The sequence below is a fragment of the Gossypium arboreum genome, chromosome 3, assembly GCF_025698485.1.
Source record: "Gossypium arboreum isolate Shixiya-1 chromosome 3, ASM2569848v2, whole genome shotgun sequence".
Taxonomy (NCBI): Eukaryota; Viridiplantae; Streptophyta; class Magnoliopsida; order Malvales; family Malvaceae; genus Gossypium; species Gossypium arboreum.
The window spans coordinates 3,988,793-4,132,971 of NC_069072.1; the positions used below are offsets into that span (position 1 = coordinate 3,988,793).

At 31.5% G+C, this 144,179-nt stretch overlaps 7 protein-coding genes, 1 long non-coding RNA gene and 1 pseudogene across 12 annotated transcripts; 8 read left to right on the top strand and 1 right to left on the bottom strand.

Moving 5' to 3' along the window:
- Nucleotides 1-20,169: 20,169 nt before the first annotated feature.
- Nucleotides 20,170-105,642, top strand: LOC108474663 (uncharacterized). 3 transcript variants are annotated; one of them, XR_008279880.1, is made up of 5 exons: nucleotides 20,170-20,595; nucleotides 20,959-21,991; nucleotides 22,087-22,440; nucleotides 22,526-23,341; nucleotides 105,625-105,642. It is a non-coding gene; the product is annotated as an uncharacterized LOC108474663 (long non-coding RNA). The 3 variants fall into 3 exon arrangements; XR_008279881.1 differs by lacking the exon at nucleotides 105,625-105,642 and having other exon boundaries at nucleotides 22,087-22,451; nucleotides 22,526-23,299; XR_001869917.2 differs by lacking the exon at nucleotides 105,625-105,642 and having other exon boundaries at nucleotides 20,959-21,126; nucleotides 22,526-23,299.
- LOC108475687 (vegetative cell wall protein gp1-like) lies at nucleotides 34,607-35,345 on the top strand. The gene has a single exon (XM_017777674.2). It carries the CDS (start codon nucleotides 34,685-34,687, stop codon nucleotides 35,078-35,080), a length of 396 nt encoding a protein of 131 aa, XP_017633163.1. The 5' UTR covers nucleotides 34,607-34,684; the 3' UTR covers nucleotides 35,081-35,345.
- Nucleotides 83,883-86,022, top strand: LOC108474748 (peptidyl-prolyl cis-trans isomerase FKBP12). Its single transcript, XM_017776760.2, has 5 exons — nucleotides 83,883-84,147; nucleotides 84,352-84,385; nucleotides 84,506-84,567; nucleotides 85,279-85,331; nucleotides 85,717-86,022. The coding sequence occupies exons 1-5, from the start codon at nucleotides 84,060-84,062 to the stop codon at nucleotides 85,816-85,818; spliced, it is 339 nt and encodes a 112-aa protein (XP_017632249.1). The 5' UTR covers nucleotides 83,883-84,059; the 3' UTR covers nucleotides 85,819-86,022.
- On the top strand, nucleotides 87,968-89,175 carry LOC108475543 (mitochondrial uncoupling protein 5-like). The gene has a single exon (XM_017777520.2). The coding sequence runs from the start codon at nucleotides 88,063-88,065 to the stop codon at nucleotides 89,011-89,013; it is 951 nt and encodes a 316-aa protein (XP_017633009.1). The 5' UTR covers nucleotides 87,968-88,062; the 3' UTR covers nucleotides 89,014-89,175.
- LOC108476063 (transcription factor bHLH143-like) lies at nucleotides 99,457-103,560 on the top strand. 3 transcript variants are annotated; one of them, XM_053025421.1, is made up of 5 exons: nucleotides 99,457-99,688; nucleotides 100,590-100,737; nucleotides 101,001-101,154; nucleotides 101,282-101,443; nucleotides 101,536-103,560. In XM_053025421.1, exon 5 carries the CDS (start codon nucleotides 101,553-101,555, stop codon nucleotides 102,684-102,686), a length of 1,134 nt encoding a protein of 377 aa, XP_052881381.1. In that variant the 5' UTR covers nucleotides 99,457-99,688; nucleotides 100,590-100,737; nucleotides 101,001-101,154; nucleotides 101,282-101,443; nucleotides 101,536-101,552; the 3' UTR covers nucleotides 102,687-103,560. The 3 variants fall into 3 exon arrangements, with proteins under 3 accessions (XP_052881381.1, XP_017633620.1, XP_017633619.1); XM_017778131.2 differs by having other exon boundaries at nucleotides 100,590-100,719; XM_017778130.2 differs by having other exon boundaries at nucleotides 100,590-101,154.
- Nucleotides 105,643-108,198: 2,556 nt separating the features above from the next.
- LOC108474383 (root phototropism protein 3-like) lies at nucleotides 108,199-111,166 on the bottom strand. The gene is made up of 4 exons (XM_017776288.2): nucleotides 110,541-111,166; nucleotides 110,391-110,460; nucleotides 108,999-110,303; nucleotides 108,199-108,925 (listed from the first exon to the last, which is right to left on the bottom strand). Exons 1-4 carry the CDS (start codon nucleotides 110,651-110,653, stop codon nucleotides 108,377-108,379), a joined length of 2,037 nt encoding a protein of 678 aa, XP_017631777.1. The 5' UTR covers nucleotides 110,654-111,166; the 3' UTR covers nucleotides 108,199-108,376.
- A 17,466-nt stretch (nucleotides 111,167-128,632) lies between these two features.
- Nucleotides 128,633-129,975, top strand: LOC108475054 (acetyl-CoA-benzylalcohol acetyltransferase-like). Its single transcript, XM_017777062.2, has one exon. It carries the CDS (start codon nucleotides 128,656-128,658, stop codon nucleotides 129,946-129,948), a length of 1,293 nt encoding a protein of 430 aa, XP_017632551.1. The 5' UTR covers nucleotides 128,633-128,655; the 3' UTR covers nucleotides 129,949-129,975.
- Nucleotides 129,976-131,548: 1,573 nt separating this feature from the next.
- On the top strand, nucleotides 131,549-134,818 carry LOC108475561 (uncharacterized). Its single transcript, XM_017777539.2, has 5 exons — nucleotides 131,549-131,927; nucleotides 132,033-132,113; nucleotides 133,140-133,222; nucleotides 133,324-133,526; nucleotides 134,603-134,818. The coding sequence occupies exons 1-5, from the start codon at nucleotides 131,728-131,730 to the stop codon at nucleotides 134,681-134,683; spliced, it is 648 nt and encodes a 215-aa protein (XP_017633028.2). The 5' UTR covers nucleotides 131,549-131,727; the 3' UTR covers nucleotides 134,684-134,818.
- Nucleotides 134,819-141,353: 6,535 nt separating this feature from the next.
- Nucleotides 141,354-142,806, top strand: LOC108475779 (ras-related protein Rab7-like; annotated as a pseudogene).
- The last annotated feature ends 1,373 nt before the right edge of the window (nucleotides 142,807-144,179 follow it).

A 144,179-nucleotide genomic window follows, 5' to 3' on the forward strand; every position in this document is an offset into this window, starting at 1 on the left:
GATCGATGAACCGTTGACTAATGTATTTCTTTGAAATTCCGTTTGGAAGAAATCCCAAGTAACTTGTTCCTTTGGGACTATGGAAATTAAGGTCCTCCACCAATAGTAGGTGAGTCTCTTAACAAGGATATAGCACACTTAAGACATTCATCGGTGTGCATGACAGTTCATCAAACACTCTAATGGTGTTATCAAGCGAACTCGGCCCTTTCGGCATCATCAAGAACTATGGCCTTAAACTCCTCGCCCCACGCTTCCTAATCAAGTCCACAGGTGGTTTACTCACCTTACAGGATCAGCAGCCCGATGGCATTACGGGCTCTTGGGGTAGATTATTTAAATTGGGGAATGGTTGGACAGTTGGATTGGTTCGGGCATATTGTGCGACCCACTCATTCATCATGGTGAAGAAGGCTTGTTTCGCCCTTCATCTTGATTATTCGCGGATGATCGAGGCTCAACAGTGGCGTCCCTTGTGCAGGAGCAGCCGCTACACTTTCAACGTCATCCGCCAAGGGTCTCTACCCGGGTTCCATTTGCTAATCAAAACAAAAATTTCAACCGTCAAGTCATCACATTTTAAGCACTAACACATTGGCATGTATAGCTAGACTCACACGCGCTACGGTAGTCCTAGAACCGACTAAACCATAGCTCTGATACCAATAAAATTGTAACACCCCTAACCCGAGACCGTCGCCGGAGTCGAACACGAGGTGTTAACAGTCTTCAAACCACTTATTGAGAATTTCCCAGACAAGCTGCCAATCTGTGTACTAGTCGCTTCAAAAATCATAACTTGAGTTTTACAACTCAAAAATCAGTTTCGTAATTTTTCCCTGAAAATAGACTCATATGTTCATCTACAGATTTTTTTCTAGAATTTTTTGTTAAGCCGATTAGTACAGTTTATTAGTTAAAGTCTCCCATGTTACAGGGGCCGACTACACTGACCTTCGTGCGTTACAACTGGAATAACTCCCTGTGTAGGGCTTCAATACTGATGTCGTTTGTTTCTATAGAAACTAGACTCAAATAGGAATTTATACATATATGGTATGACTCCTAAATATCTCTGGTTAATATATAATGAATTTTCAAAGTCGGAACAGGGAATCCAGAAACCGTTCTGGCCCTGTCTCACAAAATCTTGAATATCTCTTAAAATACAGCTCATATGGTCGTTTCGTTTCATCCATATGAAAATAGACCCATCAAGATTCGAGTGCGTAATTTTTTTAGCTATTAATTCCACTTCTACTATTTTTAGTGATTTTTCGATCTCATATCACTGCTGCTGTCCGCAACAGTTACTGCAGTAGACTATGCCAATTTCATGAATCCTTCCTTAGCCTTACTAATCATCCATCGTACGTGACACAAATTATGGCCACCTTATCAAAATTAAGGTTTCTAAGACTCGTGGCTATAGATTCTAGCATCCCACTCAAACGACCACATAGGCCATTTTCACATGGCTTAAAGTTTACAACCCAAAATTTAACAAAACAAAATAGCCCATACATGCCAAATGTTCTCCTAAGTTGACTAAGAAGACAATACCAAAAATTGCTCACGGTGTGATGACTTCGTTGTGATTCACGAGCACCCAAAAGGAGACGAGTCCAAGAAACCTAAAATGGGTGACAAGAAAACACCGAGTGAGTTTATAACTCGATAAGTTATAAGCATTCCACAACCATCCATTAATAAAATTATCATAAAATGAAATAATGAAACAAGGCCAAGTGTTCCACCATACCGAACTATACCATAGTTCCTTAGATCTTCGGATCAATCTCATACCAAGTCATACATTTACATTTCATATACTATTCAATAGGATATTTGAAGCAATTTCCATACATCATTTCATTTCCGCAACAATCATGCAATCAAATGAACTTTCATCTATTCCACGATACCTTATTTACGGGAATGCAATTGAAATCATCACATAGATTTAAATCTTACCAACTCCACCCTGAGCATGAACATAGCATCTATTAGCCATGAACTCAAGGTACTCACTCTTTCCGCTGTCCATACTCATCTCGATAAAGTCACACCTCCATATAAATATTCAATCGGAGATATGTGTAGAGTTCGCACACATAGTGCTTAATACTCAATCACGCACACTTAGTGCCATGTGATTCAAGCCCGCACACATAGTGCCATATAGTCCAAACTCGCACACTTAGTGCCATACATTACAAGCTCGCACACTCAGTGCCAATCTAAATCACCGCACACATGTATTTCTCGCACACTTAGTGTCAAGCAAACTTCCTACACATTTCACTATCTCTTTTATGTTCAACAATATCATCTTTTCATACACATACATTTGTATATATTTCATCTCATTAAACACAATTGCATAGATATTACAATCATCTAAGCAGTATCAAATATATGCTTAATGACTTACCTTGTGTTGGGTAAAATAGTCCAAGTCGGCTACTCGATGACCTTCGTCTTTCCCTTGCTTGATTCTCCTTCTTTAACTCCTTGAGCTTAATCAATAAATCAACTAGTTTAACCATCTTGCTAAACATTCATAATTCAATTACACATGCATATGTATGTTTGTATATTCGGCAACCATCCTCACTTATTACCCATTTAGTCAACAATCTAAGCCAAGATAAGGCTTCAATATGGTTGCCTCTAACCGAATACATGCACACCAATCTACTTCATTTGGCCGAATATGCATGTCTATGTTGAGGCCAATTTTACACTTAATACTACTCAAAAAAAAAAACAGCATACATTTTACTAAATAACGCATTACATATTGTAGCTCAATACACATCTCTCATTTACTTCATAACCGAAACAACATCACAAACAAATATACACCTTAAAATAGTATATATGTCATACCAATTCATCATGTGCAAACATATATTCATGTAGGTGCATGGGCCGAATCTCAAGTTGTTTATATCCAAATATAAACACATATCCAAAGCTCAAATCTTACCTACCATGCAACATGCATGAATCATACTCATGGATATACCATGACCGAATACATCACAACACCAAAATTTTGGTCATGGTTAAGCAAAGAACTTAATGTCTTACTCAAAAATACTAAAAAGAAAGTCCAAGAGCCATCAATCCACCATCACATGTATCATTATCAAGCTTGATATTTAGCATGCAATGGCATTAACACCACATTTACTTTGGCCGAATTTCATTCCCATGACATAGCAAAGATTTGAACCATGGGCTACCAAGAACATCAAGCTAGCAACTAAAAACATGCATGAATCTCATGGCACAACCTCAAACATACCTTAATCTTGATGCAAGTATAGCCAATCTCTTCCTAATCCTCTTCCAAAACAAACATGAAGCAAAATTCCTTCCTTCCTCTAGTACTTTCGGTCAAGAGAGAATGAAAAGATGGATGAACAATTTTTTTCTTTTTTTTCTTCCACAATGCACGGCAATAGCGGGTTTCACCCACACACACACATTTTTTTTTCTTTCTTTATTACCCATACTTATTTGTTTATTGTTTCTCCCTAATGCACCAACAAAACATGTTTCATGACATGTTTAGCCCATGATTCCTTGTCATGGCCGGCCACTACAACTTGGGGAGGGGAATTTGACATGCAAGTCCTCCCCTTTGACTACATGCACTATTAGGTCCTTATAGATTAGCCTTTCACTTTTCAAAAGTGTCGCACAAGTCCTACTAACTGAATTCACATGCAATCGGCTAAATCGGAACTTGCAATTTTCACACATTCATAATTACATATTCTAGACAAAAAATATTACATTCAAACATTTCAGTAACTCGGTTTAGCGGTCCCGAAACCACTTCCCGACTAGGGTCAATTTTGGGCTGTCACATAAGATCTGCGAACCTGTTACCCTACTGCTTAGAGGATTAAGGCGAGTCTTCGATCTGCTCCACTACTGCTTAGGGAGATAAGATCTACAAATTTAACCTATTACCCTACCGCTTAGGGGATTAAGGCGAGTCTTCGATCTGCTCCACTACTGCTTAAGGAGATAAGATTTGCAAATTTAACCTGTTACCCTACTGCTTAGGGGATTAAGGCGAGTCATCGATCTGCTCCACTACTGCTTAGGGAGATAAGATCTACAAATTTAACCTGTTACCCTACTGCTTAGGGAGATAAGATCTACAAATTTAACCTGTTACCCTACTGCTTAGAGAGATAAGATCTGCAAATTTAACCTGTTACCCTACTGCTTAAGGGATTAAGGCGAGTCTTCGATCTGCTCCACTACTGCTTAGGGAGATAAGATCTGCGAACCTGTTACCCTACTACTTAGGGGATTAAGGCAAGTCTTCGATCTGCTCCACTATTTCTTAGGGAGATAAGATCTGTAAATTTAACCTGTTACCCTACCGCTTAGGCGATTAAGGCGCTGAATTTTGTAATTTTCAATCAACCTTGCTACATTGTCCACTAGGGAATCCACCTGTAGAATTGATTTCCTGGAATTTATGCTTATGCCAAATAATTAAGATGCCACGATCGAAATAAGTCAAATGCTCCTAATTAGACATATTATGATGCAAAATGTTTATGAAAATAACTTCTTCTATTTTGGACGTCATCACTCATTCATCTATCGAGCTTTCCACCTCATTCTTCTCGACATATCAATCATACTCTGCTCGTATTCCTCGAATCTTCTCCATCAATTTGGTCTACCGTACCATTCCCCGAATGTTACGACCCACTGAAGATGTTTATAAAATGATCCTTTCTTAAGATCAATATTGTTTAAAACGTCCAACCACCTTTTAGACTGAAGAAGAAAATCTCTCGAGTATCTCCAACCCATACATATGAGAATTCCTTAAACAATTGTCTTGTTTCAGTTTCTTGTATTATCTAGAAATTTCCAGAGTAATATGCAAAACTTTGTTTGTAAAGATATTTTAGTTCATCTATCATTATTTCAATGCAACATGCTTTATGAATAATGGGAGACAAATAAATTGATCTTGAGGATAATTAGATTTGGAAAAATTATTGGAAGGAATGCAAAAAGATTAACCTGAGAACATATCTTTGGGAAGAAAAAGAATCCAAAGATAGTAAATAGGACAGAAATCAGATGCCCCAAATATCGTCGCTTGAGCGTCTATACACCAGCTCCATGAAGACTTTCTTAAGTTCAACATGTGTTTAAAAGATCCAAAGTAATTCATTGATGCCTCGATATGTAACATACTTCACTTCTCGTCGAATCCGGTATAGCAAGGTCACTGCATGACTTTCTAAATTTGAGCTGCCCTTTCGGGTTTTCAACTCAAAACCCCTTTGGTCTCAAGGCGCCCTTTGCGGGTTTTCACCTTGGCCTCTCCATTTTTTCTTTTTTCTTTTTTCTCTTTTTTCTTTTTATTTTTTTCTCTTTTTTTTTCTTTTTTTCCCTTTTTTTTTGAAATAAAAGTCCCAAAGTGCCCTTCGCGGGTTTTCACCTTGGCTTCCCTTCTCCTTCAGACAAAGTACTCCTTGACTGAGTCCGAATTCACTGGATCAGATAAATTCTTCCTATCCATTTCTTGTCAAAATCAGTGTACCTCCAGAGAAAGCCCTCTTCGCAACATATGGCCCTTCCCAATTTGGCATCCTTTTGCATGGGAAGGATCTCTTTCAGCACAAGGTTTTCTTTATGAAATTCTTTTAGACGAACCTTCTTTGTCATAAATCTGTGTCAATAATTCTTGGTACATTTGCTTAGGATGAATACTTTCAAGTTAAGTTTACTAGAGGTATTCAATTCTTGACTCGATCAAAGCTTGGAGGAAAAATCTTGATTCATAAACCCATGAGAAAGGGATTGCCCCAGCAGCAGTCCTGGTTGTTGTTTGTCAAACCCTACAAAAAGATGGTTCAATGATTCTCAGCAGACAAGAATAAAGTTGCTGACTTTATCCTTCAACCTGGAAAGTTGAGGTACAGAGATTACTCCTGGAGCATACATCCCACCATGACTCGATGATGTTTCTGAAGCATCCCTAATCTTCATAAATTGCCCCCAACTATGAAGCTGCCAAATGAGCGTAGCATATGACAGCCACAAAAAATATGGCTGTGGTGCTCCTTTGATACATATAGGATAGAGAATGAACAAACTCTTGCAGAACATGATAGTGGGTCTGCCTTGTGATTCCGATCATTCTAGCATGGGTACCAAGGTAAAAATCATTGTTCTTCGGATGGCATACTTTGTTGTCAATGACAAGTACCATGTAGCACATTGTCAGGAGATCCCTGCTGAAAAAACTTAGTATGATGGTTTTTCGTACAACAATAACCACAATCTTTAGGGTGCCACTTCTCGTCAAGGAACTTATAAGCCTCAATAACTTGATCAAAACTTGATTGAATTGAGACTCGCTAACCCCATCCCTGAAAATAATGATTTGATCAAGTTTCCTCTTCCCTGAACTTGTATAGAAGTCTAAAAGAGCTTCCTTCATGATACCGTCATCCACTTTGTCAGAAACTAGTTTTGAAGAAAGAATCTATCATTTTAAGCTTCAGAGATCGTGGTACTACCGATGCCCCATAGTTGGAAATCAATGGCCACTTTGGAGCTAACTATCGCAGACTATTGACAAAGACATCGATCGCTTTCAGAAAGCAAAACAATGCACCCATTCCAAGATGATGGTTGGAACCTTTGAAACAACTGGAATTGAAAGTGTTTGCCCCATCGTAAGGATAGAGAGTAGGCGATAGTTTTTTATGCCAATTTTTACCAGTCTCGGTCATCTTCTGTAATTTGATTTTTTTCTTCTTTTTCTTTTCTTTTGGCAACCTTTTTTGTACTATGGTATGGCACATTATCTTTGAAAAGACTGCAAACTTTTAGCATTGTGCAGTTATATATAATCTTTTTTTTTTTGAAATATATGACTTTTGACTTTGTAATATTAGCATATGAAGCTATCTCCCCCTCTTAATGGAGTAGTTGACGTCCACAAAGATGAGTAATTGTCAGCTTAAAACTTTTGACGAGCTCGGGCCCATAACATACATGCCCCATAAGTCTTGACTCCTTTAAATTTGGCATTCATTGTACAACTAATGCGATCCCTTTCCATGGTGGACCAACAGTGCCCCAAAACCTCATGTTTATCCTGGCAATTGCAAATCCTCCAACATGCGTCTTTGGACCACATTTTTGAATTCCCATAATAGTCTCAGCAAGGTCTTGTTTTGTCTCCTCAGCTAATTCCAATTTCGTAATCTTTCCTTCCTCTGAGGCTATATTTCCTACCACCACTTCATGGGGTAAAAACCATTTTCAACAAATTCAGAAACAAGTCACAATTTTTGTCACCTTCAAAGTACTGAGATTCCTCTAAACACATATCGCACTCAAAAGGAACTCTGAATCTGTAGTATCGTTGCCCATGTCATTAATATCTAGGAATCTATGATAGGCAGATAAAAGAATATACAAGGAATAAATGAATTCAAGAATGACTATTTAAATGAAATGAAAATTTATAAAGAATGTTAAAGGTAAAAAGAATCAGAATGAAAGAATATTTACTCGGATAAATAATAAAAGTATGTTTTATTGAAAATAAAAATGTCTGAACATGAGCCCACTTCTCAAAAGAAATCTCATTACTCCTAGGCTTTAGAGCAACAAGAGTGTTCTGAATATTACTCCGTAAAATTCCTAAAGATTACAGGAAGTTCTTCTGCAGTCCAATTGTTTAAAGAACTTCCCGGTTCGTAAGGGCGAATGCCCTCAAGGTTTCTTTGTTCAGTCCCTTCCTCATGTATGACATTGATGGGATAATTTTTATTTCCAAACACCCTTTTCTCCAGGTAAGCTATCCCTCCTGACACAAAAGTCGAGGATATGTAAGGGAATGTCGTTAATTCCCATTCAACTTCTTTTTCACTCAGCCGTGACCCTCTTCTCCCTCTCTCTCTTTTTCTTTCTCTTTTTAATAACTTTAACTAATTAGGGTCTTTTTATGGATTTAAATACACGTGATGTGATGCAATGCGAATGCATGAATGCAAAAGAAAAGGAGATGTTGATCTTGAATTCAATTCCATTAGAATAACTTTTCTAGAAAATAGATTTCTTTACATGAAAATAGATTACATATGCGATCTTGCCCTTCATTGTCCAAGTAAACGCTGATCTTTTCTTCATGGTCGAATCCTGTAAATTCTCCAAAAGTTGCCTTTGCTAGCTCCTTGCTGCTTAATCTGAGCCTCGATCTCTTGCTCGCTTATCTCCATGATACTCATCAAAAAGTGCCGGCTCTTGGATAATCTTCGTTAGCAATTAAATCAAGTCATGTATTCCTTCGTGGACTTCCGGCTTTCTCTCGTCATGCTCCTAGATAACCTTTGTTGGCTTGAATCTCTTGCAATTACATCATGTATTCCTCCGTGGACTACCAGCTTTCTTTCGTCGTGTTTACTTGGACTATATTCAGACGACCACACTATAATCTACTTTATCAAGAAATTCGTTTCCTTATGACAAACTTTTCTATTTAGGAATCGAATTTTGAATCAACACCTTCTTTTCATTGATGTAATGTAATGCAAATGCATGAATGTAAAAAGGTATCGATCTCGATTCAGTTTTATTTTAGAAAACGTTATTTAAGAAACAAAAGTCTTTTCATAAAACGGATTACAAACACGCTTTCGCTCGTAGGCCCAGAGTCTTAACCCTATCTAATAACAAAGCTAACTTTCGACCACGATCTGACTGTAGCTCATATTGGTGCTCAACGTGCTCGTCCTTTCTATCAGTATCTGTAAATGATCAGCTATCTTTTGAATTTGAATTACGGCTTCACCTATGAAGTAAGCTCTACAGCCAAAGACACTTCCTCCAATGTCTATCAAGTTGCTCTGATTACCTTGAAAGAAAGATTGGCGAACAAGTAGGCATTCCAGCTCCGCAGCATACTGCCTTAAAATGATATCAAACATCCTCAGTGCTTCTTGAGAGTTTTCAAATTTCTGCCCCCACAGAACATTTTGAATTGCTCGCATAGGTATCTTCGCAGCATAGCTAATCTCCACTTTAAAAGTTTTTAAACAATACGATCTTCTTTAATCTCATGCTCATTTGCGCTGTCTCGGCCATTAGGTCTTGCATTTCCATTATTTCTGATAGGTACAATCATCCTAAAGTACCACAGTAAATTCCAGCTTGTTGTTTGGTAGCGGTCCTATAGTAAGTGAGCCTTTCTACCATCATAAGCAAAATTCTTTCCATCCAATTCAATTTTGTATGTCTTATACCCCTACCATCCACGAGGTGCCTATCTTCACCTGTAATGGTAGAAGTGTCCCTCAATACTCCCCACGCTCACCTTGAATTGTTCATCTATCTTCATGTCAAACAAATACTACAATTCCCCATAACTGTTGTAGAACAACTGCTTGGCTTCGTTACTCCATTAATCCAATATTTCCTTTAACTCTTGGAGGTTATTTTGCATCACACTAATGAGAGTGTCATCCCATAATTCTGATGTGTATCCTTCGGTGACACTATTTCCTTTTTCTATCTAGGTTTTCTCTAACCAAGTACAAACGAAAGAGTTGTCCTCCACTTTATTAAGATATTCGTTCCCCATTAAAAAACTTTCTAACTCAGAAATCAAACCTTGAATCGACACCTTTTAATGATAAATGACATGCAATGATAGCAAAATAAGAAAAACAAGTCAGTGTCACATATATAATAAATAAGAACTTATAAAGGTAGGTACTAAAGGTGATCATCATACTACCTGGGGCAAGCACTTAAAGTTCACTATATGTAGTTCGGTTCTAAAACAAGAGTACTTGAACCAGCAGATTCCTTGATCCTCACCAATTATAGGCTCATATCGACCAAGTTCGACTCAGGGGGACACATTTCCCTATGGCCATGCGGAGATGAAAATCTCACGAAGACATAGGTACGGATTTATCCCGGAAGCAATCCACTAGCCCATGCGGAGGTGAAAACCTCACGAAAGCATAGCTTCTCACTCCCACTTAAGGGTGTGACCACAACGATCATGCAAATGCAATGTGTGTGTAAACAATAACAAACATATGCAACAAACACATGTAAAAAAATAACGTATTTTAAAAATTTTCCAAATTTCCGACAATAGGTCCCCAGTGGAGTCGCCAAGTTGTCGAAACCATTTTTTAAAGGGATGTTTGAAAAACAGGGATCGACTTTTTGAAAAATAAAAATGGGAGTCGCCACCTACCTTTTTAGGTGTGATTGGATCACCTTTATAAAACATTTTGGTCTACGAAATTCAAGAAAATAGGTTCGGGAGTTGGTTACGCACAAGGAAGGATTAGTACCCTCGTAACGCCCAAAATTGGTACCGAATTGATTATTTATTGTCCTAATGTCGAAAATTTGAAAAGATTTTAAGACTTGAACAATTTAAAGTTGAAACTTGAGATTCCTTTGTTCCGAAAGTATACAAACATCACATCCAAAGATGTTAGGACACGATGTTTTAAATCCTCGTAACTAAAATTATCTCATGATTTTGAAAATTTATTAAAAGGATATTTGGTTATTTAGTCAAACGAAAAATTGCAACCCAAACATGTTAGGGCACTATTTTCCTAATTTCTAAACACCAAACATTGCCTTATTTAAGAAAAAACTTTTTCAATTAAATGAAATATATTTTTAAAACAATGAATACTATAGAATTTAATAAAAAATAATTTGATATAATACTAAAATTATTAAAAATAAAATATAAAAGAGAATTAAAAAATCAAGGAGATAGGGATTAAAAAAAAGGTTGAAAACGAAGATGAACAAAGAATAAATAAGAACAAACCGTAGAAAATAAGAACGCAAGAGAGGAAGAGAAATTTGAGTGAATGCTCTCAAGAATTCTTATTGCTTCCCAAAACTCAAGTGTAATCAAGTTGTTTTACAATGAGGGGAGAGGCCTCTATTTATAGTTGAGCCTCCCCAAATCCAACGGTACAGATCAATTACATCAACGGTTAAGATTAAAAGATATCTACAAATTAAATCTCTAAGATTACAAAATCATATCTTCTAAGATTGCATATCATATCTAAGATTGCAATCATATCTAAGATTGTATCATATCTAAGATTGCATATCACATCTAAGATTGCATATCATTGAAGATTATATTTCCATATGAGTCAAGCTTATAGATGGACCTTATATCTTTTCAAGTAATGGGCCATTCCGATTGGGCCAAATTATATGTTTGTAATTTTGGACTGAACTTGGACTTTATTTTTTTGGGGTTTATTATTTTTGTTTTTGGACTTATTTCTGGGCCCGGGCAAAATTGAGTGTCTACAAGTTACATGAAAATAAACAACAACTACTTATCGTAAAGCAAAATGCTCATAATCTTTCATAGTGGATTCATGAATACCATAAATAAATGTAAGCACAACTTACTCATCACCATCCTATACAACTCATATAGCATACACTGAGCCCATATCTCATACATTTCAATTAGGTACATGTACCACTCATCACATAATCATAATTTTTCTCATTTCGTTATAAATTATAACTCTTTTGTTGAACCATCTGGAATACTACCGGACACTCAGTAACCCTAACATGGGTTAAGATACCGACGCCATGTCCCAGACATGATCTTACACTGGCTCTCATCTATAGGTTTCGATGCCATGTCCTAGACAGGTCTTACACTGACACACAACAAGCTGACGTCATGTCTCAGATAGGTTTTACACTAGCTTGTCTATCTCGAGGCCTATATATGTCCCAGACATGTCTTATACTAGATCTCGTCTCAACACCGATGCATGTCCCTGACACGTCTTACACTGGCTTAAATATCTCGAGGCCGATGCATGTCCCAGACATGTCTTACACTGGCTCTCATATTATGGCCAACACATGTCCCAGACATGTCTTACACTAGCACACATATCTCCAATATCAAGGTACCAATATCTAAGTTTATTCCAAATGTTCAACGAAAGTCCTTATTATGTTAATTTCTCAACATGTATTTTCAAACTCAAATCCAAAGCAATTTATGTCATATCAATACAATTGCACATCATAAACATATATTTACATTATTAACATACAACTTACCTCGGTAATCAAAATGTAGCTGACTAGTAGATTTTAGTTCGCTAGCTTTGCTTTTCCCTGGTCTAGGCCCGAATTGTGTAATTCTTGATCTAAAATGAAAAAAATTCATTAGTTTAATCATTTTATCGATCTAGGCACTCAACAATTCATAATTGGGCAAAATGACCATTTTGCCCCTAGACTCGAAAATCGATTTTTATCCCATTTTCTCATTAACCAAGCTTAGCCAAATACTTTTCATGCTAGGAGCAACCTACAATTCTCATTATTTCACACATTTATCACCAATTTTACAACTTATGCAAAATGATTCTTAGTTAGGGTTTCCATGAAAACTACTTCACAAAAGTTGTTTATTTCACAACTATAACTCATATTCTTCCATAAAATTTCAGAAATCAACATGTCTGCTATCATGGAAAAACCCTAGACTTTCAACCATTTTGCAAAATAGTCCCCTTGTTAGAAAGCTCATACTACAAGGACCTCAAAAGTACAAAAAATTTAAGAAAAACCCCCAAATCACTTAATTGCAAAGACTTTAAGTTGCTGAAAATTTTTCAAGCTTCCATGGCCATTTTCTTGGAGAAAAATCAGTGAAGAAGAAAGAGAGAGATGAAAAAAAATGACAACTTTTACTATTTGTTTTATTTTATTCAATTTCAACATCTAATTTCACCAAATTTTTTACTTTTGACCACCTTTGTATCCTATGGCCGGCCATGCTATTTTAAAGGGTCTACTTGCCCTTTAAAAACCTCTAATTTAGGTTCTCTAACTGTTTGACACCCTTAGCTATCAAAATAGGACTTTTGCACTTTATGCGATTTAGTCCTTTTTCATAATTAAGCATACAATCACCAAAATTACTTCACCAAATTTTTCATGCACTAATATAAACATGTTATAATTTCAAATTAATAATAAAATACTTTCTTCAACTTTAGATTAGTGGTCCCGACACCACTGTCCGACTAGGCCCAAAATTGGGCTATTACAATTAGCTTTGGTGAGCCTGTATAGAAATGATACTTATATACACTAGTGAGTGATAACAAACACTAACCACATGATAAAAAATACTAACCACTTGAGTAACCATATACTAGATTGTAACTAACTGTGATTGCAGTGCAAAGGAATCAACGGAGATTACATAATAATAATTTCCACACCAAAACTAATTTTGACAGAGGACTATGATACAATTTGGAAATCACATGAAATATCTACTTGAAAAGGCAAGTATCTCTAAGGACCTTGTTGAGCAGACAATTGTTGCTGCCTTTTTCACCTTTCTCCACCTATGCTACGTACCTTCTTCCTTTTTGTCTTTAATGCTCATTTTCTTTCATTTTCATTTTATATCATATATTAGAGATTTTGAATCCTAGTGATAATTGTGTGTTTGGAATTTTTTATTTGTAAGAGGAGGAAGAAGATGAACAGTGCGGCATGAGATCACAGATTGCTTGAGATGTCTAATATCGTAGGATTCTACCGACTTTGATTGCAGTGCAAAGGAATCAACAGCGATTACATAATAATAATAATAATAATAATAATAATAATAATAAATTAATACATTTCACATAATAATAAAATAACGTATCATTATCAAAACAATTTTTTTTACTTTCCCATTTATTAATATCTTTTAAATTATTAATTCCATCAATTTAATTTAAAAGTCTTTACTTGAAATCGCATGAAATCGCATGAAATATTTACTTGAAAAAGACCCTGTGCTGCTCCCTTCTTCACTTGCAAGTATCTCTAAGAACCTTGTGTTGTTCCCTTCTTCACCTGCAAGTATCTCTAAGGACCTTATGTTGCTCCTTTCTTTCCTTTTTGCCCTTGTTAGAACTATACTGAAGAAACGATAATGAACGAAATATAGAGAATAGTATTTGCTGAATATTCTTAGTATCATTAGCTTTGGTGAACCTGTACAGAAATGATACTTATATACATTAGTGAGTGATAACAAACACTAACCACTTGATAACAAATACTAACGACTTGACTAACCATATATCAGATTGTAACTGACTGTGATTGCAGTGCAAAGGAATCAAAGGAGATTACATAATAATAATAGTAATAATAATAATAATAATAATAATAATTTCCACACCAAAAATAATTTCCTAGAGGACTATGATACAATTTGGAAATCGCATGAAATATTTACTTGAAGAGGCAAGTATCTCTAAGGACCCTGTTGAGCAGACAATTGCTACTCCCTTCTTCACATTTCTTCACATATGCTATGTACCTTCTTCCTTTTTGTCCTTAATGCTTCTTTTCATTCTTTTTCATTTTATATAAGATATTAGAGATTTTGAATCTTAGTTATAATTGTGTTTTTGGCCTTTTTTGTTTGTAATAGGAGGAAGAAGATGAACAGTACGGCATGGGATCATAGATTGCTAGAGATGTCTAATATCGTAGGATTCTACTGACTTTGATTGCAGTGCAAAGGAATCAACAGAGATTACATAATAATAATAACTTCATACATTTCACATAATAATAAAATAATGTATCATCATCAAAACAATTTTTTTTACTTTCCTATTTATTAATATCTTTTAAATTATTAATAACGTATCATCATCAAAACATTTTTTTACTTTCCCATTTATTAATATCTTTTAAATTATTAATTCCATCAATTTGATTTAAAAGTCTTTACTTGAAATTGCATGAAATCGTATGAAATATTTACTTGAAAAGGACCCCGTGCTACTCCATTCTTCACCTGCAAGTATCTCTAAGGATCATGTGCTATTCCCTTCTTCACCTACAAGTATCTCTAAGGACCCTGTGCTGCTTCCTTCTTTCCTTTTCATCCTTTTTAGAACTATACTAAAAAAATGATAATGAATGAAATACAGATAATAGTATTTGCTGAATATTCTTAGTATCATTAGCTTTGGTGAGCTTGTACAGAAATGATACTTATATACACTAGTGAGTGATAACAAACACTAACCACTTGATAACAAATATTAACCACTTGACTAACCGTATACCAGATTGTAACTGACTGTGATTGCAGTGCAAATGAATCAACAGAGATTACATAATAATAATAATAATAATAATAATAATAATTATTTCCACACCAAAAATAATTTCCACAAAGGACTATGATACAATTTGGAAATCGCATGAAAGATTTACTTGAAAAGGCAAGTATCTCTAAGGACCCTATTGAGCAGACTATTGCTGCTCCCTTCTTCGCCTTTCTTCACCTATGTTACGTACCTTCTTTCTTTTTGTCCTTAATGCTCATTTTCATTCTTTTTTATTTTATATCAGATATTAGAGATTTTGAATCCTAGTGATAATTGTGTGTTTGGCCTTTTTTGTTTGTAGGGGGAGGAAGAAGATGAACAGTACGACATGGGATTATAGATTGTTAGAGATGTCTAATATCGTAGTATTCCACCGGCTTTGATTGCAGTGCAAAGGAATCAATGGAGATTACATAATAATAATAATAATAATAATAATATAATAATAATAATAATAACTTAATGCATTTCACATAATAATAAAATAACGTATAATCATCAAAATAATTTTTTTACTTTCTCATTTATTAATATCTTTTAAATTATTAATTCCATCAATTTGATTTAAAAGTCTTTACTTGAAATCGCATAAAATCGTATGAAATATTTACTTGAAAAGGACCCCGTGCTACTCCTTTCTTCACGTACAAGTATCTCTAAGGACCCTGTGCTGCTCCCTTCTTTCCTTTTCGTCCTTGTTAGAACTATACTGAAGAAATGATAATGAACGAAATACAGAGAATAATATTTGCTGAATATTCTTAGTATTATTACCTTTGGTGAGCCTATACAGGAATGATACTTACATACATTAGTGAGTGATAACAAACACTAACCACTTGATAACAAATACTAACCACTTGACTAACCATATACCACATTGTAACTGACTATGATTGCAGTGCAAAGGAATCAACAGAGATTACATAATAATAATAATAACAATATTAATATTAATAATAATAATTTCCACATCAAAAATAATTTCCACAGAGGACTATGATACAATTTGGAAATCACATGAAATATTTACTTGTAAAGGTAAGTATCTCTAAGGACCCTGTGAGCAGACAATTGTTGCTCCCTTCTTCGCCTTTCTTCACCTATGCTATGTACCTTCTTCTTTTTTGTCCTTAATGCTCCTTTTCATTCTTTTTTATTTTATATCAGATATTAGAGTTTTTGAATCCTAGTGATAATTGTGTGTTTGGCGTTTTTTGTTTGTAAGGGGAGGAGGAAGATGAACTGTATAGCGTGGGATTACAGATTGCTGGAGATGTCTAATATCGTAGTATTCCACCGACTTTGATTGTAGTACAAAGGAATCAACCGAGATTACATAATAATAATAATAATAATAATAATAACTTAATAAATTTCAAATAATAATAAAAGTTCTATATCTTCTTTTATGATTCTACTACATGGAGATTATATTACATAAACAAAAACAAACTTCATACTTGGAGGAGCCAAACGAAAGAGCAACGAAGATAGTAAAGACATTATCTTAAAGTCATTATGGTATAATAAAGATCTGGCTTAGGTTTGTCTTACTCGTCAGGTTTAGGTTTGTCTTCCTAGTCAGGTTTAGGTTTGTCTTCCTCGCCATTGTAGTAAATAATTTCACGGTGGAGCCCTTTCTTTATGAGGTTGGCGCCTAGAGCCATTGTTGTGTTCAGCATTCTCCCCTCCCGAAGAGATACCATGACCATATAGTAGGTCTCCAGATCATTTTCAAGTTCCATCCATGTTAGATACCTCATGGCTAGAGGAAAATTTTCTGATGTACACAATGCTTTAATCACCTTATGTGAAGCAGCAGGATTACGAAACAAACCCTAGGTTATCTTCTTTCCAACTACAACTAACGCATTTTTATTACTTTCAGGAGTTAAACATTTAGGTGGTAGGTTAACATTCCGAGGAAATGGTGGCAGGTAAGTATTCCGTAAAATAAAAGCACATAGTTTAGAAAGATAAAGAGAATTTTTTAGAGGTTTTCGAGGGAAGTTGAAATTCATGGGAAAGACTGTTAAAAAAACTAAGGGTTTTTGTGGGATAGAAGATGAGCAAGAGCGTAAATTTTTATTAATACACAATACAATTACAATATGACACACACACAAAAATGACGTAGACGGGGGAGAGTAAATCTAAGTGACGTAGGCAGGCATCCCTGTAACTGAGACTACAATTACAAGAGAAAAGAAAATTTTTATTAATATACAATACAATTACAATGTGACACATACAAAAAAGTGAAAACTCCAACCCCTATTTATAGAATTTAGTGACCATTTGGTTATTGACACTTAGTAACATTATTATCATTAATTTCACAAATATCTAGTAACTACAATATTCATGTATAATATCTAATCTTCAAAATGATATCCTATTTTTTATTTTATATTCTATAATATTCCAAAGAAACTATATCTTAAAAGTTAATGTTCGACTTTCATCTAGAGGTTACATTTGCTTTCAACAAAAACTAATCAAAACGACATGATCCTGTAAAAGTTAAGTTTCAGGAGCTCTATCAGACTGAAGGGTAATGATGATTGTTTTGCTGTAATGAGTCTCGGTTAAAATCTGCAGAGTAGATGGAGTGACTAGGCATAGGTTTTATTGAAGGTGGGCTTGGGTTCTTAGGTTGGTGTCCTTGTTGGGCTTTTAGGTGAATTTTGAATTTAGCGTAGGCTTGTTTTGGATTTAACCTCTCTTTATGAGGTTGGCATAGAGAGCCATTCATGTGTTCACCATTCTCAGCTTCCAAAGAGATCTAATGACCACCAAGTAGGTATCCACATCATTTTCTAATTTCATATGTGTTAGATACCTCACGACAAAAGAAAATTTTCCTGCTTCATTAAATGAATTAATTAAAATCATAGATTCAATAGGACTAAGATGCATAACTAACTTGATATTCTTACAAAAACGGTTAACACATTATGAAGTTGTTTCATTTGATGGTATGCACAAATCTCAACAATAAGTTTATACGAAATGAGATCTTTTAGGTGATGGGCTATTTTCTGACTTAACACATTTATCCGTCTTAAAAAAAGTCAGTCCACTAACCACCTGGCAACCAGGGGGAGAGTAATTCTGAACGACGTAGACGAGCGCCGCTATAACCAAGACTTACAATTACAAGAGAAAAGAATCTGTTTTCTTTTTGGATTGAATTTTGATAGGAAGAATGTTAAAATTTATTTGAGTTTAATAGCGATATGGGGATGGGTAAAATTTATTAAGTTAGATTTATTTAAGTTGATGTTTTTCAAGTATGGAATATCAATCGAACTTGCAAGGGATTCGAATATTTATAAGTTGAAATGCATTAATTTAAGTTTGAGAATTTATGTTATGGTCGTTTTAGTAAATAAAAGAAAATCTTAATTAGATAAATACAAGTTTTAGGACAATATTATTGTAGATAAAAGCAATTTTCTTAATATCACCTTGGGTAATCTCACAAATAATCCTATTTGGTGAATTAATGGGATTGTTGACAAATCCTAGCTTTGGCATGGGATATAATCTCCTTTTACCTAATTAAAAAAAAAAACCAATTGAATTGCATGTAAAAATCTCGATAGTACATTTATAAGGAATAACAATTTGCTTATAAAATGAAAGAGCTTTTATTTTTCATAAAACGTAATCTCTAGGCATGTAGATAGCAATATTATAATTGCTTAATAAATACGTAAAATTAATTAATTACCATTTATTAAATCCCGTGCAATTTTGTGTAATTTTTTACTAAATTTTTGTGAAATTTTAATACGTTTGAAATAATAATAATGAAATTGCAATATTTATGAAGATTTTGATATAAATAATTTAATTTTGAGAAATTTCTATTTTTGCTTGATGTTTAAATGAGGATTGAAATTTTTATTTTCCTTTTGAAAACTTTTTAAAAATATTTTAATTAAATCCTATAAATTTTTAAAACTCTTAATATATATTTTTTTGAAAATTTTAATTGATCTTTTTTAAAACTTTTGAAATTTTCATTAATCCCTAATTTTTTTAAAATTCAGTTAAACTTTTGAAAATTATATTAAACCCTCAAAGTTTAATCCCAACCATCTGCCATGCACAAAAACTTAAAATAATTCTCACTTTATTCCAAAAAGAATAAACATAAACATAGCAGTACTTGCCTTGCTTTGGAAATTAACTTTTTCGTCATTGCATTACAGAAACAACAAACTTCGTATCGGAGTTAAATATTTAGATGGTGAGGTACATGGAGGAGCAAAAAGATAGAGTATTGTGTCATCTGGATCCCTTTCGTACATATTTAGATCCAACCCTCTTTTTATTACAGTCGCGAAAAGAGCCATCCCTTTCTTGTGGAAGTTTTTCTCACTAAGATACTGAATGACCGAGGCGTAACTTTCGAGGTCATTTACAAATCCCACTCGAGTTACATGATGAATGGCCTCACAGAGTTTTCCTGCTTCATTAAATGAATGAATCAAAACCAAATATTCAACTGGACTAGAATGCATACCTAACTTGATATTCTTGCAAAAAGCGGTTAATGCATTATGAAGTTTTTTCATTTTGACAATTCAAAAATTTCGAAGGTACATTTATACGAAATGAGATCTTTAGGTGGTGGGTTAGAATATGGAGCAAAACGGAATAGTTTAGCAGTAGGAGAAGTAGAGCTGCTTGGGCGTTTTAGTGACTTAACACATTTTGTTTGGAATTGAAGTTCAATTGAAAAAAAAATTCAAGATATTTTGTATATAGTAAATGTTAACTTTGTAACAAATTTAGACTTTTTAATATAGTGATTAAATTGATCCATTTAATAATAGAGGGACTAATTTGAAAAGAAAGAAAACTGGCGTGGGCATAACCCAATGTAAACCTGAAATTGGTCCATTATAACAGCCATAACCAATAGTGGGTTCTAAGTCTACAATAAAAACCCAAAACCAGCAAACATTTGTCCTCGCCAAGAAAGAAACCCTAAATCTATGCCCTCAAATGAAATCAAATAAACACTGAACAACAAAGAACGGGGAAACACTCGGATACTAAAACCATTTTTTTGGGGAAGCCATGAAAAGGGTTTTGTTCAGAGGCATTTCGCTCTCTACTCACAATTTTCTTCACTCTTATACCAAAACCAGCCAAAACCCAGTTCACTCGTTCACCCCACTCGCCGCTTCAACTCGGTCTCGACTCAGGTTGTACTCATCCGAATCAGATTCTCCCGTTGAAAAGAAGCCTGACCCTGGTATAGAATCTGCTTCAGTAGCGGAAGCCCATGTCGAGGATGTTGCTTTGCCTGTTGTGGATATAAGTGATAAAGGTAAAAAATGGGTTAAAAAAATATTGGATTCGGGCTTCTATTTGGCAATTTGTTTTCTTGTGTTTTTTGTTTAGATGATGAGAAAGGAAAGTCAAGGTGAATGAACAAGTTTGATTTTTTTTTATTGGTTTGTTATGTTCATGTTAGTCTGGTAAAAAGTCTTAAACTGGGTCTGAGGATTTAATCTGTACTTTTCCTTTTCTGGAATTTACTTTTTTTTTTATTTGGAAATTATTTGTTTGGTTGTTGAGAAAGGAAGGGAAACTAAATCATGATATATATATTTGTTTGGATAATGAGCAAAGCAAGTGATAGTTTGTTTCTTACTTATATTGTTTAACTTTATTAGTTGTTTGGTGCCAGAGCTGGAAGCCCGAATCAAGAAATACTCAGAAGGGAATCTAGAGGCAATCCTTCCAGTTCTTCACGCCATTTTGCAGAGAATGTTGGCTGGGAAGCATGACGAGGCTGATGAATTGCGGAGAAAGCTGAAAACCCATGGTTTTTGCAGAAAATAAGTCTCATTCTCGGGTAAGATTTTTTAGTTCGAGCTCGATACGAATTTACAATCTTTTTATATAAAGAATGAGTTCCTGGTAAAAAGTTTGCATTTCTTGTTATTAGTAAAATTCAATTTTCATTTATTTAATCTCCAATTTCATTTGTGATTCGTTTTGATTTTGTTGATTTAAATTTATCAAATATTATTTTCTTCATTTATGTTATTCATCTTTTAATGGAAAATTTTCAATTTTGATTTATTTAATATCCAATTGCAGTTTAGAATGTCATTTGTTTTGGTTTGGTTATTTTAGATTTGTCAAATATTTTGTTTATATTTGGGTACTATTACAAGTTTAGAAATTAAGTGAGGTGATGTAATAATTAGGACTCAAACCTACTAACATAATTTTTCAAGTTCAGACCTAACAATCAAGTCTAAAATTTTGTTACGGTCTAGTTTAATACATCGACAATTCTACTTTGAATTAAGAAAGCCCATAATTAAAAATTTCAGGAATTCAATCTTTATATAAAAATTCAGGGTCCTATTCGAATTTTAAAATTGGATACACAAATAAGAAATTAGATCAAAAGAAGGAAGCATATGATACGATATGACACAAAATTCCTGTTTTTTTAACAGTAAATCGGTAAACTTGTGGTCTTTTCTTACAATCTCAATCTAGTTGTGTCGAAGAAACAAAGCTTATTATCAGATAGAACCAGCGTTGCCGAAAAATGGCTCTCGTCGATGCCTGATGACTTTTAAGCCGCGCCCTCTCTTTTTCTTCTTCCTTTCCTTCTCTTTCTCGCCTCACAGTTGCTCTCCTCAACAAAACCCCAGTTTTATTCCCGAAGCAACCAAAATCCTGACCTGAACCAAGACATCCGGGTTCGGCTACTCGCCTTTATATTTGAAAGCCTTTATGAAGTCTACCTCGATTTATGTTCGAAATGTTACTGAATTAATATTTATCCACTATACAGATAGGACGGAAGCCTTATGAAGTTATGGTGGTAGACAGGAAGTTCGTATACAAGCAAACTGGGAAGCCTGTCCATACTCTTGAAGAAACTGGCGGTGCTAAGTGGTTTTTTGTCCTCAGTACATAGAAGATCTTGTACGTTGGTGTGAAGAAAAAGGGTACATTTCAAAATTCGAGTTTCTTGGCAGGTGGTGCTACCATTGCTGCTGGAAGATTAGTTGTTGACAATGGCGTCCTTAAGGCAGTTTGGCCACACAGTGGACATTACCGTCCATTAGAAGAAAACTTTAATGAAAGCTTTAACAACTTCATTTCATTTCTGAGGGAGAACAATGTAGGTCTTAACAATGTCAAGGTAAAAAAAAGGTACTATTCTTTTTGCAAATGAAAAGAATGTGCTGATTATTGTTGCTGATAATGCTTGTTTTTATTATATTCAGATGACTCCGGTGGATGAGGAAGGAAACTTGGCTGGCAAGCAAAGAAGCAGTAACCGACTTAGATGTAACTCGTCTGAATATGACTTTTAACTTCAAGGCTGAGGAGATCAATGTCAAAGACTCGATTGATCAAATGCGATAGTTGATTCATGGGGAACATGAAGCCAAGTCAAGGAGGTTCCACAGCCTTAGCTGAAAACAATGTAGCTTTTGTGCCTATTTGTAATAAAGATAATTCAAGGGGTTCATCTTTGGTGGATGGTTATGCAATACAGGAGGAAACCGTTAGTTCGGAACTGGATTGTTATGAAAATCATGGAGATAATGATGTGGAAGACCCTTCCTGTTCCTGATGAATTGATTCTTCAAAGGGGTAACTCTAAAAGAGTATCCACATGCAAGTGGACTACAGGGGCAGCGCAACAGATCCCAGATTGGTTGTACGAAGAAAAACCCCCGAAACTCCAATTCTGTGTTTGGGAGTAACTGAAGAAATGAGAACCTTGAATTCATCTGTGCTCAAGACGAAAATTTTGTGAAAGAGACGCATCCATTCCTAGAGTGCAGTATTATAAAGGAACACTTGCAGCCACAAGTACATTCTCTGTTAGTTCATTCTTTGGGATGAATAGAAAAGATGATATAGGACTTGCTTTATCATTCTTTTAAAAAACCAGATCTCTGTACACATTAAAAAAAAATCATCTTGGACCATACTCTTGTACAAAATTTGTTTAACTATTTGAATACAATTGGTCAGGCATTGAAATGCAACATTATGGTACATGTAAAAGGAATTCATAAAGAGAATTTTGGGTTGCTTTTTGACATGCTATATAAATTATGTACGGCGTGGGAGCTTACGATAGCCTTTGCGAAGGAACATTGTGATGTCTATAATGGATAAAGAAGCAGCAACAAAAGCTCCATCATCGGTTCAAATGGTTGTGGAAGCATTAGCCGGAGATTTAGAATGGCGAGACACAAATGATTCTACAAGTGGATTCACAAGATGTGGAGCTTCATCCTGCATGCACATCAGTAATACAGCAATGAATTATCATATTTGTTAACAGAAAAACCTGCCGAACCATAGTTTCATGAAAGAGCAAACCTGAGGGCAGTGGCCAACATTGGGGAGGACTAGTTTCATGAGAGAGCAAACCTGAGGGCAGTGGCCAACATTAGTGAGGACGACAAAGTCTTCTACAGTATCAAAATCCTCGTAGGCTCTTCCGAGTTCGATGCTTTCCCATGGATCCTTGTCACCCCATGCTATCAAGACAGGACACTGCAAAAAGAGAGAAACAAGCAACATAAACTAACATGGAAACGGAAGGGAAAAGAAGACGGCATACGAGAAATCAGTTTAAGAAACTTACTTCAACCTGCGGAAGTAATTCCTTGGGCAGGGGACCACCTGAGTAGCATATGAACTCAAGAAAAACATCAACAGCGCCAGGTTCAATTCCTGGATGTAGGATAATCTGAACTAGTTCTTCGGTCATTGGAGAGGTGTCATGGTAACACTTGAGGTTGTAAAGTGATAGAGCAAAAAATTAGCAGCAAAAGCTCACCTGATCTGTCAAATTTTAATACTTTATTCACTAAGAAGTAAATAATTAGTAGATTATTTTAAAAATAAATATATTTATTAAAAATTATGTTAAAATGATAAAGTTTAAGATTTTTTTTTGGGGGGTTTATTAAGTTTTGTGACAAGTATGCTTTTTAAGTTTTTTTTTCAAATGAATGATGATATATTATTGATTTAATATGTGATTTGGTACTTGAGTTTGATATATTTTTTTAATGTAGTAGTTATGTTATTTTTTATTCAATTTTAGTCCTCAAATATATTATTGGTTTACTATGTTATTTTTTTCCAATGTACCTCAATATCATTTTCATTGTTTTGCAATGAGTTTGGATTGGATTGTCTTGAATCCAACTATACAAGAGATACTTTGCTTTATGTACATCATAACATGTATGATGCTACTCACATCATTGAAAAAAGGAGCTCTTACTTTTCTCGTAGAGTATAAAGACACATTCTATTACATAGGCCTTCACATTTTGTAATAGAAGTATGAATTGACATGTAATCTTGCATAACTCATAATGATAAGCACTAATTCATTTGCGGCGACAACATGTCACCCACATAAAATGACAGAGTTACAAAATTTTCTTTTGTTCTTTTAACATGAGTAAAGTGGTCTTTATCAATTATGGTTAAATCAAATTAAACAATTTCTTAATAAAAAATAGCATATCACTATTTGAAAAATCACTTAAGATCATAAAGTTGATCTTCATAACTTGCTCAGACTATGCATTTGACTTTTGTCAATGAAATCTACTTTGTCTATGTAGATTCCAAATTTTCATTTGGAAAAGATAGCTTTTACATCTGTTTGACTAACTCTGAACTCCAAATATCTAAAATTAGTACATTGGAAAAAATAAGTGTGAAGGTAAATCTCACAACAAGAGAGAAAGTCTATGCATATGCATAAGATGATTGGAAATCAGTTTACAAAACTGATTCCTAGAGATTTTTTAAAGGAATGTCAAAACTCTATGATTGCAAGTTGAATAATATATTCTTGTCCTCACTTGAGTTAATGTTGATAATGATTAATGCATTCAAAAGTTTAGTACTTCGCTTCCTGAAAACATATACAAGTATATATATGTTAAGTACATACATAAGATTAAAGGCATGTCAGACATATGATTGACCTTCTTACATAGACAATCACCTCTTTAGCTTAGTGCCAGATAGAGATGATTTCGTTTGAAGCTTTAAAACTATGAGTTTTAATGAGAGCTCAAGTTTAAAATGGAATCGTCTTGACAATAAATCAAGATGAGGTCATATAGTTATGAAATAATGACCGAAAGTGAATATAAGATCTCATATTTCACTTTATATGTCTTTTATTCCAGGTGAAAGTCTTGTTGTTGAATTTATTAATAAAGTAAAGTCGTGAACTCGAGTTAGATACTAAGTGTATTTGAATTATCACTTGTATGGTATTGATTTTTTGATAAAGACATACACTTCAAGGAAAGTGAGAGTAATACCATAGCATGTGTTTCATACCACTTGTGTATTATATGACCAAAATGGATAATAGAATATTTGATATCTGCTTCTATGTTGTGTGAGACCCATGAGATCAACTGAAGATCTATACTAATACCCTTATGACCTTTAATTGTTTCTTGAAGTTTTAGTTCAATTTTAGTTATCTTAGTAGGCTATCAATGATCATGTATGGTTCAATCTATCGGGACATATCTAGAGAGCAGTTGAATTGAAATAGAAAAATTCGAGGAAATGGGAAGAACATTAGAGTGTCTCATTTAATTATATTCATAAGTCGATCAGTTATGTTTTATATTGTGAACATAATTGTGTTATATTGTGAACATAATTGTGAATACAAAAAGTTTATTAATCATTCATAGCAAAAGAGATGATGGGAAACTTTGAAATGCACTCAATGAATCTAAGGTACTGTATATTAATTCTACTCATACTTAGGAGTTGCTATATATACCTAACAATTGTATGACAGTCAATATGTTGGTCCCATGACTTATTTTTAAGGGTGTTTAAATGATTAATCGATCGGTTAATCAAACCGAATTAGTATTAATCAAAATTTTTAATTCTTTAATCATTAACCGAATCAAATTTTTATGTTTTATTTTTTAGTTAAAACAAGTATAAAGCATATCAAAAAAATTGATAATGTTCATTTGACCGAATTAACTAATTTAACGAATTAAAAATAGCGTAATACATATAATGTATAATATATAATATATAATATTATTTATTAAGTTCGGTTAATTCGATTAATTACCTGATTTCAAACCAAATTAAACGTTAACCGAAATTGCAAAAAACTTTTATCTAACCTTCGATAGAACTAGATCGATTAACTGACTAGTTAACTGAATCAGAATTTAAACACCCCTACTTATTTCCTTGTATAAAACTTATTTAAAAAAGAAGAAGAAATAATTATAAAGTATTATACCCCATTATGTGGAACTAAGAGATGTTAGGTTTGGAGGCCCATAATGGGCTATCCATTCAAGGTAACTATAATTAAAAATTTGAAACCGCCAAAAAGGCAGTTTTCATATTTCCACGTATAACCCAAGTAGGTTGGTGGATTAAAAAATAAAAGAGAAAAGGTTGAAACTGTTTTTCTTTATCAAAAATTTAAACAACTTTAAAAGGAATTATTTTTCTAATACCTGATTTCACTTTTGATCAAACCATTCAATGTTTCTTTTTTTTTAAATTTAAACTCTTAATTATGTTAGCTAAAATATAAAATTGTATTTAACCTATTAACTAAATTCCTGATTTAATTTAAATTATTAATTAACATCTAAAATATTATCTAACATTTCTAATTATCTTAACTAAACTAAAGCTTTAATTATCATAATATAATTTAAATTCCTAATTATCTTAATCTACACAAAATCTAATCTAAAATATTTATAAAAATACAGCCAGAGCTGTGTATCCCGGTAAGAAAATTAGTTTTAAAATATTCTTTTACATTTTTATATTTTTTAATTTATATATATTTAATTTATTATTATTTTAAGCTTTTTTATTTTTTCAATTTTTAATAATTTATATATTTTTGTATCATTTATACTAATTTTTTAATTTTGTTCATTTTATATAATTTTATAACTTTTGCAATTTTTAAATATTTATGATTTTCTATAGTTTTAATGGTTTTGAATTTAAAACACCATATTTCGTCAAATGGTGAAAACAATTTCTCATAATGGCTATTGTTGCTCTTTCATGGTTGATCGTTAACTTTAATGGGTGATGGGCTTAATTGATTGAAATTTTAATGTTCAAGGGCTTTGAAGACCCTTTAGCCAAAATTAAAATAATTAAGATAAAAAAAATTAAAAATTCGTTTAAAATATCAAATTTTATACTAATTAGTACAAGTCAATATTGACAAAAATAGGTCGAAACACACCAAAATAATCAAACACAACAAAATTTTGATTGAACAAAACATAAACTCTTTGGTACTGATTAAAACCGAAACAGTACCAACTAATGCCATTTTAATACTCACAAGAAATTTGTAATGTTTTAGGGATGCCATGAAATCTTTTAATTTTTATTAAAAGAATTTGGCTTACCTAATTAGTTTATGGCAACTAGGAGAAGGACCGATTTGAATGATAACTCCACTTTTACACTTTGGCTTAATTAGTTCAATTTTAACTTAACAATATGATCAACTTTTTCCTTTTTCTTAGGTTATCTCATATTATGAAAAAGCACCTCCATTGGAATTTAAGGTTTTATTAGACAAATGCTTTAAGCAATTAATAGTTGCAAGTGTGGACTTAGATAACGTAGCAATTAAATCAATAGGAGTTGGGATGTTCTAATCCCATTGAATTACTATAGGTTATGTTGTATCAAACCAATAAATTAACCCAAGTAGTCAACTTACTAATGTTTTGATTACGTATTTTAAATATGTTTCATGTCAAATTTGGATCAACATTTAATGTCCAAATTAATGATAAGTTACTAATAGTAACTTCCGCAAGTCGGCCTAGACGTTAAGATTGAATCCAAAAGATTAAATTGGTCACCGAAATGGCCTACTAGAACTATCGGAATTTTTAGAAAACAATTATTTAAAACATTTGCTTATTTTTGAAGAAAAACTTTGCATGTTATCGTCTTTTCACTAAAAAATATTTTTTCCAAAAAATGATGGAGTTTAAAGTTTACTTAGTAAAGGTTGATTTCCAATTCATTTACTTTTTTAAATTCTTATTTTCATGAGATCTCAGCAGAAAAGTGATATTCAAAGAGAAACCAGAATTTCATGCATAATTAGTTCAAAATCCATGTTTCAATATCCTAATATTCAAATTAAATGTCATGCATGCAAAATAAACCCAAACCTTAAGTCTCGTGTCAAAGTTTGAATAAAACAATACAATTCCAAATAATAGAAATTATAATAATAAATCTAAAATACTTTTAATAAAAAATCTATTAATCTGAGCTGAGACCTTCCAAATGTTGTGTCTGCGTCCTAACCTGGTAGGTTATCTGTAAAGATGGAAAATAAAAGGGGTGAGCTTAAGCTCAGTGTGAGTCTAATCACAAGAAAATCTGTGTAACACAGTGGTCAAAGCATACAAAATAACAATTCTTAGAATAATCATCGTATAGCAATTCACAGTATTGGTTTTCCAATTCAACATTTCACTATAATATTTCAGATTCATAATTTGTACGCACCTGTTTATGAATGGCAATATAATTTTAGTTTATCAGAAAAGGTCCTACCTAACTCCGCTGCACACCACACTATGAGTTCCTCAGAACTCATCTATCCATACACATCAAGTTGTGGATAAACCACCACTGATTTGCAGATAAACTGCCACTTCGTTATAAAAATTACAGATAAACCACTAGTATATTTAGATAAAATATTTAAAGGTAAACTACCACTAGGTTGCAAATTATTAAACTGTCACTCTTTCTCCATACATATCATCCCACCCCATGCAATGCAATATGGCATGCTTTGTAACAAAACAATGCCAAAAAAAAAAAATAGACATGTTTATCATGCATTCAGTTCAACATTAGCAGTAGACATGTTTAACATGTACTCAATAAGGTGGTAATAGTATTATCATTAATAGTTTATCAGCATTACAATGACAATAGGCATGTAATATTCACATCTCATACAATATAACAATAGGAATTTAGTCATTAAGTCACAGATTCTAGAATAAACACAATATCAAGGACTTAATTGAGTGAATAAAAAAATTTTAAAAATAATTCAAGGGATATATGATGACTAAATTGAACATATGATAAATTTTTAGGCAAAATGTAAAGCATGGGTCACACGGCTGTATGGCCAGGCCATGTGAGAAGCGTAATACCGTGTGTGAGGATTAGATGGTCATGTGGCCAACCGTGTAACAGCATGATATCGTGTGGAAAACAATAAATTACCGTACAGGAAGGACACGAGTGTGTAACATGCTGAGGCTGTATGGTTCACGAAGTCCCTAAAACCTACATGTGCACATAGTTGTGTGATGGTGTGGACCACACGACAGTATGGCCTTAATCCTACACACGGTCACCATTGATTCACTTGAAGAAGCACACACCTTTCACCACAGTTCTAGTTGATGTTCCTCACGCTCGATTTTGGTCTGATTCGCCTAAATCTGGTTTGTTTCTTGGCAAATATAAAGGTGCTATTGACGGCAATTACAAAACCAATAAAAAAACAATTTAACGAGAGATGATTTGATTCGAGAAAGTAAAATATTCGACAAAAACTATGATAAAAATATGGTGTATATAACATTCCGAAACCTGATCTAGAAATTTTAACCTCGCAAGTGAGGGTTTGCCAATGTTTCAGCAAACTAGGGTTCGTCAAAAAGGATATTAGTAAGGAGTTCGCCAGTGTTCTAGCGAACTGGAGTACGCCAAAGGATGTGGTAAAGGGTTTGCTAAATTCATTAAAAGTTGTGTTTGCCAGTCTATTTGGCGAGCTAAGGTTCCCTAGTGAAGTTATAATTGGGGGTTCGCCAGTTAAAAGTCGAGTCAGACTAAACTTAGGAAATAAATATATTGTGTATCTAAGATACTTTTCATACACGTAACCTTATTTTAAACTGAATAGGGTTCCTTATTTTAAACTGAATAGGGTTCCTAAGTTAAATAAGGTATCCTAAGATCACTAAGATACTTAGTGCCTATAAATACAACCGTTATTCCATGAAAAATTCTCTCATTGTTATTCTGTTGTCAAATATTTGTTCTGAACCAAGTTCGTAGCAACCAAGGTAAGCATTTGTCTTATTAGGGTTGATTATCCAGAAAGCTAGGTTCGCTTGCATGTGTGAATTTCGTAAGTTTTATTTGTTTAAGTAATTTGTGTGTTTATGCATGTTGAGAACCAACCAGACCATCTACAGTAAGGATAAAGGCAAAGCAAAACTCATTTAAATTTTCAGCTTTATCAGTGAGTGGTTAAGAATTTCCATAAGTGTGGTAATCGTCATGTTTTTTAGTATGAATGCTTAGAGTTCGTAACTTGTATGCAAATTGTTATGTTTTTCAAGAACCTTGATTTTTTTTAAAACTAATTTCCAATAGTAAGTTTTTCCTATAAAACTCTGTTTTTTAAAGTTTTAATACTCTGTTTTCAAGATATGTTTTTAAGCTATGTTTTAAATATATGTTTTATGCATGCTCCTATGCAAGCCTGTGTTTTGAAGATATGTTTTACGCATGCTCCTATGCAAGTCTATGTTTTAAAGCATGTTTTGAAAGTACAGTTCTATAAGCTATGATTTTGCGAGCTCTATGTGATAAGTTTCTGTGCGAGTGCCTTTGCGAGTTTATATGTTGGATATATTTGTATACCAAATGATTGTGAGTACTCACCTACAAGTTCTTTGATTTGGGCGTTGAGGCCTTGAGACATGTGGAGAGATAAAGGAATGTCGAGCTATTCTCCATTCAATAGGACATGTTGGTGTACAGGAGAGTGTTTAGCTTATGTTACACTTATAAGACATGTTAAGGACTCTTTGAGTCATTCTAAGGCGTAATAAGGAGATCCACATATCCAACAAAACAAGACAAGATAAGATAAGTAAGTTAAGAAAAGTGCGAGAACATATTTTATATTCCTCAACCATTCCGATAAGACAAGTATGTGAACATGTTTCATTCTATATAAGATTTGTTTTCAAACAAGAACAAGCTAAGTTTTTAAATATGATTTTCAGTAAGTACATGTGAAATTGTTTTCAAACTTATATGATTTTATGACAAGCAGGTTCTGTGAACTGAGTCTCGCACCTTCACTGCGAACCCAGCACGCGATGCGATTTTTTCAGACTAAGTCTTCTTTCTGTTTTAAACTTTGTATTTTAAGCATACGTTGATGATTCCTGATTATTCATCGAGTTCACAATGAACTCACCCACTCCTCTCTTACTTCACAAGTAATTAAGTTGCGGATGGCAGTGGCGAGGCTCATCTCTGAACAAATAATGCGAACCTGGGGAAATAGGCGATGGGGTTTTATTTATGTGGGTTTAGATTTATCATAATATGATTCTGTTAATGAAACCATTTCCTTAAAGCTTAAGTTTATTCTTTTAATATTTTGTGAACCATGAAGTTAAACCTTTATTACTAATTTAATCTCAGCATGAATATAGTTTGACGTTTCTCTAATTCTCCTAGCATGAGTACCATGTGGCATTCTTTCAATTTCTCTAAAGTATGTATTAACATCATACATGAACCAATTTTTTTGCGAAGTATTATTTTCTGCGACCTTTGCATGTTTGCGACCCCCCTATATGCTTGCGAACCGTTAGGTGCCATAACCTTACTACTTAGCAAACCCTACCTAAGTATGAAAACTCTTGCATGAACGTCCCTTTGGTTGCGAAGCCCGTTTGTATGTGAACCTATGATGTTTCATTTTAGTGCGAAATTAGGAAGTATGTGAACCACAGATATTTTACGAAGCCGTGCTTTTTATGCAAACTCATGTTGTACTTTACAATGCGAACTTATGCATGCAAACCTTATAACAAAATTTTAAGTACTTGTGCATTTATGTTTGAATGTGCGTACTCTAAAGTATATTGTTTATTTCTCCTGCGTGAACCCTTACGTTTTACTGCATAATTAACATGCGAACCCTTCCCTCATTTTGTTTGATAAGCTTGCATGATTTACATTGTATGATATTATTTCATTGTTATGCTATAACTTATCATATACGTTCCAAGTAAGTGGTGTGTTGGAGGTTAGGTTGGGAGTTGATGAAGGGTCACTTCGGTGACTAATGTAGCTCGCCAAATTTGGGTTGAACCTACTCGACCAGGTTTAGATTATAAATTATTTATAAGTTTAATATATATAAATAAAATAGTTGTATAATTAAATAATTATTTTTACAATACTTTATATAGTTATAGTTTTAAAAAATATTTTTATAATTAAAATACTATTATCTTATTCAAAATATTGATATTGATATTATTTAATTTATTATTGAATATGATTAATTTAGGCTCGTATAAAATTTTTATAGAAAATATAAGTAAAATATTCATTTAAAATATAAATAAAATATAATTTATTTAACTCAGGGTAAATAATGTCAATTTGTACTTATTCCTTGCATATTCATTATTATCATTTTATCCAACTAAACCATGTAATATCAATATTTATATACTGAGTTAATGTAATATTTGTCCTCCCAAAATTACACCTATATATCACTTTGGTACTTGAAGTTTCCAACCATGTATTAGTTTGCCCCAATTGTTAACCATGGCGTCACCAAGTTCATATTTTCTCAAAATAAATTAAAACAATAAGGAAAATTGGGAAATAGAAATATAGGAAGAAATTATTAAAAAATTCTCAATTTTTTAAAAATCAGAAAAATATAAATTTATATAAAATTCGAAGAAATTAAAAAATATTGGAAAGTTAACTAATTTTCAGGAAATTTCAATATTTTGGAAAAACTTTAAAGCTTTCCATTTTTTTTAAATTTATTTGATATTTTTCTGAATTTGTTGATATTCTTTTGTATTTTCGTTTTTTAACTATTAAAAGTATTTTTTTAAAATATTTAGAATTTTTATATTCTTTTGTGTTTCCATTTTTTCCTTTTTAACTACTGAAAATTAATTTTAATTGAATTTTTATATTTTTAAATATTTAAAAGTATTTTTTAAATTTTTAGAAATTTTATATAACTTTTCATATATATTTTGTTCTGATTTGTTAATTTTGTTTGAGATTTATCTAAATTTGTTTGACAATTATTTGTACTTTATGTATTTTAAAAAATAAAATAATTTTTAAATTTCTTTGAATTTTTATATAATTTTACATAAATTTTTAGATTTTTAGAAAAATGATATTTTTATATTTTTCAATTTTTGAATTTATTTCAAGAAAATATGAATTATAATTTTTAAGTGATTGGGGCAAAGTGATACATAGCTATTTCCATTATTAGCTAAAGGCGAATGATTCGTAGATATAACCATTTTTGTAGCATTGAATTATAGTAAACTAAACGTGTGGTTTGGGTAAGAAACCCAGTGGTCTCATGCCTCTAGAGCTGGCTTTACTTCTAATTAAGATTAGATAACCCACAACTAGGACCTTCATCTCCTAATCCCATTCAATTACTTTTGTTCTATCATTAATATAATCCAACTTATCATTGTAGCTCTATGGGGCAATTAGATTAAATGTTAAATTAGTATTTACATCTTGAATTTTTTAATTTAATATTATATCAAACATTTTAGTGTCAAAGCTTGAGTTTAAGGTCTAAATTAAATACCTAAACTTAATTTTTTAGTTCAAATTGATTCAAATAATGAAATACTAATTTGAAGTAAAAATCAAGTTCAAGTATCTAATTTAAATTGAACCTTAAAGTCGAGTTCAAGTATTTAATTAGACAAAAAAATCTTAAATACCAATTTAAACCCTAAAATCAAGTTTAAGTACCAACATGTATAGTTATCTAGTATTTAAATTTGATCCACCTAATTTTATTTTTTTATAGTAGAGTGCGATGAGAAAGTTAGTACTTACACACACCACACACAGATAGAAATATACACACACCAAAATAAACACTCATTATATATATATAAAAAAAACATTTAAGTTTTTTAACTCCCATTAGGTAAATGGAAATAAGAAGATATGCTTCACACAAAATTTAAAAGCATTTAATTTTTAACTAACATTAGACAAATGGAAATGGAAAGACTCATTCATAATATTTTTAAGTTTAAGGATGAGTCTAATTTATCTAAACACTATGATTTTTATTTTTATTTTTTTGGTGATAAAAGATGAGTGAGAAAAGGTAGTAAGCTAAGTAGGGGAATAATATCTCAAACAAATAATTAAAAAGGTCTTTCAAATGTGGCTATAAATACCTGAAAAGCAATCTTGCTTTCCTCAATGCAAACCTCAACTCAAATCTTCAATCATTAGTTCATCTCTTCAAAAAAATGGCAGGTTCCAACGTTTTCATTTTATTAGCTTGTTTCATTTTGTTGGGTTTTTCAAGCATGGAGGTCAGCCTAGCAGCTCGAAATCTTCAGCAAGTACCATTACCTTCACTTCCTAATCCTATCATTGTTCTTCCACCACTTCCTAACCTTCCGCCACTTCCTAATCTTCCACCACTTCCTAATCTTCCGCCACTTCCTAATCTTCCGCCACTTCCCAGATTACCAATTCCACCGCTTCCTAACCCTACCATTGTTCTTCCACCACTCCCCAGATTACCAATTCCACCACTTCCTAACCCTACCACCGTTCTTCCACCACTTCCCATAGTACCAATTCCACCACTTCCTAACCCTACCACCGTTCTTCCACCACTTCCTCCTATATTGCCTTGAATCCCAAAGCTACCAACAATCCCACCATCTTAGCCTAAGCTTATCACTGTTCTTCCACCACTTCCCAGCAGCAGCTTGCCTTCCATTCCTTTCATGTCTCCACCTCCACCTCCATCTAACTATTGAAGAAAGTTTGATTCCTAATTAGTATCACATATATTACTGAGAATGAACTCTGCCATCACATTCTCTATGATGTTATTTCATGAAATAATGATGTAGCTTCTATTTACATTTTACATATATAATAAAGTGTGGGATTTTTAAGTTATTAAATTATTAAAATATATGTCCAAAAATATATACATGATTAAATGTTATATAATCATTTATAAAGGTATTCTAATCAATGCTATCAACTCCAACATAGTTATACTTAAAAAAAAAGAAACCCAAATCATAATCACATTCAAGCATTGCCAACGAGTGATGTGATTATTTTACTCCCAAACTCAATCCAACTCCAAGTATTAGTATATTAAACTTTGTTGATACTTTATTTTCTCAAACTCTTATAGAGGGTGAGATTCAATTTATTACATTTATATTTAATCCTTTTTATTATATTTATATTTGAGGTTTAATCCTTATATTTTAATTTCAATAATTTTCTCATCTACTTTTATTATATCAAATTGTGGCTTTGGTCCTTTTATTATACTTGGATTTGAGAGTTAGTCAAGTATAAATTAATTTGAAACATTTTTCATCTACTTTTATAACACAATTAGTTAGTCTAAATAATTAACATGGTTAATAATTCCAGTTAAAACATTAAAGTGAACTTTTCCTTAAATATACTCATTCCAACAAAAATATGTATGCTAGTATGATTAGTTAGAAAGTGATTAAGTAATGATTTAGTTAGTCCAAATAATTAACGTGATTAATAATTTCAAGTAAAATGTTGAGGTGGTTTTTTGTTAAACATACTCTTTCCAACTAAAAAAATCTATGTTAGTATGTTTTAGAGTTGTAACCCAAATTCTTGTTAAAATATAATACATGTGGCAAGATAGGGGGATCCACGAGGACAAAGGCCGAGGGCCACAGCCCGTCGTGGATCCCCAGTAAGCAAGATACTGGACTAGGGTCACAATCAGTGGTGCGGGGGTTGAAGGCCCCCGCGATACGGTACAGGCTGTACAAGAAGAATCTGTATAAAAGTTTACTTCCTTTGTTTGATATTGATTTGAATAAGGTGTTTCAACCTTATTGCATTACTTCTATTATATGTTGATTAGAATAAGGTTTTCTAAACCTATAAATAGACACAATTTATACTCCTTGTAATCATTCGAATTCGACATATTCAATTTTCTTCTCCCCTACCCGTGATTTTTTTCCCGAAAGGGTTTCCAAGTAAATCTGTGTGTTCTATTTTTCTCTCTTTTCTTGCTGTTATCGACATTCTATTTTGACAGTATGATTAGTTAAAAGGTGATTAAACTATTATTTAGTTAGAAGTGATGATTTAAAAAAAATACACAATGTTATTTTAATTGGCACGATTAAAAGTGTAAGTTATTTAGCATAACTAATGGTATTATAAAATTAAAGGATCAAATTATGTCAAAATTAAAGTATAGGGTTTAATCCTAAATTTTGGCATAATAATGAGACCGACACCAAATAATAATAATTTATTAAAATATTTAAAAATATTTTATATATTAATTAAAGAAATTTTAAAACCTCAACATAGAGAGGTCACAATTCTAGTTAAAAAAAAAGACAACATTTATAGAGTAATATCTATTGTTATTAAAAAAGGGTGATTTTTAAGTTTTTTTTTCTTATTTGGGCTTGGTTTTTAACTTATTTCTAACATAGATGCTTTATTAGTTCAAATGTTAAGGAGTAAGTATAAACTTGAATTTGGCTGTCCAGCGTTTGTGACCAAATCCTTTTCTTCTTTTGTTTGGATGACTTTGTCCAAATTTTGGGATGTACTACGTGATAGTATTCATTAGGTAGTAGGGGGATGATCGAGTAGTTAAGTGATAATGCTCTAGAATAACGTATTTTTATGTATTAATCATGTGTTTATTCTGGGCTTGATCCTACTAATTTGAGCTACTTATGCTTTTTATCGATTAGGGACTAATTTGGAGGCAAAAGCAAAATTAAGGGACAAAAGTGCGAATTTGGAGACACAATGGGCTGATATGCGACACAGGAAAAAGATTGTGCCAAAAGTGCAAGCATGGAAGACACAAGGACTAAAAACGCAAAAAGAAGAGATTTTATTCTATAAGACTCCATTTTATTTATATTAGGATAATTATTAGCATTATTTAAATTTTAGGATTTTATTTTAATTATCTCTATTTATCTTTAATTAAATGTATTTATCTTTTTAGAATTTAAGTTAAATTAGACTATCTCCCTAGCACTATAAATAGGGGGTGAAGTGACTCTATTTGGGTTCATCTTTTTCTATAAACACTCTCCCCCTGAAAGTCTAGGCTTTTGTTTCTTCATATTTTCTTTCAATAAAATTCTCTTTTCCATTTTTATATTTATTTCTTTTTCCACCATTATCATGAGCCACTAAAACCTATCTAACCGAAAGTTGTCAATATTCCCCAAAAAGGGTTCTTAAGGCCTAGAATCCGTACTTAACCTTCTCGCCAAGTATTCATCGTTTCTCCGCACTACGGGTTGACGCTTCCGTCCATGGCCCTTAAGAAGTAAGCTTTTCAGCATATGCAAAGGCGGCCGCTTTGTATAAAGGTGGCCGCTTTGTATGTTTTGGAAGGATTGCATAGTCAGTTCGTTAACTTACTGCGTCAGAGGTTGGCGAACCAAAGAGACAAAATGGCGTGGGATTCGCCATTGAGAAGCGTTGATCTAGCATAAATTACTGGCTAGAGTCAGGTTCCTTAAAAATCGTAAGTCTAATCTTTGGAGCTGGGGGTCGTAGGCGTCCTCTTCCACTATAACTGGCTTACTTGAGTTGAGAAGGGTCATTTAAAAGCCAAGGATCGAACCCAAGGCGGAATGAGACAACTGGAGCTGGAATCTACCAATAAGAATTTCTTTTCCTTTAACTCTCTTTATTATTTTTATTATTTTCGTAATCACAATTTCAGTCAACTTTAGATTCTGTTTTTCATTCTTTTACAAATCAAATCTTTAATTCTATTTTTTTTTTTGCCACGCAGGTTTTCTTGGGCACGATTCTGCCCAAGATTTCGAGAAACAAGCATTCATATAATCCGATCCCTGAGGATTCGACCCTACTTCCCCTTTACTGTTCTTTTTCATTATTTTACAGGGAATAGGATATTTTTGGTGCTCTCAACGACGCATCAAATTTTGGCGCATCATTAAGTTTTGGGAAGACAACTAGGTGTCAGGTATGGGACCTTTGGTAAGTCATTTCTCAATTCCTTTGGAAATGCAGAATTCTAGTTGTGTGGCTGATTATGTGGCTTCGAGAGGTGGTTGGAATTGGAGTTGCTTTGTTCCTTAAATCAACTATCAAATAACTATCAAAATTGCCACTATGACACCTCCCTCTAAGGGTGCCAACCCTGATTTATGTTTGTGGCATAACATGACCAATGGCAATTGTTCAGTGGCAATGGCATATGATAAGGTTATGTGTGACTCTTGGAAACTAACAGATGATAAGTGCAAGTGTATTTGGAAAATCCATGAACCTTAACGTGTGAGACAATTCGTTTGGCTGGTAGCCGAAGGTTGTTTATTAACTAATAATAAGCACTTAATGTGACACCCTACACCTGATCTGATCATCGGATCTAAATGTAAGATACCACATTCGTTGCTGAAGCAACTCGAACTAATTTCTAATTCACATTCATCAAGTGATTCAAACAATCATCCATTCAAATAAGATCATTTCCATTGATTAAAATATTTTCAGGTCATTTAAAACAATTTAGAAACATTTTAAAATGGTTTCTAGGTGATCGGAGGTGTCTAGCACCAAGTTCGGGTCCTAAAGGTCAAAACAACTTGAAATAGGGGAGGGACGCTTGTCTTCCTAACTTGTACAGGTACAAGCTTATACCGATACAAGCCCCTGATACTATAGCAGTTGACATATTGCTTGACTTGTATCATAACATCATCGACCTTCAAATATTATAATATCCAAATCGCATGATCTTTCACATGTTATCATTCATTTTATTTGTTTTTGTAGTCATTTAATCTATTCAAGTACAACTACTCACACATGAATATGGATAATCAATCATTCATAGATTATTTTGTGGCCCCTATTAATCGAACATGTACTCAAAATAGATACATAGATCAACCTACCATCACACTAGTATGATTTGCATCTAGTGCACATCTATATGTCCAAAGTAATATACGCTCTGTGTCGCATCGATATAGATTGAAGTATTGTAATACCCCTACCCGTATTCATTGCCGGAATAGGGTACGAGGCATTACCGGAGTTTACGAATTAAATTTTTTTTTTTCAATTCAACATATTTTCATGATAGATTCATGCATTTATATAAGATAACGTCATCACATATCTATAATCAGGTTTGTTAACCATACTAATGGCTAACTTTACATTCATTTCACGTTAACATTTACTTTGTTAACTTATACATGCCACTGATTTCCAAAATCAAGTTTCTTTATATACCGAAATCCTGAGGTTGACAGTGTGATGTGTCTCCGACCAAATCCGACTTCCGAGCTCTTTAACACCACAAAACAGGGAAAAAGGAAACGGGGTAAGCACTTTGTGCTTAGTAAGCTCATGTAACAAGAATTATACTTACCTAATATTTTCAATACAATACAATAAACATCCATATATCCATTCAATGCATTATTACCCTAACATGCACAAACTCAACATTCAAGTTAGTACAATAATTTCCATGTATCAATAATATATATACCATGATTGATGAGCTCGTCAATACCATGATTTCCATTTCCTTGTTATTTTTCCATATTTATCTCGTTGAATTGATCGGAATTTCGATGGATTTTCAGAGGTACACATTTATTGTACAATTCCAGGTCCGTCAATTCATATTCATGTGTGCACATATCCATTTCAGAGAGCACACTCCCGCGAACCTCAACCTTGCAGCAGGATTACCAGTCCAGGCTAAATCCCCTGCAATATAAACTCATAGAGTATTGTCGGGATTACCAGTCCAGGCTAAATCCCCTGCAACGACAATTACTCTAATGAGCTTGGATCTGAATTACCAGTCCAGGCTAAATTCAGACCCTAATTCGGATTACCCGTCCGGGCTAAATCCTTTTTACACATATTCTTTGGGAGGGCTATATCAGGATAGGATCACCCGTCCGGGCTAGATCCTTTTTACCGTCAATTCCTTTTTAGGGATCCATCGAATTTTCCTTTCATTCAACCGGGATTTCTTCCCATTTTATCAAATATATCAATGTTTCATTAATTTTCATACAATGAACACTCAAATCATATTCACATCAAAAACATACAATCTCAAGTATTTCAGAATATAATTCAAGTTACACGAACTTACCTTGATACTTGTTTGTAAACAGTAAAAATCTATTAATCCCGAACTTTTTCCTTTCCTCGATCTAGCTTCGTATTTGAATCTTCTGGATCTAAATAAATAAATTTAATTATCAATTTAATACATTTCATGTTCATATGCAACATTCTCTATAATTCAACTATTATTTATAGTTCATTCAAAGCTGTCTACTTGAGTCATAGTCACTAAATTATTTATAACTTGAGCTACGGAACTTCAAATTAAGATCCGTTAATTTTCCCTGAAACTATACTCATATATATTTTTACGATAAAATTTTCAGAATTTTTGGTTTAGCCAATCAGTACAGTTTATTCTTCAAAGTCACCCCTATTCTGTTGTCTAACAGTTCTGACCCTTCTTCACTAAAAATAAATTATCTCTTTATATAGAATTCAAATGATGTTCTTGTTTGTTTCTATTAAAAATATACTCATTCAGAATTCTATACATATAAATTTAAGTCCCTAATTATTTTTATTCAATTTTTTATAATTTTTCAAAGTCAGAACAGGGGAACCCGAATTCATTCTGACCTTGTCTCACAAAATTCATTATATCTCAAAATTTACAAATCCATTGCTTACAATATTTCTTCTATGAGAAACTAGACTCAATAATATTTAATTCCATGCTTTGTTCATCTTCTAATTCGATTCCTACAATTTTTGGTGATTTTTCAAAGTTAGTCTACTGCTGCTGTCCAAACTGTTTTAGTGCAAGCTGTTTATTACCATTTTTCCCTAAGCTTTTAATAAATGATAATTTCGTCCCTACTCAATTAGCCTCTCAATTGAGCTGATTTTCTCAATTAACATTTTATTCTATCACCTTAAACTAGTTTACAACCTTTAGGAATCAGAATTTCAGCAATAGACTTTAATTCCAAACATTTTCACAATTAGGTTCCAAAATCAATTTCCATTGAAATTGCCTAATAAAATCATCTCATAAACAAATTAAAGCTTTAATTTCATTCTATTTCATCATAAACTTACAGCACTCAACCATGGTGACTTTAAATTTCATCCATGAAATCAAAACTAATGAATTTAATAGTAGGATCTAGTTGTAAAAGTCTTAGAAACACAAAATTACAAGAAAAGGCAAGGATTAACTCACTTGGTGCAAAAATATGAAATACCAGCTTAGATAACCCTCCTATGGCGTTTTTAGCTGCTGGAATTGAAGAGAAATGAAGAGAAATCTAGATATTTCCTATTTAGTCCTAGTTTTATTTAGTTAATTTTGCAATATTCCAATTTTACCCTTAATTTATCAATTTTTCTGCTGATTTCATACCCTTGCCGTCCAGCCCAAATAGATTTTGGGTCTAATTGCCTTTTATATCCTTTCTCATTAGACTAATAAGCTATTTAATCACTCTAGCAACTTTTACACCTATTACAATTCAGTCCTTTTCATTTAATTGACTACCCAAACATTAAAATTTCCTAACGAAATTTTAATACCACATTAATAACATTTCATAAATATTTATAAAATTATTTTCGACTCGGTTTTACGAGATAGAGGTCCCGATACCTTATTTTACCCAATTTCTTCAATAATTTCTTTTTCTAACTAATCACTAAATCGATAAAATTTTCCTATCAATATTTTCATACGATTTTCCTATCATATAAATTTTCAAGCAAAAATATTGAAATAAATTTCTCTTTAAATCGGATTTGTGGTTACGAAACCACTGTTCCGATAACATTGAATTTACGCCATTACAACTCTCCCCCCCTTTTAAGGATTTTCGCCCTCGAAAATCTTACCAGTAAAGAGGTTTGGGTATTGTTTCCTCATTGCCTCCTCCGGTTCCCATGTTGCTTCCTCAATCCCGTGCTTTTGCCACGATACTTTCACCAAATTTATCTTTTTATTTCTAAGCTCTTTTGTCTCCTGTGCCAATATCTTGACCGGTTCTTCACTGTAAGTCATATCCGGTTGAATCTCTACTTCTACCGGAGAAATAACATGTGAAGGATCTGATCGATATCGTCGTAACATAGATACATGAAAAACATTATGGATTCTATCAAGTTCCGGTGGTAATGCCAATCGATAAGCGAGCAGTCCAATTCTTTCTATGATTTCATAGGGCCCAATAAATCTTGGACTCAATTTACCCTTTCGACCGAATCGAAGAACTTTCTTACAAAGAGACACTTTCAGAAATACCTTGTCACCGACTTGAAATTCAATCTCTTTTCGCTTAAGGTCGGCATATGATTTTTGACGATCGGAAGCTGCTTTTAGACTATCTCGAATAACCTTTACTTTTTCTTCTGTTTCCCGGATCAAATCAACCCCATGTATCTTCCTTTCACTGAGCTCTGTCTAATATAACGGTGTTCTACATTTTCTACCATACAAAGCTTTATACGGAGCCATTTTAATACTAGACTGATAACTGTTATTGTAAGCAAATTCAATCAAAGGTAGATACCTCTCCCAATTACCTTCAAACTCTAGTATACAACATCGGAGTATATCTTCCAATACTTGAATTACACGCTCAGATTGACCATCTGTCTGAGGATGAAATGCAGTGCTGAAATACAACTGAGTACCCAAGGCTTCTTCCAATTTGTCCCAGAAACGAGACGTAAATCGGGGATCTCTATATGATATAATGGAGACAGGCACTCTATGTAACCTGACAATCTCAGATATGTACAGTTCAGCTAGTTTATCTAAAGAATAATCCATACGTACCAGAATAAAGTGAGCTGACTTTGTTAATCGATCAACAATCACCCAAATAACATCTTTTTTCCTCGGAGACAAAGGTAGCCCCGATACAAAATCCATAGTGATTCTTTCCCATTTCCATTCCGGTATAGTAATTGGCTGAAGTAACCCCGAAGGTACCTGATGTTCAGCTTTAACTTGTTGACATATTAAACACCTTGATACAAACTCAGAGATATCACGTTTCATTCCCGACCACCAGTACATCTTTTTCAGATCATTATACATTTTATTACTCCCCGGATGTACAGATATAGTGCTACTGCGGGCCTCGCGTAGAATCTTCTGTATGAGCTCTGAATTCTGAGGTACACATACCCTACCTCGAATAATAAACAATCATCGAACCAATCAAATTCGTAATCATTACGACTCACACTGTGTCCGTTTAACTCAGTAACTTCTCATCATTCTTCCGAGCTTCACATATTTCTGTAAAAATGTCGGTTTAGCTCTCAATTCAGCTAGGATTGAACCATCATCATCAATGATAACCGGGTATTCATAGCTCGTAAAGCAAACAGAGATTTTCGCTCAAAGCATCACTACAACATTAGCCTTACCGGATGGTAATCAATAATCAAATCATAGTCCTTTATTAGTTCAAGCCACTGCTACTGTCTCAAATTCAAATCTTTCGTGTCATCAAATATTTCAAGCTTTTATGATCGGTATAAATATGACATTTCTCACCGTACAAGTAATGCCGCCATATCTTCAAATAAATACAATAGCAACTAATTCAAGATCATGTCTTGGGTAATTTCTTTCATGTGGTTTAAGTTGTCTTGAAGCATAGGCTATTACTTTACCTTCTTGCATCAAAACACAACCTAAACCATTTAATGAGGCATCACTGTAAATAACAAATTCCTTACCCGATTCAGGCTGCACTAATACAGGTGCTTTTGTTAATAGGTCTTTCAATCGGTTGAAACTTTGATGACATTCATCAGTCCACTCGAACTTTACATCTTTCTGCAATAATCGAGTCATTGGAGAAGCTATCATAGAGAATCCCTGTACAAATCTCCGATAATAACCAGCTAAACCCAAGAAACTTCTAACTTCGGATACATTCTTGGTGGACTCCAATTGACAATAGTGAGATTTTACTTGGATCTACCAGATGCCTTCGGCAGATACAATGTGTCCAAGAAAACCCACTTCTCGAAGCCAAAATTCACATTTACTGAATTTAGCATACAACTGCTACTCTCGTAGAATTTGCAACACAATTCTCAAATGTTCGCATGTTCTTCTTCATCCCGAGAATAAACCAAAATATCATCAATGAATACTACTACAAATCTGTCTAAATACGGTTCGAATATCCGGTTCATCAAATCCATGAATCTGCAGTGCATTAGTTAGCCCAAACGGCATAACTAGAAACTCATAATGCCCGTACACGGTTCTAAAGGCTGTTTTGGCACATCGACTCCTTTACCCGAATCGATAATAACTCGATCAAGATCAATCTTTGAAAACATAGTAGCACCTTTCGGTGATCAAATAAATCATCAATCCGGTAACGGTACTTATTCTTTATGGTTACTTTATTGTTGCCGGTAGTCGATACACAATCTCAAAGACCCATCTTTCTTTTTCACAAACAGAACCGGAGCACCTCAAGGTGAATGACTCGGTCGGACAAAACCCCTATCAACAAGCTCTTGCAATTGTGCCTTTAACTCTTTTAATTCTATAGGAGCCATCCAGTACGGAGCTATTGAGATCGAGTAGTTCCGGAATCAAATCTATAGAAAATTCCACTTCTCTTTCGGTGGCAATCTCGGTAATTCTTCCGAAACACATCGAAAAATTCACATACCCTTTGGAATCTCTGTATCTTTGACTCGAGATACCTTGGTGTCGAGTACATAAGCCAAGTAAGCATCATACCCTTTTGACATACCTCGTCTCGCCATTATCGAAATCATATCGATAACCCTCTGTCGATCGATTTAACCCGAGCAACTCACCATTCGACATTTTAGCACAATATATTTTTGTTTACAATTTACTACCGCATCATCTTTGGGTTAACCAATCCATACCCAATATCACGTCAAATTCATCAAATGGCGGTAACATCAAATCACCGGAAACAATAACCTCTTACCATCGGTGGATAATTTTTACAAATTTTATCCACTAACACGATCGCCCGGGGGTTCGAGACTTTAACCACAAATTGATGAGGTTCAACAGATAAATTTTAACAATTGCAAGTTTAACACATATATATGAATGCGTAGAACCCGGATCAATCAATGCAAGAATATCGTTATCAAGTAAAAAAATGTACCAATAATAACATCGGTCTTTGAAGCATCTTCTCCGCACGAATGACATATGTCCTAGCAGTGCTCGTACCTCGTGCCTACCTATAGTATCTTTTGTAGCTCCTCGACTACCACTGACATTACCGGATGGTCGAGGTGGTCTGTCCCTCGAAACTAGATTACTCGGCTTCGATATATGTTCAACTTCTTTTTCAACCCTTTCTGGACAATCTCTGAGGAAATGGTCAAAAGAACCACATCGGTAACAAGCCCCACTCTTAAATCGGCATTCACCAAAATGAGCTTTATTACAGTACTGGCATCTCAGTTTAGGAGTGCCAACACTGCCAACACTGGTCACTGATGGAGTAGAAGGTCTTGGATTAGTGCGTTGAGAACCTCGCTCTTTGCCCGAATACCCAATGGTCAAGTAGAACGATCCGATATTTCTTCAATTTCTTTGAAGCGTAAAACCGGATTTTCCCATCGGTCTTTTACTAAAATTCGAGCTTCCTCTCACCTATTTCTTTTCTTTGCTCAATTCTTCGCTTTATAAGCTCTCTCGCCAATGTAGCAAACTCTCGAATTTCAAGAATTCGATCAAGAACTTAATGTCTTCATTCAACCCTTCTTGAATCGTTTGCACATTTCACTTCGATTGTATCCATTCTCGAGCATATTTACTCAATCGAACAAATTCTCTTTCATATTCAGAATCTTGATCTATTGCCTGTTTCACTCAAGAAATTCTTTTCTTTTTCGGTCAAGGAACCTCTGGTGATATATTTTTTCTAAACTCGATCGAAAGAATTCCCATGTAATTTCTTCTTTCAAACAACTGAAGCTTTAGTATTCCACCAATGGTAAGTGTATCTTTTAGCGGTGAGACGGCACATTTCAGACATTCTTCTGGTGTACAAGATAATTCTTCCAGAACCCGAGTAGTATTTTCTAACCGAATTCAGCCCGTTCGAATCATCATCAACTGCTGCTCAAATTCTTCTACCCCATATTTTCAATTTTATCTCTGGAGCTTTCCTTTTCGACAGATTCAAGACTGCACCTTGTGGGATCTCGGGAACCGTGGAGGAGCAGGAGGGGAGCTTGAACTTGCTGCACTGAGGTTAGTTCTTAAGTATTGATTAAACTATTCATTCATCATTTGAAAGAAGGTTGTTTTGCCTCCTCCCTCGACCCTCTGTCTCGGGCCTTCATCGCTAGTTTCTTCTCTTTGTCTTGAAGCGAGCATGACTCCCACTTCCTCAGATTGAGCTCGGTCGGATGACATTACTATAAGAAAAACACATTTTAAATGGCCAGGAGATATCACACTATCAATAATAATTTAAATGGCATGTATAGCTAATCCCATATTTGCTACATCGGTCCTAGAACCGGCTAAACCGTAGCTCTGATACCAATAAATGTAATACCCCTACCCGTATTCATTGCTGGAATAGGGTACGAGGCATTACCGGAGTTTACGAATTAATTTTTTTTTTCAATTCAACATATTTTCATGATAGATTCATGCATTTATATAAGATAACGTCATCACATATCTATAATCAGGTTTGTTAACCATACTAATGGCTAACTTTACATTCATTTCACGTTAACATTTACTTTGTTAACTTATACATGCCATTGATTTCCAAAATAAAGTTTCTTTATATACCGAAATCCTGAGGTTGACAGTTTGATGTGTCTCCGACCAAATCCGACTTCCGAGCTCTTTAACACCACAAAACAGGGAAAAAGGAAACGGGGTAAGCACTTTGTGCTTAGTAAGCTCATGTAACAAGAATTATACTTACCTAATATTTTCAATACAATACAATAAACATCCATATATCCATTCAATGCATTATTACCCTAACATGCACAAACTCAACATTCAAGTTAGTACAATAATTTCCATGTATCAATAATATATATACCATGATTGATGAGCTCGTCAATACCATGATTTCCATTTCCTTGTTATTTTTCCATATTTATCCCGTTGAATTTATAGGAATTTCGATGGATTTTCAGAGGTACACATTTATTATACAATTCGGTCCGTCAATTCATATTCATGTGTGCACATATCCATTTCAGAGAGCACACACTCATGAACCTCAACCTTGCGGTGGGATTACGGTCGAGCTAAATTCCTGCAACGACAATTACTCTAATGAGCTTGGATCTGAATTACCAGTCCAAGCTAAATTCAGACCTAATTCGGATTACCCGTCCGGCTAAATCCATTTTACACATATTCTTCTGGAGGGCTATATCAGATAGGATCACCCGTCCGGCTAGATCCTTTTTACCGTCAATTCCTTTTCAGGGATCCATCGAATTTTCCTTTCATTCAACCGGGATTTCTTCCCATTTTATCAAATATATCAATGTTTCATTAATTTTCATACAATGAACACTCAAATCATATTCACATCAAAAACATACAATCTCAAGCATTTCAAAATATAATTCAAGTTACACGAACTTACCTTGATACTTGTTTGTAAACAGTAAAAATCTATTAATCCCGAACTTTTTCCTTTCCTCGATCTAGCTTCATATTTGAATCTTCTGGATCTAAATAAATAAATTTAATTATCAATTTAATACATTTCATGTTCATATGCAACATTCTCTATAATTCAACTATTATTTATAGTTCATTCAAAGCTGTCTACTTGAGTCATAGTCACTAAATTATTTATAACTTGAGCTAAGGAACTCCAAATTAAGATCTGTTAATTTTCCCTGAAACTAGACTCATATATATTTTTACCATAAAATTTTCAGAATTTTGGTTTAGCCAATCAGTACAGTTTATTCTTCAAAGTCACCCTGTTCTGTTGTCTAACAGTTCTGACCCTTCTTCACTAAAAATAAATTATCTCTTTATACAGAATTCAAATGATGTTCTTGTTTGTTTCTATTAAAATAGACTCATTCAAAATTATATACATATAAATTTAAGTCCCTAATTATTTTTATTAAATTTTTATAATTTTTCAAAGTCAGAACAGGGGAACTCGAAGTCATTCTGACCTTGTCTCACAAAATTCATTATATCTCAAAATTTACAAATCCATTGCTTACAATATTTCTTCTATGAGAAACTAGACTCAATAAGCTTTAATTCCATACTTTGTTCATCTTCTAATTCGATTCCTACAATTTTTGGTGATTTTTCAAAGTTAGTCTACTGCTGCTGTCCAAACTGTTTAAGTGCAAGCTGTTTATTACCATTTTTCCCCTAAGCTTTTAATAAATGATAATTTCGTCCCTACTCAATTAGCCTCTCAATTGAGCTGATTTTTCTCAATTAACATTTTATTCTATCACCTTAAACTAGTTTACAACCTTTAGGAATCAGAATTTCAGCAATAGACTTTAATTCCAAACATTTTCACAATTAGGTCCCAAAAATCAATTTCCATTGAAATTGCCTAATAAAATCATCTCATAAACAAATTAAAGCTTTAATTTCATTCTATTTCATCATAAACTTACAGCACTCAACCATGGTGACTTTAAATTTCATCCATGAAATCAAAAACTAATGAATTTAATAGTAGGATCTAGTTGTAAAAGTCTTAGAAACACAAAAATTACAAGAAAAAGGCAAGGATTAACTCACTTGGTGCAAAATTATGAAATACCAGCTTATAGAACCCTCCTATGGCGTTTTTAGCTGCTGGAATTGAAGAGAAATGAAGAGAAATCTAGATATTTCCTATTTAGTCCTAGTTTTATTTAGTTAATTTTGCAATATTCCAATTTTACCCTTAATTTATCAATTTTTCTGCTGATTTCATACCCTTGCCGTCCAGCCCAAATAGATTTTGGGTCTAATTGCCTTTTATATCCTTTCTCATTAGACTAATAAGCTATTTAATCACTCTAGCAACTTTTACACCTATTACAATTCAGTCCTTTTCATTTAATTGACTACCCAAACATTAAAATTTCCTAACGAAATTTTAATACCACATTAATAACATTTCATAAATATTTATAAAATTATTTTCGACTCGTTTTTACGAGATAGAGGTCCCAATACCTTATTTTACCCAATTTCTTCAATAATTTCTTTTTCTAACTAATCACTAAATCGATAAAATTTTCCTATCAATATTTTCATACGATTTTCCTATCATATAAATTTTCAAGCAAAAATATTGAAATAAATTTCTCTTTAAATCGGATTTGTGGTTACGAAACCACTGTTCCGATAACATTGAATTTACGCCATTACAAGTATTATGTGCCTAACATCTCATAAGTACGCCTAAAGCAATATTTGCTCCGTGCCTCATGGGTATAAACTAAAGAAATCCCTATATAACTAATCTTATAGTATGCCAACTATACTCGAAGTCTATCTAAAACTGTTTAATAAAGAATTCATCATATCAATGTATACAAGTTCACATGTCATTTACTAATTACATAGCATTTTCATATCATGTTCATAACGTTATCATACTTTGACATACCAATCATATATTGAATCACATTTTCATCATATTCACCATTTCATCATAACACAAGTATATTCACCTCTCATGAGACAAAGATCTTAAACATTACCTTACTTAAATTAACATTAATGAGTTATGTATTGAAACCAAATCATGAAATCACAAACCAAAATGAGGTAGTCATCAATAGCCTTCGTCTTTCGCTTATCCCGCGATGTCTTAGCATTATCTTTAGCTACGTACGATAAATCCAATTATGAAAATGATATCAATTTGACATAAAACTCATAGAAATAATCAATAACTCATGGATTCAATTTATTCATTTTAGTCCTTCTCAGCCCTAATATTTGAAAATTTCGTTTCTTTCGATTTTACTGATCAAATCTAAATCTGACTTTGTATTTATTCAATAGGAACCTCAAGCTTTCAATCTATATCATAATTTTCAAATAACTTTCATTCTATCCAATTTGATCCCTAATGTCATAAAATTATCTATACAGCTTAACTAAATCTCTACCTTAACCCAACACTACCTACTACATTCTACCATGGTCCTTACATAATTTAAACATATCATCCATAATTTTATCATTATCAAGCTTAAATATACTAAAACTCATTAACCGCAACTTAATAAACAATTGACAATTAAGAAATCTAATACATGGATTAGCTTAATCTCCAATTTCTTCCAAACTATGGACAGACAAAGAAAAAGAAAAGTTGAATCTCTCTTCTCTCTCCCACTCACTTGTGTGTATATATATATGATTAGTGATGAAATTAAGCTTGATGAGCTTTAATTAATAAGAAATAAATGGCAAAGATTTCATGTCACAAAACTTAGTGGAATTTAATGGTAAGGATTGAACTTAGCCACTGACTTATACTTCTAATATGGGAAATTTGTATCTAAGACCTTATTTGAATTGCTACATAAGCCCTCTTGCATTTTTCTAAATTAAAATTCAATAGTAATAATACTTTTACAATTTAGTCTTTATATTATAACTAACAACTTTCTCAATTTAATTACTTGACAATCTATTAATATAATCTCACACTAGATGTGCTAACTCTTCGATTAATAATTTCACTAATTCAATTTACAAAATTTGGCTTCCGAATCGCATTTTTTTAAAACCGACTAAAATCGAGTCGTTACACTTAAGGAGAGCTATAATAATTGTTGATATCTACTCAATTTGCTTTTGTTGTGCTGAAATTACTCTTTATGCCATGCGAGATTGTGTCAATGTCAAAGATGTTTGGGGTCAACTAGTGCCCAATATGGTTAGAAACAGTTTCTTTGATGTTGATTTTGATTCTTGGCTAGTAAGGGTCATCATAATCGCTAGAATATTATGAGGAAGGAAGGTAATTGGGAGAATTGTTTTGTGACAACTTGTTATTATATTTGGAAGTAATGAAATAGGTTTATTTTTTAGGATAAGTGCTTGGACCCGAAAAGAGTTGTGCAACGAAGCTTATATATGGCAAAGTGTTATAATGACCCTGATAAAAGTGTTGCTTGTTCTTACTGTTTTCCCTATCAAGCTGAAACTCGATTGAAACCTCCTCGTGGTGTGGTAAAACTCAACATTGACAATGCGCTAAGTAAGACAAGAGTGATGGCTTCAAGAGGAAGGGTCTTTCTGTAACATCCCTGACATTCCCTAAGAAGTGAATAGTGCCAATTCGAGTTGACACATTCGAAATTTTCGAAGTAGACAAAATAGAATTATTAATATTAGTAGAGAAGGTAATTGGGTATTATAAAGAATTAGAAAGACTTTTGACTTTAGGAAAATTAAATTAAGGAAAGGACTAAATTGTAAATGTGTGAGAAGTGTTGGGCCATATTTTAAAGATTTTAAAAATAAGAAATGACTAGATTAAATGAATGATAAAAAATAGCAAAGACTTGGAGTGTAATTTAACCATGAAAGTACATGGAAATGTGGATGAGATTAAAAATGAATGGGCACCATTTGATTGTAACGATGATGATTAGATTTTATTTTAAATTATTCTAACAAAAAAATGGAAAGATGTTTTGGAAGAAAGTTGTAGAAGAAAGGAGAAAAAAAGGGTATTATCTTCTTCTTTTTTTAGCTTCTCTCTCTCACGTGTCTCCCTCCCCATCTTCATCAAGTTTTATTTTTTCTTCATTTTATTCTTCCTCTATTTCCAAGCTTTAAACTCAAATTTCCACCATAGGTTTTAGTAAAATAACAATAGAAACTTCATAGCATGATTAGTTTTTGGTGGAATTAGCAAAAATACATCTTGAAAAGGAAAGTGAAGTTAGGGGTTAGGAAAGGTTAAGGTAAGAAAGACGATATTTTTCTTAAGAAATTTCATAAACATCTCATTTGAAATGCATGGAAGTGATATGTGAATAGTGTATTGATGTGTAAATTTTGTGTAAGTGTATTATGTGAATGAAGAGAGAGAGAAGAAGAGTGAATACCAAGTGGGTGACAAGGGCAATGAGATAGCAAAAGAGTGAAGGAAGGAAGAAAGAGGTCATTTTCAAGCAATTTTTGTTGATTCAAGACTTATTTATATATAAAATTGATGATTTGATTTTATGGAATTATTTGAATATGAAATTGTACTTTGTTGTGAATTGGAAAGTGTATGTGTAGTGAATTTAATGAATAAGGACTAAATTATAAGAGTGTAAAAGTAAGATAAGTGAAATAGTTATTGATATGATGTATTAAAGTGAAATGTTAAATGTTGATAAAATAAATGTTAAGTGAAATTTGATGATTGATTGATTTTGTATGAATAAGGACTAATTTGTAAAAATAGTAAAGTTTGAATTGTTTCATTTGTTGAGAAAATGTAAATAAATTGTATAGCTTAAATGTCCATGTAGAAAAAATGAGAACTAGTAGGATATAAATGGCATGCCACTAGGAAAATGACTAAATGTAACACCCCCTAACCCTAAACCGTCGCTGGAACAGGGTTACGAGACATTACCGGACAATCGGACAATTTACTATTAATATTCAAATAATTATCGAACATATTATAATATAATCATAAATTGTATAAAAAAAAACTTTTGCTAATTGACTCTTTTTTTTTTAAGAAAAACTCAATATAACCCCTTTATAAATTTTAACCTTCCCTACAATTTCAAATCGCAACCAATTCGAAACCAATATCACAATCCATACAATTTCATATTTAAATACACCTAAACATAGCTTAACATCAACTTAGTAATTTACTAAGTAAACATTCGTATATATTGTTTAATTTAATAAACTTCATTCATTCTATTTCAACTTGTTACCAACTATACCAAATATGTTATGATAATTCTAGTTCCATTTTATTAAACCAAGTATCAAAATATCATTTTAGTATCAATTATACCATGTATATCATATAAATTTTCATACCATTTAAAATACAAAATATCATTCTTTACAACAAAAATCATATAGCATTTTAAAATGACCAAATTAGCACCTATGTACATGCCACTTTTACCAAAAGAAGAATACATCACCAAGTTTTGTGCTGGAGTCGGGGCCGCCTGGATACTGAACCGAGACTCTAAATACCTATTAACCTGTGCACGAAAACAACCATACGCTGAGTATTTTATACTTAGTGGTATTACTATAATTCAAATTATAATATAATAACCAAGTAAATTAAATCATTTAACCTTAAAATTTACTAGACTAATTTATACATAACTTCTCAATATTTACAATTTAATTTGGTTTTTCATTTGTTAACATCATATATTATCACATTGAGCCATTATTTATCTCATGAACATTTAGTTCATGCTTTCTATTCACATTTTCATATTCAATTCACATTTTCAAATCATATTCCACTTTCACGTTTCTTTTCAATGGCTCAACTGATTCATTTCATTCGATTTAACTTTTCATTTAATTACCCCTATTAACAGACTCGGACTTTGGCGGATACAAGGATCCAACCAAACACACAAAATTGGAACCCAGTGCCTCATCGGATAGTTCGAAGCAATATTTGACACCCAGTGTCTCATCGGCCTAGCTGAAGTAAAGTGGTACCCAGTACCTTATCGAATCTATCCGAAGTAAAATAGTGACACTCAGTGTCTCATCGACTCAAGGTCAAAGAATCCCTGAGCTCTTCCAATCCTATGGCATGCCAACTATATCCGACTTAGCCCGCCTAGTTAATAGGGATTTTCAATTCACAATTCTTATCACTTTCAATTTCAATTTCACTTTCACTTTCAATTTTGATCACAAATCATTCAAATTCAATTTAAAAATACTATTAATTCAATATCAACTTTCATTCATCTCAATATTAACACTTACCTCATATTCACTTATTAAATATAAATATCAAAATAAACATTAAATAAGGAATAACTTGAATTATAGTAATACAAACCTAGATTTCGCGATTACTCCTCGATAACTTTCTTCTTTCCTTTTTGTGCCAATGCCTCGGGTTCTTTGCTAGCTACGAAAATAATAATAATTTACACTATAAATTACAGCACTAATTAATAATAATAACTAAATTTCTATCCAATTTATACCCTAATTCCAATTTAATCTTAATTAACTCGTTTACTTTTCTAACTCAATTCATACTTTATTTCTATTCAATTTCCTTCAATACTCTACTTAACTATCTAATGTTCATAATAAAACCCTAAATTAAAACTTCTTTCAATTTAATCCTTACAACACAAAACTTATAGCCTAGTTTACAATTTAATCCTTTAATCAATTCTAACTTAAAATTCATTCAATTAAATCCCTAATTCATTATTTTGTTCAACATGAACTTATGTTCGAAAACCTAAAAACTTTCAAAACCTCAACTTAATTTCAACAAAACTTTGTTCTAAAACTTCTAAAACATCAAAATTAAGAGAAAAGAACTTAATTGACTTACCTATTTAAACTTCAAGCTTTAAAATCCTAGTTTTTTCCTTTTATTTTTCTTTATTTCTTTCTTCCTGCTACTTTCGAAATGTTCTCTGCTTTCCTTCTTTATTTTTTTTCTTTGTTTCTTTTTATTATTTACTTCATACTATTTTAACATTTAACTAATATAGATTTTATTAATATAATAATTTAATATATAATATATAAATATTTTTACTTAAAATTTAAGAAAATATATCATTATAATACAAGTGTTTAAATACATATTTTACACATGTACTATTCCATCATCATACATATGTCATATTTTATTTATTCATCCTATAAAATCTCATAATATAATTAATATAAATTATAATTTAATAATAATAATAATAATAATAATAATAATAATAATAATACACTATAATAAATATCTATTTAATAACAAGTATAAATACTACAATTGTACATGTAGTAGCCCATTTCTGCCCGGGTTTTAAAACCAAGGATAAAAAATAAATAAATAAATGTTTATTTATTATAGTCCGTGTACAAAGCCCAAATTTCATTTACAGCCCATTACAATTTATTGGCCCATTTAGCTTAAACCCGGCAGACCCGTTACTACCCAAAACTCGGTTACACCCAAGCCCAAATACCCAAGCCAGACCCAAACCAAAGGAGGCGCGATTGTTAAATTAAACTGAAACCCTAGGGTTTCGAAGCTTCAACGCATAATCACCCAAGAGTCACGCCCCTTCGACTCGTGTCCGTTCGTCTCACAGTTACCCGAATCAACGCCGTGAATCGGCCTCGTATCACACCATGATCGATGGCCGAATCAACGCTGGTGGTCTCCTTTCCTCGATTGCCTGCAAAAAGAAAGAAAATACAACAGAAAAGGAAAACGGATAGGGAAAAGAAATCAAAGATTTCTTTCTAAATGTAAACAGTTCATAGAAGGCTATAAAAGCCTCTTTACAAATCTGTACAAAGGACCGGATTTTTACAGAATAAAAAGATACTTACACATATTCATAAAAGAGAAGTTCAAGCAGTTTCTTTTAAAAAGGTGATTCGAGTTTTTTTTTCTGTTATTTATTCAACGAGTATACAAATCGATCTTTTGCAAAAACTGATAATATTATGAAAAGAAAGAGGTCACCTGCGATTTTCTTGAAAGAATGAGGGTGTTTTAACCCTCCGACCACCGTGTGTGGTGGCGCGTGAGCGCGTGAGAAGACTGGGGACGGAGGCTCGACAGAACCCCTAGGCCGGACCCCAGATCCTCTTTCAGAGGATTTCTTTCCTTTTTTTTCAAAACCTGGCTAAAATGATTTTAAAAGCTGAAATCGGGGTTTATATCCCTACCAAAACGGTATCGTTTTGCTTAATTCAATAAGCACTAAAACGGTACCGTATTATGCAGAGGATCCGCGTGTTGACCCGATTACCCGGGGAGGATCCGCATGTTTTCATAAAGTGGGTTAATTGCCCAATTGGTCCTCTCGCAATTTTAATATTTATAATTTCATTTTATTTATTTTTTAATTTAGCCCTAGTATTTTAATTGTGATTCAATTTGGTCCTCACAGTGGCTTTAAAACTAAATTCGTGGAAACGGTATCGTTTTGGGATTAGGGCAAATTGCCCAATGAGTCCCTCAGTTTTAATGCGTTCTTAAATAGGCCTAAATTTTTCTTTTATTTTTTAATTTTGCCCAAAATTTTTAATTGCTTTTAATTTTGGTCCCCTTACACTTATAAATTTATTTATTTTGAATTTTATTATTTATTTAATATATATTATTTTTTATATTAAAATTGTATGTTATATTATTATTAAATATGGAAAATCCATTATATCATATATTATTATATTGTTTTATATGGCATATGTATTATTTATATTGTATTAATTAAAATATTTTTTTAAAACATATGTATTATATATTTTTAAAATGTTAATTATGTATAAAAATAATAATTTTTTATTTATGTATATTATATTATTATATATGTTTATTATAAATCTTATATACATTTTATATATTTCACTATATTTATATATTATTTGTTTTCATATTATTTTATTACATATTATATTTTACTCCATATGATATTTTTATATATTATATTATATACATTTTATCATATATATTTTTATTTTATTTATCATATGATTTATATTATTTGTAAATTATATTATACACTATATATTTTATCATATTTCTTTACATTATCTTTATTTTATTATAAAATATACACTATTTTATTATTTATTAATTATGTACGTTCTTAAATTATTTTTTATAAGTATAATAGCAATATTTAGTACATTATTTTTCTTACATATTAAGTTATTATATTTTATAGTATAATCTATATATGTATATATCATTTTAAAAAAAGGGTTCTCTTTTATTATCCTTATATTATTTAGTATATTTCTAAAATAGCTTATTTTTATTCAACTTATATTTTATACATTTTAATTTGCTTAATTTTTGGTTTTCTTTAGTTGCTTAATAGGTTAAATTTTACATATCATTTGTTTTATCTTTAATTGAATATTTTATATTGTTATTTTAAGAGTATATTTGCATGAAATATTATTATGTATGTTTAATTTGTATTGATTTATTTTGTCATTTTTATGTATGTTGCATGTAACAATAATGCATGTATATATATGTCATATATGGCCATGCATAAGGTGATAACGATATCTGTATAATTTATGTTATTATTTATTATTTTTATATTATATTTGCATAAAATGATAAAGCATGCATTATATAGTTAGGTTTATTTAATGATAATTTTTTTTTGTAAAATACATCATCATTTTCAAAACAAAAAAATATCTCATTTCAAAAGGAATTTTTTTTAAAAAAGTAAAGCAATGTTTCGATATTTAGGAATTCAAGAAGTAGTGCCCTAACATGCTGGATTGCGATTTCTCGTTTGTCTAAATATCTAAAATATCCTTCTAAACGATTTTTTTTTTTTACAAATCACAAGATGATTTTAGTTACGAAAGTTTAAAGATATCGTATCCAATCATACTGGATGTGATGTTTGTACTCTTTTGAAGCAAATGAATCTTGATACTTTTAATTTAAAATATTACGGTTTTAAGGAAATCTCATTTCTAAATTCTTTCAAATTTCTGACATTAAGACAAAATTATTCAATTTGGTACCAATTTTGGGCGTTACGAGGGTGCTAATCCTTCCTCGAGCTTAACCGACTCCAGAACCTGTTTTCTCGTAATTTCGTAGACCAAAACATTTTATAAAGTGATCCAATCACACTTTAAAAAATTGGTGGCGACTCCCGTTTTCGTTTTTTAAAAGTCGATCCTCGTTTTTCAAACAGTCCTTTAAAAATTGGTTTCGACAGTACACATATATTTTTATACATTTGTACAATATCATCACCATCCATTTGGTAAATTTTTAATTTATTTATCATACAAAAATCTTATAATATAGTAATTTAATTAATAAATATATTTTAATTTAATAATTATAATAAATAATAATATCTTTTACTTAAATAAAAATAATTAAGTATTTAATTTACAATTGTACAAATATGATTATTACACATGTATATTTTATTACCATACAATTGTTTTTATTTTGTTTATTTCCTATAATATAATATCTTAACTTTAATTAATATAATTTATAATGTTTTAATTAAATAATATTTTTATAATATAAATCAAGAAAAATCTAAGATTTTTCCATGTATTGTTGCTTCATCTTAAGCCATTGGCTTATTTTCCTATTTAGTCCCTCTTATTTTCTTTTACTTTATAATTAAACTTTTACACCTTATTCTATTTAGTCTTTTTTCTTAATTATTCTTAATTAGACTAAATTTACCTAATTAAATCCTAATTAACCACTCAACTAAACTCATAATTACTTCCAATAATTATTTATAACTCGGTTTACTAAGACGGGGCCCTATAACTCACTTTTTCGGTGCCCGCGAATTTTGGGTCATTACACTAAATGTGCAAGTGATAGTGGCACTACGATGCAAGTGAAAGTGGCATTATGGTGCAAGTGAATGGCACTTCGATGCAAAGTGATATCCACATGTTCGTGTGAAGAATAATGGCACTTCGATGCATCTTATTGATATTTTCGTATATCCTATTGTGTTCTACTAAGTCTTTAATTGGGCAATAGCAATATAGGGTAAGTGAATGTAATGTGGCATAGATAAGTAAATTAAAACTTGTGGAATTGGTGCTTCAATAAAGTTATTATGGAAACAAAATTTGAATATGGTGATTGAATGAAATGAAAATAGTATATATTTATATATATACATGTTTATATATGTTATTGTGCAAGAAATTAATTTTAATTGCATGGTATGATTCTTAATATGCTTACTAAGCTCTTGTGAGCTTAACATATTTCTTTCAAACACGTAGGTGTAGATCATTTTGAAGCTAAGGTGAAAATTGTCTCCAACTCATCTCATCAGATCTCAAGCTTTAGAAGAAGTTTGATTTCAATTTTTGGATATAGATTTGGCATGTACATAGAATTTCATTGAGAATGTTATATATATAAGGATGAAGTTGTTGGATAATAATCTTCATTTTAAACTTTATACTTTAGATATTTTTGAAGTTGTTTCATGATGATTTGAGTAATGTCTAGGGTTGATAAATGTAAATAAACAATGTGTTATTGGTTGTTTAAAAGGGATATAGCCTATGAAAGTGGTTTAATGTGGTTAGGGAGCGAAAGGTGCAGGTTTTGAAGTTGCAGGTTTGACGTCACAACAACGAGATGTTGAAGTCGGGACGAGCTCAAGTCAAATAGTCACGTCACGAAGAGAAATTTCTCGAGGTCGTGACAACCTATGTCACATCGCAACGAGCTCCTAATAGCTTGAGCCTTTACCCTTTTGTCTTGAATCAAGTTTTGGCTACTTAGAACGCTTTCGAAAGTTTGTTTTAAGCTCAATTAAGCTAGAAAATCATATTCTTTATGCATTATGAATGTTTTATTGATATGATATTATTGTAGTCACTCCAGTAATGAATGTGACATTCAGATATCTTAATCCGACGATCAAATCAGGTGAGGAGTGTTACACTTCCATGATGAAAATGACAAGTAGATATTGGATTTTTCTCGTAATATTTATGTGGCTACTATTCTCAAATTGGAGTTATGGGTTATTTTTTACAGCTTAACACTTGCTTGTGACTGTGGCGTTTTTTAGATTACAGTGGAAAGTGATGGCGTAGAAGTTTTCAAGCTGATTAACAATGGGTGTGTAATGACTCAAAATTCACGGGCATCAAAAAAGTGCAATATCAGGCTTTCGTCTTAGTAAACTGAGTTCGTAAATAATTATTAAAAATATTTATGAGTCTAGTAGTGAGCTTAATTAAGTTTTAATGAAGTGAATTTAGCTTAATTAAGAGTAATTGCGAAAAAGAATTAAATTGAATAAAGGGTAAAATTTAAATTATAGATTAAAGAAAAACTTAAGGGCTAAATAAGTAATTAGACTAATTGCTTAGAATGAGGCGGTTAATGAATATAAAAATCTTGAGGTTTTGTTATTAATCTATTATTATAATTATTATTAATTATTATTATGGTTTTCTATTTAAATATTATTAATAATATTATATTATAAAATAAAATAAATTAAGACAAGTGATGGTGATAAGATGGTACAAGTGTAATAATGTATATATATACACTTGTATTTAATTATTTATTTACTTAAAATTTAAGTTAAAATATATTTATTAATTAAATAATTTTGTATGATAAATAAATAAAAGAAAGAAAGACAAATGGATGGTCATGATAATATACAAATATAAAAAAATATTTATATGTACAATTGTGGTATATATATTTGTTATTAAATAGATATTTATTATAGTTTTATATTAAATTATTCAATTATTATTATTATTATTATTATTATTAATAAAATAAAGACAATTGTATAATGATTAATGGTACATGTGTAAAATATATATAAATACACTTGTAATAAAATAAAATATTTTCTTATAATTTAAGTAAAAGATATTTATGAATTAAATATTATTATATTATATTTATTATAATGTATTATTATTAATATTATTAACTAATATATAAATATATATATATATATAATAAAGTAAAATAACAAAAGAAACAAAAGGAGAAAAAGAAACAGAAGCTTTCGAAATAGGAAGAAAGGAAAGAAGAAAAGAAAAATAAAAGGAAAAACTAAGGTTTGAAGGTTTAAAGTTTTAATTGGTAAGTCAATTAATTTTTTTTTACTTAAATTTGATGTTTTAGAAGCTTTAGAATAAAATTTTGTTGAAATTAAGTTGAGGTTTTGGAAGTTTTTAGGTTTTTGAACATAGTTCATGTTGAACAAAATAATGAATTAGGGGTTTAATTGAATGAATTTTAAGTTAGAATTGATTAAAGGATTAAATTGTAAACTAGGCTATAAGTTTTGTGTTGTAGGGATTAAATTGAAAGAAGTTTTAAATTAGGGTTTTATTATAAAAATTAGATAGTTAAGTAGAATATGGAAGGAAATTGAATAGAAATAAAGTATGAATTGAGTTAGAAAAGTAAATGAGTTAATTAGGGTTAAATTGGAATTAGGGTATAAATTGGATAGAAATTCAATTATTATTATTAATTAGTGTTGTAATTAATAGTGTAAATTATTATTTTCGTAACTAACAAGGAATTTGAGGCATTGGCACACAAAGGAAAGGAGAAAGCTATCGAGGACTAAAACAAGAAGTTCACGGTTTGTATTACAATAATTCAAACTACTATTTATTAAATGTTATATTTAAATTCATGTGTATGGTAGTAAAATTATAAGGTAAGTATCAATTTTGAATTGAATGAAATTGAGATGAAGTATGATTATGCATGAATATTTGATAGTATATTGTTGGAAAATGGAAAACTGTATCGAATTGAATTGTACATTGAAAGTGAAATTGAAATTGAGAAATGATTTGAATACCCTATTAACTAGTCGGGCCGAGTTGAATATAGTTGGCAAGCCATAGGATTGGAAGAGTACAAGAATTCATCGGCTTTGCCGATCAGGCATTATATGTGTCGTATTAGGCACTTTATGTGTCGTATACTGCTTTTGATATATTGATCAGGTACCGAGTACCGTTTTAGGCACAATGTGTCGTACTGGTGTATTTGGGTTGGAATTTGTGTATCCGCCAAAGTCCAGGTTTGTTAATAGAGTAAACAACTGAAATGAGAAATTTAAAATAAATTGATTGATTATCCTATTGAAAATATTGAAAAAAAAAATGAGAAAGTTGAATTGTGGATTGAAATTGAAATTGGATATGAAAGGTATGATATAAATGTTCATGTAGTGATTGAAATTGAGGCATATGATATGTGAATGAAAATGAAGAATAGCTAAAAAAAAAAATTGTATTGTTATTGTTAATAAATGAAAGTTTAAGAATGAATTGATATTTGAGAAATTTAATCGTTACATGCTTGATAATTATATTCTATTATTGTTATTATAATTTGAATTATGGTAATATCACTGAGTATGAAATACTCAGCGTATGGTTATTTCCGTGCACAGGTCGATAGGAGTCAAGAGTCTCGGTCCAGCATCCAGAACGATCCCGACTCCAGCATCAAACTTTGGTGATGTATTCTTCTTTTGGTAAAAGTGGCATGTACATAGGTGTTGTAATAGTCACTTTAAAATGTTTTATGATTTTAGTTGTAATAAATGATATTTGTTGTTTTGGTATTAAGTTAAATGAAATGGTTTGACAAATTTCGTAAGTTTAGTATTAAACTTGGAAAGAAAAATGAATAAAGCTAGTTAGTAAAATTTTGAATGATATTATGAATGTTTATTTAATTAAAATATTAAGTTAATGTTTTAGGTATAATTTAGTTGTATTTAAAGGTGATTGGATTGATTGTGATTTTTTGTTTGGATTGGTATCGATTTAAATTTGCATGGAAGGTTAGATATTTATAAAGAGGTTATATTGAATTTGCACAAAAAAAATTTAAAATTACGAAAAATTTTCCCAAGCACCTGAATTAGTCCCAAATCACTCTTAATTCGTATTTTGGGCCTCAAGAGTCCATCTAAGAGACTTTAAGATTATTTTATATTATGTTTGATAATTATTTGTATATTAATTGTAAATTATCCGATAGATCTAGTAATATTTCACAACCCTATTTCGATAACGATTTGGCGTTAAGGGGTACTTACAGGATGGGAAGATTTCTCTTATTTTGCTTTGGTAAGGGAAATACATGCTTTATGTAGGAGACAATGGACTATTTTGGTGGTCCACGTCCCTTCCAACTTGAATTAATATTAAGCCACAATTAGATAATTTTATTATTATTATTTGTCTAAGAATTAATATTTTATGGATATCTCTACAAGTTCTTAACAATTCTAGCCATTTTAAACTTTGAAATTAGATTAAAATATGTTATGGTCCTTATATTTTAATAAAACTTGGTATTTAGATATTATATTTAAAATTAAAAATTAAGTCTTCCAATTTTTTATTTAAAACTTCAGTTTGATAATTAAAATTATAAATATTTTTCATTAAAATTTGTCAAATTGATATATTGATTAAGCTACCATCAAATGATGTAGTGTATGATTAATGAAAATTAAACATAATAAATTGACAATTTTCAAAAGAAACTACCAATGATAATAATAATCAAACTAAAATTTTAAAATTAAAATATAAAACTACTGGAACTAATGGCATATTTTAAGGAAAGTTGTTTCTATAAATTTTGGTGTTTTTAGCCGAAATTCCTAAACTCCAAAACAAATTTCTTTCATTGAAGGCAGTGGCTTGGCATGGAAAAAAAAAACCAACTTCAAACAACTAGACAAAATTAAGGTGATTCAAAAAGACCAAAGGACAATCACACATCGGTACACAACCCACAGCTCATCAAACCCCATTTTCATACCCTGTTCCTTTGCTTATAATTTTAGCCCTCCCCTATTTTAAAGCTGACCAAAAAAGAACCCACTCTTTCATCACTCTCCCCCTTCATCCTCTAATGGTTCCATTTCTCTTTTTCTTTGTTCATAAATCCATGTCCAGGAAACTTGAATCTGGGTTTTCCTGGAAATTCACTCATCTGATCTAAACACACACACACACACACACACACACACACACACACAAAAGGGGGATTTTGAGAAGTAGAACAGCCATGGAGGTAGAAAGGTTTAGGTCATTGCTTTTCCTTTGTTGCAGAACTCGACCGTGTGTTGCTCTTTTGGGTGGTAACCACACTGCTGCTAGGTTTTGTACTCGCTAAAGCATCTTTTTTTTCTTAGCTGTGTTTAGATTTTGTCTCTGTTTTTATCATTTGTTTTTCACAAATTTGTGCGAAGGGTAAGGGTTCTTTTTCCCAGCAATCAAAAGATACCCTTTAGCCAAACCAGGCTAAAACTAAGCTCTTTTAGCTACAGATCCGACCATTTGAAATGGAGATGGGAGGTGGTCGGTCTCGACCAAAACCCCATAGCTACAATCAGTTGCGGAGTTCAAGGATTTCGTTAAATCCAGACACCCTTTTGGTTATTAAGCTACCTGATCCAAGGTTCTTACTTGTTCTGTCGCGTTCGCTGTTTTTAGCGACGGTGATTATCACTTTGCCTTGCATTAGGTCCTTCTTAGAAGGACCTTCAAGCCCGGTTTTTAATGCCATGGAGTTTCATCAAAGCTCTGGTTGTATCAGCTTGGATTACTGGAATTTGCTTTGGGGAGATTTTGTTAATGAGGGTCTTATAAGAAAAGGGCAAAAAGCTCTCATCTTGAACTCTTTCATTGAAAGCATGGATGATGTTGATGACGATGATGATGAAGGCTCCATGTTTATAAACAATGGTGACATTGATATGGTGATTGAACCTGATTTTCATCGACAAAGTTCTTTACCAAATGAAGGGTTTGATTTTGTTTTCGTGTCGGGTTCTATCGATTCCAAGTTTGTGGATCGTTTAGTGAAAATTGGCGGCATTGTTGCTATGCAATTAGGTGATGAAATCTCAACAGGTTATCAAAAACAATCTGATTATACAATTGTGTATCTAAAGAAATATCATTCCACCATTGTTGCAATGAAGAAGCTTGGTTCAAAGAACCATTTGTTGGATTCCTCAGCTAAAAGGAAGCTTTTTCAGTTAACAACGGAAGCTAAAAAGGCAGCATTGAGTGGTTTGGAAGATGTTTTGTTTGAACCACCAAGAAAAGCATGGGCTAAATCACATTCTTACTTGAAGAAAATCAATTTTTTGCCAGATTTGTTAGGGGATTCTCTTGAAAATTACCCTCGTAGAGTGTTCATCGATGTGGGATCTTCCAACGATGATGATGATAAGAACATTGTGATGAAATGGTTTGAGGAAAACTACCCCAAAAGGAACCAAGAATTCGAGGTTTACAGCATCGAAGCAACTGCAAGCATCGATGTTTCGGATTGGTTGATGATGAATGTAAGAGAAGAAGATTACGTTGTAATGAAAGCAGAAGCTGAAGTGGTGGAGAAGATGATAGAAAGGAAAACAATTGGATTGGTGGATGAATTGTTCTTTGAGTGTAACAATCAATGGCAAGATGAAGTGAAGAAGAAGAAGAAGAAGAAGATGAGGAAAAAGAAAAGGAAGAAGAATAAAAGGGCTTATTGGGAATGTGTAGCTTTGTATGGTAGGTTGAGGGATGAAGGAGTTGCAGTGCATCAATGGTGGGAATGAAAATTACCAATTAAGTCACGATTAGAAGACAGATGCTGTCTTTTCGTACTATGAAACTGCATCTACTGCTTGTTTGGTTATAGTGATGGTTGTGTGTGTTAATGTTTGATGTTTTAGGAGGGTTTATGTGGGGGAGTTTAGATGTGATTTTTCCCCAAATAAAACCATCTTATCTCTTTAAGCAAGGTGGTTGATGTTGATTGTTGTTCTGATGTTCCTTTTCTTAATAATAAAGATGCAGTGTGGCAATAATTAATGTATTTTTCCAATTGCATGTGATACAAATATTACTATAAAAAATTGTCTTTTAAAGAAACAACAGAAGTAAAATGAGAGGTAAAACACCATGCTGAAGCTTAAATGGGTAGTACCACCGCCCTTCGATAACTCAAGTTTTGCCTTGTCGGTGCCGTCTAATTTCATTTTCTAAACAATGTAAATGATTGGGGTTTTTTCTAAAATAAATACAAGTACTATCAGCAGCTTACTCTAACAAAGAAAGGAACATAATGTGGATAATCAATACTGAATAAATTATTGATCCAATGAAATATTATTTCTTTCTAATAGTTTAATGTCACGTCATGTGAATGACGTTAAATCATTATTTCATACAATCTTTCTACTTCACACTATTTTTGGCCTTCTCAAATTGTTTTACATAGAGTGAGTTTCCTTTAATACATATTTTATTCTCTAAACTATACTTTTTTTTTCTTTTATTTGGATCATTAATATATATATATATATATTTAAATTCATTTAAACGATTATATCGTTTAAAAATGGCACATGGTAGGTTTCTATTGGTTGAAGTGGTTTTTATAACAGAAATAATAGTATAGGCTCATAAAGGTTATTGAAATATAGTTTAGGTAATTGATTCGACAAAAAAACGAAAAGGATATAGTTTGAGGATTTCTTATTCAATTAAACCTTATTATCAATAAGATTAATCATGTCGACTAAGTTTTAATTTGGTTGAAATTATTGTTATTGTATTAATTTGAAAGACGTGAGTTTAAACACATTTAAACATATTTTATATTAGGTATTGTATAAAAAATAACTTCTTTTGTTTAGTCTTCACTCAACAAATTGAATCTAACATTTTCGAAAGTGAAAGCTTCTATTGTTTTAAAAAAAAAAAAACTCTCCATTCGAGCCATATCAATCCAAAACACATAAGATGGCCTTGTTCTTCATTGTGTCTGGGGTTCTAAAAGCACTTTTCAACTACGAAAAAACAATGAAAAATACTTAGCTTTTAGAGTCTAAGTTTGTCATAAAAGTGTTTTTCCATTCAAATGAAAAATGTGAGATTTAGGTCTTTTGGCTTTTGGCTTTTAACTTTTGTGTTTGGAGATAAAATTATCAAAATATTCATATTTATATTAAGTATTTAAAAAGTTATATTAATTTATAATTTATATATTATCATATTACATTATTTGTAGTACCCAAAATATAAAAAGTTAGATGGAACGAATAACCAAATAATTGAATAGACTTGACTGTTCAATTTTTTAAAAATAACTTTTCAACCATAATAATAATAGAAAATTAGGCCTCAAAATCAATCCGCATGTAAAGACAAACTCAGTATAAGTAGCATGTGATTATTGATATGAGCTACATGAGGTGAATCTTTTTGGCCCCCCAAATTTTGAAAAATTTTGATATTTTTTTGAAATTTTTAGAAATTTTAATTAAATCTCTCAATTTTTTAAATTTTTATTAATTTCATAAAAGTTTTCAATTAAATCCTTAATTTCAAAAAAATTCTAATTAAAAGAAATTTTACTAATTATATCTATTTTTTTATACAATGCCTAGAACTATTTATAGCTCCTCCCATAACCTGTAAATAAGAAAATAATACATTTCTGTAAACTCAAATTCACGTCCTCTTATATTAATAAAAATATTAATATTAACCGAACTAAAAAACTCAATCCACTACTAAATCCCTTAAATTTAATCTCACATCCGCCGCTAAACCACTCGGTTGGCTACTTGGCTTGGCGCCTAACATGACAAACATCGAACTGTACCCCTATAACTTTCCCTTGGCTTGTGTCGATATCGGAAAAAGAAAACAAAAATCCACATCATGCCTACCCAGCGCCTTTAATCACCTGCAAGGCATCATCTTCAATTATGATTTGCTGAATATGCCCTTTTTCTTTTTCAAACTCAATAGCTGCATGCAACTGCTTCACTTCAATTATCATGTTTTTCTTCTAACGACGAAATAATGTATTAAATTCGTTTAAAATATAAATTTTTTTCGAATTTTAATATTCAAACTTAAATATAATTATATTCTTTTTAGCAGAGGCACAGTTAGAAAGAAAAATTAGAGATCGAAATTAAATTGTAATTTTATCATTTTAATAATTTATATTTTTATAATTTTAAAAGATGAAATCAAATTTTTATAATTTTTAGAATGGCCAAAACATATTTGGCCTTTACTAAAAATTTTAAAAAGCTTAAATAGATTTTTTTTTTTTTGGGGCTAGAGCACCTTGCCCGCCCGTAGCTACCCCTAATTTTCAAGTTGTAATTTTTCATTTCATTTTATATATTTATATAAATTATATTATATAAAAATTAAATATATTTTACTATAACACAAATATTAAAAATATAATTTTAAAAGTATAATGATAGTCTAAGATATATTCTTAAATAAAGATAAATATATTTTTAAAATTAAAAATAATATAAACGAGTTTAAATAAATTTAAATTAGTCATTTATAAATATCAACTTAAATAAAATTTGAGTCTAATATTTTAAATCAAATAAACTTGAAAAATTATGTATGATATTAATAGGTTAAAGTACCTAAAAAGTCGCTATATTATAGGAATTGTATCAAATTAGTCCTCTATTAGTAAATGGATTGATTTAGTCTCTATACTATTGAGAATAATCAAATAAGTCCAAATTGTAACAAAGTTAACATTTATTGTATAAAATATATATTTTTTAAAAATCAATTGCAATTTCATTCCAAACAAAAGATATCATTTACAAAACCATAAAAATTTAAATATATTAACTTTGTTAAACAGTAAATTACATTTTTTATACCGTAAATGTTAACTCTATCCCAATTTAGCCTTAGTTGATTCTTTTTAATAGTACAGAGAGTAAGGTCTAGTTTGGATGGACGGTGTGTTTACCTCTGGTGAAGTTAAAAACAACGGTGGCAGTGAAATTAGTTATTGTAGCCATGAGATTGGATACTGTAACAGTGAGATTAGAAACAACGGTGGGGTGTGTGTTTAGATTCAAACGTAGCTGTAGCGATGAGGTGAGAATAAAAAATGACTATTAAGGACATTAAATTAGAAATGGTATATAATAGAAAATTTTCTAAATTATTTTACTTTTACGAAATTATTAAAAATATGTAAATTTATAAATTCATTCAATAAAATCTTAAAATGTATCTTCTAATATGTAACGCCCCTAACCCGAATCCGTCACCGGAATAGAGTTACGGAGCATTACCGGAGTTACCGATTCATTTATCAGATATTTCATTAATCCGATATCTTTTCTTTTCCACGTTCAAGTCTCGTATTCAAGTCATCCGGATTTTTATAAAGAAATTTGATCGTCGTTTTCATTTATTTCATGTTATAATACATTCAACTAATGCTCTAAACAAAATTATCATTTTATCCCTAAACTTTTAATTAATGACGATTTCATCCTTAGGTTAAAATAAAATAAAATTATTGCAATTTAATCCTTATTTCCAGCCGTTATTCTCACACAAATTGATAACAACCTATGAATTCTATAAAATGTCAGAATTTTCCATAATTTCAACACTTTTCAATTTAATCCTTAAAACATGTTTTTCCCTGATCTTGAGCTAAATTAATAATTTCATTCAATTTTGTAATTTAAATAATAAAATAATCCATTTCATCCAAATTGGTCATTTCTAACATATTTTTTTTACAAAATTTCCCATAAAATTTTACTTTTATTCAATTTAGTCCATGAGCCTAAAACATACAAATTAGCCATGCTAGCTGAATATTCATACATATTTTCCTCCTCCTCCTCTCCATTCCACATCCTTAATTTATATAACACGCAACAAGTAACATTATCAATAATTTCACTATTTACTTATGTATATTCAAAACTGTCCATTTGCATCATAGTCACTAAATTATTTATATCTTCAGCTACAGAACTCGAAATTAAGATCTGCTAATTTTCCCTGAAACTAGGCTTACTTATCTTATTACCATAAAATTTTCAGAATTTTTGGTTTAGCCAATAAGTACAATTTATTCTTTAAAGTTGCCCCTATTCTGCTGTCTGACAGTTCCGACCCTTCTTCACTAAGAATTAATTATCTCATTGTACGAGATTCGGATGATGTTCCCGTTTATTTCTATTGAAAATAGACTCTTTAAGGATTTTAAAAATATAAATTTAATCCCTTAATTATTTTTCTCCAATTTTTGATGATTTTCCAAAGTCAGAACAGGGGAACCCGAAATCATTCTGACATTGTCTCACAAAACTTATTATATCTCATGATTTACAATTTCATTGCTTACACCGTTTCTTCTATAAGAAACTAGACTCAATAAAATTTAATTTCATATTTTATTCATCCTCTAATTAGATTTCTACAATTTTTGGAGATTTTTCAAAGTTAGACTATTGCTGCTGTCCAAAATTGTTTTAGTGCAAAATGTTGATTTTCATTTTACCCCAAATTTCACAGTTCATATAATTCAGTCCTTACTTAATTAACCCCTCAATTAAAGTAATTTTTCTCAATTAATACTTTTCCTAGACATTATAAGTTATTTCATAACTATTGAAATTCAGAATTTCCACATAAAACTCTAACTTCAAACTCTTTTACAATTTAGGTCCCAAACATTCACTTTCTATTCAATTCTTTCAATAAAATCAGCATATAAACAATTTAAAGCTCTAATTCTATATCAAATCATCATATACTTCCAGCACATATTCATAGAAACTTTCAATTTCTTTCATAGAATCAAGAACTAATGAATTCAACAAATGGACCTAGTTGTAAAAGTCACAAAAACACAAAAATTTCAAGAAATAATCAAGAATTGAACTTACTTGCAGTAAAAATATGAAAAATCAGCTTAAGGGAACTCTTCCATGGTGTTTTTGCTGATGATAATGCAGAAAAATAAAGAGAAATCTAGATAATTCCACTTTAGTCCTAGCTTTATTAAGTAAATTTTGCAATTTTCCAATTTTTCCCTTATTTTCTTGGTGATTTCATGCTCTTGCTCGTCCAACCCAAATAGCCCTTGGGTTTATTTGCCTCTTAAACCCTCTTTCTTTTATCATTTAAGCTATTTAATCATTTCCCACAATTTTGCATTTGATACAATTTAGTCCTTTTTGTTCAATTAGCTATCAGTACTTTAAGATTTCTTGACGAAACTTTAATACTAACTTATTAACACTCCATAAATATTTATAAAAATATTTATGGCTCGATTTAAAATTCTCGAGGTCTCGATACCTCGTTTTCAATTCTAATTATTTTAATATATATATATTTTGTACATTTCACTATTTCAAAATTTTTCCTAACTTCACATTTAACTTATACTCACTAAATTAATAATATTTCCTACTCATTTGTCGGATTTAGTGATCTCGAATCACCGTTCGACACCAATTTAAAAATTAGGCTGTTACATGATATTTTATTATAAATTTTTTAATATTTATTAGATAAAATGATAATTGCCGAAACCATTTTTTTGAAAACGGGGATCGACTTTAAAAAAATGAAAATGGAGCCGCCACCAATCCTTTTTGTTTAGGTGTGATCGGATCACCTAATAAAACATTTTGATTTATTAAAATATCGATTTTAGCCTACGAAAATCAAGAAAATGGGTTCGGGAATCGGTTACGTACGAGGAAGGATTAGCACCCTTGCAACGCCCAAAATTGATACCTAATTGATTAATTAATGTCTTAATGTTGGAAGTTGAAAAGATTTTAAAATAAATTTTAAAATACGATCCTTTATTATGAATGTTTGGATAAGTGGAAGTGGATATTAAGATTCTCTTGTTTCGAAGAAATAAAATGTCATGTCCAACACATTAGGATACGACATTTCAAACCCTCGGTACCAAGATCATCTCATGATTTCTCGGACTCATGCATTAAAATTTTAAAAGGATATTCGGCTATTCGGTCAAACGATAAATTGAAACCCAACACATTAGGGCACGATTCCCTTGAATGTCCAAACACGAAATATTGTCTTATTTTTTTGAAGAAAAATATGGACAGAATTTTAAAGGGATGTTTGATTATTTGGATAAACAAGAAATCGAAACTCAGCACATTAGGGCACGATTTCCCGAATTCCCAAACATCAATCATCGCTTTTGTCTTAAAGTTTAATAAATGCGGACGAAGTTTAAAAGGGAAATCTGATTATTTAGACAAACGAAAGATCGAAACCCAGCACATTAGGGCATGATTCCTCGAATTTCTAGATATCAAACATCGCCTTTGTTTTAAGGTTTAGAAAACGCGGACGAAATTTTAAAGGGAAATTTGATTATTTAAACAAACAAAAGATCGAAACCCAACACATTAAGGCATGATCCCTCGAATTTCTAAACATCAAACTTCACCTTTGTTTTACAAAGTCGACCCAAAATACATTAATTTGACTTGAAGTGAAATGGAATCATGAATTTAGGATCAATAAGTTGAAAATTACAATGCGACAATTACGAATGAAAGGCGAAATTACAAACATGAAACAATATACATGGATAAAATACTATACAAAGAAGTGACAATAGTATGAAAATAAGTGAACGAATTATAGTACACACAATGACAATAATCACTCAACATACATTATTTAAATATTAATAATTAAAGAGAAATGAAATGAACAATACGAACAATTAAAAATAAGCAATAAGACGATTCTAGACGAATAACATATAGGAAAAATAAGCTTGAAATAGACACTATAGAAAATAATTTAAAGTAAATGATATTAAACAATTTAAAATCATTAATTTACAAGATAACAAAATAATATAAATAGAATAACTTAAAATAATAATTCAAAAAATAATTTAAAATTATGTATAAAGGTTTAGAATAAATAATATCGTAAAAATAATAATTTAAAATAATTAACATATGGAAGATATGTACAAAAGTTCAATATAAATAACATGTGAAATTTTAAAATTGATAATAGTAGAAAGGTTTATAATAAATAATAAAGAGAATTTAACACAATTTATCATATAAAACGATACAACTAAATAATATATAGAAATATTTTTAAAAATAATATGTATATATATAATAATTTAAAATACAAAGATACATATAAAAAATTCAAAATAAATACTACGTATGATAATTTAAAAGAAATAATATATGTAAAATATTTAAAATTGATAATAATTTAAAATACATGATATGTTCAAAAATAATGACAATAATAATAGTAATAATAATGTAGATAAATGCAAAAGGAAAAAATATATAATGTGAGAACCAATATAAAATTAATTAGTTTAATAATATGATGATAGCAATAGTTATAATATAATAATAATAAAGTAGAAAATAATAGTAATACATTAATAAGAATAATAATAGTGTATTGATAATAACAATAATAGAAAATAATGATAAAATAATAATAATAATAATAAACTAAGGAATAATAATAATACTAACAATAATATAAATAATAATAAAAACAACAAGAGAAATAGCAACAACAATAGTAATAAAAGAATGAAAGTAATAATAATAATAATAGCAAATAATAAGCATAAAATAAAATATAATTATAGTAACAATAATATTAAATTAGTTAATAAAATAACAAAAAGAACAAAAAGGGACCAAGATAAAAAGAAATGAACTTTAAGGGATAAATTAAAAAGGAAAGCTAGAATTTGGACTAAAATGAGACATGCGTAAGGGAGGAGAGACTCATTAGGGAAATATCCCCTGTCCCAAAGCGCACAGTCCCTTAGGGGACTAAATCGAAACAAAGTCGAATTTAAAGGCAAAAATTAAAAGTAAAAAGGATTGGATTAAAACATAACAAAAATGCGGAAAGCCTTAAAGGGTAAATAACCCTTTTTTAAAAAAAGCGCGGATCCTTCAGGAGGGTCGGGTCGCGCGTCCGGGTCAGGGCCTTAAACGGCGTTGTTTTGGCGCCGTAAGCTAAGGCTCAGAACGGCGCCGTTTTGCAACATTATATAAACCAATTTTTTTTAAAAATAAAAATTTATTTTTCTCACTTCCTCAAAAAAATAAAAACAAATTCTCTCTTCTCTCCTTTTGTCTGTGAGCTCCGGCAAGAACTCAGGCTCCGGTAGCCGTCGTTCAACGCCGCGTCGGCCGCCGAAATCTTCCCCTTTTTCCTCGGCGGTCTCAAAAAGGGTAAGCCCTCTTCTCCTTTCTTATTTTTATTATATATATGAATTGAAAGATGAAGGAAACCGATTCGAAAATAAGGAAAAATAAAAGAAAAAAATAAGAACCTTAATTCCTTTTTTATTTTTTGCTTTTTGATTTTTGAAAATCCCCCCATTATATTACACTTGGATCTGGCTTTTATAGCCATTTCAATACAATATTTTTAAGTTTCTTGCTACTGCTCTGTGTTGTTTGCTGCTTCTTTTCTGCTTTGTGTGTTTCTTTTCCATTTTGCAGGTACAGTCGGAACTGGTGGTACGGGCGATAGGACAGGGCGGTGCCTAAGTTGCTGGCATAGAAACCCTAGGGTTTCCTAGTTTAGTCTTTTAGGCCTATTGGGGCCAATAGGAATTGGGTCAAATTTTCTGTAAAATGGGTTTGGGTTTATTGGGCTTGGATTTGTAAAATGGACTGTTAACAATTGTTTGGTTTGGGACTGTTCAGTCCGGGCCAAAATTAGGCTCTACAATAATTATAAATAAAAGTATAGGAATTATTGTCAACAAATGGCTCCGTATAGGCATTATTGTCAACAAATGGCTCCTTCTTTTTCACTGTAGGGCAATGCTTTAGTCAAAACTGAGAGCTTCAATGTAGTACAAAAATTGGACTGAAACACGTCACAGCTCATCCAAACGGATGATTGTGGTGCGTTTATACCAAAACTAAGAGTAAACTCGCCTCACCGGAGACTAAATATCTCCTAAAAAAAACTTTAAACTGACCCATTTAATAACAAAAGAAATTAATTTTATCAATTTCTATACATATAATATAATAGAGAGAATTCCTAAATACATTCATCATAGGGTTTTTTACTAAAAAAGTATAAAAAAATTAAAAAATTCGAAAATAATACAGAAAAAAAAGTAATTACGAAAATGGTATGTCAGGGTGGTCACGCCTAATCGACAAAGCGGCACCACCGACAAACAAGAACATGCACAAGAAAAAAAAAAAAAAAAAAAAGGGATATGTTGGTGCTAGAGGCGGCACCAGTGTTGCCTCTGGCAGAGGTGGCACCGGTGTCAGCTCCTTTTGGTGCCGATTTGACCCCTCATGCAGAAGGGTTTTGGTTTTTTGTTTGGGGGACCATAATATATGGTCCCCAAGCTTCATTTTCGGCAAAGAAGAAGAAGAAAAAGAGAGAAGAAGGAAAGAAGAGAAGAAAGAAAGAAGAGAAGAAGAAGAAAAAAGAAGGAGAGGAGGAGAAGGAGGCCAATGAGAGAGAAGAAAAAGAAAAGAAAAGAGAAGGAGAAGAAGAAGAGGGAAGGAAAAGAAGGAAAGAAAAATGTAATTTTTTTATAAATTTGAGTAATTAATGTTAGTTTAATAACGTTTTAGATTTAAATCGATATAATTTTATTTTATTTCTTTGTAAGGTGTTATTTGGTTAAGAAGAGATATTAAGGTATGTTCGTATTTATTTTATATTTTCATTGAAGTATTAAGCATTTATGTGTAAAGAATATTTTTTGTTATTATTTTATGTAGTTTATTTGTTAAGTGTGTGTTTTAGGTTGTTTAAAAGATTTTTAAATTTATTTGACTTATTATAGAATTATTTTTATTTTTTATTTTTATGTGATCGGGTTTTAAACTTTTTACAAAAATAGTAAAAAATTAAAAATTAAAAATATATTAATGAAAAAATAAAATACGAGAAGAAATAAAATACTGAAAAAAACTTTATTGGGGAAAGTGGTGGTGACGAGTTTTTGTTAAAATAATATAAAAAATAAAATATGAAAATAGTATAATTAAAAAATAAAATCCGAAAATAAAAAATACGAACAAGGTGCCAAAGTCAGTTACTTATTAAATTAATATAAAAAACTTAAATAATACATTTGAAAGATTTTATGCTAAAATAAAATACCAAAATAATATATTTTAAAAAATAATATACTGAAAAAAATATGAATAAAGTGCTAAAATCAGGGTTATTTATTAAAAAATATAAAAACACTTAAATAATACATTTGAAGCATTATGTACTAAAATAATATAAAGAAATAAAATACGAAAATAATATATTTTAAAAATAATATACTGAAAATAAAAAATTACGAAGAAAGTATCAAAATCAGGGTTATTTAGTAAAAATCCCTTAATATATAGAAACAGTTAATTAGTACATTTGAATATTTTTTTGCTAAAATAATATAAAAATAAAATAAGAAAATAATATATTTTAAAAAATAATATACTGAAAAAATACTTAATAAAGTGCTAAAATCAGGGATATTTATTGAAAAATATAAAAATACTTAAATAATACATTTGAAACATTATGTACTAAAATAATATGAAGAAATAAAATAGGAAAATAATATATTTTAAAAAATAAGATACTAAAAAATACGAAGAAAGTGTCAAAATTAGGGTTATTTATTAAATTAGTATAAAAAACACTTACATAATATACCTAATACATTTGAAACATTTTTGCTAAAATAATATAAAAAATAAAATAGGAAAATAATATATTTTAAAAATAATATACGAAAAAATACGAATAAAGTGCTAAAATCAGGTTATTTATTAAAAAATATAAAAACACTTAAATAATACATTTGAAAACATAATGTACTAAAATAATATAAAGAAATAAAATACGAAAATAATATATTTAAAAAAGATACGAAAAAATACAAATAAAGTGCTAAAATCAGGTTATTTATTAAAAAATATTAAAACACTTAAATAATACATTTAAAACATTATGTACTAAAATAAGGGTTTTAAAATAAAATAATCTGAAAGTAATATATTTTAAAAAATAAGATACGAAAATAAAAAATACGAAAAAGTGTCAAAATCAGTGTTATTTATTAAATTAATATAAAAAATACTTACATAATACATTTAAAACATTTCTACTAAAATAATATAAAAAATAATATACGAAAATATTTTGCTTATTATCATTTTAAAATAATAATAATATTTGTATTTAAATTGGATATATTTAATTTTTAATGTAGTATAGCAAAAGAAAATGTTGTCGAAAAAATTGTTTGCTATTTTTTATAAGTTATTCTAATAAATATTTAAAATCTATCAAACAATAAAATTAATAACCGAAATTTATTTTGAAATTGCAAAGGCCGTAATGGCTTCATTGATCAATAAGGAACTTTCTCACATATGTGACACGATTAATAATACGGTAATATATTGTTATTTGTTACGCAAGGGTTCCATTAAAAAAGATCTACGTAATTTAAGAAAATAAATTATGTTATTATAACTATTTTTGTAATTTAACACCGCTCGGGACTCGTACCGCATATTAAGGGGGGTGAATGGTGTAGGATATTCCCGGATGCACGATCGATGTCAGACTTAGAGCTAATGGATTCGGATCAGCAAAGATTGACCGGATGTTCGATTTGCGTGACGTTTGATATCCGCATTGGTCGAGCGTTGGCGACGGAGACCCACACTTTTCGTTTACCGTGTGGGAGTGCATGCGATTACTCAGAGGATGTTGCATTGCAGTTTGGGCTCCTAATCGACGGGATGCCGTCACGGCGTAAGTGCGATAATGAGCCACTGCACTTTGTTACAGCCTACTAGGAGCCTCGCCCGGCGATGCTGAGTCTACTTTTTCGGAGTTGAAATTTACATGGCTAAAAGCCAATTTTCAACATTTATCAGATAATGCCACCGAAGAAGAGTTGGTGTGCGCAGCTCGAGCGTACATTATGCATATCATAGGGGGTGTATTGATGCCCAATTCGAACAACAACAAGGTTCATATCCAGTATTTACCTCTGTTAACTGATCTGCGTAGTATTCGCTCCTATAGTTGGGGTTCCGCAGTTCTGGCAATGTTGTATCGTGAGCTTTGTCGGACGACAAAGCCTAATGCTGTAGACATGGGCGGATGCCTTATATTGTTGCAATCATGGGCTCTTTATCGGATGCCATTCTTGGCATCGGTTAGTCACCAACCATACGTATATCCGCTAGTTAACAGGTGATAAAATTTAACTTGTTAGTAATTGGCAATTTCTTTATAATGATACTATTCTAATGAAACTATATTTACTTGAAAATTGTTTTTGTAGATGGAGTATTTATCCGGGTATCGGGAGGTCATACACTGTCCCGATATATCGTCTGATGATTGAACAACATGCCAGGGAAGGGGTAAGCTATTCAAATATTCGTGACATCTAATTGCTTTGTATATCTTACACCAACCGTGTTAAATTTTAATCATGGCATTAATCATGCAGTTTATATGGATGCCATACCGTAGACCAGAAATTGCAGCTATTATACCCTCGTCTGCCTACGTTGATTCTCTGTTGTGGTGCACAAACGCACCAATTATCAGTTTCAATGTAGTCGAGTGGTACCACGGAGATTGAGTACTACGACGGTTTGGTTGCATCCAAGACATCCCGGATCCGCCAATACTGGTGGGGAGGAGGTTCACAGAAGAACAAGAGAGGAGACATGGATGATTGGGGGTTACGCACCGGAGATATATTGCGGTGTGGGAGAGTCGGATGGCTCGAAGACCTCAGATGGATATGTCTTCCGATTTGCGCCCATCGTTAGAGTACATACAATGGTACTTTAGTATGGGGAAGCCATATTTACTTGGTGGGCAGTCGACTATAGTCCCTCCGCACGTGCAGCGATCTGGGGCATACGAGCCAGTGGCCGATATAGAGCCTAATCCACAGCCAAATGCCGAGCATGACCCAGAGCCAGAGCCCGAGGTACAGCCGGAGGCCGAGTCCGAGCGATCGCATTCACATTCGACTGATACTTCTAATCATCCGAATTTGGCAGGCAATGACTATTTTCCGGGCTCGTCATCGCATTCATATTCGGCTGATACTTCTTATCATCCGGATTTTGCGGGCAATGACAATTTCCCGGGCTCATCGGGGGGCGGATACCATTACAGATTTGATATGTTTGGGTCGTACACACCGCAGAATAGCACCTCTCCCGGCACATATCCACCGCATTATAGCACTGCCTCCGGCCCGTATCCACTGCAGTACTCCACTCCTACTGGGTTATATCCACCGCAGCATGGCACTCCTCCCGACTCAAGTTCATCGATGCCATTCGAGCCATATGATTTTTCTTCTATGTATCAGACACCCTCACCTGCGACTGAAGAGGATGTTGGTCGTCGCGATCACCCACAACGTGAACGTCGACCTCCTCGTAAATATACCCTAAGACCACACCATCGAACCATCAATTTTAGGGTTTCTTCGGTTTTGATATTAAAAAGTTTGTATTTTTGTATATATTTAATTAGAATAATTGAAACTTTTAAACGTGGAACAAAATTTGACCATAACGTAAATTAGATTAATTTGGACATTTTGAACATTAAAACACTAAAACTTGTATCAAACTTAGTCTTGTAATATAAATTGGAACAAACTTTAAATACATTACAACAAGAATCTAATTTGAACATTAATTAAATTGGAACATACTATTACCTAGTATATATAGAGATTTCATGGGCGTATGAAATAGATGATACATATGTAGTTATATATGCAAGTTGAGTAAATGTAAACTAATTGGCTAAATAAAAATTCTAAAAATTTTATGGTAAAAATATATGTGAGCTTAGTTTCTAGAAAATTAATCGGATCTTAATTTGGAGTTCCGTAGCTCAGATATAAATAAATTCGTAACTACAACTCCAAAAAACAGCTTGATAGATTTTTAACAAATAGAGGAATATTTGCAATATAAATTTTTTCATATAAAATAAATACATTACAACATAAGTTCAATTCCTACCGATCGTGACGATTGTCCGACATGATAGTTTCATTGCGGGCATTTACTCCGATTATGACCATTAACTCGCATAATCCACAACGCTGCATCTGGTGATTTCTCCCTAATGTGCATTTCATTACGGATTCTAGTTGATTGCGGACGACCTCTTGGATTCCTGCATAGCCCTCTGTCTGGGACAAATTCGAAAGTTATCAGAGGCACTTCCCATGTAGACAGGTCGGGCAGGACAGGGAATTCGTTTTCTCATGCACGTAACGTGCGATTGAGTGTGTACACATCTTCGACAAATTGTTCAACATTAAGGTTCACTTTAGTACACGCTGCAACAACATGCGCTACGGGTAATGAAGTGTTTGGAATCTCCGCAATCGTATTGTCTATTCCGAGATCAACTCAGAGGACCTAGGTGGTAGATCGGTCGACGACCAACGGTCTCCGTAACTCGAAACGTTTCAAGGCGTCGTGAATATATTTCTACATTCATCGACCTCGCCATCCGACGGTTTGCAACCATTGCATCCCTAATATCTTCGACAAATATGTGTCCCGCCTCAATCTGGTTAACTTGTTGCTGACCCATTCTTGGCATCAAGGTAGCCAACCTATAGAATGTAGCCGAGAAGACTGTTGAAATCGGAAGGTGTCGTGTTTTCAACAATACAGCGTTGACCCCCTCAACTAAGTTTGTGGTCATTTGACCATAACGAAAGCCCTCGTCAAAACTTTGAGCCCATTGCCACGGCTCCATAGTACCCAACCACTGTCGGAAAGATGTATTTGTTTGACCCTCCATGTCACTTTCAAGTCGAGTCATTCTTTGGCGAAAAATGTGTGGCACTAGCTCGTACGCTGTATATGTATTAAGAATAGATAAGTTACAATATTGCCTTAAAAACTTATATTGAAAGGATAAGGCAATCGTTTACCTATTTTCACAAATTGTCTTTTCCAGTCTGTATTTTTATAATCTTTAATGAAGTTAGCTGCGATGTGACGGATGCAGTAAACGGATCTCCATGGTACACCGGAACGTCTAATGGCGGCAATTAATCTTTTCCCTCTATCAGAGATAATACAAATATTATCGTTGCTAATAACATACCTCCGCAGGTTGGTAAGGAAGAATTCCCATGATTCCATGTTCTCCTTATCTACAATGGCAAATGTTATCGGGAGCACGTTCCTATTGTCGTTTTGAGCAACCGCAATAAGTAAGATCTGTGTATATTTTCCATATAGCGTGTCCCATCCACTTGCACAAATGGCTTGCGGTGGGGAAATGCGCGCACATGGATCAAACGTCCGAACATCCGATGGAAAATTCGCTTTCCCAATCGTAGTTGGTCATCCGCCGTAATAAGGTCGTGTTCAGAACTCAATGACGGTCCTCGGTACGCACTCCGCATAGCGGCTATCCATCCTCGTAGCTCGTTATACGACGATCGAAATCCCCATACAATTGCGCCATTGCCATCTGTTTTGCTATCCATGCCTTCGATATGACACTCGACATCGAATCGTGCTTGTATTTCGGCAATTAGTACCGAAACTTTAATGGTCGGCATGTCCTTCACCATTGGCATGATACACGTACAGATAGTTTTAGAATCAAGTTTTCGATGATCTTCTATCATGCGTGTTGATGTGCATGTGTGAGGCCCAACAAATTTGCGTATCTCCCACATCCGCAATTTTAAATAAATGCATTTCGACCGCCAATTGCGCCTTCCCGACTTCCAACACTCTCTAATATATAATGTCGGTTTAGACACTGCAACTTTATAATCTACTGATATATTCATGCTATACCGCTTAATAGCAAATACGCACTCTTCTTTACTTTCGAATCTTTGGCCAACGAATAACTCCTCAGGATCAGAATTTACGGCCAGTTGGTGAGCAGGAAGTATTTCAGGGTACTCTGGAAACTCGGCTACATGCGCCGCGTCGGGGTCTATGAGCGACATGTATAGCCCAGGATTATTGTGAATCACAACACGTCGCATCTGGTTCCCGACCGAAGACGCGTTAATGTTTCCATCGTCATTCACGTCTTCATCATCAATATCATCGGGGACATCATCCACATCGGGATCACTATCACTATCGACTTCTTGATAACAAGGATCATTACTATCGTAACCATCATCACCAACCACATCCATATCGGGTGTAACATTAAGATCGATATCGATCCCACCTATAGTCGATTCACTATCAACGTACGATATTGGAGCCACCATGCACGGTTCTTGAGCTCTATGTTCTTCACCATATGCGTGAGATTTTCATTTTCCTCCATACCGCTAACTCAAAGCAAATAAGTGAATCGGTGCATTTTGTCACTCCCATTCCCACAAGAAAGAGCGATCATTGTCTCCACGTCTTCGCTGTCTACAAGTTCCATTTCAATAATTTGATTGGATCTGTAAACCGGAAACTTGTAGAAAAGTTTCGAGATTCTTCTCCCACAACGTCTAACAATTTTTACGTTAATTCTTCCCTTCATATCATCCAACGAGACATTTCTATTAAATCTCATTGCTATTTGTTGCCGACATTCAAATATACATCCAACGGTTGTTGTCAAGATAATTCCATCGAAATAAACGCATACGAAAAACTGATTATCCATATTCAATGCTCAATCTGTTAAAAAATAAATAAACTTTCTCAAAATAATTTCGAACACCAAATAAACTACTTAAATAAAAAATTTAATTACTCAATATGCAACTTTTGTCATTCATAAGCTCATAGTTTTTCAGTTCTCATTTTATACATAAACAACATTTATCTTTACATTTAACCATTTAAAATCAACCTAAAACGAAGTTTTTACCTAATAATATAAAATAAAATAAAATACCAAAATAGGTTGTTTGAAAGATTAAGTGCCAAAAGTGCCAAAATGATACTTAATCTTTCAAACAACTTATTTCGCTATTTTATTTTATTTTTAAATAATATGGGTAAAAATCTACCTAAAACACATATAAGAAAATAATATATTCTTTACATAACATAAATAGGCTTTTTAGGTTTTTTTTTACAATAATAATAAAAATCAACAATAATAATAATAAACCAAAACACATTAACAATATAAAATTCATTATTTAAAAAATTATACCTTCTTTTTCCTTCTCCTTCTTTTCTTCCTTCTCTTCTCCTTTCTTTCCTTTTATTTTCTTCTCCTTGCTGCTGAATCTTGCTCCCGGGGTTGCTAGTTCTGGTTGGTTTTATAGCGCTTAGGTGCCGCCTGTGGGACCCACACAACTGGTGCCGCCTGTGGGACCCACACAACTGGTGCCGCCTCTGCCAGAGGCAACACTGGTGCCGCCTCTGGCACCCACATGTCCAATATTTTATTTTTGCTTTTTTTTTCCTTTTTCAGTTTTTTTTTTACTGTGCGGTTACTGTTTGTCAAGTTGGTGCCGCCTGTCAGATTGGCGTGACCACCCTAACATACCATTTTCGTAATTACTTTTTTTGCTGTATTATTTTCGAATTTTTTAATTTTTTTTATACTTTTTTAGTAAAAAACCCTTCATCATATTAATATTACGTATAGAAGTGAACCAACCTGAAATCACCCGCGGCCCTCTACCCATAACAAAACCCTCAATCTAATTTTAACCAAAGCATCCTATAATGGGCCTGGCCCGTTCCGGTTTTCCAAGATCCACCCCCCCCCCCCCCGGCGCGGGTTTGCCTGCAATACTCTCGAATCTCGACTATATTTATTGACTACCTGATAATTACCGCCGACAACAGAAAGCAAAAACCCTAAGAAAATCCTGTTAGATCGTCATTCAAACCTGAAAAATGGGAGTAGAGAAGCAAGTCATCAGGCCTGGAACCGGTCCCAAACCCACTCCCGGTCAGACCGTCACCGTTCACTGTACTGGATACGGTTGCTATTTCTCTTTCTCTGCTTTTCTCTCTGACTGGAAAAAAAATCTGTTTCGTTTTTTTCATTTTTGAGTCATCAATATTTTATTTAATCAAAAGGGTTTTCCCTAAACGCCCTAATTTGATGAAAGACTGCTTGCTTTTCTGTGCTGTTTACACGATTTTTTTGTTTCTATGTTTGATGATAATATTTTGTTGGGTGCAGGGAAAAATGGAGATTTGTCTGAGAAATTCTGGAGGTGAGTAATGGTTTTCTACCAGAATGATGAATTGGGGTTTTTTTTTTTTTCTCTTCTTTCTAACACAGCTTTGTTAATATTGAATTATTGATTATTTCTCTGTTTGTATCCATTTTTTAGCACAAAGGATCCAGGGCAGCAACCTTTCTCTTTCCAAATTGGCAAGGGCTCTGTTATAAAAGGTAAATTTTAATTGCTTGTTGCTAGGTTCCTACCTGGCTGAGTTCCATAATATTCCACAAAATTTGATGGTTTTTTTTACTAAAGCAGGAAACTTTATTTTCTGGGTATTTTGATTAATGAATGTGAATGCATCGGTTCAAGTTGTGTCATAAAGTTTGATATATCGAAATATTCGATTTGAATGGTGGTTTATTTTCTAGTAGAACTTGTTTTTACCATTGTCTTCAATAGCACCTTGTCTTTTGTTATATCCGAATGCATTTTTTGTTGGTGACATCAACCTCATTGACCATTGGAAGTGATGAAATTTCATGTTTTTTTCCCCATCAAGTTGTGTAATTGATAGATGACTGACTGAATGCTTATAAATTTGTCATAATTATGTCAATCGAGACCATAACTTGATGATCTATATAACACTCCACTTTATAGATTGGTGAAGAGGTGATTTTATAATCTAATGTGTGTAAAAGAATTTATTATTTAGGACAAACTATAATGTGCATGTTGGTTGAACTCAATATCTATTGAGAAGGAAAAAAGAAGAAAGAATGCTTGATGCTTTTTTGAAACTTAGGAAACATTGCTTATTTGCGGTGACTGCCTTTACTCTTTCTATTTCTTATTTTTTTGCACGTCTTATTTCTCATTGTGGAATACCTAGTACCTCATCTTGGGGGGAACTAAAAGTTATGTTCAACCTTTTGTAGGATGGGATGAAGGTGTGATGGGAATGCAAGTGGCAGAAGTTGCTCGTCTTCGGGTACTGTTTCATCAAACTCTGAATTCATTTCAAGTGTACTTAGTTGTACTGCAATTACATATTTGAAGTTGAAATGTTTAGATCAATGCCATGAATGATAATTCATATCATAAAAGTATATCTTGGACCTCCCAATGCAAGGTTGATAAATCAATACCACAAAATTCCAAACTCTTGTTGTTTTATCTCTTCCTTTCCTTTTTGTTTTCAAGAAAAGAATCAGGGTGCCTGTTTCTATATGTTGTGTCATAACCTACGTTATGACAGCTCAAGTTTCTGTATGTGTTGGATTTGTTGGAAATGCAATAACTTGTCCCTCGGTCCGCCGAGGGTCCCTGCATGCTTTGATGAAGCTTCTGATTGACTTTTTTATACATGTCTGCAGTGCTCCCCAGACTATGCTTATGGTGCTGGTGGGTTTCCTGCATGGGGAATACAGCCAAACTCGGTTCTCGAATTCGAGATTGAAGTCCTAAGCTTGAAGTGAGTAGCAGGCAGTTGGTGACTGTCGAGAAATAATATGTAGCCCGAATAACTCACCTGCGATGAACATATATAGATATTATGGGGTAGCATGTATGAATATTAAATGAGTATCAATATGAGTCATCTTATTCATGTATGACAGCTCTTCAGTGGTGACTTTTTCTTCTAATAATATAAGATACTCCGCAGCAGTTTCTCCAGGTAAGCTATTGACTTTATTTGTTCTTCTCAAGCCCGGCCCACATGCATTTTTGTGCTTCTTTGAGCTAATTAAGATCTGAGTTTTATAATAAGGTTTGTTTCATCCATTACTGCAAATTTACATTTTGTTATTAACATTTTCTCTGAAATGAAGGTTGTGTATTGTATTGCATTTTATCCCTTTTACTCAAAAAATAGATATATTAATTTTTGTATCTTAGATCAAAAAAGCAAATTGATCATTTTGTTAAAAATTATCAATTTTTGATACGTATAATTGTAAACTGATGAAAATTTTCACACAAAAGATCAATCTGCTATTTCATTTAATGTTTGTGGGTTAGTTTGGGATTCATAACATTTTATATATGGATTTCAAAATTTACTTTGAATAATTTTACATTTTTAATAATGCAAAGATTTCAAAATATGAGAGTAAATTCAATACTTTTTTTTTTGACAATTTTATTGTATTTTTAATATCTTTGATTTAATTTGTTTAAATCGAAACAAAATAGTAAAAGCTAATAATTTAAATTATTAAGCTCTTTGATATATTTTTCGATTAGCATTAGTTGAGAAAAAAAGAAGATATTTTGTCTATTTAAATACACCTAAAATGTTAGGCTTATAATGAATGTATTATTAATTTTATAATTTTGGTTTAAATCTATTTTCTTTTTTAGTTTTCCTATTACTTTAGTTGAAGAGAAGCTTTAACTATTTATTGTTGATCCCAAATGAAAAATAGATATGAAATTATTTGTATAAATTTATAGGTAAGCTCTCGAAACAGTCACTTTTATATATCTCAAATTATATTTTAGTCGTTACATTTTAGTCACTTACGTTATTGTGTTGTAACATTTTAGTCATTGAACCGTTAATTATTGTCAACAATGTAACGGTAAGCTAATCTAGCATGTTAAATCATTAATTCAAACAAAAAATTTAGGTTAAATTCTTCAATTGGCCCCTATATTTTTTTTGAGCAATTTAATTTTTTTTCTTTTATGTTCTTTAAACTTGTTTTTCCATTTTATTTTGCTTCTCTTTCTGTTTTCCTCCCTTTTCATTCATTTTAACGTAATTTTTTTATGTTTTTTATTTATTAAAACAAGTTAAAGCTTGCCTGACTCGAAAAAAACTAAATTGTTTAAAAAAATAAAAGTATATGGACTAGATTTAATAAATAGAAAATATAAGAAAACTACGTTAAAAAAAATGGAGAAATAGAGGGGGAAGCAGAAGAGAATGGAAAATAAAGAAAAAAAAAGTTAAAAAATATAAAAGAAAAAAATAAATTGCTCAAAATAAAAAATATAGGGACCAATTGTATAAATTAACCTAAAATTTTTGTTTGAAATGGTGATTTAATATGACACAGCTTAACATTACACCGTTAAAGATAATTAATGGCTCAATGATTAAAATGTTATAACGCAATAACGTAAGTGACTAAAACGTAATATTTTAAGCATAAGTAACTAAAATATAATTTGAAGTAAACAAAAGTGATTATTTTGATAATTTATCCTAAATTTATTATTAAAATACCATAAGCCAAATCCCTATTGTAGGTAGTAAAATGTATTTTTTAAAACATTATAAATTAAATGGGTTTATAATCAGCATTAAGAGACAAAGAGAAGATGGGAAAGTTGTGTGTTTTAATTTCTGAAATAGACTGCTCTCTAACAAAGAGTGACCTAAACATGCAAATTGGGCAGGCAGACTTGATCTCTTCCAGCCCCATTGGTATAGAGCAAATTCAAAGTAAGGGCCAAACCAACCATGCGTAGCCATTAAAACACCCAGTGGCCAAAACCCACAATTGAAAAAGCAAAAAGTACCGTCAAAGTCAACCACCGCGTTGAACATTTAATAATTGAACAACCAAGAAGGTTTCCATCACATTCCTTCTTCCAACTTCAATCCCTTTGCTGTGTATATAAATCTACTCTCGCTGCATTTCTTTCCAACACAACACACACTTCTTCCATTTTCTCTCTTTTTACTTTCTTACTTTTCTCCAATTGCAACCATGGGTTTGAAAGGTTTCGTTGAGGGAGGCATTGCATCTATCGTCGCCGGCGCTTCAACTCATCCTCTCGACCTTATCAAGGTCCGTATGCAACTTCAAGGAGAATCCCATCTCCCTAATCCTTCCCTTCAACTTTATCGTCCGGCACTTGCGGTCAACTCTGCTGCCGTTGGGAATGTTTCGATCTCGCAACCTCGTGTTGGTCCCATTTCTATCGGTGTCCGTATCATCCAATCGGAAGGTGTTGCGGCTCTTTTCTCCGGTGTCTCCGCCACGATGCTTCGACAAACGTTGTACTCTACTACCCGTATGGGACTTTATGAAATTATAAAGAACAAATGGACTGACAAGGAAACTGGGAATTTGCCACTTACGAGCAAGATATTGGCTGGACTTATTGCCGGGGGTGTCGGCGCCGCCTTTGGCAACCCCGCTGACGTAGCAATGGTTCGAATGCAAGCTGATGGGCGACTCCCTATTGATCAACGACGCAATTACAAGAGTGTAATCGATGCATTGAGTCAAATGACAAAACAAGAAGGTGTGGGCAGCTTGTGGCGCGGCTCAGCTCTCACGGTGAATCGCGCAATGATCGTCACCGCATCGCAGCTCGCGACGTACGATCAAGTCAAGGAGACGATACTGGAAAAAGGAGTGATGGGTGATGGGATTGGAACCCACGTAACGGCCAGCTTCGCGGCGGGGTTCGTGGCGGCAGTGGCGTCCAACCCCATTGACGTGATCAAGACGAGGGTGATGAACATGAAGGTGGCGCCTGGGGCGGAACCGACGTACTCGGGTGCTTTGGATTGTGCATTGAAGACGGTAAGAGCGGAGGGGCCTATGGCATTGTACAAAGGCTTCATCCCCACAATTTCAAGGCAAGGACCGTTCACGGTGGTGCTGTTTGTGACATTGGAGCAAGTGAGGAAGCTGTTCAAAGACTTTTGATCGTTGAATTAACGATGAACAACGAAATTGGTTTAACCAATTTGAAATTTAACCAAATTTAAATTTAAATTATTAAAAATTGAAAGAAATGTATTAACCAAAAGATGAAAGTGAAAATTTCTTTACATGCATTAAATAACATACTCGAAAATTCACTCCAAATTTAGTACAACTTTTTTAATAGATTTAAAATATGGACTTGGACAAAATAAATAGAAAGTTATACTCGAGTTCAAACATTTAAATAAATTTATTATCTAATATATTCTGTTATATGTATTATATAATTTATAATATATAAAAGTTATATAATAATATATATAATACTATAATGTAAATATTAAAAATATTAAATAGTTTATATATAAAATTTTAATAAACAAAATTATATATAATTATCAAATATTAAATTAAAATGTATAAATATTTATCAAAAAAATTAACGAACTTAAAATGAGTTTGAATTTTGAGCAAAATTTAAACTCATATTTCAAAGTTGGACCAAACTTAGACAATATAAAATGTATTAATATCATGCTTAAACCTTATCGATCATGGGCAACTCTAATTTAAACTATTAAATATGTTTAATTTGAATATTTAATACTTGATTTTTTTTATAGATTATGAATTTGTTTGAGCTTTTGTTTTCTTTTTTATTTATATTTATATTTTTATTAGTATTGCAAAATCTTATTTCTATTGCAACTTGAGTCATTAATAATTTTGTTTAAAGTGTTGGTTTCTTGCCTATTGACGTTGTGAAAAAAATAAAATAAAATAAAATAAAGAAAAAATAAAATAACACATAAATTTTACGTGGAAACCCTTTCGGGAAAAAAACCACGGGTAGAGGAGAAGAAAATTTACTATGTCAAAAATTTGAATCAATACAAGAGGAATAGACTATGTCTATTTATAGGCTTGTAAAGCCATATTCTAGTAGGATTGAAACACCTTATCCTAATCAATATAAAATAGATGGAGTTTAATAAGGTTTAAAAAACCTTATTCTAAAATAAAATAAAAGAAGTCTAGTTTTATATGGATTTTACTTTTATTTTATTTTCCATTGTATTTTATTTAAATAAGAATTTGGGTCACTTAATTCTAACAATCTCCACATTGACACAAATTCTCAATGAACAAGTTCTTCATCGCGAACTTTCAATAAACAAGTTCTCCACCTCTTCCATAAAACCCCTTAAGGGTTTAACTTCAACAATGAACACCAACCAAGTCTAAGCAATGCTCAAACTTGGTTATAGGAAGTGACTTAGTCATCATATCTGCAGGATTTTCATGAGTACTAATTTTGCTCACAACAATATCACCACGAGTAATAATATCACGAACAAAATGATACCGAACATCAATGTGTTTTGTTCTCTCATGAAACATTTGATCTTTTGTAAGAAAGATGGCACTTTGACTGTCACAAAATACTGTGCTGATTTGAAGGTCTTCATTAAGTTCACTAAAGAGTCCCTTCAACCAAACAACTTCTTTACAAGCCTCAGTAATCGCCATGTACTCAGCTTCAGTGGTAGACAAAGCGACTGTAGTTTGCAAAGTGGCTTTCCAACTGATTGCACAACCTCCGATTGTAAAGACATAACCTGTGAAAGATCTTCTTCTATCAAGGTCTCCAGCAAAATCAGCATCAACATACCCAATGACTCCATCTCTAGTTCTTCCAAACTATAAGCAAACATCAGTAGTACCTTGTAAGTATCTTAAAATCCACTGAACTTATTTCCAGTGTTCTTTACCAGGATTCGCCATGTATCTGCTAACTGCACTGACTGCATATGATAAATCTGGACGTGAACAAACCATAACATACATGAGAGATCCTCTCTGCACTAGAGTATGGAACATGTGACATGTACTCAATCTCATCATCCGATTGTGGAGACAAAGTCGATGAAAGTCCGAAATGAATTGCTAAAGGAGTACTAACAGCTTAGCACTCTGCATATTGAACTCGCAAAGAACTTTCTCAATGTACCCTTCCGACTTAGGTACAATTTACTTGCTTTTCTATCTCTAAGAATCTCCATACCAAGTATCTTCTTTCTTTGGTCCTAAATCTTTCATCTCAAATTTTTCACTTAGTTGGGCTTTGACCTTTCTTATCTCTACTTTATCTTTTGTTGCTATCAACATGTCATCAACATAAAGAAGTAGATACACAAAAGAGCCATCACTATTTTTCTTAAAGTAGACACAACTGTCAAAACTACTTCTTTTGAAATCATGAGAAGTCATAAAGGAATCAAACCTCTTGTACCACTGTCTTGGTGACTATTGCAAACCGTAAAGGGACTTTTTCAACAAGCAAACATAGTCCTCTTTTTCCGAGACTGTAAACCTTCTGGTTGTTGCATGTAAATATCCTCTTCAAGTTCTCCATGCAGAAATGCAGTTTTTACATCTAACTGCTCAAGCTCCAAATCATGCATGGCCACAATACCAAGTAAAGCTCGAATCGAACTATGCTTAACAACTGGGGAGAACACATCTGTGAAGTCCACTCCTGGAATTTGACTGTAACCCTTTGCAACAAGCCTTGCTTTATATCTGGGTTCTTCAACTCCTAGAGTCCCTTCTTTCTTTTTAAACACCCATTTACAACGAATGACCTTTTTACCTTTAGGAAGTTTTACAAGATCCCATGTTCTTTTTTGTGGAGTGATTCCATCTCCTCTTGCATAGCAAACATCCACTTTTCTCGAGTCTTCACACTAATCGCCTCGAATAATTAAATGGCTCTTGATTCGCATCTATATCTTCACCACATTTAAAGCATAAGCAACTAGATCACCTCGGCATACTTCTTTGGAGGTTTAATTTCTCTTCTTGTTCTGTTTTTGGCGATAGAGTATTGCGGTGAAGAAGCAACTCTATTCTCAATTTTTGTACTGGCTTGAGGAGTTGATTCTGTATTAATCTAATACTCCACCTGCTTTTAGTTTTCTTTATTGGAAGAGTCTTTAAGAGATAAGTTAGGTAGCATAGTAGTTTCATCAAAAACAACATCTCTGCTAATCACAACTTTTCTATTTTCAGGACATCATAACTTATAGCCTTTTACACCAGCTTTATAACCAAGAAAAACGCATTTAATGGATCTCGGTTCCAATTTTCCATTATCAACATGAGCATACGCAGACACCCAAAAATCTTTAAATCGGAATAATTAGCGGGATTACCGGACCATACCTCTTGTGGAGTCTTTTCTCAATGGCAATGGATGGAGATCGATTGATCAAAAACATGCGAGAGAGGTCGCTTCGCCCAAAATGACTTCGTAAGTTGGCATTTGACAACATATATCGAACCTTCTCCATGATCGCTCGTTCATTCGCTCGCAACGCCGCTTTTGTTGTGGAGTATGACGAATCGTCAAGTGTCTCATGATCCCTTCGACTTGCACAATCTATTAAACTCATCAAAATGAACTCTAAGCCATTCTGCATGCGGAGGTATTTTATCTATTTTTCCGTCTTTTTCAATCATAATTTTCCAAGACTTAAATGCGAAAAACACATCGCTTTTCGCTTCGGAAGAACGCCCAAACTTTTTCGGAAAAATCATCAATAAAGGTTAGCATATAATTAGCTCCACCTCTCAAGGCACTTTGGATGGCCCCCAGATCGAATGAATATACTCCAACGCTTCCTTCGTGTTATGGATTCCTCTAGTGAATCGAACTCTCTTTGCTTCCCAAAACACAGTGCTCACAGAAATTCAGTTTGCAAATTCCTTGCCCATCAAGAAGTCCTCTTTTGCTCAATTCAGCAATGCCATTCTCACTCATATGCCTTAGGTGCATATGCCAAAGTTTAGTAATATCATCATCTGACAAGGAAGAAGAAGCGACAGCTGCATCACCAGTAACAGTAGAACCCTGCAAAACATATAACTTGACAATTTTTCTCTGCCCTTTCATCACAACAAGGGACCCTTTGAAAATCTTTAAAACCCCACTTTCAGCTGTATATCTGTACCCTTTTGAATCAAGAGTACTTAACGAAATTAAATTTCTTTTCAATTCTGGAACATGCCGTACGTCGCTAAGTGTTCTGACAACTCCATCAAACATCTTAACTTTAATTGTTCCAATACCTGCGATTTTACACGAAGCATTATTTCCCATCAAAACAACACCTTCGAACCTTTGTTTAGTAAGTTGTAAACCAATCCCGATTGGGACTCATGTGGAAGGTGCAACCTGAATCAAGTATCCACTCCTCACTTACTTTAGAATCATTGACAGAAGCGACTAGAAGTTCACCATCGCTGTAGTCTTCTACAACATCAGCTTCACCGGAATTTTCTGGTTGTTTTCCCTTTTGATTCGCAGCCTCTCTTTTAATCTTATTTTGTAGCTTATAACACTCGGATTTAATGTGCCCTTTCTTCTTGCAGAAGTTATAAGTTTTACTTCTATTTGAAGACTTTGATCTACCCTTAGATTTACCACGAGGATTTCGTTCCTGTGTCCTACCACGATCATTATCAGCATTCCGATCTTGTCTCCGACGAACAATGAGACCCTCTCCCTGAGAGTCGGGTTTAACCACAAGATGTTTCATCTTATCATACGAGGTTAAAGAATCATAAACCTCATCAACTGTGAGAGACTCGCGGCTATATAAAATCGTGTCTCTAAAGGTTGAATAAGACGGGGGCAACGAACAAAGTAGAATCAACCCTAAATCTTCCTTATCATACTGAACCTCCATGGCCTCCAAGTTTGAGAGAATTTCTTTAAACACTGTTAAGTGTTCGTGTACAGATGCACCTTCCTCCAAACGATGAGCATAAAGACGCTACTTCATATGCAACTTGCTTGTTAGAGTTTTCGACATACATATTTGTTCTAGCCTCTTCCATAATGCAGCAGCAGTCTTCTCTTTCATTACATCTTGCAAAATTTCGTTAGACAAATACAGATGTAATTGTGTTAACGCCTTTCGGTCCTTACGCTTCTTCTCTTCATCTGTTAATATCGAATGCATCTTATCTATCCCTAGTAGGGCATCCTCCAGATCCATCTGCGCAAGAACTGCTTGCATCTTAATCTGCCACAATGCAAATCTGGTGTTGCGATCTAACAGCGGAATTTCATACTTCAAAGATGCCATTACTGTGATTGATATGAACAATCCGGAAGCTCTGATACCAATTTGTGAAAAAAATAAAATAAAATAAATAAAAAATAAAATAACACACAAATTTTACGTGGAAACCCTTTCGGGGAAAAAACCACGGGCAGAGGAGAAGAAAATTCACTATGTCGAAAATTTGAATCAATACAAGAGGAATAGACTATGTCTATTTATAGGCTTGTAAAGCCATATTCTAGTAGGATTGAAACACCTTATCCTAATCAATATAAAATAGATGGAGTTTAATAAGGTTTAAAAAACCTTATTCTAAAATAAATAAAAGAAGTCTAGTTTTATATGGATTTTACTTTTATTTTATTTTCCATCGTATTTTATTTAAATAAGAATTTGGGTCACTTAATTCTAACAAAGGTGATTTTACAATTTCATGTTATATTGTCTAATTTTGTTCAATTTTATCTTTAAAATAATCATATTTTTAAACAAACATGTCTATATTCAATCCTTACCTTTATCTTCTAATAAAGTAATAATATAATATGAAGTAAAGTTTCTATAAGAAAATTAATTAAATTATTATTTGAGAATTGAATTTAGCAACTATTCGTATACTTAGGTAATTTTATTTTGGCCTAAGTTCGGCTTGTACTTAACAATTGTTCTCATATTGAGCATTTAAAGATCAGGGCCTCAATCTTTGCTAACAATGCTAATGCCTCGTTGGTTATTGATCCATTTTTTTTTTAGAGTTTATAGATAAAGAGGCCATACAATAATGAATACAAATACATACGGATACATACGGATGGAGAATTGGAATTTAACTCGATAAAATCTTGGTAATTGATTGTGCATGGTGAGATTGGAGGCTCACACGGTTATTATTATGTATAATGAGACTCGAATTTAAATAATTAAGGCATAATAACTTATTTAGCCCTCCAATTTTAAAAAACCATTTTAGCTCTCCCTTTATTTTTTTCACTTTTTGTTAGTCTTTGAACTTGAGTCGTTTATCAAATCACTTTAAAATGGATAAAAAAGTTAACGTATAACGTAAGGGTGAAGCCATAAATTATTTTAGTTCGGGCTAAATTAAATTGTAATTTTTATAATAATAAATATGTGATTTCCCCATTTTTATACCCTAAATCTTTATAATTTTTCAAGAATTAAATCAAATTTTATTATTTTTAGGGGGCTAAAGTGTAATTTTATTTTTATTAATTTAAAATTTTAAAAGTCCTAAATGAATTTTTTTTCATTTTATAGGGTCGGGCCCCTACCAACCCCCTAAGTATGCCCCTAGTATAATGTTGTAGATATGGCATACAATCCATTTGGAGAATGGTTTGATAAATAGCGCACGTTGAAGGACTAAAAATGATAATAAAAAAATTAAATGGTAAGCTAAATAACTTTTTTTGTAAAGTTGAAGGAGGGCCAGATAAATCATTATACCAATAATTAAAGACCTAAAAGCTCAACTTTTACCAATAATACCAAAGTTTATTGCTCCATTATTATTACTATTATTTTGAACAATAATCTCATTATAAGTTCTTATCATATTTATTCTTTTTGATACAATGCTTAAAACTACTCATAGCTCCTCCCTAAAAAAAGAGGATAATGTGTTTCAGCGCACTCGAGCCAATATCCTTCTATACTGACAATAATACAGATATCAATCACGATAAAACTCAATCGATCCGTTATTATTATTTTAATAAAAAGAATAAAGGTAGTAGCTATCAAATTTGGGAAGTATACTATTAATTTACAAAATCTGCATCAACGCCTCAATTAGCGGTGGCATATAGCAGCCTCCAAAAGTTTAATATGTAGACTTCCATTTTAATTAAAATTAAAAGTATATATTGTGCATGTTATGGCATAAGTATTGCGATGCCAAAATCCCAACCTAATATACCTTTTATTATTATTATTATTATTATTATTATTATTATTTAATTTATTTATTTTGCTTTATTCAGCACATTTAATTAATTAATTAAAAAAAGAAGCTTTCTGAGCATGGCTGCTTTTATAAAAGCATTGCCTAGTGATTGATTCAAAGTTTCAACACTTTTATATCTTTCAATTAAAATACAAATTATTATTATTATGGGGTTAAATCTTTCCACTAATTACACATAAGGTACCATTTTCAAAGTTAACTAAGGATTTGCATTTGCTAAACAATGAGTAAAATTATCAACTATTAAATTTAACATAAAATGAATTGTATGTCATTTTAAATATTAATTTAAGATACATTGCATTCTTGAAGGGAGGAAGACGACATTGTTAGGAGAGGCAGCTACGAATCCAAAACATGAACCGTAAAATGGACATGAAGTTTATAAAAAAAATATTAATTTTTAATTAATTAATTAAATTTTTTATGAGTTTTGAATAGAGTTGTCCATTGGTCGGGCCGGGCCCTAACAGAGTTTTAGGCTCAGCCTGACCCGACCCAAAAAATGAGTTTAAATTTTTGTCCAAATTTGATCCAGATAAAAATGCCAAAATTTGGGCTCGACTCGGCTCGGTTGTATTAATATTTTAAAAAATTACTTTTATATAAAAATTAAAAATATAATACACCAAATACACTAAAATATTAAAATAAATGTTTCCCAATAATTTCAAAATAAATTTAAATTTTTTAAATTTAAATAATATTAAGATAACTGCAACTTAACAAGCAAATGTCTCTAAAATAGAAGCAAAATTAACAATAAAACAAGTGTTATACAATATCCATACATTAACAACAAAATAGTAACAACATAATAGTGAAATAGCAACAAAACTGTAGCAAAAAATGAGAAAACAACAGAGGTTTTTTTTTATTGTAAATTCGGGCTAGTCTGGGCCTAGACAAAAAAACCCTACCTAAGGTCCACCTATTTCTTAAACAGATTTTATTTTTTTGTCCAAACTCATTTTTAAAACTTATATTTTTATTTAAATCCTCCCATTTTTCAGATCAATCAACCATTAACATTTTTAATTTTGAGTTACTAATTGAATGAAAAAAACTTAAATGTACAATATCAATGCATCTACTTTATCATCTCAATTTTATATTATTGAAATATAAATAAAATGATCAATCAAGCTTTGGTCAATATTAAAGTTGAGGTAAGGAATACATAAATATGTAATTTGACATTGCACCATAAAATGCAATTTTAGTTTCAATAAAATATTTTTAATATTATTTTCATATAATTTTTAAAATATATATAATAAATCAAAAAATATAAAAATATTATATATTTAAATAACATTAAGATATGTGTAACTTAACAAGCAAATGTCTCTAAAATAATAATAAAATTAATAATAAAATAAGAGTTATACGATATCCAATAAATAACAACAAAGTAGTAATAACATAATATTGAAATGGTAACAAAATAGTGAAAACAACAACAAAAAAAAAAAGTAGCAAAACACTAAAAACAACAACAACAAAAAATTCAAATTTGGGCCGGGCAGACAATTCTAGTAATTTGACATTGCAAAATAAAATACAATTTTAGTTTCAATAAAATATTTTTTATATTAAAAATTTAATAATAAAAATAAAATATCATTTTCAATTTAACAAATCAATAAAAAACTATTTGCTTTTATTAAAAAATTATTCAAAAATGGTTTAATCTACCTTAAAATTTTCTTAAAATACCCAAAATTTATGATTTAAATAAATTGGGGGGCATGAGGTTTAATACACGAGGATTATAATTAAAATAGAAAAATGATTGATGGAGGTGGAGGGATGTAATTGAAATACTGGATTGAGTGGTGGCTGGATAATTCTAAAATGTCCCACCTAACTCACACTTTACCATTATTGTTGTGGGATCATGGCTCATTCACTCATTACTTGTTAGAACTTATTAAAAATAAAAGGGGAAATTCTCTTTTTTGGTTGCATTTGAATTGGGTAATCACCTGCTCAGATTGCTAATGAGTGGATTAGATTGTTAATGAGTGTATTCCACATGTTTTTGTCTCTCTGCTTCATCTTCTTAACATTCACTACATGTTGCATGCTTTTTCAGCACCTCAAAGATTTGATAATTTCACCACTTTTCGATCCGTAATAGGTAGGATTGGCGCTGGAATTGAGTTATGTATTTTTACGAGAGTTAAAATGCAATTTCATCATTTTATTAACTTATATCTTTATAATTTTCAAATAATTAAATTAAAAATTTATCGTTTTTGAAAGTCAAAATGTAATTTCGCCCCTAATAAATAGGGTATCTTTTTGGGATTGTATTGTGTTGTCATTGTGAGTATAAATCAATATTGTTTTCTTCGGATGTCCATTAATTCAATAAATATTCATTATTTTAAAGTGTGCTCTTCAAGTGTAAATCAAGTTAGAGGTGAAGTTAAAAATTATGTTATGGGAAGGGGGTTGAGATAAAACTAAAAAATTTGGGAGGACACTAAGTTTAAATTTTTTTTATTAAAATGATTTTAATTTAACTTTTTAACTTTTGAAATCAGCCAAAATTTACATATTTTATATTTAAAACAATCTAAAGAGAATGAAATTGAACTATTTATATTGGAAAGTACTAAAATAACAATTAAACCATTCTACCATTCAACCAGGCCTCTGCGCTTTGGCTACACCCTGAACCAAAGACCTCTTACCTATATGTGATTTTAAAACAAAAAAAACTAAATGTAGTTAAGGGTAGAGTTAAAAAAATTGAAAATCGACTCGAATTGAAATATTTTAATAGCTTGTATGGAATATAAGTTTAAAAATTATGGTGTTGAGTCTTATTTCAATTAATATTGATATTTTTACCAGTATAGGAGGATGTGGGTTCAAGTATAATGAAGCGTATTATTCTTCTATTTAATTGTTTGAGAAGGGACTATCGCTAGTTCTAAACATTATAGCAAAACGAGTAAATATGGTAAGAACCTATTAAGATTAATGTTTAAAAAAATTATGGTTACCCGAAGAATTGAATTTACTAAAAATTATATTTTTAAAATTATTATATAAAATCTATTAAATTTTTTATTAGATTTACGTTAATATATTAATAGATTATAAAATGTTTCCCAAAAAAATGATTTTTTCTTGAAAAAGAGAGACATGGCTTAGTTTAATGGGCCTGGATCAAATAGAGGCCCGTTTATTGAAATTCAGTCAACAAAAATGTAAAGGAAAAATAAACCAGCGGTAATTAAAGATTTAATTTAACCACTGAAATGGGTAAATTACTGTACATGAAACAGTGAAAAAAAAGGTATAGCATAGCAATAATTGGCGGAAGAAATGGTGGGTAAATTGGGAAGCCAAATTACCAAATTCTCTATATATTCTCACTGTCCCTTGGCACACTCACCTCTTTTACACACATTTGTTTCCTCTTTTGAGTTTTAACTGTTCTCTTCTTTTTTCTCTCTTAGTTTTCTTAAGATTCTGTCTTCAGCTTATCTCTTTGGTACCTTTGGGATCCCATAATATCAAGCTTTTTTTTTTTTTTTCTGTAAGTTTTTATATTCAAAGTTTCATCCTTTTTACAGGTTCTTGTATGTTGTTTGCTTGATGGGCTTGTTTTGTTTCTGTTTGTTGACTAAAAAAAGGGGGGGGGGGAGGCTTTGATTTCCCATATTATTTCTGGGTTTTTGAGGATCTGGTTCTTGGATGTTGATTTCTGATAAATTGTTAAAATTTTGGAGGAAAAAAAAGAAGGCTTCTTTGGGTTTTATATAATCAATTTCTTTTTTTTTTTTTGGGGGGTTTGATTTCATCATAGTTTTTATTTTATCTTATATATATATTCCATTTTTTAAGAATTAAGAGAAAATATATATATTGAGTTGAATTTGGTGTTTTGTGACTTTTATCACTTTCTTCGGTAGTCATCTCTCTAGGGTTTATTATACTTGTTCTTTCTTTTTTGGGTTTCTTAAAATATTTCAGTTTCCACGATTTTTTAGTCACGTGTTCCTTTTTATATAATGAAATTTGTTTACATCAGTAGTTACATTTAATTCTAGAATTAAATTTTTCTTGGTTTATATATCAGTTTATTTATTTAGTGTTATTATGAGAAATGATGAGACTGAAATGAAATTGGAATTTGTATGTGATGAACTTTTATATTCTAAGATATCTCATGGGGCTCAATGTAAGTGCTTGGATGAGTGTATCCCCATATAATGTTTGAATATGGTGTCGAACATAGGTACTTTAGAGAAGATGAAGAGTTAACATAGGCTCTATGAAGGAAAAATGCATCATCCATATTCATAAGAATTGTTTTATGTTATGTTCGTATTCATAATAATAAGTGGTTTATGCTGTTTTGACTTCCATATTCGTACCTTATGTTTTCGATTTTTCGTAGTAGTGCCTCTCTTCTAATTAGACCTTTCTTTTTGCAGAAATATCTGGTTTGTGTACCAACAAAGAACATAAAAGCTGGGGACAATTTGGTAAAACATAGAAGGGAAACGGCATGCCTTGGTGGAGTGTCTTGGTTGATGTGTTCCGCATCGTTGTGCGATTGAATTTGTACTGCCGAGTTATTTTGTAAAATTTATGCCTTTTCAGTTTACCTTAATTTTCTATTAGCTACCTTGTTTGACCATCAATGGGATCTACCCACTTTTTTTCCTTTTTTCGTGATCAATATAGGATTAGTTAGAAAAGATTGTAAGTTAAACACTAGTCGTAATTCGAGCTCCTTCTGCCACTTCTTCCAATCAAACCATTTCTTTAGCACTAGGTAGATATTTTATTTGTCTTATATCTTGGTCAATTTGTTTAGCTTTGTTCTCATCCATTATCGATAGGAGTAATTAATCCAAGGAGAAATACGTAGTTATGGTGTGCCAAGCAGCTAGTCAAACAAGATTTAGAGCATTGAAACATGAAAACGGGATTGCCGGAAAACCAACAATTGTAGTTAGAGTAATTGCATGCTTTCAACCAATGGAGGATTGCCAGGTTAGTTGAAATTTTAGTTTCATTCAATTCCTTTTTTCCTCAACAGTTGCTTCAATTAATTCTTTGTATCGATAGCTATTATAAATGGATGTTTAAACTGATATTATGTCAATTTTATGTCTTCCAGGCTGAGTACTTTCGTCATTTGCTTAAACCTGTCACGTAGATTGAATCCGTATCTTTGGTATATTATCAAGCTGGAATTTATAAAGTTTTTCTTTTCAACATTTGTTCCTTAAAGAAGTGTTTAAAAATTGAAACTACAGTATTGAGCATTGTCCATCTCCTGGTATGTTGTTACCACTTGCCTCATTTTGTTTTGCATTGGTACTAATTTATTGGTTCGGTTCCCGTGACAAAATTATTATTTGTATTCTGCAGGAGTTTGTTCTAGTTGGATGGTTAAGACCAATAATTCTTGGGTTTTCCCACAGCATTCTTCTTGGCGACTGCCCGAGTTAAGTTGCATGAGTGCATCGTTAGAGCCCAGGCAGCCAGAATGCTTGCCTGCATGTATAAATTCTAGCAGTCACATACTTTCCGTGAGTGTGTCAAAATTGGGGTCTTTGGTTCCTGGTATGAATTACGGCACTCATGTGCTTCCTGCAAATATTGCAATGCCAGGGTCTGCAGATATTTCTATCTTAAAAGCCGAACAAAAGTATCAACCTCATGGGTTGCTTCAGCAGTTATACCCCAGTTTCCCTACTTCGTTGCCCTCTCGAGGTTCATTTCTCAATGAGCAGCAATTCATGATTGCTAATGGGCACACTGGCAGGGCTGCAGCTAATTTTGTCTCTGGCTCCTTTCAGAAAGGGCTGATAATTTTTGATCATTCAGGGAGTCAGACAAGGTTAATTTGTGGCTCTTTCCGATCACCGCATCAGCATGCGGCAACTGCCATTACAGAGCTAGCTTCATCTCTTGATATCCATGAAGGGTTGCAAGCAGTTAAGACAAATACTCTTATTCCGACACCACCAGCTTTACAGGAGGAATATGATGAGAACCGTTTGGGGGTTGAAGGGAGTGAGATGCGTGAAGACACTGAAGAACTTAATGCTTTGCTTTACTCTGATGAAGAGGAGGATGATTTTGGTGTTGGTGATGATGATTGTGACGATGATGAAGTAATGAGCACAGCTCACTCTCCAATTGGAATTAAGCGAAGCTTTCAGAATCAAGACCATGATAATGATGTAATTGAGCAAGTTGCTAGTTCTGATGGTCCAAACAAAAGGCAAAAACTACTGAATGGTGGGCATAAGCAATTGATAATGGTGGATGCCGCTTGTTCAGTGAAATCGGAAGGCTCTCACGAGTATGATAGCAATGCAGAATCAAGCTACCGAGGGGAGATTTTACATACTGAACAGTCAATGAAGGATAAGATTCGCTTGACACTAAAAATCCTTGAGAGCATAATACCTGGTACAAAAGGAAAGGACCCATTTCTGCTCCTTGATGAATCTGTAGATTACTTGAAGTCTTTAAAGCTCGAAGCCGAGACTTTAGGAGTGAACCACTTCTAGGTTACACTCCTTCCTTTCTAGTAACTTGTTGGCTAAGTGGTGGGAAAAGAAGGATGAAATTAAAAAAAAAAAGAAAAAAGAAAAAAGAATAAAAGAACCATAGTCTTAACCAAGAATGATTGATGAATTTGAAATCACTACACCGGCTTTTGCTCTGTGGGGACGGTTTGTTTGTCATCTTTTACTTTCTCAAGGGAGCCTTATATAATGGGGGGCCAACAAAGGCAGCAATGCAAGGTATGCTATTAGCTCTTTTTGCTTAAAAAAAGATGAGGGTTTTGTTTGTTGACCTGAAATGATGATCATGGATAGCTTTTTTGCCATGGGATGTGTTAAGTCACCAATGCTTTGAACGCATGGGGAGGCTGGTAGTAGTGGTATGTGCTGTAAAAACAAGGCCCCTCCTGAGCCCCCAAGGATTCAGTGCATGCGCGTTAGGTGAAACTGGGTCCCATTTCCCACCCTGTTCCTCTTTTATTATTACCTTTGAAAACACGTCATGTTTGATATTTTAATCTTTGTTACAAGCATGAAGACAAAAGTTTCTAGGGTGGGGATGTACATGTACATGCATGCAGTGAACTGAAGAGAGATTATTTAGTTTCTTCTTTTTCTTTTCTTCTTTTCAAGGTTCCACCTTCCATCAAATCCTGTAGTAAAAAAAGTTCGGTCTTTTTCTTTTTCTGGTTCATGTACAAGTTATATGTGTGTTTCCTTCTTTATGGCTCATGCAGGGTCTTTGTTTGTATTCATAATTGGAGCATGACTCTGTTGAGTTTAAAGCTCCAAACTATGGCTTGTTTGTTTGTTGTACTCTCGTTTTCAGTTTTAATGTAATAATATTGGTTGTGATTTCCTTTAGTTTTTCCAATAATCAACTTTATATTTCAATGATGGCTACAAGAGTTATTATATTCATATTTTTAATTTGAAGTTTAAATTTGTGTTAATTATTCTTTATTTTATGTCTAATTATTAGATATATAATAAATAATTTTTTTTTTTCATATTATTACGTTAGTAGCAAAATGAGGTATAAATGTGTTAAAATTTTAAATGTGAATATAATGCATATATTAAAGTAGAAAAGAGACGGTAATATCACAATTAGCCTTAACATTCACTCATCTTTGTCAATTTGGTGCTTTTCTGTAAAGTTAAATTTGATCACCAAGAAAACGGTAAAAAAGAAGAAGCACATATATGATTTGAAGGTACGGTATTTCTGGCTCAACAAATTTACATCTCATTCCATTTAAACCCATATTACTAGTTATAATGTGATAAAAATATTAACTTGTGATTCATAGTGTTGGATGAAAACTTAATCGTCCAATAAAGAAAAAGAATGAAAAGACAAAAGAGGTAAATTGAGAGATATTCAGAGTGGACTTTTGAGGCATTTTATGGGTTCATGCATTCCCTTTTTTCTCATTGCCTCAAACTGTAGGGTTAGATATTTTTTTGTCTCCCACCTCTCCAGAATATACATATATCTGTCCACTTTGGAAGCCATACATATGAACCATGTATGCATTGGTGCCCATTTCAAGATCATCACACATCTCATTCAACACAAATATATATATATATATATATATATTATTTTTTTCATTTTCATTTTTGTTTTATGGTTCATGTTTGAGGTTCGTAATTATTCCTTTCAACAATTTTATCCATAAAATTTAAATCTTATTCTCTTTTAGAATGTAATGTTTTAAATGCTTATTAAAATATGTTTATGGTCACATTATATTATCATAATTGCAGTTAATGGTAGGCTTGTTAATTAAAAGAAAAAACAAAAGGTAAGGTGATGGTTGTTTAGAAGAAAATTTATATAATCTTGATATTTTATTATTATTATTTTAAAATTTTATTTTTAATTTAAATCAGTTAAAAGTTTATTTTAATTAAGAGTGTATCTAAAACCATTTATTAATTGAATTAATAGATCTTATTTTAATAACACATGAATCATTTTAATTAATAAATTCCATTAAATTAAGTGTTTATTCCAATTCTTATTAAAGGGCTGAGAATTAGAAGAATAACACAAAATTAATTAGTAACGATGAGTTCTTTTGAATATACTTTACATGCCATCGAAAATTGCTCTACAACTGAGGAAACTTAGATGCACGTTGTGCCAAATGTGTTATGTGGGCGTTTCTTTGCAGGTAATCTTCATGATTGGGTTAGGTTTAATTTACTTAGTCCTAATCTAGCTACGGGCGATGTTGTTCGGCCAAGCCTATTTGGTTTGTTAGCTTGGAGAATATAGAAAAATCGGAACCTTTTTATCTTCCAATGGGTCTCTTGGAATGCAGGTGACATTGTGAAGAATTTTTATACATGGGCAAAACAATATGCCTCTTTTCATAAGAAGGATTTATCTAGACAGCAGACGCCGAAGCCAATCTTTCATATGCCGGAGAATTGGATCAATTTATGCATTGATGGTGCGGTTCAAGCTGTGTCCAGTACAGCTGCTACTGAAGGAGCACTGAGGTATGGTAATGGGGATTGGATTTTGGGATAAATAGATTTTTGGGTGAATGTTCTGTCTTTAATGCTGAATTGTGGGGCATTCTAAATGGGTTGTCTCTTATTCAAAATAAACATTTTGAGGGTGTCTTGATTCAAGTAGATAGTCTGAAAATGATTGAGGCTATTTAAGAATTTTCATCGACTGATTCAAACTCTACTCTTATTAGAAGAATTCATTAAATTTTAGCAAAAGTTAAGCATCGGGTCATGGAACACATTCCCAATAAGTTAAATAAAATTACAGCACAGCTAAATTAACTTTTTACACAAGTCAAAACCTGACAGTTTTTGAAGAAATCCAAAAAGAGGAATTAGCAGTCTCCTCTATTAATAAGGCTAGTGTGTTAGCCTTGCTCAAAAGCTCACTTTGTAATTAGTTTGTATTTAGGTTGCTTTTAAAAAAAAAGTAACGATGAGTTTCAATTTTTTTCAAAAATATTTTTTATGTTTAAGTTATAGCATTAAAATTTCTTACACTTAAAAAAAAAAAAAACATAAAATAATTGTCCTAATCCCAAAAATTACACCTTGTTGAGTAGCATCCAAAACTACAAAATAAGGATGATACTATAATGTCAGAATATGTGGACAAAATTGTAGCTTTCTTTGTTATCTCTCAAATCACACACGCACTCTTGCTTATTGTTGCCATATCTATTTCATGCCTGCATATATGATGTATGTATGTGAAAGAAAGATTTATATTTTGTGATTCCATTGTTGGAGAGCTGTCTTTTCCTGTTTTTGGTGATTAGTGTGAAACTATTGATGAGATTATTGTTTAATTTGAGGGATTTGAGGATACGTTTTGAATTTTGTGGCCTTTGATTCAACTATGGCATAAAATATTAGTTCGCAGGATTCTATACATGGAATGATTTGTTAAGCAGGTTTAAGTGGATAGAAGAAATATGGAAGCTCTGGTATTAAAAGTTAGATCGTATTTTGTTCGTTTTATTTAAAAATGGATAAATTAGTTTCTATAAATTAGATAAAAGAGCAAATTGGTCTGTCTGATAGTAATTCTATCAATTTCTATTGTTAAAAATCGGTCTTTGTACGTCCGCGGTACACGTGATATGCCACATGTCAATATATGGTTATTTCGTCAGTCACACCATTTTTTAACAGTACAAATTGATGAGATTTTTAATAGAAAAGCCTAATTTGCTTTTTAACCTAATGTATAAGGACTAATTTATTTATTTTTTGAGTAAAAAAAGAAAATATAATCTGACTCTTAATATAAATATCTTCATTGTACTTTTACCGCTTCAAGTGCTACTATATGAGCTACACAATTCATATCCCTTAGCTAAAATGCCACGTACAAAACATATCATTAATTAGTAATTCAACGGTGATGAAATCAACGTTTAAAATTTGGGGCTTAATTAAAATCTTTAAAAAAAGTAAAGAATTTAATATATTTTTAAAATTAGGAGTTAGTGAAATTTTATTAAAAATTAGGGTTTAACTAATAAATTCTAAAAAGAAAATAGAGATTTAATGAATTTTTTTTAAATATGGAGGGTTTAATTAAAACTTTGAGAAGAAATTAGAAAAGTTAATAAGAATTTTCAAAAAATTGAAATGAATTTTGTTATTGAATTTTGAAAAGAGAGAGACAGAATTTCATATAAATTCAAGCAAGTTCTTTTCAATTTCATTTTGTTGGTGGGACTTATTTGTTTTTGTTGGGTTTTAACTACTCACATGAATGATATTAGGGTTTGGTTCTTCTAATTTGTACCATAACCTTATCCCTGCACCATATAATTAAATTATTGGTAGTTCATATCCTTATCTCTGCATCCAAATAATTATATGTTTTGCTTTATGGTTGTTTGTATGATTGATTTCTTTTATGATTTTTTATGTTTGACTAGGGATGCAAAATCTACAATCCATTTGTTCTGAATGGAGGTTTTTTCTTTAAATCTGTCGCGCTATCTTCCATCAGTAGTTGTTTGATCTCTCTCGTTTTAAGCACACTAATGACTCTTTGCCTCCCCTTTTTTGCCAGACAGCGCGGATCTCTGGTTGGAGATCCCGAGTGACTGTTTAAGGTTTTAGTTGTAGTCATGGTGGTCGACTTTTTGGCCGTTGAATAGTCAGCCACCATCCCCTACACTGTCCCTGACTGTGTCTCAATGTCAAACTCCAGACAATTTTTCCAGTAGGATGAGGACAAGCCATCGAAATAAGAAATTCCAGGGGGCCTAAGGGTCGAGTCGTGCTTTAGTGCTCGAGTCCAATGATGGTTCGCATTCTCTAAGCCCTAGTGACTTTTCGTCTATTGAGTTTCTACAAGAACTTAATTTTGTCAGGGATTCCATTGCATATGATGATTTAAGTTGGAGATATTTCCACTATCATGGAAGCAATGAATTGTATAGAGACACACCATATCATAATTGATGGCAAAACGTGTGTTGGTTGAGAAGGCATAGAAATTGTGTTGGGTGCTCTTCTTTGTTTCTATTTAGGCAAAAGGTTTGATTCAAGCAATGGACGCTCTTTTTCTCGCCATAAAATTTAGGTTTACTAATCTTTCAAGATATCTAGTGTTGGGTCCTCTATTGCTTTCTTTACTTAATGCATCTAGGTTTGTGGCTTTGTTAGGCTTTCTCGGACTTTGTCTTTTATAAAATGAAATGAAGTTTCATATCATATTTTTGTTAAAGAAATTTAGTACATCCTATTTAATCTCTATGACATGGTTTATTTAATAATTCAATAAAAAATTTCAATTAAACTTAGTTCTTAAACATATTTGATATTTAATATTTATCTTAAAAGCAGCAACATATTATGCAATAAACATCAAGAGTGGTGATAGATTTGACAATATCTATGTGCCCTGTTCCATTAGCATATTTGATTTGGCAGGCATTGGGACTAAATTGGAATTACAGAAGAATGAACACATCAAGCAAAATCACATAGAAACACAAACAAATTTTGAATAACAATTTGAAGTTATTTTCATGGTGGTGGGTTTTTCTTTTTCTTTTTTATCATGGTAATCACTGTAAAACATCAACACTGCAATTTCCTCAAAAATTTCAAGACAAAAAAAAAAAAAAAGAGGGAAGGCTAACACATGATGGGAAATGTAGAGTTTTAAGGCACCTCTTTTACGAAATCGAATTTCTCCATCTTCTCGGTGTCTTTCGAGTCTGTTCTGCCGTGGTCGAAATTTGAGGTCCGATGTCGTGGTTTTCCACGGCTGTCATCTTGGTGAGTTTGCTCAGTTTCTTCCATCCGTTTGTCCATGCCGATGTTTGTTTTTGCTTCGACATCTTTTCAAATTGTCGTTGTAAGTTCTCCATGTCGTTTTGGAGCTCGAGGTACTTGGCCTTGACGCTCTCGAGCTCGAACTTGAGTGTGTTGATGTCCTTCTTAGCGGCTGCCCATCCTTCTTGGAACGATAGCGGCGTTGCTTCGAGTAATGTCTTGTGATTCGGTATCAATGGTTGGTATTGAGTTTCCACAGGGTCTTTGAGTGTGCTGTTGGCCAATGCATTGCTTATTTTCACTTGCTCCGAGAAGAGAACTTGTACCACAATACGCAGGGGGAGCCGTTCATTTTGTGCAGCATGCATGCAGGCATCAATCGAGAGCTTTTGGCAGTCCATGACACGGCAGAGTCGCTTCCTTTCATGTTCGGACAGTGTCGGATGTGCCTGCAATTGAATTTTGTTACCCCATTTGATCTCAATGATACCACCATTTGCAATATGTGGATAAAGAGATTACCTTAAGATAGGAATCGATAGCTCGATAAAGTCCGTCATCGCAGGTCCTTGCAGATTCTGGCAAAGCTTCAGCCAGTACCTGAAACTTTGTCAATGACAGGTTTCGATCTCTCGAAACTTCCGTAAGATAACTATCAACAAGCCTGGCAACTCTCATCTTGGCATTCGGATTGTTGCTCCTTTGTGTTCCTTCATACATGTGTTTGTCCGAAAAAGGCGGTCTACTCGGGCTCGAACTTTCCGTCTGTTCTTGAACAAGGAAATGTTCCAATAGTCTCTGAACAAGGTCCACATCGTACATGGTTTCACTTTTATTGTAAGAAGGAATGAGAAGATCCGCCAGAGTAGCTTGTTCAAACTGCATCCCGACTCGTTTCTCCAATTCGGTTACCAAAGCTGGTGCCACTTTCAACATGTTAGCCATCCGCAAAAGCCGAAGTAAGAAACTGCAGGAAACGCTGTCTTTCTGCGGCGGGATTATGCTAATCAGGCTCTCAATGATCATCCGTTGATCTTTAGCCTGAATCGATGGAGTATCTTCCTTCGTCCCGGCTACAATCATATGTAGTCCGCCTTTCCAACTACTACTACCAGTACCGCCACTACTATTACTATTGGTACTAATACTCATATCATCCGCTGGCCCCTGCCCCTGACCATCTTTTATCAACCCTGGAAGCCATTTCGCCGCGTAATGCATGATCGACGCCCCAATCAACTCAAACCGCATACCCTTCACCTTGATCGCCGTAATAACCCTCACGAAATGATCGGTCCTAAGGATCGAAACGTCCTCGAACCACCAATCTGGAGGCACAGGTTGACTCCTACTGGGGCTAGAATCCTTCAAATCATTCCATTTCGGACTCGAAGCCTTACTCGGTTTCCCAGTATACGCCCACTTAATCCCTTTCGGATTAGCACAAGCCTTCCAAGCTATAGACTCACTGCAGCGCCGCACAATTTGAAGGTTCTCCGCCCATGGCGACAGTTTCTCACAGCTTTTCAACACCAGTATCGAATCCCTCCATGAAGATAACACCACATAGCTTAAAAACGCTTCGGTTTTGAATATAAGGTTACCTTCGTCCAAATCCTCTGTCATTTCAAGGTACTCTGCAGCACATCGTAAACCAGATATGTTCCCTGCTGTTAAATCCACTGCAATCCCATAGCAGAATTTAGCTGCTAACTCAAATGCTTCTGGTCCACCAGGGAGATCTTCCAAAGCAATTTTGTTTAAATCTGGGTTGTTGGATTCATATATAAGCCTATTCACTTTTCCACTTCGAGAAAGCATAGGATACTTTCCCGAGAAAATAAAAATAAGTGAGAAGAAATTTATGGTTTTAGAGCTTTAAATTTTTTTTTGAAGTTCTAGATAAACAGCTACCTTGTGCAAGTGAAAATTGACATCTCCAACTTGAACTAAAAGGTCACTTGGAATATCAGTAGCAACATACCTGCAAACAAAATAAATGTAAACCTAGAAACAAAAAGAAAAACCCAGAAAGTTAAGTAAGGTCCATGAACATAAATATACCAGGACTGGCCTCTAAGTTCAAACCCATCAGTTTTGACACCATGTTTGTTGGAACTAAGAACACCATTGCCATACTCTCTACCTCTGACAGATTCGGTCTCTGATTCCCACATATTCGAACTGGGTTTTGGCTCAGGTTAAAGTGACTCTTACACTAAAAAAAGGAAGAGAAAATGAGGGGAAAAAATTACAGAAAAAAGAAAACGAAGAAGAACTACTAAGTGGTGACACAATAACAAAGAGAGAGTTGATGAGAGGAAGAAAAGGAAGAATCCCACATGGGATGCTTGGAATTATCTTGAAATTGTCGGCTTTCTCACGGATTTTCAAGGTGTTTTTTTTTTTTTTTTGCTTACAGGCTGTGAGGTAATGGGGACTTGTAGTATAGTATCTCACTGTTCTTGGATCAATTTTGGATGGTTTTGCCTTGCAAAAATTTTGATACTTCTTTTATAAAAGAAGAAAAAGAAAGAAAAAACAGTGGAGAACGGAGATTCAATTTCTTTTCCTCTCTCTACCATTGTTATGTTACTGTTTTTTTTTTCATCTTTTTTATAAATTTTAAATGCATAATCTTTAGAAAAAAGAAAAACATTCCTCGGTTTGACAGAGATAGAATATAGAGCTGCTATGTTTACGTAACACGACCCAACAGGTGTTTGACGAAAGGTTTGAATTACCAAAATGCCATTGCTAAAATATACACTTAAATTTATGTTTTTCTTAATAACTATGAAAAAATTTCTTTTCAGTCACCCAAAGTAAAATGTTCGCAAGCTAAGTATCTCTGTTCCGTAATTCATTTATTTTGAAAGTTAAAAAATTAATATAATAATAAATTTAGTTCTTAATTTTTACATAATATATCAATTTAGTCATAATTTTAAAAAATAACCTTCAAAATTTACAAATATTCTCAATTTATCCTCATTCTAAAAAATACATAAAAATACATAATAAGAGATTTAAATTTTATTATAATATTTAATAAAATAAAAACCCCTTTCACCCCCTTTCCTCTCCCTCTCTACTGCTAATCCTTAATTTGCAGCAACAGGTGGAACTAAATGTATATCATCTCTTCAGCTTACCTCTAAGGCTCTAACTATACTTCCTTTCCACAAATATATGGTTGGAAGCATGGAAGAAGAGTTTCGCGATGTCTTTGTCATTAGGTATGATATCTACGCTGTTATGCACATTAGTAACCACTTAGAAATTATGAAAAATACAGTCTTTATGACTGCTATACTAACATAGATGCATGACTTGTATTGGTTTTTCTCCTTCTATAGCTGCAATTTCATTTGCTTGTATTTGGATCTCTCTTGTAACCTGCCCTTCTGGATTTATTTGCAAATTCTAATACTTAATTTGTAGCAATAGAGAGGGAGAGGAACGATGGTGGTGGTGGGGGGTCCGATGGGAGAAGGGGAGAGGCTGGAGATTTTTATTTAATTTAATTTTTATGTATTTTTAAATTTTTTTAAAATTAGGATCAAATTGAGAATATTTATAAATTTTGAGGGTTAATTTTTAAGATTATAACTAAATTTATATAATATGAAAAAGTTAAGGGTTAAATTTGTTATTATACCAATATTTTTAACTGCATGTAACAGTGACCAAAACGACTAAATTATATAACGTGAGTGCTTAAATTACAACTTTTTTCATCTTGAGTGCCTAAAATGAATTTTTTTTTTGGTAATTGAAAGATTATCTATGTAGTTTATCCTAAATTTAATTATAATTAATTGGCGAGACATAGGCATGTAATCTAATGAACACAATCTAATTATCTATGTAATTTTGTAGATTGATCCAAGAATATTGGAATAATCAATGCATTATTATAATCCAATTTAATAATCTATGTGACAGCCCTAATTTGACCCTAGTCGAAAAGTGGTTTCGGAACCATAAAACTGAGTTATAAAAAAATAATTAATTGTTATATTCTATGCTTATTATATGTGTACATGCATGTGTGAAAGTTTCATGCTTTAATTTTGTCATTTGTATGTGAAATTATTAAATAGGACTTATATGAAATAATTGTGAAAGATGATAGGTAAAATTAAAAGTGGTCTATTAATGCATGTCATAAAAAGTTTGGACTTGCATGTGAAATATCTATTTTTTTATTTATGGTGGCCGGCCATAATGATGGTTGATGGTAAATATATGTTTATTTAAGTATTATAATAAGAAATGGCATTATGTAGAAATAATAAATAATTAGTAAAATAAGGTAAAGATAATAAAAATTAAGGGATGCTCATCTTTCTTTCTTCATTGTCGAAATTGAGAAAGAAAAATGAAAAAAAATTTGAAGAAGAAACCAAGGCATTCGGCCATGGCTATCCCAAATTAAAGGTATGCATTGTGATTTTTATTTTAATTGATTATGAGATTAAATTGATAAGTGCATAGTTTAGTTAACCCATGTTTTAAATGCATGAATCCTTGAACATCTAACCATTCGGCAAGTTGATAAATTTGTGTTAATTTGAGGAGTTTTTGGAAGATGTTATTTATATGTTAAAGTAACTTAAATGAATAAGTTGAATTCATTGTTTGGAGGTATGAATTGTAGTTGCCGTATGTATATATATACATATGCACTTTGGAAAGAAAATTGTGTTATTTGAGTTTTTATATATATATATGTGCATTCGGTCATTGGGGGTAATAAGATGAATTTAAAATGTTGTGGTTTGTTTTTAAGGTTGGTTAAATGGTTGTGGTCATTGCCGAATACATTTGTGTTAGGGGAAAATAGGATTAAGTATCGGTTCGATGAGCTAAATATATATATATATTCGGCTATATAGATTTGATGTGTACTTGAAAATATAATAAGCCTTAAGAGATTGTGTTTGTGTATGTGGACTAGATGTTTAATGGATATTCGGCTAAAAGGGTAATTGGTTAAGTCATAGGAATTGTGGTGATATACATTCAGTCATTAGGGTTATATGTACTTTGGTCATGTGAGTTATGTATTAAGTAAGTTATTTCTTTGAAATATATATTCAGTCATTGTTTAGCATGGGTAAAACCTATGTGCAATTTGCTACATTTGATCATGGAATGGAAATTGTATAATAAAGCTAAGTTTGAGTGGTTAGGGCCGAATGTGAAATATGAGATATTAAGGCATGTTATAATTATATATATGTGTATTTACGTGATTGTGCATAAAATGAGTAATTGATTAAATTGTGTTAGTCACACATAAGTATATATATATATGCCTTATGTAAGTACCTTGTGACATAGAGACATTCGGTTATACATATATATATTATATAAATAAATTCGTGTATATAATAAGCATGATATATAGTCATGGCACATTTTATTAAACATAAATTGCATTGAAATTATATGATTTTTCAAATGTGACTATTAAAGAATTAAAGTTGAGTAAGTAATTAAACAAATTCATTTGTTCAAATTTAAAGCTCAAGAGCAAAGAAGAACTAAATCAAAGAAGGGAAAGGAGAAAGCAATCGAGTAGCCTATCCGCAACTGTTCAAAACATCCGAGGTAAGTCTTTGACTAATGGAACTTAGTTTATGATTTGATAAAATCATTATATATAAGCATAATATATAATTTGTAACCTAATGGTTCTACTTGAATTAAGTAGTGAGATAAATAATTTGTGCATATGACTTGTAGCCGAATGGTTATAGAAAACATGTTAGATAGCGAAACGAAGTCGTGTTCTTGTATATGGCTATTGAGCCGAAAGTGGAATGGTTGATAAGCATGTTGTGCTGTGTTCTAGTAATGTAAATGAAATGCTAATGTACTATGATATATATATATATATGTGTACACGATAATTGAGGATTTTCAATGGGCTAAGACCCGCAGCCCTTGTGTGAGATTTATATCCGGGCTAAGTCCCGAAGGCATTCGTGCTAGTGTTATATCCAGGCTAAGTCCCGAAGGCATTCGTACTGGTGTTATTCGTGCTGGTGTTATATCCGGGCTAAATCCCGAAGGCATTCGTGCTGGTGTTATATCCGGGCTAAGTCCCGAAGGCAATTATGTTGGAAATGTGTGATCTTGCTGTAATAATTCAAATTAATGGGCTCACAACCCTAAGATGGTCAGGTATGTACCGTATATACGTTGTAAAATTTGATTTGGTTTAAATTGTGATTATTCATTTGGATAGTGCTCTGTTAGTCATTGCTTATGGTTGTATGAAATCTATAATTTATTCAGGATACATGAATTTTGTTTCAAGTGAAAATATGTTAAGATTGGCTCTGAGCATGTGAGTATATTAGTTGAAGTGTGAAGTAACATGAATATGTGAATATGCATATATGTATTTATTGAGCCTTGAAATTGAATTAGATGTATTCGGTCAAATAATGAAGTTGGTTGAATAAAAAAAAAAAGAAGTTATCTACTTGATATGAAATGGTGTTTAAGGAATAATTTAGAATGACTTGCATGAACAATAGTAGTATATTTAGTCATGTTATATTCGATCAAAGAAAAGATGATAAGCATTATGAATGCTATGCTTTAATTTTAAATGATTTCATTACTTAAAACTTACTAAGCATAAAAATGCTTACTTTGTTTCCCTTAATCCTCTATTTTATAGATCTCGTTCGTTAGCTACGGTCTCGGGGATTTCAAAGTCGAAGTCGTCCACACTATCTAAGCATATTCGGTACTCTAGTAGTTAAACTTTGATAATGGCATGTATAGGCTTGACTTTTTGTTGTTAAATAAGTATCTTTTTGATGATGTATAAATGTATAGCCATGCGAAAATGGCTTGTTAAGTTACTATATGTGTTCCACTTAATTAATGTGAATGTGTGGTTGATATTCGATTAAAGTTTTCAATGTTTTGATGTGAATTGAACTTAAGAATTAATCAATATACCCATTATCTTAAGATGACTCTTTTGTATATTGTAAGTGTGCCAACAGGAGTTATTCTAATAAAGTTAACTGAAATTTCGTGCTTGTATGGTAATACTCTTTAACCCTCCGGCGACGGGTATGGGTTAGGGGTGTTACAATCTATGTCTATTTTATGGTTCATATTTAAGATTCGTGATTCTTTCTCCTAACAACGTTCTCTCTAATGTTTGAACATTCATACTTTCCTTAAAAATACAATGTGGCTTACCATCGCACCCGACCGCATATTGATATTTAATGATGCTTATCAATATTATTTTAATGAAAATATTTATTAATGCTTACTAGTATTAGTTAAATGTAATATTTATAGAACAGAGCATATACTTAATGGTTTTATATTTTAATTTTTATAAATATAATAAAATAATTCTTAAATAGTGTCTATGGGCACAATTAATAGAATCCTCGTTTAATTAGTATTAAAAGTGTTGAGTGTAATAACAAATTATATTATATTTTAATAGAAGAACAGGATACAAACTTTAAAAATGACATTATTAAGAAGGACAGTCTCTAACCCTAAACATGTAACGTAAAATAGACATAAAATACATATAAAAAATAATTTAATACTGCTAAGGGATTTTCAACTCTTTTGAGAGAAAATTTTAAACTGTCATTCATTCCAAAATTAAAGAGGTGGACAATGAAAGTGTAGTTGCTCATAAATGCCCTATATGTTATAGAGCATAGGTTCAAATTCTACCAAAATGTAAATATTGTGATTTTCTTGATTTGCGGTCGTGTGCATATGCACAATCTGCTTCTTTCGACACTCATCCAAAGAATGTTTTAATTTTTAATATTATTTTAAAAACTTCAATTTTAATTTAAATAAAATTAAATTAAAGTTAAACATTTAATTATAAACATTAGTGCAAAAATATTTTAATTTGTAATATTATTTCTAATAATAAATCAAAATTTTAATCCAACTAATTCAATTTTAGATATAATAATAATAATAAACCCCATAATTCATAGGCACTAATTAGCATGTTCCTATTTTCCATGATTGCTATTCAAATGAGCCGGAAGTTAAGGAAGAGCATTTTAAATCAACCTAGCTAGACTCTACATTAATCAATTCAAAACAATATGATGAACTTTCTCACTATTTTTTACATTTTTATTCATTAATTACTTGTATCCTTTTTCCTTCTTTTTTTTCACCATGGACTAGGGATTAATTTTATCCCATCAATAAATAAATATACAAATTACTATTTCTTAAAAAATATGTAAATATAGCCTATCGAGTTTCAGGTAGATTGGTATGGGTATTGTTGGCAATGCAAAAGGACATGAATTTGAGTGTGCTGAAGTGCATTATCCTCCTATTTATAGGTTGGGGAGAGACTATGGATAGTTCTAAGCATTGTGTCAAAATGAACAGATATGATTAGAACCTATAATGAGATTGTTCAAAAATATATATAAAAAAATATAAATTTATGTAATATTATTGGTATAAGATTAGAGATCATTCGTATAGAAGTGTTGAGAGTCGTCTAAATATATTTACATGAACTAGTAGAGAAATGAAAGGTTCTTTAGTTTATTTTGGTTGAGTGTTGGAATAAAGTAATGTCTTGGTATGATTTTGTAAGTGGAAAGAGTTTATATAGACTGATATAGGTCTTTTGAACAAGTGTTTTGTGGAGGACAGGTAGTTGAGTCATAGTGGACCTTTTGCACGTGTATTTAAATGTGATTAAAGAGTTTATTATCGTGTTGTGATATTTCTGAGTGAGTATGATGTGACTTGAAGTATTTTTTGAATACTAAACATGCAAGAGATATGTGTCGAAAGGTGTAAGGCAAGTTTGATGATCATGTAGTATCTTATCAGTTGTTCTCATCGAAAAAGCTTCCTTACCTTGAGTAAGAGGATCTCCTCCATATTTTCTTTTTTAATTTAAAGTGATAGATACATAAATATAAAGAATAAAATGCTTATTTTTTTTAAAAATTCTTTGATATTCCATAATCGTATTAGACTTCGATTAAATTTGAAGTTGAGCTTAATCGACTCATTAAATAGAACAAAACTCTTTTAATACTACGTATTTCATTCACAAAATTCGGACATAAAACTTTACTTAAAGTACATTAAATCCTTTATTATTTAACTTAATAAACATTAATAATATTTAAATTTCATTTCGAGTGGGGCAATGATGAAGCCATTGTATGAATTATAACAATAAAATTAAATATTTAAATTAATTTAAATCCTATCCAAATAAATTTTCTATCGATTTTACTTAATTCGATTGATTTCTTATTAATTTAATTTTTCTAATTTTATATTATTGAGTGAACCGATTTGATCACTAATCAAACCCTTTTAATCAATGAATAAAAATTTAAAATATATATACATATTTTTTGGTGAAAGATAAACAAACAATTACATCAAATTACTATAAAACGAAAGCATCACTTGCTGTAACAAACTTTAAAATAGCTATGAGCTCCCCAAGGACTTTGTAAAAAACCTGAGCACCTTCCTTCCTATCAGAAGATGTTTTTGGCTAAAAAGTCTACAACTTTGTTTTCTTCCCCAGAAACATTCCTTAATCTCCATTGTCCAATAAGCTCTAAAAATTAAAGAATCCTTCTTATCAAGGTTGAATTTGAGACTCTCAATTGCCCATTTTGAATAGTTTGGCCCATTTCTAAGCTATCAGTGTAGATCATCATTTTGTCAAGTCCTCATTTGTGAAAGAGAATCAGACCATCCAAAATCCCCTAGTTGAACATTAGACATTGAGTAGTTATATCAAATTGATTTATGGCTAATTAATTTAGTTTCATGAATATTTTAAATCAAATAGATCTTCAATTCTCGATTGAATCAATTCGAGAAATTAATCAATAAATTTAATATATATATATATATAAATTTAATAAGTATATTTTGGGCATGCAGAAAGATTTGCACTTTAAAAATGGGGAAAAAAAGGAAAAATATAATCCAATTGCATGAGATGTTTTAGAAAGAATTAAAGGTACTTTTGAGAATGTTTTGAAGAGCACTTGTATTGTTGTATACTAATACGTGGGTCTATTTTTCCTTTTTCTTTGTTTTTTATGTATAGCTTTTTCCCTTTACTTTTTTTTTAAAAAAAAATATTTAAAAATAGCTCAAATTAAAAGCTTTATGAATAGGGTAATGGTATAGTACAAAAAAGATTATAATTGTGGGAGCATTTATGTAATTTTACCTTATGAAAAAGGAATAAAAGAAGTGGTCCATTTATGGAATTGTTGCCTTTTCCTTCTACCCTGTGCGACATGAAAGTGAAATTACTTGCGGTTTTAAGGGCTGCATTTTCCGTACATTCTGTTCTTTTATGCAATCCTATTATGTTTTTCCGGTTGCTTTGCTTTGGTTTGAGGATTTTAATATTTTTAGACATTAGATTTTGAAAATTGATTATAATTTTTTTTAGTTTTATAATCTTCTACGTTTTAATATTTTTGGAGATTTTTTGAATTTTAATATTTTTTATTTTAATTTTTTGATACATGGTAGTGTGTCATTAATTGATTTAATTATTTAACGAAAAAGTAAACTAAATGCATTGCCCATCCAAACTCACACTAACACTCTTCTCAATCTCAATTTATTTATTTATAATATATTTATATAAATATATATATGAAATTAATTTACTATAGAAATATATTAAGTTATCAGTAAAGTAAAACACTACAAGCTTCAACCTTTGTATATTAAACACTAAAAATAAGTAAATTCCATAAGAGTAAGTTAGTAAAATATATTTTAAGTAATTTTATATTCGATCAACCAAACACAAAAATAATACATAATGTGTTAAGTAATATACATTTTGAGTAATCATATTATCAATGATAATCTTACATTCTATAAACCAAATATCTCTTAGAATCTATTTAGACAACACAATGTAATTGGATGAAAATATAATTATCAGGACACTAATTACATTGTCTTGTAATTATAAAGAAATGTAATTCCGTGATTGGTTGAAAGAATGTAATTATATTGTAATTCCATATGCCATGTTTGACAAGTACAAATCTGTAATAATAATTGTAATTACACAGTTACATAATTTATAAAAATTCGAACTCACAACTACATAATTTACATAATTATTAAGATGCTTGTAATTACAAAAGTTTATAATTTGCTAAACATATTTAAATGATAGAATATAATTATATCATAATTTCATATAAATATAATTATAATCATGACAACACACTTATATAAGAAGTTCCAAGAATCCATGTTGTATTTCATTACAAATAATTTCTTTTATTTTTGTCATTATTTGTTTATAATGTGGAAATAGGACTTGACATAGCCCAAGTCCATGAATTTAGGCATTTCTCATGCGTCAACATGTTAGATGTTGGACTTTAAACATCAATTAACATTTTGAGATTAAATTAAATTATGGAATATTACGTGAAAATTATATTTATTAAAATTTATCATAAATTAAATAAATTTTTATTGAAATATTCAAAAACTTTAGTGTCATAAATCAAATTCCATTATATAATTTTTACTAATTTTATATTAAAAAATAAAATTTCTCTTATGATAATTAATTTACTTTATAAAAATAATAATAAGGATTAGTATACTATTTGGTACTTATGTTGGCTTCAATGTTTAATTCAATACTTAAATTGTTTCTTGTCTCAATTTAGTCCTTGAGTTTAGTTGAATGTTTACTTTGGTAACGAGTTTTGTTTCAATTTGATACTTGAGCTTTTTTTTTTTGTCCCAATTTGATGCTTAAGTTTGACTTCAACATTCAATTTGGTACTTGAGTTTTTTTCTTTATCCCAATTAACTACACACATGTCATACATTCATTGAACTACATGATGCCATTTAATTTAAATGGAACCTTGAAGTCAAACTTAGGTATCAAGTTAACGATTAGAAGCAAACTCAAGTACCAAATGCTACAAAAACCTTAAAACTAATGACTTCTTTTTTTTTTTTTTATATAATTGAATTTATGTCACGAGTTAACCATTCTCTAATTGAGTTGATGTTCGGTTGACTTATGAAACTGACTTAATCTTTAATTGTAGGTGTTAATTGTAATTTTAGGCTTAAGGTGTGTTCTTCGTTGTGGGAGAAAAATACTTTTGGGTTAAATATGCTTTTCCCTTATAAAAGTAGACCTGATCATGGGTCGGGCTGTTGGCCCAAGCCGAAGGCCGGCTTGAAAAATGTGAAGGTTTGGGTAAAAATTAGGCCTGAAAAATAGGTTTGGACAAAAAAAAGGCTTGTGAAAATGGGTCTAGCCTCGAGTAAGGCTTTTTGGCCCAGCCCGAATATTTAAAAAAATTTACATTTTTTGCTCTCTTTTTTTATTACTATTTTACTATCATTTCAACTATCTTAATTACTATTCTGCTATCATTTCACCTATCTTAATTGCATTATAATTTATTTTTGTTATACTAATACCTTGCAAGACGATACCTCATAAGTCAATACTTATGACCAAAGAAGACCACCTTCAGAGTTAATACACCTATAAGCTCAAGATTTCATGAGCCTGGATCATCAAGATCAGTTATATAAGATCAGTTATATGACATGAATGACAAATATTTATTTCCCATGCATGACAATCTATATTAAAGATATACTTGGGACAACAAATGATGACAAGATACTCACATATTGATTCATTTATAGAGAGTTTAAGACTAATATCTAGATGACATGTAACATCTCGAGAACCCTAAAAGAGAACTCCCTTAAAAACTTATGAACACCAAAAAACAAGACAATACATCTCTCTCCTAACACTATTCTTCACTCTCCTACTCTTGAATCCTCTCTTGAATATACATATTTTGATCATTCTAATTTCTCACTCTCCACCCTCCAAATCAACCATCCCAACGTCACGACCTTATCTTCATATCAATCGCAACTTTCTCTTCATACAAATAATTTATTAAAACTTTAAAATAACTCAAAAATGTAGCAAACATTTTGTAGCCTACATGTATGCAGTCCCTCTATTATTTGAAAGAGAGAGCATTTTCTTTCTTGCAAGTGGATGGCTTTTTAAAAATAAAAAAATGAAATGAAATTATGGGTTTTCTTAGAATTTTCCACTCAATAATCAATGGGATAATCTTTTACAGGAAAAAAAATTTGTGTCCATCTTTTTAATTATAGTGCTGTGCTACCATGTTAGAAACATATAGTCATAGATTTACAAAAAAAAGTGTTGAAAGGATTCATTTTTGTTCATATATATAATATTTAATGGAGAAATGAAAATTGTTAGCTGATTTCACGGCGTCCCCAAAAGACCCAACAAAAGGCTTCCCCCTTCTACTGTTCTACTGATCACAATCACTCCTCCTTCTGTTTTTCTTTTATTATTTTTATTGCTGAAATTGACCCACCACCAATTCTCACCCTTACTATTTTATCAAATATTAAAAAAAATACTTTTTACTATTTTTCGATCTTCATTTTACCGTCTATTTTTGAAGTTCAGACTTTTCTTTATAATAATGTTATCTTCAAGATTTGAACTCACGCTCTCTTTTTAAAGTATAGTATGTCTTACTACTACATTTAATACTTATTTATATAAAAATATTTTTCAATATATTGAGAATTATTAAATTTATTAATATTAAACATTTATTAATTATTAATAATATTATAAATAATAAGTAAAGGTGTGTTTAGTAAACCATTAAAAATTTCATTTTAATGAAACGAAAATTTTCAACAAAAAATTGCTGAATAAAATAAGTAGGTAGGTAAGTAAGTAGCAAATTATCATTTGTAGAAAATATTATGTTGGTTATATTTTATTAAAAAATTGAAATAAGGTTGTTTTTTTGTTAAAACATATGAGATATTCAAGTATCATATTTATTTTTATCTAAAACTATCTAAAATAATATAATATGTTATATTGATACAATTAAAATTAAAATAAATAATATTTTAAAAATTAATATTTACTTTTATCAAATAACATAATTATATTCTGTACTTATATTTATTAATTTATCAAATAATTTTATAATATAAATTCAACAGATCCAATTACAAACACCCTAATTATTGAAAAATAATCATCAATAATTTTTTTTTACTTTAGGTTATTATATTTATGATTTTTCAGAATTTATCTAATTTTTCTTTTACCAAAATTTTAATATTTGATCATCATATTAAACCGATTAAACTTAAGTCCAAAATATAGTGAATTTTAATAAAAAATAAATTTATAAAATTTAAACCCGAATTTTTATTTAATAACGGATAAAATAATTAAAAAAAACAAAAAACAAAACAGCCGGGGCAGGGCAGGGCCCAGTGCTAGAATTGAAATAAATGGGAGAGTGAGCACTCGGCATGGGCGAGGAATATGAGTGGGTGTGCTGCAAAAGGAATATTATTTAATGACATAACACCCTTCTCTATATGCTTATATATATATATATATTAATAATTTCGTTATAAAATCTCATAATATCTATTTTTTAATATAATATCTAGAATTATTTATAATTTCTTTCTCAATCCGTAAATAAGAGGATAATGAGTTTCAGCACACCTAAACTTACGTCCTTTTATATTGACAACAATACCTATGTTAATTAAACTAAGATTCAATTCATACGTAATTTAAATTTGATATTTGTATATTTTTGTTTCTTTAATGTTTTTATATAAATTTTATATAAATATATTCATGTTATCCCTTTCCCACCCTCAGGGTTCTTTATATATATATATATAATTATTTTGTACATTATTAATAAAGTTTAAAAATTACAATTGAGTCTAGGATACAATCATGTTTTTCTTTCATTTTTATAAAAATAATATTTTAAATTCACTTGTAAAATTTTATTTTATAATATATGTTTATTTATATACACATATTATAACTTATCTTTGTTAAGTTAAAAAATACTATTTATTAATTACGAATTTAAATAATAAAAAATAGTAATACTATCTTAAAGTATGGTAAGGAGAGTCCGAGGATTTAAACTCAAAGGGACCAAAACAGAAAAAAAAAACTTCCACTTTCAAATGAAATCAAATACTTAATTCATAAAATTTTCCTAATTTTGGTCACAAAATTTTAAAAAGTTATAAAATAATCATTGAATTATTCGAAATTTTCATTTAAGTTATTGTGATGTTAAAATCACTGTTATATTTACTTATCGATGAGTACTGATCTGTCATGCTGATCTTTGAGTTGTTGCTTGGAGTTCATTAGTCAAATTTAAAAAGAACAACTTAACAATCCGGTAAATTAAATAGGGGTGAGCAAAATCTAATTTGATTCGAAAAACTCAATAAAATTTCAAATTTTGAATTAAATAGTTCGAGTTATTCGAATCAACTCGAGTAAAAAATTAAAATTTTCGATTTAACTTGAATATGAATTACACAATTCAAGTTATCCGAATATTTGAATAAGAAAAGGCAAAACTACATCGTTTTGATAAATGTTTACCTTTTCTAAAGTTAAAAGTCAAAACTGTTAAGTTAAAAGGTAAAACTACGTCGTTTTGGTGAATGTTCACCAATTAAGTTAAAAGGCAAAATAATTATATTGTTTATGTAGTTAAATAATCTTGTACTTTGTCTACTAGATAAATAGTCGATCCATTTAAATACAACAATGAATATAAATAATAAGATCCGTTAACTCAACTCGATTTGACTTGAATTTTTTTTACTTGACTTGATTTGATTCAATTTGAAAAATTTTCAAATTAAATTCAATTATTAAAATAAGATTCATCAATTCGATTAACTCAAAAAAATTTTATTCGATTCAACTAAACTTGATCAAATGTTGACCCAAAACTTAAATAAAAAGTTTGAAATAATTGAATTAAGTTACTAACTTAATAAATTAGAATAACAGTAGGTGAAAGAGGAAAGTGAAAGAGGGTGATGGCATGGAAAGCGGTGGTGGGAAAGGAGCCACGTAACGCACCATTCTCCCCCACATGCATGTCCCCTCTGCTTGTTGGGGATTGGCCTTACATTGTTTGTATTCAATGAAAATTCATTTGTCTCATTAATTATATATTAATTCATTACTATAACCTTACAAACATTCCCACTTCCCTCATTTTCCTTTTTTCTTATTCAATCCTCCACTTGCGCCTTCTCATTCTCATCTTTCTTGGTCCATACCTCTTCTTGCCTGCCTCCGATCATTCTTTATTTCTTAATTACCAATTCCACCAACATCATACACATATATATATATATATATATAAATAGAGAGAGAAAGAGAGTTATTGGATTAGAAAAAGAGAGAGAAAAAAACATATAGAGTGTAAGTAGAGTTGTTCATATATCGGGTCCTAAAAAATGAGAGAATTTAGGTAAAAATATAGGTTTGAAAAATGGGCTCTAGGTCTAGGCCCGACCCAGCCCAAATTTACAGAAAAAACACTATTATTGTTTTTTAATGTTTTTCTTTTTGCTATTTTTTCATTGTTTTGTTATCATTTCGTCATTATATTGCTACTATTTTGTTGTTATTATTTGGATATTGTATAACTCTTTTTTTTTTATTAATTTTGTTACTATTTAGAGATATTTGTTTGCTAAGTTGGACTTATCTTAGTGTTATTTAAGTTTTTTTCCATTTGTTGGGAAAGATTTATTTTAATGTTTTTTATTGTATTTGATATATTATATTTTTAAATTTATTTTATATAAAAATAATATAAAAAATTTAATCTGAGCTATACTTAGACAAAATTTTAGGCCCATTTTTAGGCCCAGACCTAGAAAATAAGTCTAAATTTTTTACTTAGTCCGGCTCAGCCCACGAACAACTCTAAATAGAAGTATTTATGGGTAAAATTAAATTCATATATAATATTAATGTTGTACCTTTTTACTCATGTTCCGTTTGATTTGAAATATGAATTTTAAATTTTATTCAAACCTACATATATTTGTAAATGATTATTCCAATCTTGTTTAAGTCTGTACAAATTATAAATTATCTAAATTATAATTGAACAAAAATTGCATATTATAAACATGAAAAATAAATTGATTCAAATTTGGGTTTCCAATAAAGAGCCCAAGCTCGATTATATTTTAAATGAACTTAATTTTTGTTTATATCTATTGTTTGAGTCTAATATTTTTATCAAAACTATAGTAAAAGTATCAAGGAAGCTTTTGTACTAAGAATCAGATTGTATTTTATCATATCTACTTAAAAAATGGGCAAATTAGTCTCCATATGTAAGATCAAAAAATAAATTGGTAATTCTGTTAAAAATTTCATCTATTTTTACTGTTAAAAATTGATTTTTGTTCATTAACACGAGATGCACGTGGCACGCCATGTTTAACTGTTTGGATATTTCATTAGCCACACCAGTTTAAACAGTTGAAATAGATGAATTTTTTTACAAAAAGTATCTGTTGCTTTATGATTTAACGTACAAAAATTTATATAATCATTTTTAAGTGAAAGAGATAAAATGTAATTTAATTCCTAATACTAATATTTTAAACTCAAAACTCTTTTGAGTGTGTCATTGACTATAAACAGGTAGGTTGATACTTTGGACAGGTGTAGTGTGGAGTGATGGGCAAAAAGCCCAAATCCAGATAGATATGCTTTAGGTCCCATTTTTTTTCTTCTTTCTAGTTTGAATATATTAATGGATAAGAAATATTGAGAATGCCCTTTCTTATGAATCATTGACGGAAAACAAAAATTTCCCACTTTTTCTTTGTATTTTCCTTTTGACTTTTAAGGGTGAGTTCATGAATGATGTTATTGGCATTTCATCATTTTTAGGGTTCTCTCTACTTACATCCCAACATGAGTTTTGGTGGGTCAAGCTGACTTGTGTTTGATAATTGAGTGTATTAAAGTTTAAAACTTTGGAATTTTCTTTGTCAATTGGAGTTTGAAATTCTTTTTGATTTTGGGCCGACTCCAACTCAAAAATCCAAAGATTTTAGTGCATTTTTCTCACGGTTTTGGTCTTGGATGCCATTGATATCTAAAGCAGCTGGCATTTCAATCAGCTTTAAACAGCACACAATGGCATTCGCCTTCCCCTGGCCAGTTCAAATTGAACTCCGACCGATTCTCGATTGGTAATCGGGGAGCTGCAAGAGCTGGTGTCATTTTACGTGATTGCCGAACTTTGGGTTCTTAGTGACGGACTCGTGCTTGCAAACCACACTAACATTTCTAAACTCCTCACTTATTTTAAGCATATCTTAGTGACATAATTTCTGTTTTAATTCCTTTTGTTTTACTTTTATAATCTATTTTATTGTTTTTTATTATATTGTTTTTAATATAAAATATAAATTTCATTATTATTAACTTTTAATTATTATTTCTTGTCAATAACATAAGAGAGCAGTGATTAAAGCCTCTTGTTGATATCTCCAAATGACTCGGGTTTGATTCAATTCTCTCTCTCCAATTGACAAATTAACTTTGTACTAACAAAACTATTATTTCACATTATTATCATTTTACAATTTCATAACTATATTTTTAATCTCACTACCAACAACTTTAATACTACACTAACTACTATTTTTTAATCTCACCTAAACAATCTTAACAATATAATTGCCTGAATCCTTAAATTCACCTATATCCAATTCCCAACACTATAAATCAATGAAGTATCTAACAATTACAATAGAGTTGCTCTCAGTACTTTTGTATGAATAAATGTTCAATTAGTCATTTAATACTCAAGAGTAGAAATTATCATTGACTAGATTACACGCCCAAAAAATGGGAGACTTTGGATGAGATTTTTGGTTCGAATCTAGCCCGACCCAAATATATTATATTATAAAAATATTATATTAATTATATATATTCAATTATATTTATATTAAATCACTAACCTAATAACAATTAAATTCATTACCCAAAACCTAAAAACACTTACCTAACTAAATAACTCAGCCCAAAATATAAAATTATATTTAATACAATAAAATATTTATTATATTTATGGTAGTGTTTTTAATATAAATATTGTTACTATATTTTTAATGTGTTAAAAAGTTTTATTTTATCGCTTTTAGTGCATTTAGTGTATTATATTTTTTAAAAAATTATTTTTAAATAAAAAGTAATCTAGAAAACTCAAATATGGGTGAGTCGAGTTGAGCCCAGGTTTACTGTTTTTAAATTGGGCCAAGCTTGGGTAAAAAGTAGCCCATTTTTCGAGCCAAGACCAAGTTTGAAAAATTGGTCTAGATACCTTGCATGAGCCCAACCTGAACCCGATCTGACCTATGAACGCCTCCACTCAGGAGTAAATCTAAGTAAGAAAAATCAATAAATGATCCAAATGGAGTTATTTGGATGATTTATAGAGTACAAGTCAATAATAGTAGTTATCTAAACTAAACCAAAATATATTTTTATTTAATTTATAATTAAATTGTTTTATAGTGTAAAAATAAATATTTAAAATTTAAAATAATATAAAATTATTTTTAAAAAATACTATAAAGGTTATGTATTATTTTTATTTAATTGAAATTTAATTTTTTAAAAGAATTATGAAAAGACTTTAATAACTTTATCTAAAATCCATAAAATAAAATAAAATTTATCTTATTAAAATAAATCTAAAACTGGAAAATTGCAAATAGAAACAAATTATGATGAAGGGTTGACAAACTTCCCAAAGAATCCAACTCACCCCTATTAAAAAACACCTTTTTGGGAGACTTAGTTGTATAAAATTGTAATTTTATGATTTTTCTAGTCCGAATAAAAATAATGTGAAATTATAGTTTTAAATGATATTTTTCCTTATAGCACTATCCAACCATAAAGAAATTAATAATTAGCTAGGAAAAATCAAAATTAAATGTTTTCGAAACTGGTTTTGTTCTAACACTTCGTAGTAAAGAAGGATTTAAAAACCATAATTAATGGTGATTTACGTTAGAGGACAGTGATCTTAACTTATAATTCCCATGCATTTTTCTCAAATCCTTCAAAATTAAATTCAAAGATAGAGACTTGGATGCAGAAAACTCAAAATACCATAATATAAAAGGCATTGCAAAGATCCCAGTTCAAAAAATGGAGGTCCAAATCCAAACACGAAAGTTAATAAAGCCATCGTCTCCAACACCACTTCACCTCAGAGAATTAAAGCTTTCATGTTTCGATCAAATCGCTCCTCCAGCATTCGGTTCCTTCATTTTCTTTTTTAAAACACCCATTAATGGCCACCAAACACTCAAAAAGCTCGAGTCTTCACTCTCCGATGTATTAACCAAGTTTTACCCTTTTGCTGGTAGGTTCATCCAAGACCGAAACGCCATTGATTGTAACGACCAAGGTGCTGAATATTTAGAAGCTCGAGTCAGTGTTAGTCTAAACCAGTTCATATTGGAAGAGCTTGACGTTAAATTGGTGAACCTTTTGGTTCCTTACCCTAATGAGCTCGTGTTTACCCCAACAATCCTGGCGATTCAAATCAATGAATTCGATTGTGGTGGTTTAGCCATCGGAACCAGCTTTTCCCACAAGTTTGCGGATGGGTTCACGATTTTTGGGTTCATGAATGGATGGGCTACTTGTTGTAGAATTGGTGTCGATGCTGTGAAATGTTTGAGTTTCGAAACTGCATCCCTTTTGCCTGATGGGTTTAAACCAACGTATAAAATCCCTGTCCCGGGTGATAATTTAGATACCCTAATCACAAAGAGGTTCATATTCACCGCGTCCGCCATAGCTGCTCTGAAAGCCAAGGTGGGGGTGGGGCAATTTTCTAGGGCGCAGCTGTTGATCGCCCTCATATGGAAGGTACGTATTTCAATGGCGAAAAAGAAGGACTCATTACAAATTTTCCCATACAATTTTCGTGGGAAAACAGCTATCCCCATACCATCAAATGGAGCAGGCAACCTGTTTATAAACATCCTCGTACGATTCACAGCAAACGACGATAAGAACCCTGATTTGCTGCATTTGGTGAATTTAGTGGGAAATGAACTGAGGAACGCCGCTGAATCATTCGGGGAAGCTGAAACTGCTGAGGATTTGTTCTTGTCGGCGACGAATTCATCGAGGGAGATCCATGAAACACTAAGTAAAGGTGACACTGAAATTTGTATCTTAACGAGCTTGTCTAAGTTTCCATATTACGAAGCTGATTTTGGGTGGGGAATGCCTGGTTGGATAGCCAGTGTGCATAAGGATGTAGAAATGGTTTTGTTGATGGATACTAGGTTTGATGGTGGAGTTGAAGCATGGGTGACATTGGAACCTGATAACATGGTTAGATTTGAGCAAGATCCTGACATTTTGGCTTATACTTGCAAACCTTCGGACTACTTCACTCGATGCTTATTGGGTTCTGAGAAATAAAATCCAAACAGGTGAGTTTAGTCAACGATATAAGTATTGATGTTATGTTTTCCTTAGATTTGAAGTTTCTTTTTTTTTCTTTTTTTCTTTTTTTACCTTTATTTGGTATTAAAAATTAATAATATGAACAAAAGCTTTATTTAATTGGTTGAAGCAATATTTTTTAAAGTTGACATCCAATATATGCTTTGAACTTTATTTTTCAATCTTTAAACCACGACGTATTTATTAAAATGAAAAAATTATGAAACAATATGTGAGTTTGACTATTTTCTTTAAAAACCCATCTAAAGTTAAGCAAAAGTGAATCTAGTGTTAATTAGGGGCAATTTGCTCTTTCTTAAATTATAAGGATTTCAGTAAACAACTTTAATCATTCTTCTCTTATGTTATTGTTTAAAATTTTTAACTTTATCATCAGGTTTTGATTTGGAAAGATTTGACCAAAATAAATTTTGGTTTTAAAACTAATTTAAGGTTAAGGAGTTAATCTTGTTATTGTTGGAAAAATCCAGATATTTCAAAAGAATAAATCTTGAAATATTTGTTTATAAGTTATTATATTTCATTATCTAAAACAAACCAAATTGAGAGGGTGGACTCGCACATTTGATCCAAAAATCTAGTGTGTATATATATATATTTAAGTCTTTCTACTTTTATGATTTCTATCTAATTTTAATTCATCCACCTTAAATCTTAAAAGTATACATTATATGATGAAGTATCCTTGTATCTAACACGTATTAAGCTTTATATGTTGGCATTGGATTCCCATCACCTAATTGAATTCAGGTCCGTTCTTGATATTTTTGGGGTCTTAGGCAAGATAATAAAATGGGGTTTTAGGTTCCTTAAAAGTTGAAAAAAAATTGTAGATCCCTTAAAAGTTAGTAAAAAAATTTTAGACCCTTAAAATTAAAAAGATATTTTTTTGAGCCCGTTAAATGTTTTTTTTTAAAGTTAAAAAAAAGGTTGGGTAACAATATTTTAAACCCTTTTTAACCTTGAACGCTAGGCAGCGATTCCTCCAAACGACCCAAGGGCCAGGCCTAATTGAATTGCTGACAAACTTCTTCCTTCTTTTTTTTTCTTTTTTATTAAGGATTCGTTGCTTGTAGAAGAAACTTATTTTAATCCCATTAACCAAATTATTAGTCTATTGTTACACATTTGTTAATTCATATTCTAATATGACAACTAAAATACTCATTATGACTATTTGATACGCAAATAATGATATTATCATTAAATACATGCTATTATTTACTTTATAAAATTTATGCACCATTAATGAATAAAAACATTATATTTCATCATTAAAATTTTAAATCCAATATCTTATAATTCAAAAATTATTAATATTTTTAAAATAGATTTAAATAAAGCTATTATTATTTATTTATAAACTATTCATATTTTTATTTAATTTAATAACGACGTGTAATATTATTATTTATCGATTTTGCTATTATTCCGTAATAAAATACTAAAATCATGTTTTGGCTTGCAAGGAACAAGAAACATGTTTTGAAATTTCGTGCTTTGCTCAATTCAGTATGTAAGAAAGTTGAAGAAGCAATATAGGGGTTTGCCTTTAAGCTTTGATTGGAGTCAGGTTTAACTTGTAAGGAAGAGATATCAGGAAATACATGTGAAAAACCATAAACATTATCATCATCATCATCATCCCTTGGCGTGCTGGAACACTCTTTGGTCCTTTCTTAAAGCAGTTTCACAAAAACCATCCCATTGATTTACGAAAAAAAGGAATTTGTGATGAATAAGATGTTTACCAAAGGTTGGTCAGTTTCCTACATGCTGCAAAACCGCATTGAAACACTGTTTCATCCTTACAAAACATTGGGGAAATCTTCAGGTGACATGGGTAAGTTACCTGGTTCCGCTGTCAACAACAACCAAGGGCTGAGATTCATTAGCAACAATATGGGATTCTGGAGAAAAGTCGATACTAACATGTCAGTAAATATTTATAATCTTGTTGAATTTCCATTTTGTAAACTAATATTAACCAGTTTCAGGTTTTGGGTTTAAGCAATTTTTTTCTTTGCGTTTAACTGTAGCGCTATGAAGGATGTGAGGGAAAATGATCACAGCCCACCAGGTGCTGGTTCAGGTCTTCCATGGTGCAGTTTCTCACGCTGGTATCAACATGCTCGGGTTTTGTTTTTGGGTCAAAGTCTGGGTTTGGCCCCTCTATTATGCTTAATTTTGAGATTTAGTTCTTACACTTTGATTTATCATAATTTGATCCCTATATTTTTATAGTGTTAATAGTTAGATCATTAACTATTTCCACTAAAATGTTCACTTTGATTTTTTTTTTTTAATTTCCCAAACTTAACAATATTATTTTTTGTTGAAAGGCATTAATTTTTATTATTATTTGTGCTAACTAATAGTACTAACAAGCCTTGACATTATTTGCTAAAGCTAAGGTTGTGAGATATTGATATTCCATGCATAACTTCGGGTAAATTATGTATGTTTGGCTTAAATTTCATCATATGCGTCTTTTTTTTTTTTAAATTATTTGGCTCTTGATATTAGTCCAATTGTTCTAGGTTATACTCGATTTTGATTATAGTTGATTTTTTATTGAAAGGAGAGTTTCTAAAAGAAATCCACGTCAACCTTTTAGTTATTTGTGCCGGTTAATGACAATAAAAATGGTGAATGTACTCAAGAAATCCCTTTATTATAGGGTTCGGATTAAATTATTCTTTTTACTAATAAATGGATCAATTTAATGCATATATTCTTAGAAAGAATCAATAATTAAGACCAAATTGAATAAGAGATAGAATTTACTTTTTTTTAAAATGACATGAAAATTATTTTATTTCATTTTTAGAACAAAATATTTCATCTACAAAATCATAAGAAGCTTTCAAAATATAACTCATTTAAACAGTAAATAACATTTAAAAATAATTGAAATAATAAATTGATCCATTTAATAGCAAATAGATTAATTTGATACAGTCCCTATAATAGAGGGACCAAACAAGTACATTCACCCACTAAAATATTATATTGACCAAATTATGTCAAATAAAAAACACAGGGACAAAAGTTTCAATTTGAGCAGAATAAAAGGATCAAAATCAAAATTTAATCTTCATTTTTCAAAGTTTTAAACAATTCTGAGGATCCTCAATTTCATGCAGGGCAAGATGCCTTTTGGGAGCTGTGTTAGGTTTCTTTTTTCCACTCTGGAAGGTGCAATGTGCCAATTTAAAGAGGATTGAAGGTATATTTATGTCAAAATCCATTACTATCAGTTCCAATAAGAAAAAGAACCCTTGGGAAAACGTATAATACAATGATTACAAATTTGAAATGCATATTCAGGAGAAGCAGAGATGGTGGTGGAAGGGGTGGAAACGGTGGCGGAAGTGGTGGAAAAGGTAGCAACGGCGGCGGAGAAAGTATCCGCTGAGGTGGCGGAAAAGCTTCCCGATGATAGCATGCTGAAAATTGCAGCAATGGAGGTGGAACATGTTTCTGAAATAACTGCCCATGATGCTCATGCCACTACACACTTCATTCACCAGGTAATAAACCATATATCCACACTATGAAATTATCAAAAATTAATTTCTTTTACATCATCTCAATTTTACCATATTAACAGTAAAAATAGGCCTTGTTATAAAAGTAAGATTGCGTTTTACTCCATTTACTTAAAAAGTAAAAAAATTCATCCTTGTACGTTAGATCAAAGAGCACATTGATCCTTTATGTTTAAAATTTCATCAATTTCTACCGTTAAAAACTTACGTAACCGAGAGAATAATAAAAAAGTTATACATGATGTGTCACGTGCACCTCATTTTAATATATAAAGATCACTTTTTAACAATAGAAATGGATAAAATTTTTAACAGAAGGATCAACTTGATCTTTGGTTTAATGTATAATGATTAATTTATTTACTTTTTGAATAAAGGGCCTAAATGTAATTTAACTCTTAATACAAAAGGACCATAGTACTTTTACCCCAATCTAACAAAAGTCTCATTTGTTTTTTTTATCAATTTTTTATAAATATAATTGTTACACAAATTTTTTGACTCTGGGACGTGTTATAATTTAGTGTGTATGTGTGTAGTAAATATACACACGTATAAGATTCTTTATTGTAGGAACAAGATTAAATTAGTTTTTTACTATTAAAAATCATTTTAGTTATTCAATTATTTAAAAATAAAAAAAATGTCAAATTTTATGAGAGTTAATATTTATTATTTAAAAATTATTATTTATTTTAATAATTTTTAAAATTCTGCAGATGAAATATTTTGTTTGAAATTAAATTGTAAATAGAAAAATAAATAACTTTTATGTCATTTTAAACTATAAATATTAATTATGTTAAAATTTAACTTTTAACTTTTAATAATAAAAAACTAAAACAATTCAAAAATTAAAATAATTAATTTGATTTAAATTTCGTCCAAAGTTGATATTATTTGAACTAGGAATAACTCCTCCCCAATCAATAAATAAGAAAATAATGCATTTCAGCGCACTCAAACCCATGTCTTTCTACATTGACAATCATACTCATGTCAATCGAGTTAAAACTCAATCAATAACTATTTATACTTTTTGGTTAAACGTTATACAGGTTGAAGAAATAAAGCATGAGTTGGATGAATTGGTTAGCAAGTTGGAGAAGCAAGGACCCCAAAAATTGATTCATAGGTAAAAATTCTTTGAATAAGTTTTAAAAATAAGTTTGCTATTAATTTTATCAATTCATGTAATTTTTTTAAAACATTTCCTTGTATTAATTGTATAAATATGAATATAATATAAATTATTTATTACATTATTTTTAAAATTGATTGTGTTTTGTGAATAAAGTTATTAGATTTATTATAACAAATTGGTGTCAATATGAAAATAAAAAATAACAAATTGGTGTTAATAAAAATTAATTAACTTAAATTTTTGTAATTTTTAAAGGCTAAGACATTTACCTGTCCTTCTAACATCAACTCTGTATCAATAATATTTAAAAATTTTCAACTAAAGTCTACTCTGTGTAAAAATATGTGTGGGCATTGTTTAAACTTATTCATGAGCTAGCCACATTCGAAGGCCCACCTGAGATATAGGAGGGTTTGGATAAAAGAATGTGATTTGAAAAATATTTTTGACTTGAGCTTCAATATTTAAAAGATGAATATTTCAACAATTAAGGCTCAAATCCAGTCAAGTCTGGCTCATTTTACACTTTTGTAATATAGTTTATTTCACTTTCATATATTATGTAATTTATATTGCATAAAATTAAATATATAACAATACAATTTTGTGTAAACATTAAAAATATGTTAAGTTCTCTAAATTTAAAATTTTAATAAAAATAATTTAAAAGTTAAATATTAAATTAAAACAATATATATTTTTAAAATAATATAAGTGAGCTTAAAATGAGTGGACAAAATTTTAAGATCATATTTCAGGGTGGACTGAGCTTGTGCAAACACAAAGTATACTAATATCATACTTAGGCTTGATTTGAATCCAACTCGGCCCATAAACACCTCTAGCAATGTTTAGATTTATTGTGACTTAAATCCCGTCATGTGTGGATCCTATCCAGAATTATTTGAGTCTAAATAGATTATATCCTATTTGCCTTTTGTAATGTTTAATTCTATTTATAGTAATGGCAATGTAATATATTTAGGTTTAATATATTATTTAGTACCTGACTTTGATATTTTTCTAATGTGGTGCTTATGTTGTTTTTTGGTCCAATTTGGTATCTTTATTTGACCAAAATAATATATTTTGGTACCAAAAAGTAACGATTAACTTTTAGTGTTTACATCGAGTTTTAGAGTGGATTTAATGAAAGTTAATTGTTAATATTATTAGGTTTGAATTTTTTATGATTTTGTTAAGAGGATAAATTTAGTGTTAATTGTGAATTTGTTTAATTTTATATTTAATTTGTCAAATACGATCCAATGGATGTAATTTTATTCGAGTTTTGAGGATGATTTTATGAAAATTAATAAATCAAATTTAAAAGTTAAATTAAATACTAAAAATTAACACGATTATTTTTAGATACCAAAATATATAACTTTTATCAAATAATTCAAATATCAAATTAAATCAAAATAACAAAGATATTACATTAAGAAAATATATCAAAATTAAATACCAAATTCTGTATTGCTCCATATTTTTTTTTATTATCGATGGACAGCATCATGTTTGTATCCATCCAACGGCAAAGCTCGGGGGCTAGTAGGGATCCGACCCCCTAAAATAGAAAAATTTTCATTTAGGTCATTTAAAATTTTAAATTGGTAAAAGTAAAATTACATTTTGGCCCCATTAAAATGATAAATAATTTTGATTTAATCCTTTAAAAACTATAAAAATATAGGAAATTAAAATGGTGAAATTGCATTTTTTTACTATTGTAAAAATTACGATTTAATTTCGACCCCTAACCCTATCTCAACTTTTGAGATGGAATTTTTGAATCTCACTAATTGATTGAATGAATTAAACAAGTTGTGAAAATTGAACATCGATAATGACAATGAATCGCAAAGAAAGAAAAAAAAATAAAACATACAGATTTAATGTGGAAACCCTTTCGGGAAAAAAACCACGGGAAGAAGAAAAATTAACAAACTGTTGGATACAAATGATACAAGAGGAGAGACGACTACGTCTATTTATAGGTTTAAAAATTTGCCAACTGTTGTTTTCCTATCTTGCCACTTTCTTTTAACAGGAATTTGAGTCACACAACTCTAACAATAGCAAAGTTTAACCTTTGAATAATGGGAAAAAAACCCTTCAACTATACAATGGCTGAATGAACAAACACTAGTTGGAACAAATGAAAGTACAAACTACATTTTATGTTATTTCATAATTTTAAACAGTAATATGTCTTGAAAAATTCATGTAATATTTCTATATAACATATTATTAAGAAAATTCTCTAACAGAGAAGTAGCCATATTTGCATCTGATTATGTATGTAATGTATCATTTTCTTATTAACTACTAATATGTAATTCATTCAGTATAATAATATTTTCGATAACATTGCTTTTATGTCTCTAAACAAAAGAGACTAAAGAGAGTAGAATGTTTATCCTATGGTTTGAACTAGCCCGTACAATGCTAGGGGTGTAATGACCCGAATTTTACCGTTACTGAAAAAGTGTATTTTCGGGTTTCCGTTTCTAAAAAATGGATTCGTAAATATTTATTAAAAATATTTACGAAGTAAAATGAGTGGTTAATTAGAGTTTAATTAAGTGAATTTAATTTAATTAAGAGTAATTAAGTAAAAGGACCAAATTGAATAAGTGTGAAAGTTGAATTATAGATTAAAAGAAAATAAAAAGGACTAAAAGGAAAATTATACAAAAGTATAAATTGAGGCGGTTTATCATGAAGAAAATCTAAGATTTTTTTTTATGTTTAGTATATTATTATATTATTATATTATTATATAATAAAGATACTTTATGATTATATTATATTATATTATATTATATTATATTATATATATAAACTAAAGAAGCAAATGAAAGGAAATAGAAGCAGAATGAAACGAAACAGAGAGGAGGGGAGAAAAAGAAAGAAGGAAGGGGAGAAAAGGGAAAATTGAAGGTTTGAAGCTTTAAGCTTTAATAGGTAAGTCAATCAAGCCCTTTTTACTTAATTTTGATGTTTTAGAAGTTTTAGAACAAAGTTTTGATGAAATTAAGTTGATATTTTGATAGTTATTAGATTTCTAGATATTTTCCATGTTAAATAAAATGATGAATTAAGGGCTAAATTGATAGAAATTCAAGTTAAAAATGATACAAGGATTGAATTGTAAAGTGATTCATAAGTTTTATGCTTTAAGGACTAAATTGAAAGAATTTCGAAATTATGGTTTTATGATGAAAAATAGATAATTATGTCTAAGTTTGGTTAAAAATTGAGTAGAAATAAAGTATGAATTAAGATAGAAAAGTAAGTGAATTTAGTTAGAATTAAATTGAAATTAAAGTAAATCAACATTTTGTACTAAGACTATTTTGGACAGCAGCAGTAGTCTAAGTTTGAAAAATCACCAAAAATTGTATAAATTGAATTAGAGGATGAATAAAATATGGAATTAAATATTATTGAGTCTAGTTTCTTATAGAAGAAACGATATAAGCAATTGAATTGTAAATTATGAGATATAATGAATTTTGTGAGACAAGGTCAGAATAAATTCGGGTTCCCCTGTTCTAACTTTGGAAAATCACCAAAAATTGAAGAAAACTAATTAGAGGCTTAAAGTTATATGTTTAGAATCCCTAATGAGTCTATTTTTAGGAGAAATCAATGGGAATATTATCTGAGTTCTGTACTGTGAGATAATTAATTTTTAGTGAAAAAGGGACGAAACTGTCAGACAGCAGAATAGGGATGAATTTAAAGAATAAACTGTGCTTAATGGCTAAACCAAAAATTCTGAAAATTTTATTGTAAGAAGATTTGTGAGTATAGTTTCAGGAAAAATTAGCGGATCTTAATTTAGAATTCTGTAACTCAAGATATGAATTAGTAATGTATTAATGATTATGAATTGTATTAATTTCGTAGTCAATGTGGTACCGAAAATCTAGGCTAAGAAAGGAAAAGACAAAGTCAACGCGAGTCAAAAATTACGGTTTGTATTACTATAATTTTCAATTACCTTTTTATTATATGTTTTATATAAATTCTATATTTAATAAGTGAGTTATAAGGTAAGTATTGATATTTGAGTCAAATGAGAATTGAATTGAATGGTGAATGTGTATGTATAATTAAATTGTAAATTGATTTGAATGTGAAATTATAATTGAAAAGTGATCTTGAATTGGAAAAGAAAGTGAGTTGAGGATTAAAATACCCTATTAACTAGTCGGGCTAAGTCGGATATAATTGGCATGCCATAGGATTTAAAAGTGTACGGGATTTGCCGGCTTTACCGATTAGACACTTTATGTGTTGTATTTCAGGCATGTCGTGTGTCGTTTTAGGCACTTTATGTGTCGTATACTGATCAGGTGCTATGTACCGTTTTAGGCACAATGTGCCGTACTGGTGTGTTTGGGTTGGAATCCGTGTATCCGTCAAAGTCTGGGTTTGTTAATAGGGGTAAATAAGTGAAAGATAAATCGAATAAATTTGATTGATCAAGCTATTGAAATGAAACGAGAAATTGAATTGAGAATTGAAAATTTGGATATGAAATTGAAAATATGAACCAAAGGTTCATGAAATGATTGGAGTTCGAATTGATGATATATGATGCCACTTGATGAATTGAAATGTGATTTGAGAGATATGAATCGTATGTATATACTGAAAGCTATCAGGGATAGTAAGTTGATATGATATAAATGAAATTGACAGTTATTGGAATGAATTAAAATGGAATATGATTGATAAGTGTATAGTTGAATATAGTTTAATGATATTGAATTGTGAGTAAATTAAGGAAAGCTATACCGAGTAGTAAGTGAAAGAATGGAGTAAACAATAATGGATTTAGTTAAGAATTGAACAATTATGTTATTGTGTTTATTATATGATTTGTATAAAATTTATATGGTAAGTAGTTGAAATTTATCTATGAATAAATAATTGAATAATTGTAATTGTTATTATGATCTTAAGTATTTGTTATATTATTAATTGTTCGGATTATAGAAATACCACTTGAGTATACCATACTCATTGACGGTTTGTTTCGTCTTGTGAGTTAAGTAAAGATAGTACGTTGAATCAGCATCCCAAGACGATCCCGGATTCATTAAGGTAAAGTATGTTGAGTATTGATAATGGCATGTACCCAGGATGTTTAATGAGAGTCATTTAGGTTGTAAAAGTATTGATGAAATGAGTAAATTATGGTTGGCAACGGTATGTAGTATGAATTTTGAAATTTACTAAAAATTCGTAGTGATTCTAAATTAGTCCCGAATTGAATTACCTGTTCATATTGGACCGCGAGGGCCCATTAAAGGGACGACATCTTAAAACTAGGATGTGTGTGAATATTTATTTTAATTGATGACCGAAATTGGACTGTACTGACTGGTAATATCTCGTAACCCTGTTCCGGTGACAGTATAGGGTTAGGGGACGTTACAAGGGGAGGTAACAATATTTGATTCGTCTCGTTCCACTTAGATTCAAAAACATTTTCACTCTTGAGCTTCATAAAACATCGAAGCGTGCGTAGACTGTCCAACCCAGCTTGATGACTTGATCTGGTAATACGAACCATGTTTAATGTTTGAGCTATTTTCTCTAAACCACCTAGTAGCCCTAAGAACTTAAAGGTGCGTTTGAGGTCAAAAATGCTGTAGCTGAAGAAATAAGCCAATTGATGCACAAACGAGTCAAGATGCAAAGGCAGTGGGCTTTGAGTAAGAATCTTTAGCATGAATCCGAAATCATAAGTGTCGTGAAAAGTAATCCAGGTAATACTTTTCAGACCATAGCAGTTGAAACCAAACCGTAATCCCAAAACTTCTTTGCAAAATTTTTAGAATCAATCCCTTTCTCTTTATTCTTCTCAAAATCTATCCCTTGGCATTTGAGTAGCTCGATCAAATCGCTAGCATAGCAGTCTCGATTGATATCGAAATCTTTGAAATTAAATTCCCAAACGTAAGAAAAGGAAGAATAAAAGTCCGATAAATTACCCCAAGCATCTGAAAGACACAAGCCGAGCTGAATAATTTGAAGCACGTCAACATTCGACTTCATATACTGATAATTGATAACCAGATTGCCTTCATGAATCACTTGCTTACTAGATTTAAATACCGTCCTCGAAAATTTAGTATCTATAAAGGATACCTCAAAATTGCTGGCTTAATCATCAAAATTTCACTGTCCAAATCTTCAGCAAAAACATGTCTCATAACGATTGACTTATTGCCAAAAATCAACATAGTTGGTCACAATACTCTCTTCTTTCTCAATTTTGTAGTATTTCGTTACTCTACTGAGTGCCGACTTAAATTGTTTTGTGTGGACTTTAAGAAGTGTTTTTAAGCTTGTTTATTGAATATGTGTAATTTCACTCAATTGAGTTAAGATTATATATAAGCCCCACAACCCACCTCAATTAAGATTTTATCTTTTTAGCTTTTCATTTAATCCCACCTCAATTAGAATTTATCTTTGTAGTTTTTTTATTTAATCCCACCTCAATTAGGATTTATCTTTTTAATTTTTCATTTAATCTCACGTCAAATAGGATTTATGTTTTTAGTTTTTCATTTAATTCTACATCAAATAAGATTTATGTTTTTACAATTTCATTTAATCCCTCCTCAATTAGGATACTTATGACGAATCAGTATCCTGCAGCAGTCGTTTTTTACTAATTATTGAGGAAAGCAGAGAAATGAAGTGTTTTTTTATTATAAATTAATTTGAATTAGTGTTACTATTAGTTATGGTTTTGTTTGCCTTTTAGATATGTAAATAAGAAGTTTAGCAATCAGTACAAGGCAACGATTGGAGCTGATTTTTTGACAAAGCAAGTGCAATTTGAGGCTTAGATTTCACACTCATCTCTACTTTTTTAACATTTCGATGAGATTGTTTTAGTTGCTGTATTTGTTTTTTTGTGGGATCTTAATCTACAATGAACGACTATGGCGTGCTATTGACTAGTGCCTACTCCTTCGTTGATGAACCAAGCTCTAGCTTTGGTGAACTAGTGCTTAACCAGGATTTCTCTATGATATTTAACTCAGAACTGCCAATGCTAACTTTTTCCCTTTTATTCGTTGAAAAACTCCATGGCTGCTTTTTTCTTTCGTTATATCATTGACCAATTGACGAGGAGTTGTGGTTATTTGACTACGGAATTATGTTGCACCACTTGTTGACTAGACTTCTGTGATTTAGCATTAGACAACCTTAGAGATCAGTATCTAGTATTTTCTAGCAGATGGTAGCCTTGCATTCTAAAACTATCAAAGTTTCTTTTAGCCTTTTTGTGTTATGAGTGACCACTTAGCTTAAAATTCATCAATATTTTCCCCCAGATCTGGGACACAGCTGGCCAGTAAAGATTCCAGAGCCTAGGCGTTGCTTTCTATCGTGGTGCTGATTGTTGTGTTCTTGTATATGATGTCAACTTTTGACAACCTTAACAACTGGAGAGAAGAATTCCTTATTCAGGTATATATTCTGAACTTCTGAGTAGTGATGAAAACCATCTACCAACTCTCTGGGATTTATTCGGAAGAGAAATGACAATTTGAGAAACCTTGCAAGCAAGCCCTTCGGATCCTGAGAATTTCCCCTTTGTTGTTTTGGGGAACATCATCGATGTTGATGGCGGAAACAGTAGAGTGGTATGTATTTTTCAATTCTTCCTTTACAGTGTCACTTGGTATTCTCTTTCTTCCTAAAAGATACAATTATCCACTTTGTTTTGACTCTCTAGGTGTCTGAGAAAAAGGCCCCAGCATGGTGTGCCTCGAGACATCTTCCAAGGAAGGAGTTAATGTGGAAGAAGCTTTCCAAAGCATAGCGAAGGATGCTCTAAAGAGTGGGGAAGAGGAAGACATGACCATAAAGTAGTTCTACTCCTGCAAACATAACATTCAGCTGTTTCAAACAAAGATTATCCCCTGTTTCCTCTGCACTTTCAGCTGCTTTTAAAAGTTTCATCACTGTCTTATTGCTCAAATTGGAAACCTTGAAAGGGTTGTTATTAAATGTAAATCAAATATGGAGGATTGACCAGAATAGGGATTTTTTTCTTGATAGACATTATAACAATAACTAAGTATAATATATAATATATAATATATACCTAAATATACAGAAAGATATATAACATATTTAGATATTCTTAAAATATAATATCCCATAATAATATCTTAACAAAAATACCTTAACTATATAAAAATCCATGTTTGGAGGGTTCAATTCTTGTAAAATCAAACAACATCAGCACCATGGAAAGCACCTAAACACCACTGATATGTACTCTGCCAATTTATGATTATGTATGTAATGCATCATTTTCATGTTTTGAATATCCAAGCAAATACCTTAAACCCATCATAATGAAGCTTCAAATTCCAAACAAGTCATAAGGGAAAAAACTCAACACATCTAAAAAAAATCATCAATCATTAGGAGATTGTAGTTTTGGAAACATATTAATGTAATATCTTCAATAACATTGCTTTTATTTCACTAATCAAAAGAGACTTAAAAGAGAGTAAAATATTTCATCCTATGGTTTGAACTAATCCGTATAATGCTAGGAGAGCCAGCAACATTTGATTCGTCTCAGTCCATTTAGATTTAAAAACATTCTTACCCTTGAGCTTTATAAAACATTGATGCGTGAGTAGATTGTCTGACCCCGCTTGATGACTTGATCCGACAATATGAGCCATGTTTAATGTTTGAGCTATTTTCTCTAAACTGCCTAACAGCCCCAATAACTTGAAGGTGTGTTTAAGGTTGAAAATGTTGTAGCCAAATAAATAAGCCAATTGATGCACGAATGAGTGAAGATCCCAAGGCAATAAACTTTGAATAGTAATCTTTAGCATGAATTCGAAGTTATAAGCGCCGTGAAAAGTAATCCAAGTAATACTTTTTAGACCATAGCAGTTGAAAACCAAGCCATAATCCCAAAGCTTCTTTGCAAAATCTTTAAAATCAATCCCCTTCTCTTTATTTTTCTTAAAATCTATCTGTTGACGTTTGAGCAGCTTGATCGAAGCTCTAGCATAGTGGCCTCAATTAATATTGAAATTTTGGAAATTAAATTCCCAAACATAACAAAAGGGAGAATCAAAGTCCGAAAAATTACTCTAAGCATCCAAAAGTCTCAAGCCGAGCTGAATAATTTGAAGCGTGTCAACATTTGACTTCATATAGTAAAAATTAATAACGGGATTGTCTTCACATCTCACTTGCTTACTGGGTTTAAAGATTGTCCCTGGAAATTTAGTATTCATAAATACAAAATGATACCTCAGAATTGCTACCTTAATTGTCCAAATATTTGACCCTCAACCTTCGCCCCCACAGATTCTCTTATTCTGGCAATTTAGGTCACACAACTCTAATAAAAATTATTCGAAATTTTTCATCATTGAGAACAATATAGTAAAATTAATCTATATTTCTTTTTA

Excerpts from the sequence above, each read along its gene's own strand:
- LOC108474383 (XM_017776288.2), bottom strand. The coding sequence starts at position 110,653 with ATGTGGGAATCAGAGACCGAATCTGTCAGAGGTAGAGAGTATGGCAAT. Across the intron at positions 110,304-110,390 it reads TCAATTTTCACTTGCACAAG|TATCCTATGCTTTCTCGAAG; the intron begins GTAGCTGTTTAT and ends TTCTCGGGAAAG. Across the intron at positions 108,926-108,998 it reads CTATCGATTCCTATCTTAAG|GCACATCCGACACTGTCCGA; the intron begins GTAATCTCTTTA and ends ATTCAATTGCAG.
- LOC108476063 (XM_017778130.2), top strand. The coding sequence starts at position 101,553 with ATGGTTAAGACCAATAATTCTTGGGTTTTCCCACAGCATTCTTCTTGG.
- LOC108475543 (XM_017777520.2), top strand. The coding sequence starts at position 88,063 with ATGGGTTTGAAAGGTTTCGTTGAGGGAGGCATTGCATCTATCGTCGCC.
- LOC108475687 (XM_017777674.2), top strand. The coding sequence starts at position 34,685 with ATGGCAGGTTCCAACGTTTTCATTTTATTAGCTTGTTTCATTTTGTTG.
- LOC108474748 (XM_017776760.2), top strand. The coding sequence starts at position 84,060 with ATGGGAGTAGAGAAGCAAGTCATCAGGCCTGGAACCGGTCCCAAACCC. Across the intron at positions 84,148-84,351 it reads CGTTCACTGTACTGGATACG|GGAAAAATGGAGATTTGTCT; the intron begins GTTGCTATTTCT and ends TGTTGGGTGCAG. Across the intron at positions 84,568-85,278 it reads CAAGGGCTCTGTTATAAAAG|GATGGGATGAAGGTGTGATG; the intron begins GTAAATTTTAAT and ends AACCTTTTGTAG.
- LOC108475561 (XM_017777539.2), top strand. The coding sequence starts at position 131,728 with ATGAATAAGATGTTTACCAAAGGTTGGTCAGTTTCCTACATGCTGCAA. Across the intron at positions 133,223-133,323 it reads CAATTTAAAGAGGATTGAAG|GAGAAGCAGAGATGGTGGTG; the intron begins GTATATTTATGT and ends ATGCATATTCAG. Across the intron at positions 133,527-134,602 it reads CTACACACTTCATTCACCAG|GTTGAAGAAATAAAGCATGA; the intron begins GTAATAAACCAT and ends AACGTTATACAG.
- LOC108475054 (XM_017777062.2), top strand. The coding sequence starts at position 128,656 with ATGGAGGTCCAAATCCAAACACGAAAGTTAATAAAGCCATCGTCTCCA.